Genomic DNA, 144,179 nt, shown 5'->3' on the forward strand with positions numbered 1-144,179 from the left:
CATTATGGCAATCAGAACCGATTTGTTCAATGGGCATAATAGAAAAGCCAGCGACAAGGCCCTAATGGCGGATAGTTGCGTGGGTTTGGATTGTCCGCCCCACATATTGCCGTCCACAGGGGAATTCTAACAGATAGATAACATTCTTCGATTCACAATCCAAATGTTGTCTAATAGAAAAGTTTCCCCCATTGGATCTACTTTGAAAAGATTTGGGCTGGTTGCATCTGAAACTACCCGGTGGTTCAGAATTATGTGTTCCAGTGGGGGGGTTATGATCAGGTCTATGGGCATGCAGTTTACTTGGGGCTAGTAATTTATTTGTGTGTTTTATCTTTCCTGAACATCAGAGGAGCGTGGGTGGGAAGTGATTTTGATAAAAATGGGTCACTTCTAAGGATATGCCAGTGATCAGAGAGGATGCTCCTAATGTCTTTATGATTGTTACTGTATGTTGTAATAAAATTAGGATTTCTAGTTTTTTTGTATCATCTGTATTTTTGTTGATAGGTAGGCAGTTTTCCTGTAAAAGGTTTTTTGCTTTGTTAAAGGCCGCTTCTATAATTGGGAAAGGATAACCTTTTTGTATAAAGGATGATTTCACTCTGGGTGATAAAGTCTTTGTCCAAGGAGCAGTTTCTTCTAATTTGCTTGAACTAGTTAAAGGGAATATTGGTTTTCAATTTTTTATGGTGTGAACCGGTGAAGTCCAGGTAGCTATTACAATCCACCTTTTTGAAAAAAGTGTGTTTTTCTAATTTATTATTGATGATGTTTAGTTCTAGGTCCAAGTACTCATTTTTTGCCTGGTTATGAGTTCCGGATAAAGTAATACCCCAATCGGTGGAATTAAGATGTGAAATGAAATTATTAATACATCAATGTACCATCGATAAAAAATTATGTTTTGCACCCAAAAGCTGGAACTATATATGAATCTGGTTTCAAAGGCCCCCATAAACAAATTAGCGAAACTCGGCGCAAATCGTGTGCCCATAGTGGTCCCCCTAGTTTGCAGTTAAAGCTGATCCTGGTAACGAAAAACGTTATGCGTGAAGATGAACCTGATAGATTTAAGAATAAAGGATTTCTGATCAGTGGGCATAAGGTGGTCATTATCCAGATATTGTTTGGTGCAGCTGATGCCTAACTCGTGTTCAATGTTGGAATATAGGGCCGTGACGTCAAATGTCATCAACCTTTGCCTTCCCACCTGATCTCTTAAAGTGATTGTATCAAGGAGGAAGAATCCCTGAGGTATGATGGTAAATTAATGACATACTTCTGTAGGAGAACGTCAACGTAATGTGAGAGGTTACAGGTAAGGGATGAAATAACTGAGATGATCTGGCGGCCCGGGGGCTTTTTCTGTGTCTTTATGGATTTTTGGTAAATGATAAAAGGTGGCAATTGTTGGGTCTTGACTTGTATGTAATCTTGTTCCTTTCTTGTCTAATATATGTTTTGCGGATTCAATGTGTGTTTTGAATGCCACCTTATGCTTTATGGAAGGGTCCTCATTAAGGGGGAGGTAATAATCTCTATTAGATAGGATATGGAGTGCCTCTTTCACATAATCCTCTTTATTTTGAATCACGACGCCTCCACCCTTGTCTGCGCCTCGGATTACAATCTCAGTATTGTTTTGTAGATGTTTAACTGCCAATTTCTCACTGGGGTTTAGATTGCTGTTGTATATAGGTTTTTGGTGGATAGTCCGGAAATCTTCCAGAACTAAATTATGAAAGGTGTTGATGGAGCTCAATGTTAAAGGGGCAGCCACTATGGAGGTCATTGTTAAAGGGGCAGGCACTGTGGAGATCACTGTCAAAGGGGTGGGCACTGTGGAGGTCATTGTTAAAGGGGCGGGAACTGTAGAGATCACTGTTATGGGGTGTTGTGCTTTATATACCCGACAGGGGGAAACTGTTGATATCTTTTTATGACACACAGAAACATAAAATGAAATTGATTAAATATACACGTGCAAAGCCGGGTCCTTCTGCTAGTATTTATATAAAAATTAGTTTCTGTCTGTCCCAACGTCTGTCTGTCTGTCTGTTCTTTATGTGCGACCAAATGACTAAACTGATCTTCGCCAAATTTGGCATTCAGGTACACCAGGTGTCCGGGAAGGTTTTAGACCGTGTCTCAGCTCTCTGGGATGTACAGTTCCTGAGATATTCCCCAAAACCTGCATTAGCCAATAGAAGCCTTCAAGTCTTTCTGTTCAAATCCCAATTGCCATACACACAGTTTTACTCCAGGTTTCCATAACAACCCAGCCATTTTTCTTCACTGCTGTAGGTCAGCTTTTAGCTAGGGCTACAGGACGACAATAAATCGCTTGACACATAGGGCACAATTATGCTGCTACATGCATCCATGCAGTGCGACACCATAGCCTATCGTTATAAAAATTGTTGAGACAAAATGTTGCGTGATACATGTCGTTGTGTAGCCCTAGCATTAAAGGAGCATGGCACTGTGGAGGTCACTGTAAAAGGGGCGGGCACTGTGGAGGTCACTGTTAAAGAGGTGGGCACTATGGATGTTACTGTTAAAGGGGCAGTGCGCTGTAGAGGTCACTGTTAAAGGGGCAACTGCTGTGGAGGTCAATGTTAAAGCAGCAGGGTACTGTGAGGTCACTGTTAAGGCAGCGGGATACTGTGGAGGTTACTGTTGAGGGGGCGGTCCCCTGAGGAGGCCACTGTCAAGGGGCGGGCTGCTGTGAAGGTCAACTTTAAGGGGATGGGCTGCTGTGAAGGTGCCATTTTAAAGTGGCAGGGCACTGTGGGAGCGTCAGTGTTATGGGGTGGGGAACTGTGGAGTTCACTGTTAACCACTTCAACCCCGCTAGCTGAAACCCCCTTAATGACCAGACCACTTTTTACACTTCTGCACTACACTACTTTCACCATTTATCGCTCGGTCATGCAACTTACCACCCAAATGAATTTTACCTCCTTTTCTTCTCACTAATAGAGCTTTCATTTGGTGGTATTTCATTTCTGCTGACATTTTTACTTTTTTTGTTATTAATCGAAATGTAACAATTTTTTTGCAAAAAAATGACATTTTTCACTTTCAGCTGTAAAATTTTGCAAAAAAAACGACATCCATATATAAATTTTTCACTAAATTTATTGTTCTACATGTCTTTGATAAAAAAAAATGTTTGGGCAAAAAAAAAAGGTTTGGGTAAAAGTTATAGCGTTTACAAACTATGATACAAAAATTTGAATTTCCGCTTTTTGAAGCAGCTCTGACTTTCTGAGCACCTGTCATGTTTCCTGAGGTTCTACAATGCCCAAACAGTGGAAAAACCCCACAAATGACCCCATTTCGGAAAGTAGACACCCTAAGGAATTCGCTGATGGGCATAGTGAGTTCATAGAACCTTTTATTTTTTGTCACAAGTTAGCGGAAAATGATGATTTATTTTTTCTTTTTTTCTTACAAAGTCTCATATTCCACTAACTTGCGACAAAAAAAAAAAATTCTAGGAACTCGCCATGCCCCTCACGGAATACCTTGGGGTGTCTTCTTTCCAAAATGGGGTCACTTGTGGCGTAGTTATACTGCCCTGGCAATTTAGGGGCCCATATGTGTGAGAAGTAGTTTGCAATCAAAATCTGTAAAAAATGACCAGTGAAATCCGAAAGGTGCACTTTGGAATGTGGGTCCCTTTGCCCACCTAGGCTGCAAAAAAGTGTCACACATCTGGTATCGCCGTACTCAGGAGAAGTTGGGGAATGTGTTTTGGGGTGTCATTTTACATATACCCATGCTGGGTGAGAGAAATATCTTGGCAAAAGACAACTTTTCCAATTTTTTTATACAAAGTTGGCATTTGACCAAGTTATTTTTCACACCCAGCATGGGTATATGTAAAATGACACCCCAAAACACATTCCCCAGCTTCTCCTGAGTACGGCGATACCACATGTGTGACACTTTTTGGCAGCCTAGATGCGCAAAGGTGCCCAAATTCCTTTTAGGAGGGCATTTTTAGACATTTGGATCCCAGACTTCTTCTCACGCTTTAGGGCCCCTAAAAAGCCAGGGCAATATAAATACCCCACATGTGACCCCACTTTGGAAAGAAGACACCCCAAGGTATTCAATGAGGGGCCTGGCAAGTTCATAGAAATTTATTTTTTTGGCATAAGTTTGCGGAAATTGATTTTTTATTTTTTTTTCTCACAAAGTCTCACTTTCCGCTAACTTAGGACAAAAATTTAAATCTTTCATGGACTCAATATGCCCCTCAGCGAATACCTTGTGGTGTCTTCTTTCCAAAATTGGGTCAGTTGTGGGGTGTTTGTACTGCCCTGGCATTTGAGGGTCTCCGCAATCATTACATGTATGGCCAGCATTAGGAGTTTCTGCTATTCTTCTTATATTGAGCATACAGGTAATGAGATTTTTTTTCCGTTCAGCCTCTGGGCTGAAAGAAAAAAATGAACGGCACAGATTTCTTCATTCGCATCGATCAATGTGGATGAAAAAATCTCTGCCAAAAAAAAAAAAGGAGGGGAAAGGCGTCTGCCAGGACATAGGAGCTCCGCCCAACATCCATACCCACTTAGCTCGTATGCCCTGGCAAACCAGATTTCTCCATTCACATCAATCGATGTGGATGAATAAATCATTGCCGGGTTTTTTTTTGTTTTTTTTTATATACAAAGTGTTTGCCAAAGCATAGGAACGCCGCCTCCTCCTCAGCTCGTATGCCTTGGCAAACGTATCTTTTACTGCAGAGTAGAAATCTCGTCTTGCAGCGCCGCATACACCGACTTGCGTGTAATCTGACAGCAGCGCAATGCTTCTGTCAGAATGCACATCAGTGCTGCAGCTAGTCGATCGGTTGGTCCACCTGGAAGGTAAAAAAAAAAAGAAAAAACCAGGCCGCAACGCAATAATTTTATTAACTTTCGAACGGAATATATAAACTTTAACTTTTTGAACTAAACATTAACCTTTTTGCTTACTGGTGTTTTTTTTTTTTTTTTTTTTTTACCTTTATAGAACAAACCTCTCCTTCCCCATGGGTCAATGTGCAAAGCGCAAATCGCCCAAAGATGTATCGAAGTGCGTTATGCACTTTGTCCCAGGTGAAAGGAGACGTTTGCAGCAGCTGTGAGTGAATGGGCCCTAATAGCCCTGTGTGCCTGTCCTGGTGAGATGTGATCCCTATGCTAGGTATACCTGTGTGTGGTACTTCTGGAAACACTCTCCAAAGCATAGGGCAGGGTGGTCAGGACAGTCAGGACAGAAATAGCGGGTGTCACGCCTTATTCCACTCCTGCTACAGACACAACATCTTTTTCGGGGTGATGGTTGGGTTGAGGTACCAGGAACGACATTGGGGAAATGTCGCTCGTGTAGACAACTAAATACACTGGTGGATGGGGCCACGGAACCTCCTGGGTACAGGAGGTTCTCCATGATCTCTTCCTGAAATTTGAGGAAGGATCCAGTTCTCCCAGCCTTACTGTAGAGAACAAAACTATTATACAGAGCCAATTGAATTAAATATACAGACACCTTCTTATACCAGCGTCTGGTTCTGCGGGAAACTAAATACGGAGACAACATCTGGTCATTGAAGTCCACCCCTTCCATGTGAAGGTTATAGTCGTGGACTGAGAGGGGCTTTTCAATGACACGGGTTGCTCGCTCAATTTGTATTGTCGTGTCTGCGTGAATGGAGGAGAGCATGTAAACGTCACGCTTGTCTCTCCATTTCACCGCGAGCAGTTCTTCGTTACACAATACGGCCCTCTGCCCCCTTGCAAGACGGGTGGTAACGAGCCGTTGGGGGAAGCCCGCGCGACTAGTTTGCGCGGTGCCACAGGCGCCAATCCGTTCTAGAAACAAATGCCTAAAGAGGGCCACACTTGTGTAGAAATTGTCCACATAAAGATGGTACCCCTTGCCGAATAAGGGTGACACCAAGTCCCAGACTGTCTTCCCACTGCTCCCCAGGTAGTCAGGGTAACCGACCGGCTCCAGGGTCTGATCTTTTCCCTCATAGATCCGAAATTTGTGGGTATAGCCTGTGGCCCTTTCACAGAGCTTATACAATTTGACCCCATACCGGGCGCGCTTGCTTGGGATGTATTGTTTGAAGCCAAGGCGCCCGGTAAAAGGTATCAGGGACTCGTCTACGCAGATGTTTTGCTCTGGGGTATACAAATCTGCAAATTTCAGGTTGAAATGGTCTATAAGGGGCCGAATTTTGTGGAGCCGGTCAAAAGCAGGGTGGCCTCTGGGACGGGATGCGGTGTTGTCGCTAAAGTGCAGGAAACGCAGGATGGCCTCAAAACGTGCCCTGGACATAGCAGCAGAGAACATGGGCATGTGATGAATTGGGTTCGTGGACCAATATGACCGCAATTCATGCTTTTTAGCTAGACCCATGTTGAGGAGAAGGCCCAGAAAAGTTTTAATTTCGGAAACTTGGACTGGTTTCCACCGGAAAGGCTGGGCATAATAGCTTCCCGGGTTGGCGGTTATAAATTGTGTGGCATACCTGTTTGTTTCGGCCACGACTATGTCTAAGAGCTCCGCATTCATGAACAGCTCAAAAAATCCCAGGGCCGAACCGATCTGAGCTGTTTCAACCCGAACTCCAGACTGGGCAGTGAAAGGGGGAACTACAGGTGCGGCTAAAGTTGGGGACTGCCAATCAGGGTTTGCCAGCACCTCTGGGATTCTAGGGGCTCTACGGGCCCGTCTTTGCGGTGGCTGCGACCGGGTCACTACTGCACGTGCCACCGTACCAGCTTCAACTGCCCTTCTGGTGCTCGCCACTTCACCAGGTTGTACGGCAGTGCTGGTACTATGTCCAGGGAGGGCTGCGCTGCTGGTGTATGCCTCACCACGTAATCCGACAGCGCCAGCCCCACTCTGCTGCTCTTGAAGCGGATCCTGCGCAACCTGTGGTCTAGCGACACGGGGCCGGGTACGCCTGGTGCTATCAGGGACCTCAGCCTCCTCGTCCGAACTTTGGGTCATAGAGCCACTGCTTTCTACAGGTTCGTATTCTGACCCGCTAGATTCATCAGATGAGGGTTCCCATTCCTCATCCGACTGGGTCAGAAGCCTGTAGGCCTCTTCAGAAGAATACCCCCTGTTTGACATTTGGGCAACTAAATTTAGGGGTATTCCCTGAGACTACCCAAGAAAAAAAAGCAAGCCTGTCTTACAAAGGGGAGGCAAGCGAAGTACCAGAGGCCGCTGCGGTTGATAAAAAATATCAAAACTGTTTTTTTTTTATCGCCGCAGCGCGTGTAAAGTGAATGTGCAGTGATCAAAAAATATATATTTTTTGTCACTGCGGTGGGGCAGGTGTGGGCGAACGCACGTGTGGGCGACCGATCAGGCCTGATCGGGCAAACACTGCGTTTTGGGTGGAGGGCGAACTAAAGTGACACTAATACAATTATAGATCTGACCGTGATCAGTTTTGATCACTTCCAGATACTATAAAAGTACAAATGCTGATTAGCGATACGCTAATCAGCGAATCAGTGACTGCGGTGCGGTGGGCTGGGCGCTAACCGATCCCTAAACTACCTAACCAAGGGGCCTAAACTATACTAAAACCTAACGGTCAATACCAGTGGAAAAAAAAAGTGACAGTTTGCACTGATCACTTTTTTCCTTTCACTAGTGATTGACAGGGGCGATCAAAGGGGTGATCAAAGGGTTAATTGGGGTGCAGGGGTGATCTGGGGCTAAGTGTGTACTGTTGGTGCTACTCACTGTGAAGCCTTCTCCTCTGCTGGATCCAACCGACGAAAAGGACCAGCAGAGGAGCAGGGCAGCCATATAACAGATCATATTTACTAATATGATCTGTTATCTGGCTTCTCATTGGATTTTTAAAAAATCATCAGCTTGCCAGCCGCGATCATTGGCTGGCAAGCTGATGACGCGACCCCCCTTGACGAAATGCCGGCCCGAACTGCGCATGCACGGGCCGGCAAAGCGCGTCATCTCGCGTCTCGCGAGATGACGCGTATATGCGTGACTCTGCGCAGCGCTGCCGCCTCCGGACCGCACATCTGCGTTAGGCGGTCCGGAGGCGGTTAAAGGGGTAGGGTGCTTTAGAGGTCACTGTTATGGGCGATAATGTCGATATATGTTAAGAACACACACAAACATTAAATGAAATACCTGTAGATGAAATATACCCGTGCAAAGCCAGGTCCTTCTGCTAGTACTGTATGGAAATGTGTCAGGCAAATAATAGAGATATTACTAGCCACAGCTCCCTATAGTGGATATACAATAGCTATGACCACAGTGACCATATAACATCAGCATTAATTCTAATACCAAAAATAGTACACATATAAAAGGGCATAAATAACCGTGCCATTCCTGATGTTAAAACACTACGGATGGTTATGTTCCCCTGCCTGCATTGTCTACAATGTTCCCACATAATTAAGGGTCCTTCATTCCATCATCCACATACGGGCAAAAGCTTTGGAGTAAAATATTTTTTTACTTGTGAATCAATGAATGTGATATACCTTATCAAGTGCCCTTGTGGCTTACTATATGTGGGTGAGACAATACAGGCAGTGAAGGACCGTATCAGTAAACATAAGTCCGATATTAGGACAAAAAATCTGATGTTACCAATTCCTAACCATTTTGATAAATTGAAACATACGTCGCATGTACACAATACAGCACAATTGCAGTTTCAAGTCTTGGAGCAGGTGAAGAGACCAAGAAGAGGGGGTGACATGAGATGTCTCCTTAAACGGATACACACCCTTGATACACTGCACCCAAGGGGCCTAAATAGAGATTATGAGTAGAGTTGAGCGAACACCTGGATGTTCGGGTTCGAGAAGTTCAGCCAAACTTCCCAGAAATGTTCGGGTTCTGGATCCGAACCCGACCCGAACTTCGTCCCGAACCCCATTGAAGTCAATGGGGACCCGAACTTTTCGGCACTAAAAAGGCTGTAAAACAGCCCAGGAAAGGGCTAGAGGGCTGCAAAAGGCAGCAACATGTAGGTAAATCCCCTGCAAACAAATGTGGATAGGGAAATGAATTAAAATAAAAATAAAATAAATAAAAATTAACCAATATCAATTGGAGAGAGGTCCCATAGCAGAGAATCTGGCTTCACGTCACCCACCACTGTAACAGTTCATTGTCATATATTTAGGCCCCGGCACCCAGGCAGAGGAGAGAGGTCCCGTAACAGAGAATATGGCTTCATGTCAGCAGAGAATCAGTCTTCATATCATAGCAGAGAATCATGCTTCACGTCACCCAACACTGGAACAGTCCATTGTCAGATATTTAGGCCCAGGCACCCAGGCAGTGGAGAGAGGTCCCGTAACAGAGAATCTGGTTTCATGTCAGCAGAGAATCAGTCTTCATGTCATAGCAGAGAATCATGCTTCACGTCACCCACCACTGGAACAGTCCATTGTCATAAATTTAGGCCCCGGCACCCAGTCAGAGGAGAGAGGTCCCGTAACAGAGAATCTGGCTTCATGTCAGCAGAGAATCAGTCTTCATATCATAGCAGAGAATCATGCTTCACGTCAGCCACCACTGTAACAGTCCATTGTCATAAATTTAGGCCCCGGCACCCAGTCAGAGGAGAGAGGTCCCGTAACAGAGAATCTGGCTTCATGTCAGCAGAGAATCAGTCTTCATATCATAGCAGAGAATCATGCTTCACGTCACCCAACACTGGTACAGTCCATTGTCAGATATTTAGGCCCCGGCACCCAGGCAGAGGAGAGAGGTCCCGTAACAGAGAATCTGGCTTCATGTCAGCAGAGAATCAGCATGCATGTCATAACAGAGAATCAGGCTTCACGTCACCCAACACTGGTACAGTCCATTGTCAGATATTTAGGCCCAGGCACCCAGGCAGAGGAGAGAGGTCCCGTAACAGAGAATCTGGCTTCATTTCAGCAGAGAATCAGTCTTCATGTCATAGCAGAGAATCATGTTTCACGTCACCCAACACTGGTACAGTCTATTGTCAGATATTTAGGCCCAGGCAGAGGAGAGAGGTCCAGTAACAGAGAATCTGGCTTCATGTCAACAGAGAATCAGTCTTCATGTCATAGCAGAGAATCAGGCTTCACGTCACCCACCACTGTAACAGTCCATTGTCAGATATTTAGGCCCCGGCACCCAGACAGAGGAGAGGTTCATTCAACTTTGGGTTGCCCCGCAATATAATGGTAAAATGAAAATAAAAATAGGATTGAATGAGGAAGTGCCCTGGAGTACAATAATATATGGTTAAGGGGAGGTAATTAATGTCTAATCTGCACAAGGGATGGACAGGTCCTGTGGGATCCATGCCTGCGTTTGTCTGTAATGACGCCCCCTGCCGTGCTGAATACACGTTCAGACAAAACGCTGGCCGCCGGGCAGGCCAGCACCTCCAAGGCATAAAAGGCTAGCTCTGGCCACGTGGACAATTTAGAGACCCAGAAGTTGAATGGGGCCGAACCATCAGTCAGTACGTGGAGGGGTGTGCACATGTACTGTTCCACCATGTTAGTGAAATGTTGCCTCCTGCTAACACGTTGCGTATCAGGTGGTGGTGCAGTTAGCTGTAGCGTGTTGACAAAACTTTTCCACATCTCTGCCATGCTAACCCTGCCCTCTGAGGAGCTGGCCGTGACACAGCTGCCTTGGCGACCTCTTGCTCCTCCTCTGCCTTGGCCTTGGGCTTCCACTTGTTCCCTGTGACATTTGGGAATGCTCTCAGTAGCACGTCTACCAACATGCACTTGTACTCGCGCATCTTCCTATCACGCTCCAGTGCAGGAAGTAAGGTGGGCACATTGTCTTTGTACCGTGGATCCAGCAGGGTGGCAACCCAGTAGTCCGCGCACGTTAAAATGTGGGCAACTCTGCTGTCGTTGCGCAGGCACTGCAGCATGTAGTCGCTCATGTGTGCCAGGCTGCCCAGAGGTAAGGACAAGCTGTGGTCTGTGGGAGGCGTATCGTCATCGTCCTGCGTTTCCCCCCAGCCACGCACCAGTGATGGGCCCGAGCTGCGTTGGGTGCCACCCCGCTGTGACCATGCTTCATCCTCATCCTCCTCCACCTCCTCCTCATCCTCGTCCTCCTCGTCCTCCAGTAGTGGGCCTCTGCCTTGGCCTTGGGCTTCCACTTGTTCCCTGTGACATTTGGGAATGCTCTCAGTAGCACGTCTACCAACATGCGCTTGTACTCGCGCATCTTCCTATCACGCTCCAGTGCAGGAAGTAAGGTGGGCACATTGTCTTTGTACCGTGGATCCAGCAGGGTGGCAACCCAGTAGTCCGCGCACGTTAATATGCGGGCAACTCTGCTGTCATTGCGCAGGCACTGCAGCATGTAGTCGCTCATGTGTGCCAGGCTGCCCAGAGGTAAGGACAAGCTGTCCTCTGTGGGAGGCGTATCGTCATCGTCCTGCGTTTCCCCCCAGCCACGCACCAGTGATGGGCCCAAGCTGCGTTGGGTGCCACCCCGCTGTGACCATGCTTCATCCTCATCCTCCTCCACCTCCTCCTCATCCTCGTCCTCCTCGTCCTCCAGTAGTGGGCCCTGGCTGGCCACATTTGTACCTGGCCTCTGCTGTTGCAAAAAACCTCCCTCTGAGTCACTTCGAAGAGACTGGCCTGAAAGTGCTAAAAATGACCCCTCTTCCTCCTCCTCCTCCTGGGCCACCTCCTCTTCCATCATCGCCCTAAGTGTTTTCTGAAGGAGACATATAAGTGGTATTGTAACGCTGATAACGGCGTCATCGCCACTGGCCATGTTGGTGGAGTACTCGAAACAGCGCAACAGGGCACACAGGTCTCGCATGGAGGCCCAGTCATTGGTGGTGAAGTGGTGCTGTTCCGCAGTGCGACTGACCCGTGCGTGCTGCAGCTGAAACTCCACTATGGCCTGCTGCTGCTCGCACAGTCTGTCCAGCATGTGCAAGGTGGAGTTCCACCGGGTGGGCACATCGCATATGAGGCAGTGAGCAGGAAGGCCGAAGTTACGCTGTAGCGCAGACAGGCGAGCAGCGGCAGGATGAGAACGCCGGAAGCGCGAACAGACGGCCCGCACTTTATGCAGCAGCTCTGACATGTCGAGGTAGTTGTGAATGAACTTCTGCACCACCAAATTCAGCACATGCGCCAAGCAAGGGAATGTGCGTCAAACTGGCTAGTCCCAGAGCTGCAACGAGATTTCGCCCATTATCGCTCACCACCAGGCCGGGCTTGAGGCTCACTGGCACCAACCACTCGTCGGTCTGTTGTTCTATACCCCGCCACAACTCCTGTGCGGTGTGGGGCCTGTCCCCCAAACATATGAGTTTCAGAATGGCCTGCTGACGTTTACCCCGGGCTGTGCTGAAGTTGGTGGTGAAGGTGTGTGGCTGACTGGATGAGCAGGTGGAAGAAGAGGAGGAGGAAGCCGAGTAGGAGGAGGAGGCAACAGGAGGCAAAGAATGTTGCCCTGCGATCCTTGGCGGCGGAAGGACGTGAGCCAAACAGCTCTCCGCCTGGGGCCCAGCCGCCACTACATTTACCCAGTGTGCACTTAGGGAGATATAGCGTCCCTGGCCATGCTTACTGGTCCACGTATCTGTGATTAGGTGGACCTTGCCACAGATGGCGTTGCGCAGTGCACACTTGATTTTATCGGATACTTGGTTGTGCAGGGAAGGCACGGCTCTCTTGGAGAAGTAGTGCCGGCTGGGAACAACATACTGTGGGACAGCAAGCGACATGAACTGTTTGAAGCTGTCTGTGTCCACCAGCCTAAATGACAGCATTTCATAGGCCAGTAGCTTAGAAATGCTGGCATTCAGGGCCAGGGATCGAGGGTGGCTAGGTGGGAATGTACGCTTTCTCTCAAATGTTTGTGAGATGGAGAGCTGAACGCTGCCGTGTGACATGGTTGAGATGCTTGGTGACGGAGGTGGTGGTGTTGGTGGTACATCCCCTGTTTGCTGGGCGGCAGGTGCCAACGTTCCTCCAGAGGCGGAGGAAGAGGCCGAGGCGGCAGCAGCAGAAGAGGCCGAGGCGGCAGCAGCAGAAGAGGCCGAGGCGGCAGCAGCAGAAGAGGCTGAGGTGGCAGCAGCAGAAGAGGTAGCAGGGGGAGCCTGAGTGACTTCCTTGTTTTTAAGGTGTTTATTCCACTGCAGTTCATGCTTTGCATGCAGGTGCCTGGTCATGCAGGTTGTGCTAAGGTTCAGAACGTTAATGCCTCGCTTCAGGCTCTGATGGCACAGCGTGCAAACCACTCGGGTCTTGTCGTCAGCACATTGTTTGAAGAAGTGCCATGCCAGGGAACTCCTTGAAGCTGCCTTTGGGGTGCTCGGTCCCAGATGGCGGCGGTCAGTAGCAGGCGGAGTCTCTTGGCGGCGGGTGTTCTGCTTTTGCCCACTGCTCCCTCTTTTGCTACGCTGTTGGCTCGGTCTCACCACTGCCTCTTCCTCCGAACTGTGAAAGTCAGTGGCATGACCTTCATTCCATGTGGGGTCTAGGACCTCATCGTCCCCTGCATCGTCTTCCACCCAGTCTTGATCCCTGACCTCCTGTTCAGTCTGCACACTGCAGAAAGACGCAGCAGTTGGCACCTGTGTTTCGTCATCATCAGAGACGTGCTGAGGTGGTATTCCCATGTCCTCATCATCAGGAAACATAAGTGGTTGTGCATCAGTGCATTCTATGTCTTCCACCGCTGGGGAAGGGCTAGGTGGATGCCCTTGGGAAACCCTGCCAGCAGAGTCTTCAAACAGCATAAGAGACTGCTGCATAACTTGAGGCTCAGACAGTTTCCCTGATATGCATGTGGGTGATGTGACAGACTGATGGGGTTGGTTTTCAGGTGCCATCTGTGCGCTTTCTGCAGAAGACTGGGTGGGAGATAATGTGAACGTGCTGGATCCACTGTCGGCCACCCAATTGACTAATGCCTGTACCTGCTCAGGCCTTACCATCCTTAGAACGGCATTGGGCCCCACCAAATATCGCTGTAAATTCTGGCGGCTACTGGGACCTGAGGTAGTTGGTACACTAGGACGTGTGGATGTGGCAGAACGGCCACGTCCTCTCCCAGCACCAGAGGGTCCACTAACACCACCACGACCATGTCCGTGTCCTTTACTAGATGTTTTCTTCATTGTTATCGTTCACCACAACAACAAAAATATTATTTGGCCCAATGTATTGAATTCAAATTCAGGCCTTTTTTTACAGACACCTAACACTATCTGGCTATCTATTTAGGTACCGTATTACACTAATACAGGCACAGCAGTAACCACAGATTTAGCTGACTATGAATTTGAGGCCTAGTATTTAGGCGCTGGGTGACAGGTATACGTTTACGGACAGAATTAGACTTGGATATGCACAGTAGCGTGTGTGTCAAGTTATTGAGAATGACCCTATCAGCACCTTGAATCTAATATTCCCTTTTAGGGATAAATTTAAAGTAGGCCTGATACAGCAGAAACCACTAATTTAGAGAATTGCTAAATTGGGAATTGTATTTCAACCCAGAACAAAAACTTTGCTTTGACGGACACTAAATAACTTGCCCAGCCACAGAAATAACCAGAGATTTAGCTGACTACAAATTTGAGGCCTAATATTTAGTCGCTGGGTGACAGGTATACGTTTACGGACAGAATTAGACTGGGATATGCACAGTAGCGTGTGTGTCAAGTTATTGAGAATGACCCTATCAGCACCTTGATTCTAATATACCCTTTTAGGGATGGATTTAAAGTAGGCCTGATACAGCAGGAACCACTAATTTAGAGAATTGCTAAATTGGGAATTGTATTTCAACCCAGAACAAAAACTGTGCTTTGACGGACACTAAATAACTTGACCAGCTACAGCAATAACCACGGATTTAGCTGACTATAAATTTGAGGCCTATTATTTAGGCGCTGGGTGACAGGTATACGTTTACGGACAGAATTAGACTGGGATATGCACAGTAGCGTGTGTGTCAAGTTATTGACAATGACCCTATCAGCACCTTGATTCTAATATACCCTTTTAGGGATGGATTTAAAGTAAGTCTGATACAGCAGAAACCACTAATTTAGAGAATTGCTAAATTGGGAATTGTATTTCAACCCAGAACAAAAACTGTGCTTTGACGGACACTAAATAACTTGCCCAGCCACAGCAATAACCACAGATTTAGCTGACTATAAATTTGAGGCCTATTATTTAGGCGCTGGGTGACAGGTATACGTTTACAGTCAGAATTAGACTGGGATATGGCCAAAAAATAACCACACTATTGATGGTTAAATGCACTTGGTGTGACAGCTTGACCCTGATGTAGGATATAGCCAAAAAACAACCACACTATTGAGGGTTAAATACGCTTGGTGACAGGCTCAGCTTGCCCCTGATGTAGTATATGGCCAAAAAATTACCACACTATTGATGGTTAAATGAACTTGGTGTGACAACTTGACCGATGTAGGATATAGCCAAAAAACAACCACACTATTGAGGGTTAAATGCACTTGGTGACAGCTTGCCCCTGATGTAGTATATGGCCAAAAAATAACCACACTATTGATGGTTAAATGCACTTGGTGTGACAGCTTGACCCTGATGTAGGATATAGCCAAAAAACAACCACACTATTGAGGGTTAAATGCACTTGGTGACAGGCTCAGCTTGCCCCTGATGTAGTATATGGCCAAAAAACAACCACACTATTGAGGGTTAAATGCACTTGGTGACAGCTTGACCGATGTAGGATATAGCCAAAAAACAACCACACTATTGAGGGTTAAATGCACTTGGTGACAGCTTGACCCTGATGTAGGATATAGCCAAAAAATAACCACACTATTGAGGGTTAAATGTACTTGGTGGCAGCTTGTGCTGGCGCACCACAAGACACAATATGGCCGCCGATCACCCCAGAAAAAAGTGAATGAAAAACGCTCTGGGCAGCCTAAAAACAGTGAGCAATTGAATATCAGCAGTTCAATGATCCACAGCTGCAGATCGATCACTGAATAAAGTCTTTTTGAGGAGTTAATCACTGCCTAATCTCGCCCTAACGTCGCAGCTGCAACCTCTCCCTATACTGATCAGAGCAGAGTGACGGGCGGCGCTACGTGACTCCAGCTTAAATAGAGGCTGGGTCACATGCTGCACTGGCCAATCACAGCCATGCCAATAGTAGGCATGGCTGTGATGGCCTCTTGGGGCAAGTAGTATGACGCTTGTTGATTGGCTGCTTTGCAGCCTTTCAAAAAGCGACAAGAAAGCGACGAACACCGAACCCGAACCCGGACTTTTACGAAAATGTTCGAGTTCGGGTCCGTGTCACGGACACCCCAAAGTTCAGGTTCGCTCATCCCTAATTAGGTCATGCATTTATGATGTGTGTATATGCATATACTTAATCAACATATTTTTATGTATCCTTTCTAGACTTCTACCTTATGAAGAATATATATAGACTCTCCAACAGGGTAGAAACAACCTCTACAAAATTTCTGTTTATTGGTTGCTGTTTTTTGATTGACATATTTGTAAATACCACCCATTTAGGGTTAGGATGTCCTTGTGAGGGGTACTTGTTACATATATAGCTTGTGACTTATTGTTGGATATACCTGTTGAGAAAGGCTTGTACGCCGAAACGCGTCCTGGTTCTAGGACATTTTCTGGGAACCTGTAATGAAATAAAAGAAACCTATTTGCAAAGACACAGCTGCTGGGATTTGTTGTTCCATTGTATTGTATGTATGACGCTGCCCCCCTCCTCTAAGGAAAGTAGTAACTCATATTCAAGCAGACTACAGGCTACAGTTTACCTTTTGTGTAGACATTTGTAACCCTAGACCAGGGGTGCACAACCTGCGGCCCGGGGGCCACATGCGGCCCTCGATACCATTCTTTGCGGCCCCCAACCATCTGGTAACAGATTTGTATGCCTATGTCTAGTGTCTGCTCACATGTATCTTTCATGTATTTTCCCATTAGATGGGAGTACCAGAAGTGTAACCAGACATTAATGATATATACTGTATGTTTAATATGCCAAAAATACAGTATTTCAGTAGGTAATATCTCCTTTAAGTTTTATTTTCGGCCCTTGGAATTGGTTCAGGCTGACAATGTGGCCCCCAACCAGAAAAGGTTGGGCACCCCTGCCCTAGACCAACAGAAATAAAAATTTGGCCAGCAGGAATCATGGACAGTGTTGATGAATCCATTACTTTCCCAGCAAGCTTTAACTTGACATTTTTGTTGTATCCACTTTAAACTAAGGCTACTTTCACACTAGTGTGTTGGTTTGCATTTGTGAGATCCGTTCGGGGATCTCACAAGCGGTATAAACCGATCAGTTTTGCCCTTAATGCATTCTGAATGGAAAAGGATCCACTCAGAATGTATCAGTTTGGCTCCGTTCAGTCTCCTTTGAAGGCGGACCCCAAAACGCTGCTTACAGCGTTTTGGTGTCCGTCTGACGAAACTGAGCCAAACGTTTTCACTGACACAATATGGCACATGAAAGATCCGCACCAAACGCGAGATTGAAAGTAGCCTAAGGCTTTTTATCAGATTATTCACTTGTCACGAACTGAGCAGCAATACCAGGCAGAGCCACCACCAAGATACAGCACTGTTCCTGCATGAAAAATGAAGGGGATGTAGGACTTCTTGAATAGCTGCATCCCTTTCATTCTGCCCACCAGCAGGGCTGCCAAGAGATAGGCCCTCAATATTACAGTATAAGAAAACCCCTTACATTTTGCTTTCAAATTACTGCTTCAGGACTATTTAACCAGTTACCAGGATACCGGTAATTACAACTAACAATCTGCACAGTGGACAAGCAGGTCATCCAACACATATTACATTAACGGAGCAGACAATGGTTTTGCCTCTTTTCTTTCTATATTTATAGTCCTTAACATCTGAAGTGGCGGCCTGCTGTTCAGTCTACATTACTCTAGCGGTAAATCTGCGGAAATTCATTCATGTCGGCTGAGAACGTTATTGTGCAAAAACCACTGACCTTTCTTAATGACTTGTAACATCATGTCATAGAGTGACATCATGTCATAGAGTGACATCATGTAATAGTGTGACATCATGTAATAGTGTGACATCATGTAATAAGGTGACATCATGTCATAGAATGACATCATATAATAGTGTGACATCATGTAATAGAGTGACATCATTTAATAGAATGACATCATATAATAGTGTGACATCATGTAATAGAGTGAAATAATTTAATAGAGTGACATCATGTAATAGTGTGACATCATGTAATAGGGTGACATAATTATTTGTAGTTTGTACCGGAGGTGTGGCCTGTCTGCCCCTTAGGCTGATTGTAATTTGTGTAAGTATAAAGGTTAGCCTGCGCTCCCTCACTCACTGGAAGCCTTTCGGCACCAGGAGAGGTATAGGGTGGACTCTAATTGCATTCGTTGGGGGCTATCTGGCACCAGTAGAAGTTTTGAATGGGCTCGGCATGCATGTTGGTACCTGCATTCCCTGGATTTAATGGAGGCCATTTTGGCACAAAAAATGGCAAAAATTAAGGTGTAATAGTGTGACCATGTAATAGTGTGACATCAGGAGTGGACATACTGCTGAACCAGCTGCACAGGGGCCCAGCATGGAAGGGGGCCCATCCCTGTGCCAGCAGAGGCGTTTATTTCTTTATCTTATCATATTTTTCATTCCCTACCTCTGCCAACAGGTTAACATGAGCACCTTGGTGTGAAGGTCGGAAGGGGGCAGAGTTTTTTACTGCGAATCTTCTGCCCGTTTGTGTCTACACTCCATAGCTGAAGGACCTTTGATTACATCTTAGTAATGTGATCTTTTCAGCAGTGGAAGTGGAGGTAGGACCTGTGATGAGGTCACCATCATGTGACCAGTGCAGAAAGAGGCAGCACTCAGCAGTGGAGACCTGTGATGGGATGGAATGAATGTAATGTAAGTGTCAGAGAAATGCTGGGAGATGTGGTTTTCCCCATTATACCTCCTCGCTGCTTAGTGGGAGGGAAATATGTTATTTAACTGGGACTGCGACTTGGTGCCAGACGGGCCGGTCTGAGTATTTCACAATCTGCTCAGTTGCTGGGATTTTCACGCACAACCATTTCTAGGGTTTACAAAGAATGGTGTGAAAAGGGAAAAACATCCAGTATGCGGCAGTCCTGTGGGCGAAAATGCCTTGTTGATGCTAGAGGTCAGAGGAGAATGGGCCGACTGATTCAAGCTGATAGAAGAGCAACGTTGACTGAAATAACCACTCGTTGCAACCGAGGTATGCAGCAAAGCATTTGTGAAGCCACAACACACACAACCTTGAGGCGGATGGGCTACAACAGGAGAAGACCCCATCGGGTACCACTCATCTCCACTACAAATACGAAAAAGAGGCTACAATTTGCACAAGCTCACCAAAATTGGACTGTTGAAGACTGGAAAAATGGTTTCTTGAACATGACAATGAGTTCACTGTACTAAAATGGCCCCCACAGTCACCAGATCTCAACCCAATAGAGCATCTTTGGGATGTGGTGGAACGGGAGCTTCGTGCCCTGGATGTGCATCCCTCAAATCCCCATCAACTGCAAGATGCTATCCTATCAATATGGGCCAACATTTCTAAAGAATGCTATCAGCACCTTGTTGAATCAATGCCACGTAGAATTAAGGCAGTTCTGAAGGCAAAAGGGGGTCCAACACCGTATTAGTATGGTGTTCCTAATAATTCTTTAGGTGAGTGTATATTTTACTTCCCCCTCGATTCCACATATTTCTTGCCTGCTGTTCCTTAATCTGTACTGCTCCTAAAAGGCTAATAGCACTAGTAGTCATGTAACCCTCTTCTTTCAATGCAGATGGATGCACAAAGAAAAAGTTAAAGTATAGTTTGGGACTATTTTAGTCAACCCACCCCTGGACAGGCAATGTACAACACATGCAAAACCAATGTGAGCATGGGATCTGCAACTGCAAAAACAAAGAATACATCAAATCTTTGGATGCATCTAAGAATTAATCATGTTGAATTATTTAATGACGCACAAAAAGAAAGGGAATCATCTGAAACACCAACTCTACTCCAGCCAAAAATAAAAGACCTATTTCAAAAACACACAAAGTGGCAAAATTCCGATGAAAGATCGCAACTTCTGGACAGAGCAATCACAGAGATGATAGTTACGAATAACCAGCCATTTACAATGGTGTCTGACTCTGGCTTTAAGCGCTTGATGTCCATAGTTGAGCCAAGGTACACACTGAAAAATGAAAAGTTTTTCAGAATGGAAATGGTGCCAAAGATTCATCACAAGGTGGTTCAGAAAGTGAAAACAATGTTACAACCAGAGAACGCTGGCAATTTACCCTCATTCACTACTGACTGCTCGTCTGGATCAACAGAATCACTAATCACTAATGAGGCCTTATTAGTACTGAGGGCACTGTAGGGAGCCTTATTACCACTGGGGATACTATTTGGGGGTGGCTTCCGCCTGGTAGTAAGCCCGGTGATGTCACTGGCACTAATGGACATGCTTTAGCGCCTCCTTAGCCTATAAAATGCGAGGGCAGTGCCAGTCTGTATTGGGCCCATGTTCATATATGCCTGCATTATTGAGAAAAAAAATGAATATTTGAATAAATGCAAGTGATTCTCTAGGAGCAACGGGGGAGTTACCATTACACCTAGAGGCTCTGCTGTCTCTGCAACTGCCGCTCCCTGTCTACTTTGACAGGGCCTAGCAGTGAAGATTTCCTCCCACCGGGCCATGTTAAAGTGCAGAGGGCGCGGCATGTAATAGTGTGGCATCATGTTATAGTGTGACATCATGTAATAGTGTGACATCATGTAATAGAGTGACTTCATGTAATAGAGTGGCATCATGTAATAGCGTGGCAACATGTAATGACGTGACATCATGTAATAGTGTGACATCATGTAATAGAGTGACATCATGTAATAGAGTGGTATCTTGTAATAGTGTGACATCATGTAATAGTGTGACATCATGTAATAGAGTGGTATCTTGTAATAGTGTCACATCATGTAATAGAGTGGTGTCTTGTAATAGTGTGACATCATGTAATAGTGTGGTATCTTGTAATAGTGTGACATCATGTAATAATGTGGCATCATGTAATAGTGTGGTATCGTGTAATAGAGTGACATCATGTAATAGAGTGGCATCATGTAATAGTGTGACATCATGTAATAGAGTTACATCATGTAATAGTGTGGTATCATGTAATAGTGTGATATCATGTAATAGGGTGACATCATGTAATAGGGTGACATCATGTAATAGTGTAGTATCATGTAATAGTGTGGTATCATGTAATAAGGTGACATTAATAGTGTGGTATCATGTAATAGTGTAGTACAGTGATGGCTAACCTTGGCACTCCAGCTGTGGTAAAACTACAACTCCCAAGATGTCCCCCTTGCTTAAAGGGATTCTGTCACCAGGTTTCACCCCGTCCAGATAAAAATATGGTTATGTTCAGGGAGCTTTAACCATTCCTAATGTGGTCTTAAAAATGTAATCTGTAGGCTCATTTTGCTAAAAATACGCTATTACTAACCTGTCATTCATAAAAATAAGGTGCCCAAGGGGATGTAAATGGCTCCAAGCTGCCACCCGCACCCGCTGCCGTTCGTGCCCAGCGCCGCTTCATAATCTTCTGTGACGCCTCCTGCTCTCTCTCCCTCCCTCCCCCCTCCTCCTGCTGTAAGATTGCTGTGACACCTGCCTCCTCCTCCTGCTGTAAGATTGCTGTGACGCCTCCCGCTCTCCCTCCCCCTCCTCCTGCTGTAACATTGCGATGTTACAGCAGGAGGAGGGGGGAGGGAGGGAGAGTGGGAGGCGTCACAGCAATCTTACAGCAGGAGGAGCGGGGAGGGAGGGAGGGAGAGAGAGCAGGAGGCGTCACAGAAGATTATGAGGTGGCGCTGGGCACGAACGGCGGCGGGTGCGGGCGGCAGCTTGGAGCCATTCACATCCCCTTGGGCACCTTATTTTTATGAATGACAGGTTAGTAATAGCGTATTTTTAGCAAAATGAGCCTACAGATTACATTTATAAGACCACATTAGGAATGGTTAAAGCTCCCTGAACATAACCATATTTTTATCTGGATGGGGTGAAACCTGGTGACAGAATCCCTTTAAGTATCATGTAATAGTGTGACATCATGTAATAGAGTGACATCATGTAATAGTGTAACATCATGTAATAGAGTGACATCATGTAATAGAGTGACATCATGTAATAGTGCGACATCATGTAATAGTGTGACATCATGTAATAGTGTAACATCATGTAATAGTGTGGTATCGTGTAATAGTGAGACATCATGTAATAGAGTGACATCATGTAATAGTGTGACATCATGTAATAGAGTGACATCATGTAATAGTGTAGTATCATGTAATAGTGAGACATCATGTAATAGTGTAACATCATGTAATAGTGTGGTATCATGTATTAGTGAGACATCATGTAATAGAGTGACATCATGTAATAGTGTGACATCATGTAATAGTGTGACATCATGTAATAGTGTAACATCATGTAATAGAGTGACATTATGCAATAGTGTAGTATCATGTAATAGTGTAGTATCATGTAACAGTGTGACATCATGTAACAGTGTGACATCATGTTATAGTGTGACATCATGTTATAGTGTGACATCATGTAATAGTGTAACATCATGTAATAGAGTGACATCATGTAATAGTGTAGTATCATATAATAGTGTGACATCATGTAATAGAGTGGCATCATGTAATAGAGTGGCATTATGTAGTAGATTCAGAAAGCCCTCATACGAATTCGGCTACATTCACACGACTGTGTCCATTTTTAACAACTAATTTTTTTATGGATGATTTCTAAAAGACTGTTGAAAATGGCTTCCTTAACTTGAATGAGGGCCGGCAGTTTATGAAAATAGCCAAAATAGGTAGTATTTGTTGACGGCCATTTTCACAGGCCCAGTGAACAGCCCCATAGACTTCAATTTGGCCATTTTTCAAGATCCTGTGAATGTATCCTGATCGGTCAGTAGGTTCACCCAACATGTATCTAATGTGCCTTAACAAGCCTCAATTACTAATGAAAGTAAACACAAAATACGTCATCATTTGAAAACATTGTATATTGATAAATGATTATATAAATACACGTGAATATGTTAACTGCGCAGTACCACAAAGTACAAGATAAATACATTAATACATGAGGAATGATCAATAAATATAGTCTTTATTAGTGTTGTTTGTTAGCATCTCCTTAATTAGAGGGTATACATACTACACACAGAATAACAAGCAATTATTTAGAGGGCTGACTTTCTAACATAAGGGAACGACCCCATTGTGCGGTCGTGTGGCGGTTGCGGTGCAGCTATGCTGCGGTCGAGTACGTCGTGTACGGGCCACAGCAGGCTCTAAGGTTACATTCACACAACAGTGAAAAACCGATGCACGGTGGCCTCTTTTTTTAACGGCCATCACATATTCATTCTAAGAACAATGGTAGTCCATGGGGTTATTCACGCAGCCATTTTTTTGGACAGTCAGTGAATAATGGACGTTAAAAAAAAAATTGAACGTTCAATTTTGTCCATTTACATGGACCAACAGCCCCCATACAAAGGGGAATGTTTTTAATGGCCATTTCTCAGAAAGGCATCAGTGAAAAAAACTGTCAAACACAGATGTTTTTTCACTGTTGTGTGATCGTAGCCTAATTAAATGGAGTCTGTCACCAGCTTCAGTCATATCAAACTGTTAATACCACATAGTAGGTCACACGCAGATAACACACGGCACCTCTTTTCGCCACTTCTGTGGCTGCTATATTCCAAAAACAAAGTTTAAACCATATGCAAATTTTGCAGGTGCCCAGAGGTGGTGCAACAAAGAAGAAACAACTAGGCAGCACTCACCAAAAAGTGGATGCTCTTAATTCCAGATGCCATAAACATTCACTGATACAGGCATAGGGGGGAAAAACAAACAGCGCAGGAAAGTAGCTCGTGGCGACGGCCATTTCACGCCTTAGCCCTCCTTCAGGTCACCAACTAACTCACCACTTTTTGGTGAGTTCCGCCCAGTTGTTTCTTCTTTGTTGCACATTTGAAAGACTTAGAAGCACTGCACGAGTGGTAGAGAGAACCCAGTCTTGGAGATCCAGTTTATTAAAGAAAGCAGTGCCACCCCTTCTGTGTTCTTGAACTTTTTTATGCCCAGGGGGGGGGGGGTTTCTGCTCCAGATGCCCTGGCCCCAGGTGTTACTCGGCAAATACTCCTCCCCTCTGTCTCAGTTATCCTGCCCAGTAACTATCTTCAGAGTGTGCCTGTGAACACCAGCACCAGCCCATGCATGCGCCACACGATACCCACTGTGGGCAGCGGCATTGTTTAACCTAATGTGTGTGCACCGCTTACTGGCCTCTCTTTTGTACAAGCAGCCAGCACATTACCAGTAAGCGGCGCATGCGCATTAGGTTGAATGGTGCCGCTGCCCACAATGGGTATCTGCGATAGAGGGGAGGAGGTTTCACTGAGTAACTCCTTGGTGCCTGGGAATTTGGAGCAGCAAACACCACTCCCGGGTACTTGCAAACCCCATTTGCATATGGTTTCAATTTTGTTTTTGGAGCAGAAGTGGCAAAAAAAGTACCATGTGTTATCTGTGTGTGACCTGCAATGTGGTATTAACAGTTTGACATGACTGAAGTTGGTGACAGACTCCCTTTAAACTAATGAAGACCGCACTGTTTAGTCTGAATTGTTAATGGCCATGCTGCACCTTCAATACCAGACTGCTATTAACAATGAAGACTGAGTGTGGTCTTCATTAGCTTAGTTATAGCCCACCGCAGTGCACTCACAACCACGACCAGACCGTGTGGTCATACCCCAAAGCCTGTATTAGGCCGGCAGATCAGCAAGCGATAGTCGGGAGGGAAGCATTCCTTCCAGCAATAGCTTGCTAGCTAGCGGAGAAGACCACAGCTATTGCATGCAGCAATCTCCCCCACAACATGGAGAGGAGCGATTGCTCATCCCCATACTGTCTAGTGGTTTTCTGGCCACAGATCGCTATTAGACAAAACGATCTGCTGCAAACAAGCACTGAATTTTATGCGTGCTTAAAAAATCTGGACTTTCCGATGAATGAGTGTTTGCTTGTTCATCGGGCAATCGGCAGCAGTATTACACTGCAGAGTGATCGCTAACGAGTGATCATGAGAATAATCGTTAGCAAAAGTCTGAACCTCGACATTAAGTTAATTGGCTCAAATCGTGTTTAAAAACTGCACAAGGTCAATAATAATAAAATATAAAAATAGTTGTACAATGTTGTGTATTTTACTAGAGACATAAAAGTAAGGTTGGGATAATGAAATTCATTTACACACAAGGCATTTTTTGGTAGGATGTGATAACTTCTTTGAATGAACCCAGCCCACAGCCGCTGTCACACAGGAACATTTATTGTGCACGTTGTAGCCTGGAGTAGTAATTGCCTCAGAAAGACTCACCATAAGAGGACATAGACATAAGAGGACAGTCGGCTGACTCCTGACCAGCTGTCCAATGTGTCCCAATTCTCCACTGCTAGAAATAATGATTGAGCATGACTTATTTCAACATGACGATTCCATTCACAGGAGATAAGCCGCTGCCCAAGGAGTCCAGTAGCAACCTCTACCCCTCTACGCATTGAAAACACATACAAGCGACGAGCCAAGAGTGCATGTGTATGGCAGGAAGAATAGGGAAATCCAGTTTGGCTGACAGCAATCTAAATGTTTATGTGTACCTTAGAGAGCTCCTGTCTGCTGGATCAACCCTATTAAACCAGGAATATTGCCTGGTAGGGTTGATCCTGTTAACTGAATTGATACATGTCTTTTGAAAATTGGTTGAGTCATTCCCAAGACAAAAATGTTTATCCTTTATGCAAAGTCTTATTTCTTAGGATTTACGCAAGACCGCTATCATTTTAATCAGCAGGATCTACTCCACCAGGCAGTACTCATAGTTTAATAGGGATGATCCTGCTGGCATGTGCTGTTTAATGTTTAAGCAATATTCCACCTTTGGGCTTTCTCATTAGTGTTTGTGAGTCCCATGTTTTATATCTATTCTATATATTTTTACCCAAAATTCGACTGGATCTCAACTAAAAGAAGTACAAAAACCCTTCTTAATGTTTTATTCTGTAGTTATATTCACATGTGCCAGAGTGTTGCAGAAAATGAGCTTCATCTGAATGGACTTTTTCTATGTGTGAGTATACACAAGGCTTCATCTTAGATTACAGTTCAGTCTGTAATCAAGTTCCAAATTTTAAATGGATTATGGAGCTCTGAAAAGCTCTTGTGAATGATCCCTGCTGATATTTTCGGCCTAAAGGGGTTTAATGGACAGTTGGGTTGAATTACCTGGATAGTTGTCATAGGGGTATTTCCATCTAATAATATTATGGTATAACACTAAGATCACTATGCCATAACAGTATGACCAAATGAGTGAGGCAATGTTGAAGTCCTGCGGGGAGCATCAATGTACAGGAAAAATTGATGAAGGAGCAGCTGCCCCATGAAAAACATTTATTATGTTTCCACAAGAAAGATGATACATGTATGATCACTGTGGGTCTCATCATTGGGACAACCATCTCTCACAAGAAAGGGGGCCCATACCCCCAAAATGAAAGGCTGGTTGAGCATGCGCACTGGCACTCCATTCATTCTATGGGACTGTAGGAGATAGCCGCTGGTCTATTTTCAGCAGTCCTGGAGACATCAATGGAAAAGCAGTGGACATGCTCAACCAGCTGCTATATTCAAATAGGGGTATTGGGCCCCTATTCTCGTAAACAGTGGGGGGTCCCAAAGCAATTAGACTCCCATAGATCTAATAGACAACCTTTACAGACCATTAGATCTAGGCAAAACATTCATATAAAACATATTCTACTTTACTGTAAAGAAGCTGTCCCTTGTAAAAAGAAAAACAATAAAAGAAGACTGAAGGGTAAGTCCACTTATTAACACCATTTAACAGTTAACATATAGAATTAATCTACATTCACAGTAAGTCACATTCAGAATTCTTCAGATCTGGAATCTCCCAGCATTCCTTGGCTTGATGTCTTCCCAGATTTGCCGTCAGATCTGCAGATTTGCCTTGAGAATTTCTCACCAGACACTAAGCAGTAATCTGATGAAAGACAACCTGCCTAGATGCATTGTAGGAGCTCAGTTGTCCTTGGTGTGTCTGACAACAGAGCCTGTTGAGTGTTTCTAATAGCAACCAGCATAATCATTATAATAATACAAACTGTACTCAGGATCGGTATCTATCAGAAGATTATTCATGTGTATTAATTCTACATGTAAACTGTCAAATATATTGTATGCTGATATATTCGTATAATGAAGGGTTGCATTACTTTTTGTACTTCCTGTTACTGAATAGAAACATTCTTGTAGATTCAGAGGAAGTAAACACATTCTAACCCAATACTTCATTTACAGAACTGCAATGTGTTACAATGTATCAGAGCATAGAGCTATCTGCTTGCTACTGTGTTATACTCATTTTAGAGAACCTGTTACCATGAAATGCAGTGCAATCTGCTGGCAACATGTTATGTAGTGCCCTGGAGCCATTTTTGCTACTTTGCATCAACCATCAAGCCATCAACTCCCTACTTTATTGCATTGTTATTTATGCTGTTGTGGTCACTTATACTGTTTCATATTGTCAAACTGCATTTATATGTTTCTTGTAATATCTCTTATTAATTTACACTGTTATTAAACTATGGTATATTTGCACTGTACAGCCAGATAATACTGAGAGACTTTATGATTTTCTACCTATGCATAGTATTGAAGGGAAAAAACAGACAGACTGACCTTCTGACTGTCTGGTTTAGCTCTGTTGTTTCTGTCTGAAAACTTGTTTACATCTGAAAAAGCTGCTTATTCCAATATACTTGCATTGAAGCTCTATAATAGACAGCAATTGTAACAATGTTTCTGTTTAGGCTGTGCTTCTCCACTCCACTCCTAGAAGATTCTAGTTCAGCTGCTTAGTTGTCTGCAGACAGGGACCAGTGCTTAGTAGAAGACATTCTGCTAGACTGTATGAGTGATCAGAAGAAGACACTACGATGGGGATGCTGAGCCACAGACCCTGGGTTACCAGCCCAATGACCAGAGAACCAGCACGACAACTGAGCCACAGACCCTGGGCCTTTAGCCTTTGGCCAGGTACCAGCCTTCTGGGAGAGAGAGGGACAGCTAGCTCAGGCCTTTCGTCAGCATGAACCTTTTTTCTGCTCGGGAGGAAACTGGAGAATCAAGCTCAGTGCCTTGCCTATATTGTTTGCACTTAAGTTCCCCCAGTGAAGAAGTACACTGGTTTACTGCCCCGACTATGGACTTATTTCTCATTGGGGTGCACCATGCCTTGCCATCTCTTCCAGAGAGCAGCAACATGTGGTGACACCTCAATGGTGTCCGAGTGACCCAGTGTCGTCTTAGGGTCACCCCAAACCCAGCCACTGCAGTTGTAGAACAGGAGGTGCTGAGCAGATGTCAGTGACTGGCAGCTATTTCTGTATATACACTTACATAGAGAATGTTATCAATTACTGATAACACCTCCCCATATACAATTGAAGTCAGAAAGAGCAGAGAGTTAAATGTTTTACTGAGACTATACCTCAATCTGCCCAGCACCTCCTGCTCTATAGGATGCTGATTTCAGATTGTACTGCATTTTGTGGCGACATATCCTCTTTAAAGGGAACCTATAATGTGGATATTTGATTATAATCTAACTAATTATATACAATCATTAACTACTAAAAAGTGCCTTAGATGTATTCACTTACTGGTGTGACAGATGGTTACCTCATAATATAGACACAAAGATGCCGCATGCCAATGAGCTGATTGGAGTCCAGTGTGATGTCATTGAGTCCAGCGTATATTTAATTCAGAGCTATAGCCACTCCCCTGCCCACCTGCTGCTGATTCATATGGAAAATAACTGTCACTCAGCAGCAGGAGAGTCAGCTCATGAATATTCAGGACTCATCATTATCAGCTGGAGCTTTTCAATACAAGATGTTGGCAGATGGACTGGGTCAATTAAAGAGTGACCCAGCATTTTGCTAGGCGAATTATTCACTTATTTATGTTGCCCTTAGTTAGGACACCATAAAACTGGTGACAGGTTCCCTTTAAGGGCTAGCTACACTGACACTTTCTAACAAATTGCAGCTTTGTGAAATCAGAACACAGTGATGGAAATGTAAATCAGTTTACAGATCTTGCCACTTAAATATTACAGATTGTTAAAACATGAATAGTTTATCTTTTTGTGGGGAATAACAATATGCTGGCTTTTTGCAATAATGTGGATTTTCTGCTATATGGTGCTATTATACATCTGTATCTTTAATTATTGCTACTTATACTGCTTAATTTTCTTACACTACATGGTGGGATCACATCTTATTTTGCTATGGGGTTGTATAAATTATAGTCACGCTCCTGAGGTCACAGCTTCATGGCACAAGCTGGCAGCCATTCCCATTTGCTCCTAGACAGACACTTTTAGGTACGTTGTGTTTGGGTAATGTTACGCAGTACAGGAGTTAGGCACAGTCATGTTCTCACAATTGTTAAAGGGGTTGTCTGGGTTCAGAGCTGAACCCAGACATACACATAATTTCACCGAAGCAGTCCCCCTGACTTGAGCATCGGAGCATTTCATGCTCCGATGCTCTCCCTTGCCCTGCGCAGGATCGCACAGGGCAAGGGCTCTTTTATTTACTATAACACACTGCTGGGCAATGGCTTACACCCAATTGTGTGTTCGGTGACGTCACTGGCTCTGATGGGTGGACTTTAGCGCTGCCCTAGCCGTTTTACAGGCTCACTGTTGGGCGGAAGCCTCCGCCTGGCAGCCCTAAGGAGAGCCCGGTACATCACCGGAACTCCACAAAATGCCTTTGCCCTGCACGATTCAGCGCAGGGCAAAGGAGAGCTGCTTGGGTGAAAATGGGGATATGTCCAGGTTCAGCTCTGAACCCAGACAACCCCTTGAATGATTGTCTTATCAACATTATTGTAAAATACATCATGGTGGATTTCTTTGACACGCTGTCATCTGAATGTAATGCATTGCCTTTGCTTTCGTGTGCAAATCCTGAGGTCACTATTCAGCAAGTCCACCTTTTATACATCAGCCAAGTAGTACACCAGTCGAACTGTACATGTATCATGAAGGAGGCAGCCAGAACTGTAGCCATGGTATTCAGTGGGTGATATTCTCCAGCCGCTATCTTTACCAGCAAGGTGTCAAGCACTGACACAGGATCTGGCTTTGCACAGTAAACCATTGAACCTGTAACTGTTGTGTTTTCCCCGGTGACTGTCAGCTTCTTGGCTTCTCACACCTGCCAGAAGAAAAGTAAAGAAAGAACATTAAGCAACACCTGTGTAACTTCAACTGATCTTATAATGTTATATCCTTTTGCCTTTTATTAAAGGGTTATTCCCATCTCACACATTTATAGCGTATTTTCCGGCCCCCGTCTCATAGCTGTTGTGAATGGAAGGTAGCCAACTCTCTCCATTCACTTCTGTGGGAGCTCAGAAAACAACCAGGAAAGATATCAGTAAATGGAAAGATCCGAGCACGTGTAGCCACTCCTCCACAGCAGCCACGAGATGGCCCCCAGTCTTGAGAAAGGGGTGTGGGTCCAAGAGGTAGGATCCACATTTACGATCATATATGGCATATCCTGTAGATATGCCATAAATGTGTGAGATGGGCTACCCCATTTTAATTTCTTATGCCACATCTTGTTTTAAGGATCTATCTGGTTTAGGAAACCCATTTTTAACCAACCAATAAATGAATTTACACACAGCAGATTGTTGCAGAACTTTTTGCGACTGTTCAAATATTGTAAATAAGGCTTGCAAAAATCCACATGCTTGCCGCCAAAACATCTCCACTTAGATGACTGGAAATTATTTTCAGTTCAAATGTCCTGTGTGCAAATGTGCCCCATAAGTACAGTGTAAGCTAATAAAATCAACCCCCAAATTTGTGGTCTATATTAATAACTACAAAGAGAGTCTTGTTCTGAAGAACACAGCAAGTCCAGCTGGCTAGCATGCCATCTATCATTTCCTCTGTTGTGGTGCTGGAGAGGACTTGGACAGTTGCTGACAGGGCCACCCAGAGATTACAACTGATTGCTGGTGTCACAGCAGACGTACAATTGGTGATCAGGGTATTGTCACAATAGGGCAACCTCTTTCAGGTTTAAAATTCAACATAAGTGTATACAGACATTTTGTCTGAAAAAAAAATTCATTTTGTGTATTTGGTGTGATACTCCATCCTGGGGGATGATGCTTCAGCACATACTTATCGTAGTTTCTCTAGATATCTGTACAGGGAGGGGCACACAGAAAACGTGGTCATGTTTACCTGCAACGCTCTTTATTAGGTGTAAGTCCTCGTTGGATACACCGTTTTTCATTAAAGTCACAGACACATTTGCAGTTTTTAGGGTTTAAAGTTCTTCGTCGGCCGCATGGTGGACATGTAGACCTGAGAGCAACAGTACATATCTTTAGTAAATTATGTCTTGTCATGACATACATCAAAACTGTATCTGATGTATCTTAACCTAAGGCCTTATGCACACAACCGTAGTTCGGGTTGGCATCCGAGCCGCAGTTTTGGCGGCTCAGGTGCGGACCTATTCATTTAAATGGGGCCGCAAAAGATGCGGACAGCACTCCGTTTGCTGTCCGCATCCTTTGCTCCGTTCCATGGCCCCGCAAAAAAAAAATATAGCATGTCCTATTCTTGTCCGTTTGGCGGACAAGAATATGCATTTCTTCAATGGGCTGCCTGTTCCGTTCCGCAAATTGCAGAAGGCAAACGGATGGCTTCCGTTTTTTGCAGATCCGAGGTTTGCGGACCGCAAAAAACAGAACGGTTGTGTACATGAGGCCTAACACTGATGATTCAACAAAAGAATCAAGATATGCATTGGAGTTTATACTTCTTACCTGCTCATGTGAGCATATGAAAGTGGTTCACCCTTCCCATCCATCCTATAGTTCATACAGTGGTAGAATATCTATGTATATGTGTGTTCCATCAATGACATCTCGGCCACCTGTGCGATAACATCATTGCGTGCCTGCACCAAGATGCAGACAGCATGTGGACTGACTTTAATGTGACCACCTAAGCCGAGAAGCCAGCAACACAAGCTGGAGGCCAGAAGAGGCCTATGGCCTGCATCATTAATGACTGTAGAGAGTCAGGTGTTTTTTTTTCTAATTCACTTTGTGAGAAGTTAGTACTGGGGGCACTATGTGGGGGCATTACAAGTACTGGGGGCACTATGTGTGTGGGGAGGGCATTTAAAGCACTGGGAGCACTATGTCGGAGGCATTACGAGTACAAGAACACTGCGAGGGAGACATTGCAAGCACTGGATGCACTATGTGGGGGGCATTAAAAGTACTGCGACAATATGTGGGGGGGCATTAAAAATACTGGGTGCATTGTGTGGGTGGTATTACAAATACTGGGGGAATTTTTTTTTTTGTGGGGGGGGGGCGCATTACAAATACTGGAGGCACTATTATTATTATTATTATTATAAGTACTGGGGCACTACTGGGGAAAAGTGAGGAATCTGAGATGTGTGTGTGGGGGCAAACTTCCCATTACAATCCCTGGAGGCACTATGTGGGGGACATTACAAGTACTGTGGGCACTATATGGGAGATATTACAAATACTAGGGGAATTATTTGGGGGGGACATTACAAGTACTGGAGGCACTATTATTATAAATACTGGGACACTATAGGAACATTATGAGTACCAGAGGCACTACAGGACCACTATAATACTTGGGGCAACTCAGTGGCAATTATAGGCACATTATACATACTAAAGGAACTACAGAGGACATTATAACTACTGTGGGTACTAGAGGGGACATTATAACTACAGAGGGGGCACTATAGGAGGCATTATAACTACTTGGGGCTCTACAAGTGGGTATTATAAATTCTGGGGGGCTACTGAGAACACTATAGGGAAATATTACTACTGTAGTAATGGGGGTATTATTATTGCTGGGCACAGTATTATAGGGCATTTATACTAACAGGTGCACTCTCAGGGATCTTTACAACTGTTGGGGTCACCATTAGTAATGATGGTAGTCTTGGAGAGGATTACAATTGAAAGTACTTATTACTGTGGGGGGTCTATCTGTATGGTGCTGTTATTTCTTCAGTAACGAGGGCGTAGGATGATGGAAAAGTGAGGAATCTGAGATGTCTGCATTGCAAACTCTGCAGAGACAAGAAGTGGCTGAAAGAAGTCGACATGGTGATCTGGGCTGAATGGAGAAAATGAGGAAAGAGAACATCTATTTCAGAGGAGACATTACTGGATATAACTGGTATTTAGTGCTATATAATCATGTAATGTTCCTAATTCTTGGACATTTCATTAGTATTTCCAGTATCTGAGGGTTCGACTTCAGACTTCCAGAAAGAATTGTGTGGTATAAGTAACTCTTAATATGCTTTACTGATCTAATTTTTCAATGTATGTATCTTAAAGAGGACCTTTAATGTTTTTTTTTTTTCCAAATATCGCTCCTACACCCCGCTGTGCCCCCCTGCAGTTTTCCCACTCAGTATCTTAATACTGATCATCAGTACAGGGAGGAGGAGACGCCAGGGTTTCTCAATGGGTGTCTCCTTATCCCTGTATACAATAAAAATGAAAATGTCAGTCCTGTGTCCCAAAACACGGACACTTATCTGCGCTGCTGGTTCCGGTGTAGTGTGGTGGGTATTCACACGGAAAGTCAAGTAGTTAAAGGTTTAAAACCGCTCTGCTAATGGTTCAGTCAGACGCTGCACAAGTGACAGAAATAGGGTATTAGCCTTCGTCCTCCTCTCTCAAGGATTCGATCCTCCTCAGACCGCCTCCTCTGTAGGATTAAATGACCAGCATACAGGTTCTTCAAAAATTTGCATATTGTGATAAAGTTCATTATTTTCTGTAATGTACTGATAAACATTAGACTTTCATATATTTTAGATTCATTACACACCAACTGAAGTAGTTCAAGCCTTTTATTGTTTTAATATTGATGATTTTGGCATACAGCTCATGAAAACCCAAATTTCCTATCTCAAAAAATTAGCATATCATGAAAAGGTTCTCTAAACGAGCTATTAACCTAATCATCTGAATCAACTAATTAACTCTAAACACCTGCAAAAGATTCCTGAGGCTTTTAAAAACTCCCAGCCTGGTTCATTACTCAAAACCGCAATCATGGGTAAGACTGCCGACCTGACTGCTGTCCAGAAGGCCATCATTGACACCCTCAAGCAAGAGGGTAAGACACAGAAAGACATTTCAGAACGAATAGGCTGTTCCCAGAGTGCTGTATCAAGGCACCTCAGTGGGAAGTCTGTGGGAAGGAAAAAGTGTGTCAGAAAACGCTGCACAACGAGAAGAGGTGACTGGACCCTGAGGAAGATTGTGGAGAAGGACCGATTCCAGACCTTGGGGGACCTGCGGAAGCAGTGGACTGAGTCTGGAGTAGAAACATCCAGAGCCACCGTGTACAGGAAATGGGCTACAGGTGCAGCATTCCCCAGGTCAAGCCACTTTTGAACCAGAAACAGTGGCAGAAGTGCCTAACCTGGGCTACAGAGAAGCAGCACTGGACTGTTGCTCAGTGGTCCAAAGTACTTTTTTGGGATGAAAGCAAATTTTGCATGTCATTCGGAAATCAAGGTGCCAGAGTCTGGAGGAAGACTGGGGAGAGGGAAATGCCAAAATGCCTGAAGTCCAGTGTCAAGTACCCACAGTCAGTGATGGTCTGGGGTGCCATGTCAGCTGCTGGTGTTGGTCCACTGTGTTTTATCAAGGGCAGGGTCAATGCAGCTAGCTATCAGGAGATTTTGGAGCACTTCATGCTTCCATCTGCTGAAAATCTTTATGGAGATGAAGATTTCATTTTTCAGCACGACCTGGCACCTGCTCACAGTGCCAAAACCACTGGTAAATGGTTTACTGACCATGGTATTACTGTGCTCAATTGGCCTGCCAACTCTCCTGACCTGAACCCCATAGAGAATCTGTGGGATATTGGGAAGAGAAAGTTGAGAGACGCAAGACCCAACACTCTGGATGAGCTTAAGGCCACTATCGAAGCATCCTGGGCCTCCATAACACCTCAGCAGTGCCACAGGCTGATTGCCTCCATGCCATGCCGCATTGAAGCAGTCATTTCTGCAAAAGGATTCCCGACCAAGTATTGAGTGCATAACTGAACATAATTATTTGAAGGTTGACTTTTTTTGTAATTAAAAACACTTTTCTTTTATTGGTCGGATGAAATATGCAATTTTTTTGAGATAGGAAATTTGGGTTTTCATGAGCTGTATGCCAAAATCATCAATATTAAAACAATAAAAGGCTTGAACTACTTCAGTTGGTGTGTAATGAATCTAAAATATATGAAAGTCTAATGTTTATCAGTACATTACAGAAAATAATTAACTTTATCACAATATGCTAATTTTTTTAGAAGGCCCTGTATAGTGAAGTACCCACTTAGTTGTTAATAAAAAAAGGTTTTATTCTACTCACAAACAATGGTAGATCATAGGCATATCACAATTAGTGGAAACAACTTGAAGTCCTGCCCGACCCGGGTTTCGCTCTCTGGCTTCCTCAGCGTCACAGCCAGGTAGAAAAAAAAGCTCACCTTCTCCCTGGCAGTGACGCTCTCCATTGTTGTGATTGGATCGCGGCACAGCCAGGGAGAAGGAAACGCCCATTGAGAAACCCTGGCGTCTCCTCCTCCCTGTACTCCCTGTACCGATGCTCAGTAATAACATACTGAGCGGGAAAACTGCAGGGGAGCACAGTGGGGCGTAGAAGCGGCATTTGAAAAAAACAGGAAGGGTGGCAGCATCAGAAGTAAAGGGTTTTATCTAAACTAAAAAAACAAAAACATTAAAGGTCCTTTTCAAGAGCTGTTATCAAAAGCTAAGTATTTCCATATTGTTAATGGTTGCGTGGAATGTCCCTTAGATGGACATTTTAATCAGCTATTATTACGATTTATGGAGACACTGCTAGACATTGAGGCACATGCAGATTACCTTTGGGCCATTCCATGTCTAGTGGACCAACCTAAAAATCCAACCCTCTCTAAATTGAATAAAATTTTGCACAGATGTTCCCTAGGGTCCTATATTAAATCTCACAATCTTTTTCATCTGGGCTTCTGTTGGTTCCAGAGTTTTAGGCAGCTGATGATGGACCAGCTGTAATGCGCTGCTTGCTGCGTAACCCAAAGTGGCAACTTTGTCAAAACACAGTATCTTAAGTAGTTAAGCTAGGAGGCAGCACTACATAACCTTATGTTTCTGGCTCACCAGCCTGTCAGACAGGGGGCCACCAAAAATGTCTCCTTGTAGTGAAGTTCATGCACACATGCAAAATAGGTACATTCTTGTGGGCTTAGTTCTTGCCAACATAAGGCCGGGTCAAAGATAAAACAGGGTTTTTTGTGTGGCAAAAAACATACTCTTTTAGATGAGATTAATAAAATAATAAAATTACACATTTGAGATATTTCCACCCCAAGAGTAGCAAAAATTGCCAAAAATATGAAATGTCATTTCTTTGTCTAATCATATCTTGTCTCCAAGTTGGTTGGAAAGCATGTGTATGTGACCTTAACATATATCGCATGGGCCATAACTCCTGGCAAAATTACAGCCTAATCGGACATGCATGTCAGGAGCAGTGGGCAGTCAAAGTAGGCCCTTTATAGTCATTTGTCAATTTTTTGGCCTATTTTGATGGCATCGAAAAATTGAGTCAGGCACCAAACTATGCAAGGGGACTTAGACTAAGTAGTCTAGCTTAACTACTTAAGATACTGTGCCTTGACAAAGTTGCCCCTTTGGGTTACGCAGTAAGCAGCGCATTACAGCTGGTCCAGCATCAGCTGCTTGAAACTCTAGAACTAACAGAGGCCTAGATTAAAAAAATTGTATTCAATTTCTAGAGGGTCGGATTTTTAGGCTGGTCCACTTGACATGGAATGACCCTTTGACTAGTTGAAAGAAGAGTGTCTGTTCTGGGTGGAGAAGACATAGGTAACTCCCATAGTGTTTAGGGAAGGGCTACAAGGTCATATCTTTTGTTGTCAGCCCAGGTTGGGGGTATTTGTGCTGCAGCGTGCACAGTTTCGGGTGCTGCTACAGCAGTCGTATAGTCTTCTTGTTTTTTATCTTTTGGTTGTCCTATCTGCTAAACAGTGGGTACTGTGTGTACTGTCCCATCGTGTTTCATCCAATTTGCAGAAATACACTTTTAGGGTTTGACAGGTTATGATGTTTCTGTAGTAAACTGTACAAGGTAAGTTTTAATGAAGCCCCTTTAAGCAGTACAATCTGACAGTGTGGTTATTGGGCAAAAATGTTCATTACTAATATAAACAGAAGTGGAGTATAGTAAGTAGATGCTACATAAAAAGCAGACTATTGGTCCTATACATGGAGGACGGTGTGGGCAAGTATAGTGTATATGGGCGCATGTAGGGGCACAAAATATAAATACAAAACAGAGGTTGATTATTTCTTTAAAAGTGAATTTCTCATTTTGTTGTGTTGCCATGGTTTGTTACTTTAGTTAAAATACAGCTATATGCTGTGTGTGTGTGTATGTGACCAGCTTACCAATCCATTAACAAGAAGCTCAAACAGAAATGCTACTAAAACATAGGGTAAAGACAAAAAAGTAAAACTGGAACAGACTCGTCATTCTAGACGACTGATGACTATGCATATTGCTATGTGACGTGTGTAGGATTTCAGTGTCAGTTCATTTCCGTGTTACTATTCACAAAAGCAAACTAACATGATCCCTTTTTTGTAGAATCTTTCCCTTTGATCTCTACCCTTTGACATCTCAGCAGGCCTTCCCATGACCCAGTGATTGCTACCACACGCGAAAATGTCACTCATCCTTCTTCCTGCTACAAACCTGGCATTTTTAGAGGCTCCTTTCCCCTTTTTCCCTTTCCGCCTCCTTTTCTTAGCTTTTTTGTCACCTGAAGTGGAAGAGAGCCTGTAAAAGAAAACCATGCAGAGTGAGAGCAGCTAATGTAATGGGGACAATATGTTCTATATTTTAAGAAAAGGTCTATTAAAAGGTCATATGTTGTGCTGGGATATGAAAGAAGAAAAGCCGTACTAAACCAATGGAAGAAGAGAGGGTACACTGAATTAATGCCACATACTGGCTGTATCGATGGCACGGACGGCTGGTGACTCAACAGCTGCTGTTCAGCTGCAGTCAGAGCTGAATTTAGCATAAAGATACGTAGTTCATCTATCAAGCATTTCTGACATCAGCAAATAAAACTCAGCTGAGGGAAGGAAAAATTCAGCTCAGGAGGGTTTAACTGAGGTGAGGGAACATGAAATGAACTGAAAGGAGCTAAATTGGTACCAATGTATTCTGCTTCATCCAGTCTATAGAACATTCTGTGTCTGTCTATCCTATGGAGCGTTCTGTGTCTGTCTATCCTATGGAATGTTCTGTGTCTGTCTAGTCTATAGAACGTTCTGTGTCTGTCTAGTCTATAGAACGTTCTGTGTCTGTCTAGTCTATAGAACGTTCTGTGTCTGTCTAGTCTATAGAACGTTCTGTGTCTGTCTATCCTATGGATCGTTCTGTGTCTGTCTATCCTATGGAGCCTTCTGTGTCTGTTTAACCTATGGAGCGTTCTGTGTCTGTCTATCCTATGGAATATTCTGTGTCTGTCTAGTCTATGGAACATTCTGTGTCTGTCTATCCTATGGATCGTTCTGTGTCTGTCTATCCTATGGATCGTTCTGTGTCTGTCTATCCTATGGATCGTTCTGTGTCTGTCTATCCTATGGAGCGTTCTCTGTCTGTCTATCCTATGGAGCGTTCTGTGTCTGTCTATCCTATGGAATGTTCTGTGTCTGTCTAGTCTATGGAACATTCTGTGTTTGTCTATCCTATGGAGCGTTCTGTGTCTGTCTATCCTATGGAATGTTCTGTGTCTGTCTAGTCTATAGAACATTCTGTGTCTGTCTAGTCTATAGAACATTCTGTGTCTGTCTAGTCTATAGAACATTCTGTGTCTGTCTAGTCTATAGAACATTCTGTGTCTGTCTATCCTATGGAGCGTTCTGTGTCTGTCTATCCTATGGAGCGTTCTGTGTCTGTCTATCCTATGGAGCGTTCTGTGTCTGTCTATCCTATGGAGCGTTCTGTGTCTGTCTATCCTATGGAGCGTTCTGTGTCTGTCTATCCTATGGAATGTTCCACGTCTATCCCCTTATGTAAGGAGCAAAAAAAATAAATCAGATGCTGAATCTGCCCCAAAAATCAACATGTTTCCCCAGCTAAATTTAAAATCAGATTTTTCTGTATTACATGCTGTTTTTGGCACGATTTTGGAGGAGATTTCAATGTGTTTCTGCTTCCCATTGATTGAATAGGATGTTCATCGCTGATTCTGCCTGATAATGGGCTAGGTGCTTTTTTTCAGCGGACGCAGAAAAGAAATGCATGACTACACCGCAATTTTAACGGCTCCATAGAAATGCATGGGTAACCATCCAATCAGAGAAAAAAAAAAACTGAACGGACGCAGAGAAAAGCATCCACCGTGTGCATGTAGCCTAAAATAAAGAGCCCTGACTTCCACAGAAAGCAATGGCAGGCATATTTGAGGCATTTGTACAGTAAGTAAGTAATACAGTACCAGCAAACTATAAAATTAGACAAATCTCATGTACACTTTGCTTTTTTTCTTAGGCCACATGCACACGGCCGTTGTGCGGCTATTCCGTGCATTGGGGACCGAAATTGTGGTCCCCAATGCTAGGGCAACATCCGTGCAGCGTGATGGACTGGGTCCGTCAAATTCAATGGGTCCGTGGTCAGTCCGCAACTCAAAAAAATATGACGTCATATTTTTTTGTGGTGCGGAACAAGGGAAAGAAACACCACGGAAGCACTCCGTAGTGCTTCTGGTGTTCGGTTCAGTGACTCCCTTTCATCTCCGGAATTGCTGACCCATTCAAGTTAATGGGTCCGCGTGCGGGGTGCACACGGCTGGCAGCCATGGATTGCCGAGCCGCCGTTTGCGGGCCCAACAGCCGTGTGCATGTGGCCCTAGGTGCGGAAATCGACCTGCGTATTCTGAAATTTGCAGCATGTCAATTGTTGTTGTAGGGTGGGGGTTTTTGGTGCAAATTTCAGCCTTTTTAATAGAGGGAGATCTGTGGAAAATGCACATTAAATCTGCACCGAAGACCACACAAAAAATGTGATAAATAGTGCGGATTTATGGTGGGGGAGTGCAGTTTTGGTGAGGATTACATTTGGGTTTTCTGTACATAAATCTGCAGTGTGCAGGTATCGTAAAGCGTTTTCGACCGAATATAAAAGACAACAGTATCATTCTTTCTTTTATACTTTTCCATTTTTATGGATTTGGAATTGTCTTCAAGAGGAAAAACTGCACCAAAAATTACATCAAACTGTGTTACATGTAAACCCACTATAAGGACTCATCCACACATCTGCATTACAGATCTGTAGTCACATTTCAGTTTTTTATATTCAATCTCCATGCAAATAGTGTTTTTTCAATATCTACCATGTTTCAACAGATCTGTATTGGTATTATTTTATCCCATAGAAGGCAATGGGTTGAACAGAAAAACAGGTGTTTTGTATTTGCATAGTACACATGGGCATATTTGTTATTTTATTTCAGCAATGTTACAACAACAAAAAAATGGAGCAAATACAGATGAAAGAGTCTGAGAAATCCAGAACAAAAAAAGATACATTATGGAACAAATTGTAAAAAATATTTCTAGAATATTTGCTAGTGTGTGGGATCAGTGGCGTAGTGGGGGGCAGGGGGCTATTGTTCCGGGTGCCAAATTTCAGGGGGCGCCAGGCAGCAGGCAGTAAAATAAGAACAATGGAAGCCTATGGCTCCCATCCCCTCCATTCTGCCTCATAAACTTCAGGCCAGGCCTGAAGCCTATGAGGCAGTAGAGTTGCGCACGAGATCGCGATTAAATCACCATGCCCTCCTGCTCCGGGTCTTGCGAGATGACGCGGCGCAGGAGGGCACAGTGATGTGTTCCTGACCGCCTGAGCAAAGGCTACAAGAGGCGATGAAGAGAGGTGAGTATTTATTTATTTATTTTTTATGTAAGTACTAGGGGCCATACTGGGGGCACAATGGAGGTGGGGTAAAGAATGGGGGCCATTATATATTATACAGATGGGCCACATTATTAAACAGAGGGGCCATTATATATTTTACAGAGGAGCCATTATATATTATAATTATACAGAGAGTCCATTATTAATGGCCCCTCTGTATAATTATAATATATAATGGCCCCTCTGTATAATATATAATGAGCCCCCTGTATAATTTTAATATATAATGGCCCTTCTGTATAATTATAATATATAATGGCCCCCTGTATTATTAGTATATATAACGCCCCCTGTATAACTATAATATATAATGGCCCCTCTGTATAATATATAATGGCCCACCTGTATAATTATATATAATGGCCTCTCTGTAATATTAGGATATATAATGGCCCCCTGTATTATTAGTATATATAATGCCCCCTGTATAACTATAATATATAATGGCCCCTCTGTATAATATATAATGGCCCACCTGTATAATTATTATATATAATGGCCTCTCTGTAATATTAGGATATATAATGGCCCCCTCTGTATTATTAGTATATATAATGGCCCCCTCTGTATTATTAGTATATATAATGGCCCCATCTGTATTATTGGTATATAGAGGTCAAACTCGAAAAATTAGAATATCGTGCAAAGTTCATTTATTTCAGTAATGCAACTTAAATTGTGAAACTAACATATGAGACTCATTACATGCAAAGCGAGATATTTCAAGCCTTTATTTGTTATAGCTTATGAAACTCCAAAGTCACGATTTTGAGGTCCCCTTTGCTCAGGGGGTATTGACTAATTAGCTGACTAGAGTGTGACACTTTGAGCCTAGAATATTGAACTTTTTCACAAAATTCTAAAAGTGCATAAAAAAAAACACTGTAAAAAATTGTAAACATTTGAATGTTTGATGCAAAATATTTAGCATTCAACTGAATGGTTGACAGCATATTTTAGAACAAATCCTGCACAGAATATTAGGAAACAAATGTCTGTAAAATACACACACATACAAGCTAAATAAATATATATATTTTTTTTTAACTCACTTAGTAAAGGTAAACACATTTTAACAAATAGGTCTACTTTCACACTCGCATTTTGGCTTTCCGTTTGTGAGATCCGTTCAGGGCTCTCACAAGCGGTCCACAACGGATCAGTTTGCATTCTAAGGCTCCTTTCACACATCCGTAATAATGGGTCCGCATCCGTGCGGACCCATTCATTCTCTTTGAGGACGGAATGGATGCGGAGAGCAGACTATGTGCTCTCCTCATCCACATTTCCGGAGCTCACCGCCGATCTTCCGGTCCGCAACTCCTGAAAAAAATAGAACATGTTCTATTCTTGTCCGCAATTACGGACAAGAATAGGCATTTCTATGGGGGTGCCGGCCGTGTGTATTGCGGATTCACTATTTGCGGATCCGTAATGCACTGCAGATGTGTGAATGGACCCTTATGCATTCTGAATGGAAAAGGATCCGCTCAGAATGCATCAGTTCAGTCTCCATTCCGCTTTGGAGACGGACATCAAAAAGCTGCTTGCAGCATCTTGGTGTCCGTCTGATGAAGCTAAGCCAAACGGATCCGTCCTGGCACACAATGTAAGTCAATAGGGACGGATCCGTTTTCACTGACACAATCTGGAACAATAGAAAACAGATCCGTCCTCCATTGATGATGTTTAAGACGGATCCGTCTTTGCTATGTTAAAGATAATACAAACTGATCCGTTCAGAACGGACGCAGATGGTTATATTATCTGAACGGATCCGTCCATGACGTATCCGCACAAAACGTGAGTGTGAAAGTAGCCTAAGAAGCTCTGACCTGCATGTTACAAAAACAGTAAAGAGCTAAGTTCAGGTGACTTCTTGGCAAATCTGTCAATGATTTTATCTTTGTCACTCTTTATGTTTAGTGCAACTTGCTTTTCTACCGCAATGAGCATCAATGGCTCCAGGTTTTGCTGTGAAAGAGATGATCTTAGTCTTGACTTTAATATTTTTTACTTGGAAAAGCATCTTTCACATGTACACTGTGTAGTGCTCAGTGTAATTAAATATTGGTATGCCAAGAAGACAGACATTCTCAAAGGCCGCTGAACACAGCCGGTTCTCATACAGTGGTTTGAAAGCACAAGACATGCAGTTCTAGCAGGAGTCCTTTACAGCAGCCGTAGAAGTAGATCGCTCAGAGCTAGAGCTGGAGTGTTGCTCTTCCAAATCTGAAACCAATTCTTCACTCTCCTCATCACTGCCATTCAACAAGCCTTTACAGCAATTTTTGTAGCTGGAAGCAAATGAGATTGGTTCTTCAAGTAGAGAAACTGGGTCTATTACTGGTACTGCTTCTGAAATAACATTCAACTACATTTTGTCTGAAGAGGCCAGTATTTCCTCAAACCGATTGGGATCAAAAGCAAGAAATTTGCTTGTAAAGTTCTCCATGACTGGAAAATCTTGATTTCACACTCTCTGTAGCAGTGTCAACGATAACATTATAGCAAGAAATCTCAAAATGTTTCTTATTATCAGTACCTTCTGTTTTTCTTGTGGATCTTAGGTCTGAAAAGCAAATATTTTCATTTGCCAACTTCTCATTTATAAAATTGATAAAATGAGTTGCCAACTGCAAAACTCCAGCAAATCGCTACATATATTATTCAAACGCTTTACAGCATCATCCACCATTCTCCATGCCTGGATGAAATCAAGGCCTGTTGATTGCAAATAATCTGATACAGGGGTAGTAATGTAAAAAATACGAACAAAGCTAAAAGCTACCAGGATGGTTTCAAATTTGCTGAGGTTTTCACCCAATTTCAGAGCTCGAACAGAGGTTCAAAAATCAGGGGATTCGCTTACTTGTTTCAAGATAATTATGAGATCGGAGCATAACTCTTTGGAATGATCGTCAAAGCTTCCAAATAACTTTCGAAGTGCTCTAGCTCTGCTTGACCACCTTGTTCTGCCAATATGTTCTAGCTTTTTAAGCTTAGAACTGCCAGTCTTTTTTTTCATCTGGTCTTCCCAGAGTTTCATCCTTTTGTATGATTCAGTGAAAAATGTTGATAGGTTGCTAAGGAGCCCAAAGAGACTGACTGTGGGAACACACACAGTACTTGCATCGCCAATAACTAAGTTAAGCACATGTGCGTAACACAATGTGTGAATGTGTGTAGGATGAACCTCCTTCATTAATGCTTGCAAGCCTGAGTAAGTCCCACTCATATTGGCTGCTCCGTCAAAAGAATCACCTATGCACTTTTCAAGATTAAGTCCTAAAGCAGATACTGTTGTAATTCAGTAAGTATGATATGTAGGTTTTTACTGCTGGAATCTTCAACTGTAACAAGATATAGTAATCTTTCTTTAACTTTATCACCAGCAACATACCAAACAACAATGGTATACTGATCATGAGTTGACACATCTTGTGTGGAGTCCATTTGAATTGAAAACATTGCAGAATTCTCCACTTCATTTACTATTTCCTCCTTTATCATGTCACCAATAATCACAAATAACTTTGTTATAGTTGATTCACTTAGGAAAGTGACAAACTTCCCTCTTCCCCTTTTCTCTGGATTGCGGCTTTTTGCTTTCTCCATAACATTTGGTAAGTACTTCTTCAAGACTGGACTGTAGTCAGCAAGAAGTTTGACAATCTCCAGAAAATTGCCTCGATTATCAAGATGGTCCTCATCGAACACACCTGCCACATACTAATTGACTGCTTCTGAATGGCAATGCTTGAACACCAATGAGAAAAACAATATCAAGTATGTGGCTCACAACAGCATAACGTTGGAGTACCTGCTGATTTCTTAGAGACATCTGAGTACTGTACCTAACAATTTGTGCTTGACCCCTTAAGGACCAGGCCATTTTACACCTTAAGGACCAGACTGTTTTTTGCAAATCTGACATGTGTCACTTTATGTAGTGATAACTTTAAAACGCTTTTACTTATCCAAGTCATTCTGAGATTGTTTTCTCTTCTCATATTGTACTTCATGACAGTGGTAAATTTGAATCAAAATATTTCATTTTTATTTTTAAAAAATACCAAATTCAACAAAAATTTAGAAAAATTCTGAACTTTCCAAATTTCAATTTCTCTGCTTTTAAAACAGATAGTGATACCTCATATAATAGTTATTACTTTACATTTTCCATATGTCTACTTCATGTTTGGATCATTTTGTGACTGCCATTTTACTTTTTGGGGACGTTAGAAGGCTTAGAAGTTAAAAACCACCCAAAAATGACCCCATTTTAGAAACTACACCACTCAAGGTATAAAAAACGGATTTTACAAACTTTGTTAACCCTTTAGGTGTTCCCCAAGAATTAATGGAAATTGGAGATGAAATTTCAGAATTTTCAGGAATCTGAGCCGCAGGCTCCACAGACCTACTCCAATAGGACCCCCCAAGGAGAGTGCCAGCAGACCCACTTAAGCCGCCCCAACCTCTCCCCACAGGCCGAACCCCACAAGGACCCCTGGAGGCCCCAGTGGACCACGGAACAGGAGAGTGTCTCACATTACCCCCCTCATGGAGGCGGCTCAGAAGACTTCAAACAGGCTTTCCCCGGGTTCTCAGAGTGGAAAGTTGCCACTAATTCATCCGCATGAACCTGGCGGGCAGGTACCCAACATCTCTCCTCTGGACCATATCCTTTCCAGTCTACTAAATACTGAAGGGACCTCTGGACAAAATGGGACTCCAAAATCTTATTGACCTCGAATTCGGGCTCCCCTTGAACCTCCACCGGAGATTGAGTTGGAATGAAAGGAGCTGGCTCGGCCACCGATTTTAAGCAGTGAAACATGAAAGATGTTCACCCCTTGAATCGACGGAGGAAGAGCAACCTTGTAAGTCACCCAGTTAATCTTCTGTATCACCGGGTATGGACCAATGAATCTAGGCCCCAGTTTGGCAGACGGTTGGCGCAAAGGAATGTTCCGGGTGGAGACCCACACTGGATCTCCTACCTCAAACTCTTGCTCCGTAGTGCGATGACGATCAGCAAATCTTTTCTGTTGCACCACCACACTGTGAAGATTCTGCTGCACCAACAACCAAATAGGTTGCCTATCCTGGAACCATTGGTCCGCCACCGGTGAGTCAGTGGAGGCCCCTGCCAGAGAGGATCTTGGATCGCTGCCCCCCACCCACCTGAACGGAGACATCTTGGTAGAGGAATGTTCGGAGTTGTTATAACCTCCGCAAAGGGGAAGTGAACTGCCCATTCCTCCTGGCAGTCTGACATGAAACACCAGAGATACTGTTCCAGGGTCTGGTTCGTTCTTTCCGTCTACCCATTAGGTGAAAACCAGATGAAAATGACAGTCCAATTCCCAAACAGGAGCAGAAAGAACGCCAGAACCAACAGATAAATTGGACTCCCCTGTCAGAAACAATATCCTCCTGCACCCCGTGTAATTGGAAGACATGTTTCACGAACAGGAAGTGGAATAAAATGAGCCATTTTACAAAAATGATCCACCACTACCCAAATTACCATACAGCCGGAAGATCTAGGCAGATCTGTTATGAAGTCCATAGACACGTGGGTCCATGGAGCCGAAGGAATGGGCAGCGGAAGCAAAGTACCAGAGGGGAGGATCGAGATGGCTTACACCGGGCACAAACACCACATGCCTGGACATAGGCCTTGATATCAAAAAACATCTTAGGCCACCAGACATGGCGTTTACAAAGGGACATGGTTTTCTATATCCCCAGGTGCCCGGCCGACTCGGAATCATGCAATTGTATGACACTGAGCGTGAAATTTGAAGGCACAAACAGCTGACCCACAGGTTTGTTAGGAGAGCTCTCCACCTGTAAAGGTTGGAGAAGAGAAGACAGATCCTCCATTATACCTGAGGTGTCCAAGGTGGCTATGAAACACCTCGCAGGAATAATGGGTTCTGGCTCAGAGTCACGTACTGAAAGAGCTTCTGGGAAACAACGGGATAGAGCATCTGCTTTAATATTTTTGGGCCCTGGTTTGTATGTTAAGCGAAAATTAAAGCGAGTGAAAAACAATGCCCAACGAGCTTGGCGAGAATTTAATCTCTTGGCACCTTCAATATACTCAAGGTTTTTGTGGTCGGTGTAAACCGTAATGGGATGTTCCGCACCCTCCAGCCAATGTATCCATTCTTTAAAGGCCAACTTAACTCTCAGAAGCTCTCTATTGCCGATGATGTCATAATTGAACTAGGCTAGGGAGAGCTGCCGAGAGCGAAAGGCACAAGGATGAAGCCTCTCAGGATCCCCAGAATACTGGGAGAGAACCGCCCCACACCAACCTCAGAGACGTTAACCTTGAGGACAAAAGTTTGAGAAGTGTCTGGATGAATGAGAATTGGAGCAAAATGCTTGCGTCAGCGTCTCAAAGGCTTCACTGGCCTCTCTCATCCACTTTAGAAGGGTTCATTCCCTTCTTAGTGAGGTTCGTGAGAGGCACTACTACTGCAGCAAAGTTCTTAATAAATTTGCTGTAGAAGTTGGCGAAACCTAAGAAACGCTGTAATCCCTTCAGGTCTCTAGGCTGTGGCCAGTCCAGGACAGCTGAAAGTTTGGTGGGATCCATTTCCAATCCTCGTTCGGAGACAATATACCCTAGGAAGGGCAATTCTCTCACTTCAAACAGACATTTCTCAAGTTTGGCGTATAAGCGATTCTCCCTCAGTTTCTGGAAAACCTGACACACATGATCCCGATGAGTCTGCGGGTCCGATGAGTAGACGACCACAAATCTACCCAAGAAATCCTGGAAGAGATCAATAATGAATTCCTGGAAGACCGCGGGGGCATTACAGAGACCGAAAGCCATCAAGAGATGCTCGTAATGCCCATCCCTGGTATGAAATGCAGTCTTCCATTCATCACCCTTTCGGATGCGTACTAAATTGTATGCAACCCTCAAATCGAGTTTGGTAAAGACCCCCGCCACCTGGGAGAACAAGTCCCCAATAAGTAGAAGGGGGTACCGATTCTTCACCGTAATTCGATTGAGGGCGCGAAAATCAATACAGGGTCTCAATCTGCCGTCTTTCTTCCCCACGAATAAGAATCCCGCTCCTGAGGGAGAAGTGGACGGTCAGATGAAACCCATATCGAGGTTCTCTTTTAAATAATCTCGCTGGACCTGGATCTCAGGCCCAGTGAGATTATACAGATGTCCTCTGGGTGGCATGGTACCCGGCAACAAATCAATGCAGGAATTATATGGCCTAGGAGGAGGTAAAACATCAGCCCCCTGTGGTCTGAACACGTCCTGGAAGTGGTGATTGTGCTTAATTAGTGCACTTAGCACTTCCGTGGAGGTAAGTGGCAACATCGGACAAATGCACCTAGTGAAGCAATCAGAACTCTACCTGCAAATTTGTCCAGTGCGCCAGTCCACTACCGGATTATGAAGTCTCAGCCAGGGGAGACCCAAAATCACAGGTGTGGATGGCATGTCCAGGGTTAACAGGCTTAAGACTTCCCGGTGACCAACCCCCACTGTTACCTGTAACCCAGGTGTCATCCACAGCAACCGGCCTTCTTGAAGGGGAGAACCATCCACAGCAGTGACAGAAATGGCCGCTTCCGGCTCGAAGACCAGAATCTGTAGCTGTCGAACCAGAGAAAAGTTTATATAATTTCCAGCAGCTCCCGAATCAAGTAGGGTGAAAATAGAATGACCTTCCCTTGCCACTTAATGGAAATAGTTAAGAGAAGACAAATTCTTTTAAGAGAAGGCAACAGAGTACCTAGTAGGTTCTCCTCAATTTTCACTAGGCTTTGTCGTTTCCCGGTAGGAGTAGTGGGCATTTCTTTAGCTGGTGACCAACTCCTCCACAATACAGACAAAGACCCTCGGTTAGCCGACGAGCCTTCTCAGTAGGATTAAGACGAGAGGACCCCAATTCCATAGGTTCCTCGGCCGGTTTACTGGGTCTTAGAGATGAGCTAGCTGACACTGGGCGAGAAGCCTGAATCCGACGATCAGCGTCGATTGCCTGCTGGATTCCCACATCTAGTGATGGTAGAGCGGCATCCTCCCAGCTAGTAAAAGTGGCCCAGCGACAGAATCCGGCAGCAAATTCTTCTGCTGGGCGTCGTCCTTGTTGGAGGTGTTCTAGCTGGTTCTCTGCCGTACGGGTGCGATACGGGTGATCATACAATATACTCATAGCATAAAAAAAATCTACTGAGCTGAGTTCTGTATCTCCCAACAGGAGGTTAAAGGCCCAACATTGCGGGTCCTTCCTTAATAGAGACATCACTATGCCGATCTTCTGCTTGGTATTACCCGAAGATGTAGGGCGCATCTCAAAATATAAGCGGCAGGAATCTCGGAAGTTGAGAAACTCCTGCCTATTTCCTGAAAAAACCTCAGGTAGAGGTATCTTGGGTTCCACTGGGCGTTCTGCTGGAGTTGGGTCGGGCAACTCCTGAACTCCCTGGAGGAGGAGTTTAAGCTTGTCCCCGACTGTTGCCAGTTGTGCATGGATCTTGTTGAAATTCACAGCTGAAATGTTCGTCTTGCTGGACCAGGAGATTGGCCGCTCCGGTCAACTCCACTAGTTGCTGCTGGATACGATCTATGATAATTGGAGATTGGGGCCCACTGTTCTGTAATGGTGCAGAATCCCAAGCAACCAGACAGATGTTTTAAACGACGGTGGATTTATTGAGTCGACGATAATTCAGTCAAAAGCCAGTTATCATACACAGGTAATCAAGCCGAATAAGATCCTCTGCAGGGAGAGATCAGGGAAACAGTCAGTGACCAAGCCAAAGTTCATACATGTTATATCAGTCCGAAAAGCGTGGTACCAAGGGATGGGACGTCAGAAAATATCCAGGGTCTGATCCAAGGTCGTACACGAGATAGATTGTTCAGCCAAGATAAAGTATCCAGCGGGAGGTCACTAAAGAATGGTCAAGGAAAGCAGAGGTCATACACAGGTAAGCTGGATAGAAACGATAACCAACATACACCTGGATTGTCAGAACAACAGTGGGCACTGACCAGCCAGGGAGATCACCTTTTAAGTAGCTGCTAGCCAATCACAGAGTGCCAGGTGTCGATTCCTCATAGGTCACATGATGATCCTAATCCCTAATACTTGTGCGGCCTATCCCCTAATCTACTTTGAATTTGTGCACAGGTGCTTTTCCTGCCAGTGGCCGGAGTAGCACATAAGATGCGCGCACGCTCGGCTGCGTATTCTTTGGCGAACCACCTTCGAGCGTGCACGTAAACGCTTGATTGGCCTAGCACAGATACGGGACTACGCCGCCACAGATGCTGGAACGGAACCCGCAGGTGATACCAGAGACAGGACCAGCCGCAGCATGTTGCCACCAGCCTGGCCAAACTGCCTCCGGGACCCCGGCGGTCTTCCCCTCCGGCGCCCATGCGGACACACCACCGCATCCGTCCGCAAAGGAATCTAAGTCGCAGGCTCCACAGATGCATGTGTGAGCTGTCCCATTACTCCAATGGGACCCCCGAGGTCGAGGCAGGGGATCCAGAGGCCCGCTGGGATGGAGTGCCAGCAGACCCACTAAGCACCCCCTGACCTCTCCCCACAGGCCGAACCTCACGAGGACCCCTGGAGGCCCCAGTGGACAGCAGGACAGGAGAGTGTCTCACAATTTCACTTTTTTGGCAGATTTTCCCTTTTATTCATTTTTTTCCGCTAACAAAGCAAGGATTAACAGCCAAACAAAGCTCAATATTTATTTTATTTTACCCTGATTCTGTAGTTTACAGAAACACCCCATATGTGTTTGTAAACTGCTGTATGGCCACATGCAGGGCGCAGAAGGAAATGAACGCCATATGCTCTTTGGAAGGCAGATTTTGATGGACTGGTTTATTGACACCATGTCCCATTTGAAGCCTCCCTGATGCACCCCTAGAGTAGAAACACCAAAAAAGTGACATCATTTTAGAAACTACACCCCTTAATCTATTCAAAACTGATTTTACAAACTTTGTTAACCCTTCAGGTTTTCCACAAGACTTCATTGAAATGGATATGAAATGTCAAAATTTTTCTTTTTGGGCATATTTTCCATTTTAATCATTTTTTTACACTAACAAAGCAAGGGTTAACAGCCAAACAAAACGCAATATTTATTGCCCTGATTCTGTAGTTTACAGAAACACCCCATATGTGGTCGTAAACTGCTGTACAGCACATGGCAGGCCGCAGAAGCAAAGGAATGCCATATAGTTTTTGGAAGGCAGATTTCACTAGGATAATTTTAACTTGCCATGTCACATTTGAAGACCCCCTGATGCACCCCTAGAGAAGAAACTCCAAAAAAGTTACCCCATCTTGGAAACTACGGGATAAGGTGGCAGTTTTGTTGGCACTAGTTTAGGGTACCAATGATTTTTGTTTGCTCTATATTACACTTTTTGTAAGGCATGGTAACAAAAAAACTGTTTTATTTTTTGTTATTTACAACGTTCATCTGACAGGTTAGATCATGAGCTATTTTTATAGAGCAGGTTGTTATGGACGCGACAATACCAAATTCGACAACTTTTTTGTTGTTGGCTTTTTTTTAAGTTTTTTTTTTTTACGGTGTTCATCTGAGGGGTTAATTTATGTGAAATTTTTAAAGAGCAGATTGTTACGGATGTGGCAATACCTAATACGTATACTTTTTTTAAAAGTTTTACACAATAACAGCATTTGTGAAACAAAAAAAATCATATTTTAGTGTCTCCATATTCTGAGAGCCATATTTTTTTTAATTTTTGTGCAATTGTCTTAGGTAGAGGCTCATTTTTTGTCTCCGCTCAAAAATATTCTGAGCAGACACCGAAAGGAGCCCATTATAGTCTATGGGTTCTTTAGGCTCCGTTATGCTCAGTTAGGTCTCAGTTATCTGCAGAATCCTGTCCTTTCTGTTCTGCTGCTCCTCAACGGAGAAGTGAATGGGGTTGCATGAAAATCTCAAGCATCCGCAAGCAAGTGCGGATGCGGTGTGATTTTCACGCGTGGTTGCTAGGAGATCCCCATCCTGATCATTATTATTTTCCCTTATAACATGGTTATAAGGGAAAATAATAGCATTCTGAATACAGAATACATAGAACAATAGGGCTGGAGGGGGTTAAAAAAAAAAGTGGATTAACTCACCTTAATCCACTTGTTCGCGCAGCTCGGCTTCTCTTCTGTCTTCATCTTTGCTGTGCAGTAGGAAAAGGACCTGTGGTGACATCACTGTGCTCATCACATGGTCCATCACATGATCCATCACCATGGTAAAAGATCATGTGATGGACCATGTGATTCACTTCTATGGGGCCTGAGTTGCGTGGAAAACGCACAAAGAGGAGCAAGCTGCGATTTTGACGCAATGCACAAGTGAAAATCACTGCTCATGTGCACAGCCCCATAGAAATGAATGGGTCCGGATTCAGTGAGGGTGCAATGCATTCACTTAATGCATTGCACCCGCGCGGAAATCTCACCCATGTGAAAGAGGCCTAACAGGTTGCCTAGGACTCTGAATAAGTGGTTTTGCACTGCTGTAGATAACATAATAAGCCAGCAACAGGAAATAAAAAATACTGGAGTGCACAAGAAACAACACAGAGGCTGAAAAACCCACAGAAGAATTTTTCTAAATTGGTTGCCTTCGACTAGACTTTCAGTTTCTGAAAAATGTACCTCATCGTGAATAAATCTTTTACTGAGTTTATAAGTAATTTTAAACCCACATTTGGCTGGCAGTCTCAGAATAGATTTATATAATCTTTAGTGTGAACTGCAGTCAGGAGATTAAAAATACTAACAGGGTTTATTCAAATTACTTGAATTGCATCTGAATTGATGTAGCCCTATAGTTTAACATAGAAGACCATTAGCTTGGCTGTAGTCTAGGTGAATTGTTCTCATAGTGAATAAACCCCCTGATATGGGCTGATAAGGAGCAGAGAAAATCACTGACTCCATTTTTTAGCTATACTACATTTTTAGGTTTACCACGTAACAGCTTCAACTTTTATTTCACCTTTATCTTATCTGGTTCTCACTAATCATTAAGCTCAGTGGCTTCTGCATCTCCATCTCGCCCCCTCACAGTCTCTTGGATATATGAGCTCTTTCTGTGATAACATGCATGTCTTTGGTCTGCTAGGTGACAGACGCAGATCAGGGGTTTATCCACTGAACAGTAGGTTGTAGTGAACTGGCAAGGGGATTGCAAAATCCATTCCATGGTAGTCAATTTTGAAAATATTTCTAAGGCTACTTTCACACTGGCGTTTCTGGGTCCGCTTGTGAGATCAGTTTCAGGGCTCTTACAAGCGGTCTAAAACGGATCAGTTCAGCCTTAATGCATTCTGAATGGATAAGGATCCGCTCAGAATGCATCAATTTGTCTGTGTTTGGTCTCCGTTGCGTTTTTTAGACAGTCACTAAAACGCAGCTTGCAGCGTTTTAGTGACCGTCTGAGAATGCAGAGTCAAATGGATCCGTCCTGACTTACAATGTAAGTCAATGGGGATGGATCCGTTTTTCACTGACACAATATGGTGCAATTGAAAACGGATCTGTCCCCCATTGACTTTCAATGTAAGTCAAGACAGACCCGTATATAGTATAATATACATTATAGCATCACTTATACAGTAAAATATACGGTATACCAGCACCATATGTACAGTATAATATGCGGTATCCTGACACCACGTATACAGTATAATATGCGTTATACCGACACCACGTATGCAATATAATATATGGTATCCTGACACCACATATACAGTATAATATACAGTATCCTGACACTATAGTACCACTACATTTACTTTTTTTTATTATCAAAAAGCATCATACATAACTAAAAATAAAATAAAAAATGTTACTGTCCCTTCAAGCAAAAGCCAGACTATAATAAAAGACAAAAACAAACATTAAACTACATTTATAATGAAAAAATTTACTAACAAAAGAAGCTACTCAGTCTGCTGTGCCGTCCTCCTCTCCTTTCTGTCTCTCCTCAGTGCGCAGGCTCTATTAGCTCCTAATCCCTACCCAGAGGTCTGGTATCGCAGGGACAGTATGGTCCTATGCGCATGCGCGATTACATTAAAGACGGCTGCCAGTCAAGATGATTTTTTTACCACACATTGCAGCACAGCAGAAAGGCCCGTCAGCAGACTTGTAAAAAAAATAGTTCCTGGGCCGGACTGTGGGAACTTCCAGGTTTAAAGTTGGCGTCTGCTGCCCTCGCGCGACGGCCATCTTAGTAACATTCGTGTGAGGCAGCCTGTGCAGATGAACACAGAGTGGTGATTATCGGAGAGACAGCAACCTGTAAAAAGAGCCTGGCCTGTTATTGGCACTTCCAGGGTTAAAGATGGCCGCCGCGGCTAACAGGCGGCGGCCATCTTGGTGATGTTACTGTGGCAGCACAGAGCTCGGGGAGTGGCAGCATCACCGATCAGAGAGGCGAAGCTGGCAACCAATAAAAAGTACCAGAGCCTCTCCGGGGCCCCCTAGTGGCCGCAGGCCCTCGGTCCATGCCGAATGGTCAGTCCGGCCCCTGCTATTCAGTATATAATAGATGTGACGAGAAGGAACAGACAGGAAAAACATGGAAAACAAAACTGATAATTAAAACCAGAAACTATACCTGCTAGCCTTCAGGGTGGTATTGACATGGGGTCTGCAATGCATAAAAATAATACAATTACAATGTTACTGGTAGGTAAATTCAGGACGTAATTTACTACATACAGGAAAGTACCTAATTACTCATTTCTGAAAATCCCATTATACTAATGAATCTTACTTACATGGTAGAATTTGCACAGATAAATATTACCACCTATGCAAATCCAGCATGAAGGTATGTCCACCTGGGACGGGTCTGCAGCAGATATTCCACAGTATGTATCAGCCGCAATTCTGTAGCAGCAAAAACTGCACCAAATGCTATAGAATTCCCACTGTAAATGCTGCAGCGTACAATAACAGCGCTATGACCATTTTAGCAAATACCTTAAATTTTCTGTAATGCACCCCTTGTTTGATATATGAAGATTCCTGCCCCCTTAATTTTGCTCGTTGCCAAGGGAAACCGGCCACCGCTGTATCACTAACATCGGTGGCCGCGCAGGAATCTGTCTGGAGTCAGCACGCATCGCTACAATGCTCACTAGCTCCAGACAGCTCCGAAGCCAGCAGTGAAGGAGGGCGCATGCACAGCCACCCACCAACCACTTGTATGGGGCTGACAGAAATAGCCGAGCAGTGCACTCGGCTATTTTCAGAGCTCCCAAAGGAATGAATGGGGAGTGCAAAGCCCAAATCCCTTTAAATTCTATTTGACACTACAGTAAAACGGGGATCACTTGCGGCCCCTTATCCTCGCGCACAGGAAGTGATGTCCTATCACTGCCTGTGCTTGAAGGAGCCTGACGTCTGGACGGGTAAGTCGGGCCGCCTGTCTGCTGAGGTCCGAGTTTTTTCGTTAATGACACCGCCGCTGAGCACCACTGCCACCAATGATTTAATTGAGCCTGGCTAATTTTATTTTAATTATTTGGCTGAGCAAGGCTTAATTTATTTGGGGGGACATGAAGCACCGCTGATTTATTTATTTGGGGGACCCTGAGCACTTATGATTTATTTATTTAAGCAGACCTGAAGCACCGCTGATTTATTTATTTGGGGGACCCTGAGCACCATTGATTTATTTATTTGGGGGGGACCTGAAGCACCGCTGATTTATTTATTTGGGGGACCCTGAGCACTATTGATTTATTTATTTGGGGGAAACCTGATGCACCACTGATTTATTTATTTGGGGGTACCCTGAGCACCGCTGATTTATTTATTTGGGGGACCCTGAGCACTTCTGATTTATTTATTTGGGGGGGACTTGAAGCACCACTGATTTGATTATTTGAGGGGTACCCTGAGCACCCCTGATTTTTATATTTTTTTTTTGGGGGGGGGGGGGGTACTGTGAGCACCACTGAGTTATTTATTTGAAGGGTACTGTGCGCACCACTGATTTATTTTTTAGGGGGTATTTGTTGTTTATTATTTATTTTAAAGTTATTTATTTGGTTTACAAATATTTTATATTTATGCTAAAGTTCTGTGGTTATGAATGAATACATCCTGCATATCAGATATTTACATTACAATTCATAACAGTAGCAAAATTAGTTATGACGTAGCATGGAAAAAAATGTAATGGTTCGGGGTCACCACAACATGAGGAACTGTATTAAGGGGTCACGGCTTTAGAAAGGTTGAGAACCACTGCACTAACCAGTTGCTGGGCAAGCAAGGACAGCAGTTTAATTGGCCAAATTGGTTGCTGTCCAGTTGCTGGGCATTGTGCTATTTTTATCCCTTAGTGTGGATTGGTTATGGGCCACCCGTGGCGGGAAGTTTGAGGTATTCATAGACGTCATTCACCGTGCGGAGCCTGTCAGCGTGTGAACATTTCAAGCAAGAAGATCATCCTCCGCCGACCCTCCCGTTTTTTTGTCGTGGTCATGTTGAATATGGGGGAGGGGGGTTAGTCGCCCCAGCCTTCTGGGAGGACAGAGGATTGCTCAGTAATTGACTTTTAATAATATATTTGGAATTTTAAGGGTTAATGATTTATGAATTTTGGTCATATTTATTGGTTACCCCCCCCCCCCCAAATTTAATAAAGACCGCGGCCATTTTTATCCACAATTGGTAGTATGTTTATATTTATAATATTTATTAATGTTAAGTTGTTGAATATGACACCATGAACTTTGCAAGAGAACAAACTGAGCCCCAAACAGCCTTTGTTTGTTCATTTACAGATATGGACAAGTCCAAAACCCAAGCATTGCACAAGCCGTTCATCACATTAGTATTGAAATGCTCTACTGCTGTCTGCGTGGGCATGGTACAGAAATGTCCAACTCAAGTTCTGAGGAACAAAAATGTCTTCCTCTGTACTTCTTTCCGTGTTCTCTCTCTGTAGATTGCATCATTGTCACCTGTGTCATCAGTGCTTGGACTTTCTGCATCATGAATTCAGCAGAACAACATTTAGCCAAGTATTCAGTTTAAGATATTCTTTATGAATTGATTCCACATGGAAAACTTCTCTGTCAAGTGAAAAATAAATAAAAATAACCAGGGTGGTCGGCTGCCTGTGTTTTCAGAGCAACAACGACTAGCTGACATTCAGAAGCTTCAGCCATGGAAACATGTGCCACAGCATTTTTCATTGTTAAGTCCTCCATACTCCAAGTTATTATTCAGGATGCACCTGCAAGATCTGCACTAGGGCCACAGGAGGGCTTTTTTTTCCTAGAGGTACACTAAAAATGCTGACATTCCATAAGTGACCCTCAAGCCCCCCTTGTATACATTAGCAATATGATCATTTTTCTTTTTTATGGTTTCTGTACCAGCACAATACAAAATATAATACTGACCACGTTAAATATGGTGAAAAACAATAAAAAACCTACTAATTCTGTAAATTAGAAATTAAATGGACTAGAATTTTTATCTTCCAGTGACATCACACATGCACTACTATAAAACACCACTGATTGTCCATTGTACCCATCATGTCCTCTCTCCATCTGAAACTGACTCAAAACTGAACTAGTGTCTTTACACCATCTACTTACCTACCTAAATCTGATATTTCCATCTCAGTCCGTGGCTCTACCATAGGTCCCAGGCAGCAGGCCCACTGCCTTGGGGTTAAATCTGACCAAGATCTTATTCACTATATTTAATCACTTGGTCAAAAACATCTCAAGAACCTGCTCCTTTCTTACTGTGGAAAAGGCAAAAATTCTCAATTACTGTAACTCATTACAAATAAATATTTTCCTTATTAAACTCTCACCTTTCCAATCTATCCTGATTGAATACAGCAGCCAGGTTCAACCTTCTGTCCAACAGTTGCAATGATGCCTTCGCCCTGTACAATTTAGAATACATATTACTGTCACCCACTCCACAGTGCCGCACCACCAAACATCTCCTCTCTCATCTCAGTCTACCACCCTACCTGTGTCCTCTGTTCTGTTAGTCATCTAAAGGTGGCCATGCACATTAGTCTAAAGTTGACCAAAATGGACGATTTCAACCAAAATGTTGGGTAAAATTTAACTATGAACAACCGTTTTACGTGACCGATGACAGACCATTATCGTCAGAAAAGAAGTCGGTTGCGTTTAATATTTTGTCCGATAGACAAACAAGAGATCTTTCATTCAAAGAAAGACCATTCAAGGACGAAAGAGCTTTCTTTGAAAGAACGTTCCTAGAAAAATCTTTTGTCCATCGCCAGTTTTATTGAACATTTATGGCCAGTTTTATCAGATGTAAAGTCTAATATAAACTAAAATGTGTAGGGCCATGTGTGTAAACAGACTGTTCACCAGATCATTGTTTGTTCAACTGATGATCAACCATCAACCTTCTTTTATCTATTGTATACGGCCACTTTAACATTAATATCCTCCATAATATCAAACTGCCGCTCCTGTCCCCAAGCTGCACTAGTTTTCTGGAATGCACTACCTAAGACAATCAGATTAAGGCCTCATGACACGGCCGTTGTGTGGCCATTCTGTGCACGGGAAACGTCTGTGCGGCAGCCGGGACAGATCGAGACCCATTCAACTTGAATGGGTCCGTGATCCGTCTGCACCGTTAAAATAATAGAACAAGTTCCATTCCATGCGGAGAGCACACGGCCTGGTGCCCGCAAATTGCGGACCCGCTGTTTGCGGGCCAAAATACGACAACGGCCAGGCAACAGACGTGTGGATGAGGCCTAATTCCCAACATTCACATCTTTATGTGTACCCTAAAGACATAGATTTTTATGGTGACTGATCACATTCCTGAATTTTACTCTCTCTGCCACCTATTACATTAAAGGAAATGTGTCAAAAATTTTATCTGACATTTAAAATCAGATAGTAATCTCCTTTTTTCTAATATGTTTTTATTTTCTCATTGAAGATTTTTTTATTTTATTCCTGAACATTATTATGGGGGTGGCCATCTTGCCTTGACTGTTCTTAACAGCATTTACAAAGCATTAATATAATTGCTTTACAGCAGTCCCATGGGCCATAGACACAATGGTCGGAGGGGACCTCATTGGCTTCTATGGGAGAGTTTTCTGGGCATGCTCTGTGAGATCTGAAGAGGTCATTGTAAAAGGAAAAACTAGATAAGCTCTGACAATCACCTACTACGGTGTATGGTGGATCCTGTCTTATCTATACACAGAGGTGATATCTCCTTATTATAGGCAGGATTAGAATGAGTAAACTGCAGTAAACTGATCTGTACAAACCAAGAAATGGGCACCAATTATTAAGGCTGTGCTTCACTGGCCAATAATTTGCATGAATGCTCTTGTCAGCGATCATCTTGCAGTGTAATTCTGCCACTGATTGTCCGATGAAAGAGCAAACGCTTGTTCATCTGGCAATTCTGATTTGTAAGCATGCTTAAAAATCTGCGCTTGCCGGTGGCAGATCATGCTGTCTAATAACGATCTGCAGCAGGAAAACCACTGCACAGTGGTTATGCCATCGCTCCTCCCCATGCTTCAGAGGAGTAGTGATGGACAAACATCGGCCTGGATGTTTCAAACGTGCGTTTGCGATCATATGTTTACGAACAGCGCTTTCGCAGCGGGCCACTTTCACTTTAATGGCAGGCGAACCTGAAAAACCTTCAGGTCATAATTGCAGTCATCAAATACTTACTAGAAGTGCACTAATTGTCCCACAACATAGACAGTGACATACCAGAGGGGAATCAAAAATTCACACAAAAATTATATATTTTAATCAGGGACCATTTTTATACATCTTAAAGGGAAACTCTCAAAAATGTGCCCTGCTGGAGCCTAGAATTTTTTTTATTTTAGGCCTATGGAGTACAGGCCCCAAAAATTAGGCATGCACCTGACAGAAAAGGCCTTTTATGCCGCCGTATATACATAAGACAAGGACCATTCTTTGTTCTGTGTGGTGGAGGATATGTGTGGGCTGGAATGAGGAAATTCAATTACACGTGGTCATCACAGGTGTTGAATTCCTACGAGATCCATGCCTCATTCATTTTTAGAAATGTGAGGTAGTCCACACTGTCGTAAGCTAGGCGAGTGCGCTTATCGGTCACGATCCCCCCTGCTGCGCTGATTGTCCTTTCAGACAGGACAATCGACGAGGGGCAAGCCAAGAGTTCCATGGCAAATTGTGCCAGCTCTGGCCACAGGTCAAGCCTGCACACCCAGAAGTCCAGGGGTTCCTCGCTTCTCAGAGCGTCCATATCGGCCGTTAACCTGATGTAGTCGGATACCTGTCGGTCTAGGCGTTCCCTGAGGCTGGATCTGGAGGGCGTCTGTCGATGGGTTAGCTGTAAGAATGATCTCATATCCGAAGTGACCAACACATCTTCAAACCGCCCTCTTCTTGCAGGCGCGGTAGGATCGGTACTCGCACCTGTTTTGCTGTGGGTGGAAATTCCTCTGCCAGCGCCCGCAACAGCAGAATGCAACATCTCTCGCAGCAAGGCCTGGAGATGCTGCATTCTGACAGCTCTCTGTGATGCTGGTAACATGTCCGCCATTTTGCGTTTTATACCGGGGGTCTAAGTACTTTGCCACCCTGTACTGGTCCTTGCCCTTTATGCTTTTTGTACGGGGTTCCTCTTCAAACACTGGAGCATGAAGGCCCCCATTTGCACTAAATTGGAAGCGGTGGAGCGCCCTTGCTCCTGCTCATCACCCAGGAGAATGTTGGTCTCCTTTCCCTCAGCCACGGACAACACCAGGGATCTCCGAAAAGTTTAAAGTCCCTCTCAAAGCCTGTTCTTGCTCCTCCTCATCCCCCCCAGCCACCATCCTCCTCTGACTCCTCTTCAGACTCCTGCTGACTTGTCTCAGATGGAGTAGCCCCCCCTAGGAATTCATTCAGCATTGCGACTTCCTCATTTTCCAGCTCCTGCTCCTCGACTGCTTGATCAATAACAACGCAATGCACGCTCCAGAAAGAAGGTGTAAGGTACGATGTCACTGATGGTGCCCTGGCTGTGACTGACCAGTTTGGTGATCTCATCAAATGGCAGCAGAAGTCTGCATGCGGCATGAGCAGCCACTGGCACAATGAAAAGAAACCAAGCTCCCCAGAACCTGTCCTGCTGCAGAGTTCGTACAGGTAGTCATTAACAGAACATTGCTGCTAAAGCAACCTATTAAGCATATACAAGGTGGAGTTCCAGCGCGTTGGGCTGTCACAAATCAGACGTCTGATGGGCAGGTGGTGTCACCGCTGAACGTCAGCAAGGCGAGCCATGGCCGTGTAAGATCTTCTAAAATGGCCAGATATTTTCCTGGCCTGCCACAAGACCTCCTGGACCCTGGAGTATTTGGCAACGAATCGCTGCACGACTAATTTCAGGACATGTGTCATTTTGCCCTTTTTCAGCGAGCTCAGCAGATTGGCAGCGTTGTCTCACACCACTTTACCAACTGCCAAATTGAGCGGGGTTAGCCACTGATCGGCCTGTGACCGCAGAGCTGAAAGCAGTGCAGGACTGGTGTGGCTCTTGGCTTCCAGGCACAACAGCGGTCAGCCAAGGAGGAGATGGAGGATGGAGTAGGAGGAGGAGAACATCAGGCAAGCCTGCATGCAATCTGTGGCGGTAACACCAAATCTACACGGATGCCACTGGCTACATGCTTGATGGCTGTCAGAAGGTTCACCCAGTGGGCAGTAAAAGTTATGTACCTTCGTTGCCCGTGCTTGCTAGACCACGTGTCTGTGGTCAGATGTATCTTGGCACCGACACTGTGTGCCAGAAATATATTCACTTGCCGCTGAACATGGCCATATAGCTCTGGGATGCCCTTCTGGGAGAAATATTTCCTTTCCTTCCGGGGACTTTCCATTGCGGTGTGCCAATGGCCGCAAATTTTCTAAAGGCCTCTGAGTCCACCAGTTTATATGGCAGTAGTTGGCGGTATCCGGCGTCATCAACTTTTTACGCTCGAACATTTGGGCCACGGAAGCCTGCCTTGTGCCAGATGAACGCAATGACGGCACGGTGGAAGTTGGAGTGTAGGACAAATGGGAGGAGAGAGGAGAAGAAGAGGCAGGACGTGGAGTGGTGGGACTGTGGCTTTGTGGGTTCTGACGGCGTTGCTCCCACTGGGCTCGGTGATGGGAGGCCAGGTGCCTTTTTAAAGGGGGTGGTCCCTAGGTGAGTGTTGGGCTTACCACGACTTATGTGTTGACAGCACAGCCTGCAGATGGCAACACTATTGTCTGCAGCTGACACGTAAAAAAAAAGCCCACATAGCGGAGCCGGAGTCCCGGGAGTGCAAGATGTGACCGTGCATGGTGGATGGCTCACTCCAGATATATTTGCAGTCTGCTTTTTGCCTCCTGTGCACTGCGAGTTCTGCCTGCTTCTCCTCCTTCTCCTCTCTATGTGCTGCTCCGTCTCTCCCTCTGAGTTCCCCTCCTTTTCCTCTCCATCGACACGTCATCATCGTCACCTTCACCACCACTGACATTAGAGATCTCGGAGTAGGCAGCAACAGCGGGGACCACCCTCCTTGGGCTGATCTGGGTACTGTCATCAAACCGATGGGTGGCGGCCGTTGCTACCTCCTTTTTCGTTTACCGATGCCAAGAATGGCTGTGCCATCAGTAAGGTCTGGAAATGGATGGAAAATAATTCCTCTGACTCGAGTGGCGGGACTATGATGGTGGTGGTGGTGTCTTTGGGGGTGCACACAGCAGAAAGTGAGGCGGGTGCAGATACAGAGGACGAGGAGGGTGCAGAAGCGGAAGGCTGAGTGGGCCACTCAACCAACTCTGGTGCGTCCTTTGACAATCGCACGCACCTTCTCCAACTTCCCACTTAGGCTCCGGCCTGGTGCGCCTGCCCGACCCCTACCACCCTTGCAGAACGGCCTGCCTCTTCCTCTGCCTGTCATTTTCAAAATGACCCTGTGCCAAAGTCCCTAGAAAAGAGCAGTATTTGGTGGAAGCAGGTATATCAATTCCCTTAACCAGTATTTAGTGAAAGCAGGTGTATCGCAGGCCTCAATCAGTATTTTGTGGAAGCTGGTATATCAAACCCCCTAATCAGTATTTTGTGGAAGCCGGTGTATTGCAGGCCTCAATCAATATTTGGTGGAAGCAGGTATATCAATCCCCTTAGGCCTCCTGCACACAAACGTGTGCAACCCATGGTCGTGCTGCGGCCCGCAATACACGAACACTGAGGTGAGGTCACCTCGAAACGCGTCTGGCGGACTAAAGGAACCAAACTATCAAATAGATTATCCTGCAGGATTAAAAAGTCCATATCTGAAAAAGCTGAAATTATTCAAGACAATTTCCACAACCTTGTCTTTTTCTCAATACGTATCTACCTACTACCACAGTGGAACGCCGTCAGCTTAGCGCCATAACCACACTATACGAAAAGAAAAGACAAAAAGTTCTGGGTCTGGGTGAGTAGCTCAACTGTGAGAGGGACGCCTCTACAGTAAGCGCCATCTAATTTTATATGAACAATTGACTCTATGATCTTATGCAAGACAAATCGTATTAATAATTCGAAAGTTACCCATTGACATAACTGCACAGCCTTAGTGCCTTATTGAAAATAACAGAAATTTCAGTGCATAAAATAAGGATATTTGTAGTAAAAGACCGGTCGAAATTTGGTCTAATATATATATTGCAATTATGTACTTTCTGTATTGGATTATCAACAAGGACATATAGACAAGTACATCTTGGATACCAAATGGATACTTGAAACTATATTCGAATACCATTCGAAAAAATTCCATCAAACAATTCCTATGCGATATTTCATCTGATTTTTATCCGATTTTTTTAATCTGATTTTTTGATTCTATAACATCTGAAATCCATTTGAAATTGGTTATATGGTCATTTTGTTTTTTATATATTGCATGTCTATTGTTGTGACTTAGATGAAGATCAGATCACATTTTATGACCAATTTGTGCAGAAATACATATCATTCCAAAGGGTTCCCAAAATTTTGATAAATTAGCAAATTTCCACGTTTCATTTTCTCTACTTCTATAATACATAGTAATACCTACAAAAATAGTTATTACTTTACCTTCCCTATATGTCTTCTTCATGTTTAGATCATTTTGGGAATGACATTTTATTTTGGGGCGACGTCACAAGACTTAGAAGTAAATCTTGAAATTTCTCAGAAATTTTCAAAAACCAACTTTTTAAGGATCAGTTCAGGTCTGAAGTCACTTTGTGAGGCTTACATAATAGAAACCACCCAAAAATGACCCCATTCTAGAAACTACACCCCCTCAAGATATTCAAAACTGATTTTACAAACGTCATTAACCCTTTAGGTGTTCCACAAGAATTAATGGAAAATAGAGATACAATTGAAAAATTTCACTTTTTTTCCATTTTTATATTTTTTTCCCGGTTACAAAGCAAGGGTTAACAGCCAATCAAAACTCAATATTTATAGCCCTGATTCTGTAGTTTACAGAAACACCCCATATGTGGTCGTAAACTGCTGTACGGGCACACGGCAGGGCGCAGAAGGAAAGGAATGTCATACGATTTTTGGAAGGCAGATTTTGCTGGACTGTTTTTTTTTTTTTTTTTTTACACCATGTCCCATTTGAAGCCCCCCTGATGCACCCCTAGAGTAGAAACTCCATAAAAGTGACCCCATCTAAGAAACTACACCCCTCAAGGTATTCAAAACTGATTTTACAAATGTCATTTACCCTTTAGGTGGTCCACAAGAATTAATGGAAAATAGAGATACAATTTCAAAATTTCACTTTTTTGGCAGATTTTCCATTATAATATATTTTTTTCCAGTTACAAAGCAAGTTACAAACCCCATTTTTGGTCGTAAACTGCTGTATTGGCACACAGCAGGGCGCAGAAGGAAAGGAATGCCATACGGTTTTTGGAAGGCAGACTGTTTTTTTGACACCATGTCCCATTTGAAGCCCCCCTGATGCACCCCTAGAGTAGAAACTCCAAAAAAGTGGCCCCATTTTAGAAACTACCGGATAGGGTGGAAGTTTTTATGGTACTAGTTTAGGGTACATATGATTTTTGGTTGCTCTATATTACACTTTTTGTGAGGCAAGGTAACAAGAAATAGCCGTTTTGGCACAGTTTTTTTTTTGTTATTTACAACATTCATCTGACAGGTTAGATTATGTGGTATTTTTATAGACCAGGTTGTCACGGACGTGGCGATACCTAATATGTATACAATTTTTATTTATTTATGTAAGTTTCACACAATAAAATAAAAATAAAGATTTAATTTAAACAAAAAAAAAAATCATGTTTTAGTGTCTCTATAGTCTGAGAGCCATAGTTTTTTTCAGTTTTTGGGCGATTATCTTAGGTAGGGTCTAATTTTTTGCGGGGTGAGATGACGGTTTGATTAGCACTATTTTGGGGTGCATATGACTTTATCGCTTGCTATTACACTTTTTGTGATGTAAGATGACAAAAAATTGCTTTTTTTACACCGTTTTTTTTTTTCCTACGGTGTTCATCTGAGGGGTTAGGTCATGTGATTCTTTTTATAGAGCTGGTCGATACGGACGCAGAGATACCTAATATGTATACTTTTTAAAATTTACTTAAGTTTTACACAGTAACAGCTTTTTTAAAACACAAAAAATGATGTTTTAGTGTCTCCATATTCTGAGCCATATTTTTTTTTTTTTTAGGCGATTGTCTTAGATAGGGTCTAATTGTTTGCGGGATGAGGTGATGGTCTGATTGGTACTATTTTGGTGTGCATACCCCTTTTTGATCGCTTACTGTTGTACTTTTTGTGACGTAAGCTGACAAAAAATTGTTTATTTAGCAGTTTTTATTTTTTATGGTGTTCATCTGAGGGGTTAGGTCATGTGATATCTTTATATAGCCCGTCGATACGGACGCAGCGATACCTAATATGTATACTTTATTTTCCCCCTGTTTGTTACCAATTTTTAAAATTACTTTTTTGTTTATTTTTACTTAAAACTTTAACATTTTTTGGGGGAAAACTTTATTTTTTCAACTTATTATTACTTTTTTTGTCCCTCTTTGGGACTTCAACTTTTTGGGTCTTATTGGCTGTATGAGTAATACTGTGCTGGATCTCACAGGCTCTTCACGGGAAGGCAGCGCCGATGCCTCAGGAAGGCATCGCGCTGCCTTCCATGCCATCGGGTCCCCCCTACAGCCCCACGGGGACCCGATGGCCCAGTAGCCCGCAACCACCCCTGCATGTAAAAGCCGCAAACCGCAGGTCTGAATTGACCGGCTGTTTGCGGTGATCGCCGACACGGGGGGGGGGGGGGGTCACAGGACCCCCCTTGCATTTAGCCAAGGTGCCTGCTCAATGATTTGAGCAGGCACCGGGTTCCGATCACCTGTACGCCCTGTGTCCGTAACAGGTTAATCAATATTTGGTGGAAGCAGGTATATCGCACCCCTCAATCCGTATTTTGTGGAAGCAGGTATATTGCACCCCTCAATCAGTTTTTTGGGGGGGCAACAGGTATATCACATTCAACTTCAACAATGAGATGTGAAGCGGCACTGACAGTCCTCTGCTAGACCCCGGTGTATTGGAATCGACCACAACTCAGCCTCCTTGTTCCAAGACACTATCGGTGGTGCTCAGCTCTAATAGAATATGATGATACAGGTACAACCATATAGAGAAATGAAGAAGGACGGCAACAGGTATATCACACCCGTTGCAAATAGTTGTTCCAATAGCGCTTGTCCCTCTATATACCTGCGGTATCGCAGCAACTGCTGCACAATACAAATGCACTATATACTTTCTATGTTAGAAAGTATATTATAGGTATATCACACCCCTCAATCCGTTTTTTGGGGGGCAACAGGTATATCACACCAGTTGCAATTAGTTATTCCAATAGCGTTTGTCCCTCTATATAGCTGCGGTATCGCAGCAGAACCACACACAACTGCTGCACAATACAAATGCACTATAATAATATACTTTCTAACATAGAAAGTATATTATAAGTATATCACACCCCTCAGTAAGTCACACCTATCGATAGCACACCTTTACCAGTCCTTAAAAAGACTTTTGTGGCCCTATTAGCTAGCTCCACAAAGCAACCTCTCCCTACACTGCCAATGAGCTGCCCATCATCAAATTATCCCAGAAGGAGGCTCCATCATGTTCCCTGATGCTGAGAGCACATGAGGTAGAATGGGCCTTAAGCCACATTAATCCCCACAAAAACTGTGCTAAACTGCTGAAAACAGTGTTTACCAGTATATTTAACAGCTCACTAGAGTAGGCCATTGTCCCCACTTGCATGAAGTCCTCCACAATTGTCTCAATTCCAAAGCAGGCTGGGGTGAAGACCTTAAGTGATTATCGCCCGCTGGCTCTCACTCCTATTGTATGAAGTGCTTTGAACAACTTGTCCTCAGGCACATGAAGAGCAAGATCTGCACCTCCATGGACCAATACCAGTTTGCTTACAGAGAACATAGGTCAACTGAGGATGCTGTTTTACTTGCCCTTCACACTGCACTGTCACACCTGGAGCAGAGAGACAGCTATGTGTGGATGCTTTTCATTGATTACAGCTCCGTCTTTAACACCATCCCTCCCAACAAGTTGGCAACGAAACTGAACAACTTGGGTCTCAGCTCACACCTGTGCAACTGGATACTGGATTTTCTTACAAAAAGACCACAAGTCTCTCCTTTACTCCCTCTTCACAAATGACTGCAAACCTATTCACAATACCAATACCATTATAAAATTTGCAGATGACACGACCGTAATAGGCCTAATCTCCAACAATGATGAAACAGCCTATAGGAAAGAGGTTGCGAACCTAGAGAGATGGAGTAAGAACAACAACCTCATACTCAATACCAAGAAAACAAAGGAGCAGATTCTGGATTTTAGGAAGAAGAAACAAAAGGGACACCTTTCCATTAGCATTAATGGTGGAAACGTGGAGATAGTTCAAAGTTTCAGATTTTTGGAGTTCATATTAGTCAGGACCTGTTATGGATAAAAAACAAAACAGAAATAACCAAAAAAGGCCTTCAGAGGCTTCATTTTCTGAGGAGTCTGAAGAAAGCACAACTCCCAAAACAGCTGCTAGTCCATTTTTACAGGTGCACCATAGAATCTGTTATCACATACTGCATTACAGTGTGGTACTCTGCCTGCTCTTCTGAGGACAAGAAGACCCTCAAGCGCATCATCACAATGGCTGGAAGAATCACTGGTACTCCGTTACCATCACTGGATGACATCTTCACTACTCGTTGCAGCAACAGGGCAAAGATTATCTGCTGGGATCCAACTCACCCCGGCCACAGCCTTTTCACTCCCCTACCCTCTGGCAGGTGTCTTAGAGCCCTACATGCCCGCACCACTAGGCTGAACAGCTTTTACCCCAAAGCAATCAGTCTCCTAAATGCTCAGAGACTATTGCCCCTTCCAAGGATAGAAACTACCACAGACGGAAAGTTACTGCTGCATTCGTGACCCTAAAGAAACATAGAATGTGTCGGCAGATAAGAACCATTTGGCCCATCTAGTCTGCCCAATATACTGAATACTATGAATAGCCCTTGGCCCTATCTTATATGAAGGATGGCCTTATGCCTATCCCATGCATGCTTAAACTCCTTCACTGTATTTGCAGCTACCACTTCTGCAGGAAGGCTATTCCATTCATCCACTACTCTATCAGTAAAGTAATACTTCCTGATATTACTTTTACACCTTTTCCCATCTAATTTAAAACTATGTCCGCTTGTAGCAGTTTTTCTTCTCTTAAATATTCTCTCCTCTTTTACCGTGTCGATTCCCTTTATGTATTTAAAAGTTTCTATCATATCCCCTCTGTCTCGTCTTTCTTCCAATATATACATGTTAAGGTCCTTTAATCTTTCCTGGTAAGTTTTATCCTGCAATCCATGTACTAGTTTAGTAGCTCTTCTCTGAACTCTCTCCAAAGTATCAATATCCTTCTGGAGATATGGTCTCCAGTACTGAGCACAATACTCCAGATGAGGTCTCACTAGTGCTCTGTAGAGCGGCATGAGCACCTCCCTCTTCCTACTGGTAATGCCTCTCCCTGTACACCCAAGCATTCTGCTAGCATTTCCTGCTGCTCTATGACATGGTCTGCCTACCTTTAAGTCTTCTGAAATAATGACCCCTAAATCCCTTTCCTCAGATACTGAGGTTAGGACTGTAGCACTGATTTTATATTCTGCTCTTGGGTTTTTACGCCCCAGGTGCATTATCTTGCACTTATCAACATAAAATTTTAGTCGCCAGATTTTTGACCATTTTTGATTCCTCTAGTTTTTGGTCTGCTCAGTGGTGTCTGAATCAGTTTGTGTATATATTCATAAGCACGTCCTCCTTTGCTCTTGCTATATATATGCTGTGAACTGGGAACATGCTTTTTAGTTCAATGTGTTTCTTTTTTTCTATTGTAATACTTTAATTTAAATATAAGTTCTTGTTCCTCTGTCCATGGCATCTAGGATTGCTCCAAACAACATTTCACTGTGTTGTACATTGTATTAATTGTATTGTACAGAGACAACAAAGGCATTTTATCTTATCAAAACACAGAATTTAAAATGGCTGCCAGATCGGGTTCTGTTATAAGGTGGGGGTGTGTCTATTTTCTGAAATGTCTCAATTGGCTGTCCTCTCCCACCTGATGTGTGTCATGGGTTAAAGTTCGGCGCAATGCAAAAGAATATGGCACCGGCGGACATCTTCATATGTTCGCATGTTCGGCGAATCGCGAACGCGCAAAGTTCGCAGAGAAACGACTGCCAGGCAAACCGCAAGGCCATCTCTACAGAGGAGATCGATGCATGTAATAGCAACAGTCTCCTCCGCTAGCTAATAGAGACAGAAAGAAAAAGCAGTAGGCAACTGATGTGAGCACACCAAAAATTACAAAATTACAATCTTTTTTTAAAATATATTGACTTCCAACCATGGAACAAACATTTAAAACATAGCACATGGGACAGTTGCCATTATACGCAACCACCACTAAGGTATATTACACACCAAAATGACCAAAAAAGATGCAATAAAGACAAATAAAACAACAGATCAAAACATACACATAAAATAACATACACATAAAATAGACTTGTGCACCAAAGTGCAACCTGTGCCAGGGGACAGGGAGAATTGACAATCGCTTGCTCAGTCGGCTTTACATGCTTTAGACCTAGTCGCCAGTGTAAAAACGGAGGGATTTTTGGTTTTAGTTTAAATATAAAAAGTGACATGGAAAATTAAAAATAACATCAAAATTATTAAAAATATGTTAAGCATAAAAAAAGTGATTTAAACAGCACGTCATTTTCTGATGAGACATTCCCTTTAATCCTCAAAACCATTTTCCTGCACACTACATGCACTTCATACATGTACAGTACAGACCAAAAGTTTGGACACACCTTCTCATTCAAAGAGTTTTCTTTATTTTCATGACTATGAAGGCATCAAAACTATGAATTAACACATGTGGAATTATATACATAACAAACAAGTGTGAAACAACTGAGAATCTGTCATATTCTAGGTTCTTCAAAGTAGCCACCTTTTGCTTTGATTACTGCTTTGCACACGCTTGGCATTCTCTTGATGAGCTTCAAGAGGTAGTCACCTGAAATGGTCTTCCAACAGTCTTGGAGTTTCCAGAGATGCTTAGCACTTGTTGGCCCTTTTGCCTTCACTCTGCGGTCCAGCTCACCCCAAACCATCTCGATTGGGCTCAGGTCCGGTGACTGTGGAGGCCAGGTCATCTGGCGCAGCACCCCATCACTCTCCTTCATGGTCAAATAGCCCTTACTTTCAAAGTTTTCCCAATGTTTCGGCTGACTGACTGACCTTAATTTCTTAAAGTAATGATTGCCACTCGTTTTTCTTTACTTAGCTGCTTTTTTCTTGCCATAATCCATATTCTAACAGTCTATTCAGTAGGACTATCAGCTGTGTATCCACCTGACTTCTCCTCAACGCCACTGATGGTCCCAACCCCATCTATAAGGCAAGAAATCCCACTTATTAAACCTTACAGGGCACACCTGTGAAGTGAAAACCATTTCAGGGGACTACCTCTTGAAGCTCATGAAGAGAATGCCAAGAGTGTGGAAAGCAGTAATCAAAGCAAAAGGTGGCTACTTTGAAGAACCTAGAATATGACATATTTTCAGTTGTTTCACACATGTTTGTTATGTATATAATTCCACATGTGTTAATTCATAGTTTTGATGCCTTCAGTGTGAATCTACAATTTTCATAGTCATAAAAATAAAGAAAACTCTTTGAATGAGAAGGTGTGTCCAAACTTTTGGTCTGTACTGTACATACACAGGTATGGGCTGGCACATGTATCACCATTTTCTTAGTAACAGTCTGGCACCTACAGAGCTTGTGAAGGACAGTCCAGATTTATGCACATCATATATTTACCTGCACTCACACTCCGTGTGTTGAATAACAGAGATTTCTGTGTACTCCGGATCGGATTTGGTTTTATGAACCTGAACCTGAAAAAAATGTAAAATATTCAAGTTTATGTCTTAGCTATTACAGTGGTACTTTTCTATGCTGACCAATGCAGAATTTAAAGGGATTTCTTGGACTATAATTTTTACAAAAAACATGTGGATGGTTTTCTGGATTTACATTTTTGAAGCGACTCTGTTCATGCTAAAAGTCTTGGCTTTAATTTCACCTGTTTGTTTTTTTTGCACAGCATGCAGCCTCGCTTGACTTTACCTTTCAGACCATCACAATGACCAGGGAAGGGGGTGAGTGAGTCATATTATATCATCACATATTGCACTGATAAGTGCAGCACTTTTCTGTGGGCATCTTTATCTAGGACTATCAGGAGAACAATAGAGCTGTCATGCTGTTATCCTAATTTTAGAATCTACTGCTTTACTAGATACTCTCGCAGTAGCAGTAAATTGACATTGGATTACCTATCGATATAGGAGTTTTATCTCTCTGTGATGTTTGCTACAGAAGGACATCTTGTATTTAATTTCCAATAGTACAGTACTGCCAAAAAATTGGATTCTTTCAATATTGAGTTAAAATACCCCTTTTTGCACTTTAAGTGCAATATGACTGATTTTCAAATGCAATATCCTAAGCATATCTGAGAAACTTCTCATTTAACAAAAAAAAATTCAAAAAATGTGAGACTTTGGGAGGAGACCAGCTTTTCAAACTCTTGACTTAATCCAAACTGCGTTAGAGTAAAATATGCCAAATTAAATTTGGTGCATTTTTGGGTTGTGCAGGTGTAGGCACAGGTTATAGCGCTATAGTATACACCAATTACTGGCATTTTATGGTAAATCGGTTGGTCTGCTGGAGTCTATGCTAGAGTTGAGCGAACACCTGGATGTTCGGGTTCGAGAAGTTCGGCCGAACATCCCGGAAATGTTCGGGTTCGGGATCCGAACCCGATCCGAACTTCGTCCCGAACCCGAACCCCATTGAAGTCAATGGGGACCCGAACTTTTCGGCACTAAAAAGGCTGTAAAACAGCCCAGGAAAGAGCTAGAGGGCTGCAAAAGGCAGCAACATGTAGGTAAATCCCCTGCAAACAAATGTGGATAGGGAAATGAATTAAATTAAAAATTAAATAAATAAAAATTAACCAAAATCAATTGGAGAGAGGTTCCATAGCAGAGAATCTGGCTTCCCGTCACCCACCATTGGAACAGTCCATTCTCAGATATTTAGGCCCCGGCACCCAGGCAGAGGAGAGAGGTCCCGTAACAGAGAATCTGTCTTCATGTCAGCAGAGAATTAGTCTGCATGTCATAGCAGAGAATGAGGCTTCACGTCAGCCACCACTGCAACAGTCCATTGGCATATATTTAGGCCCAGCACCCAGGCAGAGGAGGGAGGTCCCGTAACAGAGAATCTGTCTTCATGTCAGCAGAGAATTAGTCTGCATGTCATAGCAGAGAATGAGGCTTCACGTCAGCCACCACTGCAACAGTCCATTGGCATATATTTAGGCCCAGCACACACACAGGCAGAGGAGAGAGGTCCCGTAACAGAGAATCTGGCTTCATGTCAGCAGAGAATCAGTCTGCATGTCATAGCAGAGAATGAGGCTTCACGTCAGCCACCACTGCAACAGTCCATTGGCATATATTTAGGCCCAGCACACACACAGGCAGAGGAGAGAGGTCCCGTAACAGAGGATCTGGCTTCATGTCAGCAGAGAATCAGTCTGCATGTCATAGCAGAGAATCAGGCTTCACGTCAGCCACCACTGCAACAGTCCATTGTCATAAATTTAGGCCCAGCACCCAGGCAGAGGAGAGAGGTCCCGTAACAGACAATCTGGCTTCATGTCAGCAGAGAATTAGTCTGCATGTCATAGCAGAGAATGAGGCTTCACGTCAGCCACCACTGCAACAGTCCATTGGCATATATTTAGGCCTAGCACACAGGCAGAGGAGAGAGGTCCCGTAACAGACAATCTGGCTTCATGTCAGCAGAGAATCAGTCTGCATGTCATAGCAGAGAATGAGGCTTCACGTCACCCACCACTGCAACAGTCCATTGGCATATATTTAGGCCTAGCACACAGGCAGAGCAGAGAGGTCCCGTAACAGACAATCTGGCTTCATGACAGCAGAGAATCAGTCTGCATGTCATAGCAGAGAATGAGGCTTCACGTCACCCACCACTGCAACAGTCCATTGGCATATATTTAGGCCTAGCACACAGGCAGAGCAGAGAGGTCCCGTAACAGACAATCTGGCTTCATGACAGCAGAGAATCAGTCTGCATGTCATAGCAGAGAATGAGGCTTCACGTCACCCACCACTGCAACAGTCCATTGGCATATATTTAGGCCTAGCACACAGGCAGAGCAGAGAGGTCCCGTAACAGACGATCTGGCTTCATGTCAGCAGAGAATCAGTCTGCATGTCATAGCAGAGAATGAGGCTTCACGTCAGCCACCACTGCAACAGTCCATTGGCATATATTTAGGCCCAGCACCCAGGCAGAGGAGGGAGGTCCCGTAACAGAGAATCTGTCTTCATGTCAGCAGAGAATTAGTCTGCATGTCATAGCAGAGAATGAGGCTTCACGTCAGCCACCACTGCAACAGTCCATTGGCATATATTTAGGCCCAGCACACACACAGGCAGAGGAGAGAGGTCCCGTAACAGAGAATCTGTCTTCATGTCAGCAGAGAATTAGTCTGCATGTCATAGCAGAGAATCAGGCTTCACGTCACCCACCACTGCAACAGTCCATTGGCATATATTTAGGCCCAGCACCCAGGCAGAGGAGGGAGGTCCCGTAACAGAGAATCTGTCTTCATGTCAGCAGAGAATTAGTCTGCATGTCATAGCAGAGAATGAGGCTTCACGTCAGCCACCACTGCAACAGTCCATTGGCATATATTTAGGCCCAGCACACACACAGGCAGAGGAGAGAGGTCCCGTAACAGAGAATCTGTCTTCATGTCAGCAGAGAATTAGTCTGCATGTCATAGCAGAGAATGAGGCTTCACGTCAGCCACCACTGCAACAGTCCATTGGCATATATTTAGGCCCAGCACACACACAGGCAGAGGAGAGAGGTCCCGTAACAGACAATCTGGCTTCATGTCAGCAGAGAATTAGTCTGCATGTCATAGCAGAGAATGAGGCTTCACGTCACCCACCACTGCAACAGTCCATTGGCATATATTTAGGCCCAGCACCCAGGCAGAGGAGGGAGGTCCCGTAACAGAGAATCTGTCTTCATGTCAGCAGAGAATTAGTCTGCATGTCATAGCAGAGAATGAGGCTTCACGTCAGCCACCACTGCAACAGTCCATTGGCATATATTTAGGCCCAGCACACACACAGGCAGAGGAGAGAGGTCCCGTAACAGAGGATCTGGCTTCATGTCAGCAGAGAATCAGTCTGCATGTCATAGCAGAGAATCAGGCTTCACGTCAGCCACCACTGCAACAGTCCATTGGCATATATTTAGGCCTAGCACACAGGCAGAGGAGAGAGGTCCCGTAACAGACAATCTGGCTTCATGTCAGCAGAGAATCAGTCTGCATGTCATAGCAGAGAATGAGGCTTCACGTCAGCCACCACTGCAACAGTCCATTGTCATAAATTTAGGCCCAGCACCCAGGCAGAGGAGGGAGGTCCCGTAACAGACAATCTGGCTTCATGTCAGCAGAGAATTAGTCTGCATGTCATAGCAGAGAATCAGGCTTCATGTCAGCCACCACTGCAACAGTCCATTGGCATATATTTAGGCCTAGCACACAGGCAGAGGAGAGGTTCATTCAACTTTGGGTAGCATCGCAATATAATGGTAAAATGAAAATAAAAATAGGATTGAATGAGGAAGTGCCCTGGAGTCCAATAATATATGGTTATGGGGAGGTAGTTAATGTCTAATCTGGACAAGGGACGGACAGGTCCTGTGGGATCCATGCCTGGTTCATTTTTATGAACGTCAGCTTGTCCACATTGGCTGTAGACAGGCGGCTGCGTTTGTCTGTAATGACGCCCCCTGCCGTGCTGAATACACGTTCAGACAAAACGCTGGATGCCGGGCAGGCCAGCACCTCCAAGGCATAAAAGGCTAGCTCTGGCCACGTGGACAATTTAGAGACCCAGAAGTTGAATGGGGCCGAACCATCAGTCAGTACGTGGAGGGGTGTGCACACGTACTGTTCCACCATGTTAGTGAAATGTTGCCTCCTGCTAACACGTTGCGTATCAGGTGGTGGTGCAGTTAGCTGTGGCGTGTTGACAAAAGTTTTCCACATCTCTGCCATGCTAACCCTGCCCTCAGAGGAGCTGGCCGTGACACAGCTGCCTTGGCGACCTCTTGCTCCTCCTCTGCCTTGGCCTTGGGCTTCCACTTGTTCCCCTGTGACATTTGGGAATGCTCTCAGTAGCGCGTCTACCAACGTGCGCTTGTACTCGCGCATCTTCCTATCACGCTCCAGTGCAGGAAGTAAGGTGGGCACATTGTCTTTGTAGCGTGGATCCAGCAGGGTGGCAACCCAGTAGTCCGCACAGGTTAAAATGTGGGCAACTCTGCTGTCGTTGCGCAGGCACTGCAGCATGTAGTCGCTCATGTGTGCCAGGCTGCCCAGGGATAAGGACAAGCTGTCCTCTGTGGGAGGCGTATCGTCATCGTCCTGCCTTTCCCCCCAGCCACGCACCAGTGATGGACCCGAGCTGCGTTGGGTGCCACCCCGCTGTGACCATGCTTCATCCTCATCCTCCTCCACCTCCTCCTCATCCTCGTCCTCCTCGTCCTCCAGTAGTGGGCCCTGGCTGGCCACATTTGTACCTGGCCTCTGCTGTTGCCAAAAACCTCCCTCTGAGTCACTTCGAAGAGACTGGCCTGAAAGTGCTAAAAATGACCCCTCTTCCTCCTCCTCCTCCTCCTCCTCCTGGGCCACCTCCTCTTCCATCATCGCCCTAAGTGTTTTCTCAAGGAGACATAGAAGTGGTATTGTAACGCTGATAACGGTGTCATCGCCACTGGCCATGTTGGTGGAGTACTCGAAACAGCGCAACAGGGCACACAGGTCTCGCATGGAGGCCCAGTCATTGGTGGTGAAGTGGTGCTGTTCTGTAGTGCGACTGACCCGTGCGTGCTGCAGCTGAAACTCCACTATGGCCTGCTGCTGCTCGCACAGTCTGTCCAGCATGTGCAAGGTGGAGTTCCACCTGGTGGGCACGTCGCATATGAGGCGGTGAGCGGGAAGGCCGAAGTTACGCTGTAGCGCAGACAGGCGAGCAGCAGCAGGATGTGAACGCCGGAAGCGCGAACAGACGGCCCGCACTTTATGCAGCAGCTCTGACATGTCGGGGTAGTTGTGAATGAACTTCTGCACCACCAAATTCAGCACATGCGCCAAGCAAGGGATGTGCGTCAAATTGGCTAGTCCCAGAGCTGCAACGAGATTTCGCCCATTATCACACACCACCAGGCCGGGCTTGAGGCTCACCGGCAGCAACCACTCGTCGGTCTGTTGTTCTATACCCCGCCACAACTCCTGTGCGGTGTGGGGCCTGTCCCCCAAACATATGAGTTTCAGAATGGCCTGCTGACGTTTACCCCGGGCTGTGCTGAAGTTGGTGGTGAAGGTGTGTGGCTGACTGGATGAGCAGGTGGAAGAAGAGGAGGAGGAAGCCGAGAAGGAGGAGGTGGCAACAGGAGGCAAAGAATGTTGCCCTGCGATCCTTGGCGGCGGAAGGACGTGCGCCAAACAGCTCTCCGCCTGGGGCCCAGCTGCCACTACATTTACCCAGTGTGCAGTTAGGGAGATATAGCGTCCCTGGCCGTGCTTACTGGTCCACGTATCTGTGGTTAGGTGGACCTTGCCACAGATGGCGTTGCGCAGTGCACACTTGATTTTATCGGATACTTGGTTGTGCAGGGAAGGCACGGCTCTCTTGGAGAAGTAGTGCCGGCTGGGAACAACATACTGTGGGACAGCAAGCGACATGAGCTGTTTGAAGCTGTCTGTGTCCACCAGCCTAAATGACAGCATTTCATAGGCCAGTAGTTTAGAAATGCTGGCATTCAGGGCCAGGGATCGAGGGTGGCTAGGTGGGAATTTACGCTTTCTATCAAATGTTTGTGAGATGGAGAGCTGAACGCTGGCGTGTGACATGGTTGAGACGCTTGGTGACGGAGGTGGTGGTGGTGGTGTTGGTGGTACATCCCCTGTTTGCTGGGCGGCAGGTGCCAACGTTCCTCCAGAGGCGGAGGAAGAGGCCGAGGCGGCAGCAGCAGAATAGGCCGAGGCGGCAGCAGCAGAAGAGGTAGCAGGGGGAGCCTGAGTGACTTCCTTGGTTTTAAGGTGTTTACTCCACTGCAGTTCATGCTTTGCATGCAGGTGCCTGGTCATGCAGGTTGTGCTCAGGTTCAGAACGTTAATGCCTCGCTTCAGGCTCTGATGGCACAGCGTGCAAACCACTCGGGTCTTGTCGTCAGCACATTGTTTGAAGAAGTGCCATGCCAGGGAACTCCTTGAAGCTGCCTTTGGGGTGCTCGGTCCCAGATGGCGGCGGTCAGTAGCAGGCGGAGTCTCTTGGCGGCGGGTGTTCTGCTTTTGCCCACTGCTCCCTCTTTTGCTACGCTGTTGGCTCGGTCTCACCACTGCCTCTTCCTCCGAACTGTGAAAGTCAGTGGCACGACCTTCATTCCATGTGGGGTCTAGGACCTCATCGTCCCCTGCATCGTCTTCCACCCAGTCTTGATCCCTGACCTCCTGTTCAGTCTGCACACTGCAGAAAGACGCAGCAGTTGGCACCTGTGTTTCGTCATCATCAGAGACATGCTGAGGTGGTATTCCCATGTCCTCATCATCAGGAAACATAAGTGGTTGTGCGTCAGTGCATTCTATGTCTTTCACCGCTGGGGAAGGGCTAGGTGGATGCCCTTGGGAAACCCTGCCAGCGGAGTCTTCAAACAGCATAAGAGACTGCTGCATAACTTGAGGCTGAGACAGTTTCCCTGGTATGCATGGGGGTGATGTGACAGACTGATGGGGTTGGTTTTCAGGCGCCATCTGTGCGCTTTCTGCAGAAGACTGGGTGGGAGATAATGTGAACGTGCTGGATCCACTGTCGGCCACCCAATTGACTAATGCCTGTACCTGCTCAGGCCTTACCATCCTTAGAACGGCATTGGGCCCCACCATATATCGCTGTAAATTCTGGCGGCTACTGGGACCTGAGGTAGTTGGTACACTAGGACGTGTGGATGTGGCAGAACGGCCACGTCCTCTCCCAGCACCAGAGGGTCCACTAACACCACCACGACCATGTCCACGTCCGCGTCCCTTACTAGATGTTTTTCTCATTGTTATGGTTCACCACAACAACAAATATATTATTTGGCCCAATGTATTGTATTCAAATTCAGCGGGATATAAATTTGAGGCCTAGTATTTAGGCGCTGGGTGACCGGTATGGATTTAGTGACAGAATTAGACTTGGAAATGCACAGAAGCGTGTGTGTGAAGTTATTCTGAATGACCCTATGTGCACCTTCAATATGATCTACCCTTTTAGGGATAGATTTCAAATAGCTCTGATATAGCAGAAACGACTAAATTATGAAATTGCTAAATTGGGAATTGAATTTCAACCCAGAACAAAAAATGTGCTTTGACGGACACTAAATAACTTTCCCAGCCACAACAGGACAGCGGTAACGAGAGATTTAGCGGGATATAAATTTGAGGCCTAGTATTTAGGCGCTGGGTGACAGGTATGGGTTTAGTGACAGAATTAGATTTGGAAATGCACAGTAGCGGGTGTGTGAAGTTATTCTGAATGACCCTATGTGCACCTTGAATATTATATACCCTTTTAGGGATAGATTTCAAATAGCTCTGATATAGCAGAAACCACTAAATTATGAAATTGCTAAATTGGGAATTGTATTTCAACCCAGAACAAGAAATGTGCTTGAACGGACACTAAATAACTCGCCCAGCTACAGCACTAGGGACAGATTTAGCTGGATATAAATTTGAGGCCTAGTATTTAGGCGCTGGGTGACCGGTATGGATTTAGTGACAGAATTAGACTTGGAAATGCACAGAAGCGTGTGTGTGAAGTTATTCTGAATGACCCTATGTGCACCTTGAATATTAAATACCCTTTTAGGGTTAGATTTCAAATAGCTCTGATATAGCAGAAACCACTAAATTATGAAATTGCTAAATTGGGAATTGTATTTCAACCCAGAACAAGAAATGTGCTTGAACGGACACTAAATAACTCGCCCAGCTACAGCACTAGGGACAGATTTAGCTGGATATAAATTTGAGGCCTAGTATTTAGGCGCTGGGTGACCGGTATGGATTTAGTGACAGAATTAGACTTGGAAATGCACAGAAGCGTGTGTGTGAAGTTATTCTGAATGACCCTATGTGCACCTTGAATATTATATACCCTTTTAGGGATAGATTTCAAATAGCTCTGATATAGCAGAAACCACTAAATTATGAAATTGCTAAATTGGGAATTGTATTTCAACCCAGAACAAAAAATGTGCTTTGACGGACACTAAATAACTTTCCCAGCCACAACAGGACAGCGTTAACGAGAGATTTAGCAGGATATAAATTTGAGGCCTAGTATTTAGGCGCTGGGTGACAGGTATGGGTTTAGTGACAGAATTAGACTTGGAAATACACAGTAGCGGGTGTGTGTGAAGTTATTCTGAATGACCCAATGTGCACCTTGAATATTATATACCCTTTTAGGGATAGATTTCAAATAGCTCTGATATAGCAGAAACCACTAAATTATGAAATTGTTAAATTGGGAATTGTATTTAAACCCAGAACAAAAAATGTGCTTTGACGGACACTAAATAACTTTCCCAGCCACAACAGGACAGCGTTAACGAGAGATTTAGCAGGATATAAATTTGAGGCCTAGTATTTAGGCGCTGGGTGACAGGTATGGGTTTAGTGACAGAATTAGACTTAGAAATACACAGTAGCGGGTGTGTGTGAAGTTATTCTGAATGACCCAATGTGCACCTTGAATATTATATACCCTTTTAGGGATAGATTTCAAATAGCTCTGATATAGCAGAAACCACTAAATTATGAAATTGCTAAATTGGGAATTGTATTTCAACCCAGAACAAGAAATGTGCTTGAACGGACACTAAATAACTCGCCCAGCTACAGCACTAAGGACAGATTTAGCGGGATATAAATTTGAGACCTAGTATTTAGGCGCTGGGTGACAGGTATGGGTTTAGTGCCAGAATTAGACTTGGAAATACACAGTAGCGGGTGTGTGTGAAGTTATTCTGAATGACCCAATGTGCACCTTGAATATTATATACCCTTTTAGGGATAGATTTCAAATAGCTCTGATATAGCAGAAACCACTAAATTATGAAATTGCTAAATTGGGAATTGTATTTCAACCCAGAACAAGAAATGTGCTTGAACGGACACTAAATAACTCGCCCAGCTACAGCACTAAGGACAGATTTAGCGGGATATAAATTTGAGACCTAGTATTTAGGCGCTGGGTGACAGGTATGGGTTTAGTGCCAGAATTAGACTTGGAAATACACAGTAGCGGGTGTGTGTGAAGTTATTCTGAATGACCCAATGTGCACCTTGAATATTATATACCCTTTTAGGGATAGATTTCAAATAGCTCTGATATAGCAGAAACCACTAAATTATGAAATTGCTAAATTGGGAATTGTATTTCAACCCAGAACAAGAAATGTGCTTGAACGGACACTAAATAACTCGCCCAGCTACAGCACTAAGGACAGATTTAGCGGGATATAAATTTGAGGCCTAGTATTTAGGCGCTGGGTGACAGGTATGGGTTTAGTGCCAGAATTAGACTTGGAAATACACAGTAGCGGGTGTGTGTGAAGTTATTCTGAATGACCCAATGTGCACCTTGAATATTATATACCCTTTTAGGGATAGATTTCAAATAGCTCTGATATAGCAGAAACCACTAAATTATGAAATTGCTAAATTGGGAATTGTATTTCAACCCAGAACAAGAAATGTGCTTGAACGGACACTAAATAACTCGCCCAGCTACAGCACTAAGGACAGATTTAGCGGGATATAAATTTGAGGCCTAGTATTTAGGCGCTGGGTGACAGGTATGGGTTTAGTGCCAGAATTAGACTTGGAAATACACAGTAGCGGGTGTGTGTGAAGTTATTCTGAATGACCCAATGTGCACCTTGAATATTATATACCCTTTTAGGGATAGATTTCAAATAGCTCTGATATAGCAGAAACCACTAAATTATGAAATTGCTAAATTGGGAATTGTATTTCAACCCAGAACAAGAAATGTGCTTGAACGGACACTAAATAACTCGCCCAGCTACAGCACTAAGGACAGATTTAGCGGGATATAAATTTGAGGCCTAGTATTTAGGCGCTGGGTGACAGGTATGGGTTTAGTGCCAGAATTAGACTTGGAAATACACAGTAGCGGGTGTGTGTGAAGTTATTCTGAATGACCCAATGTGCACCTTGAATATTATATACCCTTTTAGGGATAGATTTCAAATAGCTCTGATATAGCAGAAACCACTAAATTATGAAATTGCTAAATTGGGAATTGTATTTCAACCCAGAACAAGAAATGTGCTTGAACGGACACTAAATAACTCGCCCAGCTACAGCACTAAGGACAGATTTAGCGGGATATAAATTTGAGGCCTAGTATTTAGGCGCTGGGTGACAGGTATGGGTTTAGTGCCAGAATTAGACTTGGAAATACACAGTAGCGGGTGTGTGTGAAGTTATTCTGAATGACCCAATGTGCACCTTGAATATTATATACCCTTTTAGGGATAGATTTCAAATAGCTCTGATATAGCAGAAACCACTAAATTATGAAATTGCTAAATTGGGAATTGTATTTCAACCCAGAACAAGAAATGTGCTTGAACGGACACTAAATAACTCGCCCAGCTACAGCACTAAGGACAGATTTAGCGGGATATAAATTTGAGGCCTAGTATTTAGGCGCTGGGTGACAGGTATGGGTTTAGTGCCAGAATTAGACTTGGAAATACACAGTAGCGGGTGTGTGTGAAGTTATTCTGAATGACCCAATGTGCACCTTGAATATTATATACCCTTTTAGGGATAGATTTCAAATAGCTCTGATATAGCAGAAACCACTAAATTATGAAATTGCTAAATTGGGAATTGTATTTCAACCCAGAACAAGAAATGTGCTTGAACGGACACTAAATAACTCGCCCAGCTACAGCACTAAGGACAGATTTAGCGGGATATAAATTTGAGGCCTAGTATTTAGGCGCTGGGTGACAGGTATGGGTTTAGTGCCAGAATTAGACTTGGAAATACACAGTAGCGGGTGTGTGTGAAGTTATTCTGAATGACCCAATGTGCACCTTGAATATTATATACCCTTTTAGGGATAGATTTCAAATAGCTCTGATATAGCAGAAACCACTAAATTATGAAATTGCTAAATTGGGAATTGTATTTCAACCCAGAACAAGAAATGTGCTTGAACGGACACTAAATAACTCGCCCAGCTACAGCACTAAGGACAGATTTAGCGGGATATAAATTTGAGGCCTAGTATTTAGGCGCTGGGTGACAGGTATGGGTTTAGTGCCAGAATTAGACTTGGAAATACACAGTAGCGGGTGTGTGTGAAGTTATTCTGAATGACCCAATGTGCACCTTGAATATTATATACCCTTTTAGGGATAGATTTCAAATAGCTCTGATATAGCAGAAACCACTAAATTATGAAATTGCTAAATTGGGAATTGTATTTCAACCCAGAACAAGAAATGTGCTTGAACGGACACTAAATAACTCGCCCAGCTACAGCACTAGGGACAGATTTAGCTGGATATAAATTTGAGGCCTAGTATTTAGGCGCTGCGTGACAGGTATGGGTTTAGTGACAGAATTAGACTTGGAAATACACAGTAGCGGGTGTGTGTGAAGTTATTCTGAATGACCCAATGTGCACCTTGAATATTATATACCCTTTTAGGGATAGATTTCAAATAGCTCTGATATAGCAGAAACCACTAAATTATGAAATTGCTAAATTGGGAATTGTATTTCAACCCAGAACAAGAAATGTGCTTGAACGGACACTAAATAACTCGCCCAGCTACAGCACTAGGGACAGATTTAGCTGGATATAAATTTGAGGCCTAGTATTTAGGCGCTGGGTGACCGGTATGGATTTAGTGACAGAATTAGACTGGGATATGGCCAAAAAATAAACAGACTATTGCTGGTTAAATGCACTTGGTGTGACAGCTTCACCCTGATGTAGGCTTTAGCCAAAAAACAACCACACCATTGAGGGTTAAATGCACTTGGTGACAGGCGCAGCTTGCCCCTGATTTAGTATATGGCCAAAAAATGAACAGACTATTGCTGGTTAAATGCACTTGGTGTGACAGCTTCACCCTGATGTAGGCTTTAGCCAAAAAACAACCACACCATTGAGGGTTAAATGCACTTGGTGACAGGCGCAGCTTGCCCCTGATTTTGTATATGGCCAAAAAATGAACAGACTATTGCTGGTTAAATGCACTTGGTGTGACAGCTTCACCCTGATGTAGGCTTTAGCCAAAAAACAACCACACCATTGAGGGTTAAATGCACTTGGTCGCAGCTTGTGCTGGCGCACCACAAGACACAAAATGGCCGCCGATCACCCCAGAAAAATGTGACTGACAAACGGTCTGTGCAGCCTAAAAACAGTGAGCAATTGAGGATCAGCAGCTCAATGATCCACAGCTGCAGATCGATCAGTTAATCAAGTCCTTTGGAGGAGTTAATCTGCCTAATCTCGCCCTACTGTCGCAGCCGCAACCTCTCCCTACGCTAATCAGAGCAGAGTGACGGGCGGCGCTATGTGACTCCAGCTTAAATAGAGGCTGGGTCACATGGTGCTCTGGCCAATCACAGCCATGCCAATAGTAGGCATGGCTGTGATGGCCTCTTGGGGCAAGTAGTATGACGCTTGTTGATTGGCTGCTTTGCAGCCTTTCAAAAAGCGCCAAGAAAGCGTCACAAAAGCGCGAAGAAAGCGACGAACACCGAACCCGAACCCGGACTTTTACGAAAATGTCCGGGTTCGGGTCCGTGTCACGGACACCCCAAAATTCGGTATGAACCCGAACTATACAGTTCGAGTTCGCTCATCCCTAGTCTATGCAACTCCCACTAAGCCGCTGCTACAGAAGCACAGAAAGGCAAAATGGTCAAAAATGTTTGCACAAATAGGTTAGTAAAATCCCGCCTCTGTTTTTCTTTTGAAATAGTTATATATGATATGAACAGTAGAAGCATTGCCATCAATTGTGGATCAACTGTTTTCTTTAGACAGAGCTTCATGCACAAAACCTTTCAGCTGCACTGAATTGTAAAGCAGCAACCATAGACTTCTATGGGCTCTCTGGTACCTCCTGATTTCATAGGTAAAAATTTTTTTTTCTTTCAGTGATTCTTAAAGACAAAAACTAAATTGTGGTATGCTCTAATGTCTGCATATTACATGGCTACTGTCATCTGGATGCATTACAACATCTAGGTAATATTGTACCATATGTAGCACCATTTATTTAATTTATGCACTTATATAGCGCTACTATATTCTGCAGCACTTTACAGACATTAGCATCAAGCTGTCCCCAATGGGGCTCGCAATCTAAGGTCCATATCAGTATGTCTTTGGAGTGTGGGAGGAAACTGAAGCACAAGAAACATACAAACTCCATGCAGATGTTGTCCTTGATCAGATTTGAACCCAGGACCCCAACGCTGCATGGCAACAGGGCTAACTATACTACGGCATATGCAGTGCCTACCAAACTGCATTTCAGAGACACAGTGACTGTGTATTGTTGTACAGCCTCCAGCATACCGCTCTGCTGCATAAGACCTTACAATAATGACCTATGTATGGGCGCTTCAAGTCAAACCATCTTTGTGCCATATGGCCAATTCTCACGCTACAAATCCAAGTTTTTTACTGCTTTTAAAGAGGTATTCCCGTTCTTATTCTTTTCTTAATATAATAGGAAATCCTACAATTTTCTAATATATGTGTATTGGACATTCTGCTCACCTACCTATCCTTATCACTGCAGTTAACCCCGTGAAAAGGACCATTTGGTCTTGTGCAAACATGGCACCAGTCATGTGACCCCTCACAATTGTCATATGACCCATGGCATTCAGTTAAAGACATGTATATCAGAAAATTGTCTAATCTCTTCCCCTATAATGAAAAACAATTTAAAAAAATCTAAAGATACCAATTTGAGCACTTTTTTACTGGTAGAAACCATGTGGTCTAAACTGCATTGCAAAACCATGTAACTTTACAGTAAAATGAGGTCGGATTTGCTGCATGCCACTTGTGAAAGGTGAAAGCATTTATAACATTTCCAAACTCAAATCAAGTGTTTCTTGGTAAAATCTGCAGAATAGTAAACATGGCAGTGGTTGGACTATTCGAAGCACTAGTTAATGATTTTAACTATTGCGTGATGGCTCCTTCCACAAGATTGCATACAACTCAATGGAAGAGACAGGCTAAGGGTAGGTTCACACATGCGGCACAAACTCCGGAAGTCTGCTCCAGCAAGGGAACAGACTGCTGGAGTTTACCGTATGAGGCGTAACCGGATACTGCTGATAAACGCCGGCAGTTGGTTCCTCTGCTGAAACACACTACCGGAGTTTGTGCCGCATGTGAACCTACTCTAAGCAAAGCGGGGGAGAATTGTAGCTCAAATAGGATAAATAAACTAGTGTACATGCCTGGCACTAAATCTATTTTATGTCGGCGTACGCTATTATTTAGGCTCAAAATATTTGCATAAAGTACACCAGTTAAGTCGTCATAATATGTGTCTATTATGTTGCTGCCTAAGGCTACTTTCACACCAGCGTTTTTGCCTGATCAGCAGAAATGCTTCCATCGTGATAATACATCCGGGTGCATCCGTTATGAACGGATCCGGTTGTATTATCTTTAACATAGACAAGACGGCTCCGTCATGAACACCACTGAAAGTCAACGGAGGACAGATCCGTTTTCTATTGTGTCCGAGAAAACGGATCCAGGACCATTGACATACATTGTGTGTCATGCCACGCATCCCATGCCGGACATATAACCGCTGCTTGCCGCATTTTTCTGTCCGGCATGGGAACTTAACCAAACGGAACGGAACGCATTCTGGTGCACTCCTTTATGTTTAGTTCAGTTTTGTCCCCATTGACAATAAATGGGGACAAAATGGAAGAGTTTTTCTCCGGTATTGAGATCCTCTGTCGGATCTCAACATCGGAAAAGTAAAACGCAAATGTGAAAGTAGCCTAAGAACACTTACATGATAATATGTTTCGATCACAGATACTATTTTGATTAAACCAGCATGAAATCTGTCTAATAATTCATTGGGATTTTGATTCATTCCAATATGAATTCTTTCTACTTATTCATTCTCGTACAATAGAGGAATTAGTATATCAATCACCTGCATTTTGATGATATGTGCCTGTATGGGGAAGCAGCTTTGAGCTTCGTCCAGGCAGCACCCCGCACAGCGCTGGACTGACACACATGGCGGCTTGAAGAGAAAGTCTGAAAACTGTGGAAACTCATTGAGCAGATTAAGAAGGACCCATCGAGGCTGGCACTTACTCCTGTTAAATATATCCATCCAGGCCTGGCCTGCAAAACACACATCACATTGTCTTATTATATACCAGAGATAATCCAGCTCTAGTTATGAGGCTTTTCAGGGTATGTGTAGAGGACTATAGAAGAAAGAGTGTTTACACACAGATAAAATGGTCTAAACTAAAGCTGGCCGTACACATGAGGTATTGTATGAAGTTCACCACTGATCCCCCATTAGCCAGTAACTTGCATACTTGGCTCTACAAAGAGAGTAATACATAGAAATGTGTTTAGTATGCCTATAGTGAATGTCCACCTTTTAACACCATGTTATTTCTAGGATTATTAATTTCATAATAATTATTTATTTATATTTTATACATTTTGCTTTAAAATATAGCATAGATTAAAAGCAGAGCATTCTCTGTACTGCCAAAGGGCGTCTGCTGCATAGTGCTTTGTTACATAGTTCAATGTGTAACAGTAGGATGGAAGCTCCCCCTAGTGGTGGCTGCAGGCAGAATAAATGGTATTTATTGCCTATGTAAATATCCAGCCAATATAAAGACATACAAAATTAGGAATGTATTAAGAGCATAATGTTGAACCTATTTAGATCAAGAAAAAAAATGGACATTTACTTTAACCTAATAGTATCTGAAAATGTGTTACATTAATCAATTACAATGCAAGCAAGAAAAGGGCTAAGGCTGAGAGCTGCCTCTCCTGACTCCCCCATACAGGCTTGGTTGGGCCAGGCATGCATGTGTTTTCAATGGCAACAAAGAAGAAATCTGCTGTCAGACAGCTCTAGTATCAGAACAAAAGGAAGCTGGCGTTTAAATTCTGTTGGGGGGGGGGGGGGGGGGCGAGGATCAGGAGGCCCCCATAGACACTAGCTAGTGACCTGGCTGGCTAATAATCTAATGTGTATAGGGGCCTTAAAGTGGGCCATACACATTAGATAGCTGTCAGGACGAACAACTGACAGGTATCCCTTCTTACCCCTGTAGATACATGCATTCTGGGTTTATCTGGGAGTGCGTGTATCTTGAATAGTGAGAGGGAAGAAGGCATGGGCTTATCTGCCCGAGAACAAAACTTGGATTTCAGTTTACCCTAATTTACCTGGAATATGGACTAGAGTCCATTGTGCAATGTGACCGTTGCTCGACATCTGGCTTAGTTCATGTAAAAGAGCAAGCATTGAAATCTATGTACTGACATAGGTGGGAACTGCTCTGCAATGGGACACTGCCAAGAATCTACGCATTTCTATGAACGCTATTAATTCAGGGAATGACAGGAAATGCTTGGGTCATCATTTTGACTTAACTGGGAAAAACTCAGAAAAGTACCCAAAAGTTTTTTTTTTTTTTACAACCTAACATCTGCAGATGATAACAGTGTGTGACAGGGGCGTTTCATCATCATTAGGCTGACAGATGGCTATGAATTTCCCAAGCCAGATAACTGAAAGTGTTAAAGTGACAGCAGTGTGTGTTACTGTGACAGATATGTGTGTATTCTACAATGGCAGATAAGTGTAAGCAGGGTGAACAATGGTTTCCCTGCCCCCGATTACATCTGGTAAGTTACAATGTTTTATATCCTGAAATATCATATTCTGGGCTGTCCATTGACTTAAAGGGGTATTCCGACTACATCAAGTTATCCCCTACCCACAGAATAGGGAAAAACAAGTAGATTCCTGTGAATAGTTGATCACTTGATGACTACAACTCCTATTTAGCACTAAAGTAAAGAGAGACTATATTGTTCTGCCACTGGCCTGGTTTTGTGACTCCTACTCCATATGCTGGCCAATGCAGTCTACGCGCCCTGCCTTGCATCCATCCAAACACTTAACGTTACGGACAACAAATACCGTCAGGCCAGAGCCCCAGAATCAGGGTGTGCCGTCCTTTCACTGCATGGTCCTAGGGAGCAATGTGAGGAAAACCACTGTGATTGACTGCAACAGCCAGAGCCACTACCACTCCCATCCTCTGCTCCGGCTCCTGCTGTAAAGAAGCACAAGCTGCCCCTCTTTTTTCACATGATGGCTTTGCCATGTGCAAGAAGCCCAAGAGATTCTGCATTTCTTCCTCTAAACATTTCAGGGGTATTCACATTTTAGACAAATATGACATCCACATGGTGATATACATTAGATGAACGTTGGCCGCATCTGCCTGAATTTGGGTCCCCAGCTGGACATCTGATGTGTAAGATGGTGTCCTGATCCTTCCCTGACAGCAGATGTTGGGCAATCATGCTCGGCAGAGCTGAGGTGGGGGTGGTCGTGTGGTTAGCTATATACTGTATAATCATCACTGGATTGTGTATAGAAAATCTAGTATGTCAACGTAAAGCAGTCACATGGATAATACAACGGACAGAAACCCCATGGAAGCACTCCGTAGTGCTTTCGTGGGGGTTCCGTGCCTGCATTCCGCATCGGACCTTCTGGATTGTGGACTCATTCACTTGAATCATGTGGACATACCCTCAAACTAAAAGCATTTTAACTCCCTGTTGTGGACATCTATCTGCAAGATCCTCTGTAATTGAATGGGGTGCTGTGATATGAATGCAAAGATAGGGACATTTGAAGGGAGCCTTACATATACGACTAGGTTTAGGATGAGTAGTAGCAGAAGTACAGAATACATAACCATGCACATAATACCTTCTAATTTCAGGGTCTGTGGAGTCGGAGATACTGAAAGCTGAAAACAGAAGAAAATGTGATTTTAATAAAGGTCTATAAACCCTAGGTGCAGCATATTACCCACAATGCAGTCATCACACATTATACACAATGCAGTCATCACACATTATACACAATGCAGTCATCACACATTATACACAATGCAGTCATCACACATTATACACAATGCAGTCATCACACATTATACACAATGCAGTCATCACACATTATACACAATGCACTCATCACATGTATTATACACAATGCACTCATCACATGTATTATACACAATGCACTCATCACATGTATATGTGTATACAGTATATACAGTATATAGCGCAATCATCACACATACACAATGCAGTCATCACACATTATACACAATGCACTCATCACATGTATATGTGTATACAGTATATAGTGCAATCATCACACATATAACATGTACTCATCAAACATCATACACAATGTATTATTTTTCTCACTTATATAGAGCTGACATATTCCGCCCTGATTTACAGTCATTAGCATCACTCGCTGTCCCCAGTGGAGCTCACAATCTGAGTTCCCGATCAGTATGTCTCTGGAGGGTGGGAGCCCCAGTCCTCACTTTTCCAATACGTTCTATAGTTTCTCTTTGAGCCTCTATGCCTCCCTCCACTCTCACCTTCCCCCACAGGCTCTCCGTCGCTTCTGCTACCCTTTCCTCTATAAACAGCTAAGTATTTTCCCCTATTACAGATATAATCTGATCACAGTAGCCAGACTGTCTGCAGAAACGTACTTTGTACAAAACATATCAGCATACGACACACGCCATCGACAGGCCATAGCGGCAGTTTCAGAATTTTTGTGATCATCAGTGACATCACTGTGACATAAAAGAGCTAAGCCGTAAAGAGATACCAAAAAGGTCTACAGCGCAACAAGTCACTTCATGCGGGTCCAGATGATGATATCTTGCATGCTGCTGCCTATGCTGGGTGACAGAGAGGAATGACTATAATCATCAGAGTCCTGGAGCGATCGTTACAGAATTACAGCTTTATTCTATGGGACATATCATACCCACCAACATGCTCACATTCGGGATAAACAGTCCATGCCCTATTCCATACACAAAGAAATACATTTATTTCCACATTACTCCTGCACCTTTTGAGCCTCAGGATAGTCCTTTCCCCAAAGTGAGTAAAATTGGCTTCTACCTCACAGTTTTTTGCCTTCCTCTGGATCACCTTGCAGGATAACAGTCAGAACTGGATGGACAGATGTCTTTCAGCCTTATAAACTGTGTTAGTATGTTACTATGTTATATGGACAGGGGTCTATTTATCTCTAGGAAAGGAAAGAAGACTTCCATCTCCGCTGTAAGAGCAGTCACACTAGGGAACTCTGTCATAGGAAGTTGTAATGGATAAAGTTGTTGAAAGTTTTCAAGAGGAAAAGTTGTAAATCTTCTCCCTTAATAAAAGGCAAATGTAATATACCCCATGGTGTTTAATGTCTTCCTCTGGTCAACGGTACATAACAACTTGAACTTTATGCTCTTTTTTCAACCATGTATGTTCACACTGCTGGCACTTCTGTAATGATTGGTGGTAAGAACAGCACAGCATGCAGCACAGTTCTTCCCATGAACATGTCTGAGCTAACAACAGATACCAGCGGCCCTTAAAGGCGTTGTCCGGGTTCAGAGCTAAACCCGGACATACCTCCATTTTCACCCAGGCAGCACCCCTGACTTGAGCATCGGAGCAGTTCATGCTCCAATGCTCTCTTTTGCCCTGCGCTAAATCGCGCAGGACAAAGGCATTTTCAGGAGTTCTGGTGACGAACCGGTCTCTCCATAGGGCTGCCAGGAAGCCCGGTGACGTCACTGGCACTGACGGGCGGGCTTTAGTCACCGAACACAATGCCAGATGGAAGCCTCCCCCTGGCAGTGTGTTATTGTAAACAAATAGCCCTTGCCCTGCGTGATCTAGCGCAAGGCAAGGGAGCGCATCGGAGCATGAGATGAGATGCTCCGATGCTAACATCAGGGGGGTTGCCTGGGTGAAAATATGGGTATGTCCGGATTCAGCTGTGAACCCGGCAACCCCTTTAACTTAGCTGGTTCCGTTGCAATCCATTGGGATCCTGTGGGTGATCCTTAATAGAACATGTTCATCTAACTAAAAACCAACCTATGGAAGCTAATACAGGGCATACAGGAACGGACACTCAGCTTCTCCAGCCAACCGATTGGCAAGTCTATCAAGATATGCACAAATACATTCCTCACAAGCTTAGGCTGCTTTACCATTCAGTCTGCTGGGAAGAGTTTTCTGATTTTCTAGAAAAATATTATACCTTATACTATATATTAGTGATGGACAAACATCGGCTGGGACAATTCGCAAACTCGCATTTGCGATCAAATGTTCGTGAACCGTGCGTTCGCAGCGGGCCACATTCTCTTTAATGTCAGGTGAACCTGAAAAACCTTCAGGTCATATTTGCAGCCAGCAAACACTTACTAGAAGTACACAAATAGTCCCACAACATAGACAGTTATATTCCAGAGGGGGATCATTGCCAAAAATTCCTACAAAAAACATGTATTTTAATCAGGGTCTATTTTCATGATCCTTAAAAGGGAAACTCTCAAAAATGTGCCCTGCTGGAGCCTAGCAAATTATTATTTCCTATTGGTTTGATGTATACAAATGTGCAGCACTCCACGTTTTTGTATCCTTAAAAAAATGGTTACTTTAACGTATTTTTTTTTTCTACCATGGAATTGAATGGTGAACGGACGCCACTATACGGCATCAGTCTGAGGCATCTGCTAACTCATACAGTTTGGTATGCATTAGATGGATGGCAAAAATAGGATGTGAACCCAGCCCAAGTGTCAGAATAGGCACAAGTACACAGCGGAGCAGCGTGGCAGAGAGGGGAGGCCGCCATGTACTGACAAAGCGCTACCTGATCCTGGTGGTCAGGGATCAGGACTGTGTTTGCCAAGGATCATTTTCTACTGGGAAATACAGGGCACAGTATAATACACTAGAATCTATATACTATAAAAATATTAGCCCTACCCGCGAATTATAATACAATTAGGTGGTCATTAGAGTTGAGCGAACACCTGGATGTTCGGGTTCGAGAAGTTCGGCCGAACATCCCGGAAATGTTCGGGTTCGGGATCCGAACCCGATCCGAACTTCGTCCCGAACCCGAACCCCATTGAAGTCAATGGGGACCCGAACTTTTCGGCACTAAAAAGGCTGTAAAACAGCCCAGGAAAGAGCTAGAGGGCTGCAAAAGGCAGCAACATGTAGGTAAATCCCCTGCAAACAAATGTGGATAGGGAAATGAATTAAATTAAAAATTAAATAAATAAAAATTAACCAAAATCAATTGGAGAGAGGTTCCATAGCAGAGAATCTGGCTTCCCGTCACCCACCACTGGAACAGTCCATTCTCAGATATTTAGGCCCCGGCACCCAGGCAGAGGAGAGAGGTCCCGTAACAGAGAATCTGTCTTCATGTCAGCAGAGAATTAGTCTGCATGTCATAGCAGAGAATGAGGCTTCACGTCAGCCACCACTGCAACAGTCCATTGGCATATATTTAGGCCCAGCACCCAGGCAGAGGAGGGAGGTCCCGTAACAGAGAATCTGTCTTCATGTCAGCAGAGAATTAGTCTGCATGTCATAGCAGAGAATGAGGCTTCACGTCAGCCACCACTGCAACAGTCCATTGGCATATATTTAGGCCCAGCACACACACAGGCAGAGGAGAGAGGTCCCGTAACAGAGAATCTGGCTTCATGTCAGCAGAGAATCAGTCTGCATGTCATAGCAGAGAATGAGGCTTCACGTCAGCCACCACTGCAACAGTCCATTGGCATATATTTAGGCCCAGCACACACACAGGCAGAGGAGAGAGGTCCCGTAACAGAGGATCTGGCTTCATGTCAGCAGAGAATCAGTCTGCATGTCATAGCAGAGAATCAGGCTTCACGTCAGCCACCACTGCAACAGTCCATTGGCATATATTTAGGCCTAGCACACAGGCAGAGGAGAGAGGTCCCGTAACAGAGAATCTGTCTTCATGTCAGCAGAGAATTAGTCTGCATGTCATAGCAGAGAATGAGGCTTCACGTCAGCCACCACTGCAACAGTCCATTGGCATATATTTAGGCCCAGCACCCAGGCAGAGGAGGGAGGTCCCGTAACAGAGAATCTGTCTTCATGTCAGCAGAGAATTAGTCTGCATGTCATAGCAGAGAATGAGGCTTCACGTCAGCCACCACTGCAACAGTCCATTGGCATATATTTAGGCCCAGCACACACACAGGCAGAGGAGAGAGGTCCCGTAACAGAGAATCTGGCTTCATGTCAGCAGAGAATCAGTCTGCATGTCATAGCAGAGAATGAGGCTTCACGTCAGCCACCACTGCAACAGTCCATTGGCATATATTTAGGCCCAGCACACACACAGGCAGAGGAGAGAGGTCCCGTAACAGAGGATCTGGCTTCATGTCAGCAGAGAATCAGTCTGCATGTCATAGCAGAGAATCAGGCTTCACGTCAGCCACCACTGCAACAGTCCATTGGCATATATTTAGGCCTAGCACACAGGCAGAGGAGAGAGGTCCCGTAACAGACAATCTGGCTTCATGTCAGCAGAGAATCAGTCTGCATGTCATAGCAGAGAATGAGGCTTCACGTCAGCCACCACTGCAACAGTCCATTGTCATAAATTTAGGCCCAGCACCCAGGCAGAGGAGAGAGGTCCCGTAACAGACAATCTGGCTTCATGTCAGCAGAGAATTAGTCTGCATGTCATAGCAGAGAATCAGGCTTCATGTCAGCCACCACTGCAACAGTCCATTGGCATATATTTAGGCCTAGCACACAGGCAGAGGAGAGGTTCATTCAACTTTGGGTAGCATCGCAATATAATGGTAAAATGAAAATAAAAATAGGATTGAATGAGGAAGTGCCCTGGAGTCCAATAATATATGGTTATGGGGAGGTAGTTAATGTCTAATCTGGACAAGGGACGGACAGGTCCTGTGGGATCCATGCCTGGTTCATTTTTATGAACGTCAGCTTGTCCACATTGGCTGTAGACAGGCGGCTGCGTTTGTCTGTAATGACGCCCCCTGCCGTGCTGAATACACGTTCAGACAAAACGCTGGCTGCCGGGCAGGCCAGCACCTCCAAGGCATAAAAGGCTAGCTCTGGCCACGTGGACAATTTAGAGACCCAGAAGTTGAATGGGGCCGAACCATCAGTCAGTACGTGGAGGGGTGTGCACACGTACTGTTCCACCATGTTAGTGAAATGTTGCCTCCTGCTAACACGTTGCGTATCAGGTGGTGGTGCAGTTAGCTGTGGCGTGTTGACAAAAGTTTTCCACATCTCTGCCATGCTAACCCTGCCCTCAGAGGAGCTGGCCGTGACACAGCTGCCTTGGCGACCTCTTGCTCCTCCTCTGCCTTGGCCTTGGGCTTCCACTTGTTCCCCTGTGACATTTGGGAATGCTCTCAGTAGCGCGTCTACCAACGTGCGCTTGTACTCGCGCATCTTCCTATCACGCTCCAGTGCAGGAAGTAAGGTGGGCACATTGTCTTTGTAGCGTGGATCCAGCAGGGTGGCAACCCAGTAGTCCGCACAGGTTAAAATGTGGGCAACTCTGCTGTCGTTGCGCAGGCACTGCAGCATGTAGTCGCTCATGTGTGCCAGGCTGCCCAGGGATAAGGACAAGCTGTCCTCTGTGGGAGGCGTATCGTCATCGTCCTGCCTTTCCCCCCAGCCACGCACCAGTGATGGACCCGAGCTGCGTTGGGTGCCACCCCGCTGTGACCATGCTTCATCCTCATCCTCCTCCACCTCCTCCTCATCCTCGTCCTCCTCGTCCTCCAGTAGTGGGCCCTGGCTGGCCACATTTGTACCTGGCCTCTGCTGTTGCCAAAAACCTCCCTCTGAGTCACTTCGAAGAGACTGGCCTGAAAGTGCTAAAAATGACCCCTCTTCCTCCTCCTCCTCCTCCTCCTCCTGGGCCACCTCCTCTTCCATCATCGCCCTAAGTGTTTTCTCAAGGAGACATAGAAGTGGTATTGTAACGCTGATAACGGTGTCATCGCCACTGGCCATGTTGGTGGAGTACTCGAAACAGCGCAACAGGGCACACAGGTCTCGCATGGAGGCCCAGTCATTGGTGGTGAAGTGGTGCTGTTCTGTAGTGCGACTGACCCGTGCGTGCTGCAGCTGAAACTCCACTATGGCCTGCTGCTGCTCGCACAGTCTGTCCAGCATGTGCAAGGTGGAGTTCCACCTGGTGGGCACGTCGCATATGAGGCGGTGAGCGGGAAGGCCGAAGTTACGCTGTAGCGCAGACAGGCGAGCAGCAGCAGGATGTGAACGCCGGAAGCGCGAACAGACGGCCCGCACTTTATGCAGCAGCTCTGACATGTCGGGGTAGTTGTGAATGAACTTCTGCACCACCAAATTCAGCACATGCGCCAAGCAAGGGATGTGCGTCAAATTGGCTAGTCCCAGAGCTGCAACGAGATTTCGCCCATTATCACACACCACCAGGCCGGGCTTGAGGCTCACCGGCAGCAACCACTCGTCGGTCTGTTGTTCTATACCCCGCCACAACTCCTGTGCGGTGTGGGGCCTGTCCCCCAAACATATGAGTTTCAGAATGGCCTGCTGACGTTTACCCCGGGCTGTGCTGAAGTTGGTGGTGAAGGTGTGTGGCTGACTGGATGAGCAGGTGGAAGAAGAGGAGGAGGAAGCCGAGAAGGAGGAGGTGGCAACAGGAGGCAAAGAATGTTGCCCTGCGATCCTTGGCGGCGGAAGGACGTGCGCCAAACAGCTCTCCGCCTGGGGCCCAGCTGCCACTACATTTACCCAGTGTGCAGTTAGGGAGATATAGCGTCCCTGGCCGTGCTTACTGGTCCACGTATCTGTGGTTAGGTGGACCTTGCCACAGATGGCGTTGCGCAGTGCACACTTGATTTTATCGGATACTTGGTTGTGCAGGGAAGGCACGGCTCTCTTGGAGAAGTAGTGCCGGCTGGGAACAACATACTGTGGGACAGCAAGCGACATGAGCTGTTTGAAGCTGTCTGTGTCCACCAGCCTAAATGACAGCATTTTATAGGCCGGTAGTTTAGAAATGCTGGCATTCAGGGCCAGGGATCGAGGGTGGCTAGGTGGGAATTTACGCTTTCTATCAAATGTTTGTGAGATGGAGAGCTGAACGCTGGCGTGTGACATGGTTGAGACGCTTGGTGACGGAGGTGGTGGTGGTGGTGTTGGTGGTACATCCCCTGTTTGCTGGGCGGCAGGTGCCAACGTTCCTCCAGAGGCGGAGGAAGAGGCCGAGGCGGCAGCAGCAGAATAGGCCGAGGCGGCAGCAGCAGAAGAGGTAGCAGGGGGAGCCTGAGTGACTTCCTTGGTTTTAAGGTGTTTACTCCACTGCAGTTCATGCTTTGCATGCAGGTGCCTGGTCATGCAGGTTGTGCTCAGGTTCAGAACGTTAATGCCTCGCTTCAGGCTCTGATGGCACAGCGTGCAAACCACTCGGGTCTTGTCGTCAGCACATTGTTTGAAGAAGTGCCATGCCAGGGAACTCCTTGAAGCTGCCTTTGGGGTGCTCGGTCCCAGATGGCGGCGGTCAGTAGCAGGCGGAGTCTCTTGGCGGCGGGTGTTCTGCTTTTGCCCACTGCTCCCTCTTTTGCTACGCTGTTGGCTCGGTCTCACCACTGCCTCTTCCTCCGAACTGTGAAAGTCAGTGGCACGACCTTCATTCCATGTGGGGTCTAGGACCTCATCGTCCCCTGCATCGTCTTCCACCCAGTCTTGATCCCTGACCTCCTGTTCAGTCTGCACACTGCAGAAAGACGCAGCAGTTGGCACCTGTGTTTCGTCATCATCAGAGACATGCTGAGGTGGTATTCCCATGTCCTCATCATCAGGAAACATAAGTGGTTGTGCGTCAGTGCATTCTATGTCTTTCACCGCTGGGGAAGGGCTAGGTGGATGCCCTTGGGAAACCCTGCCAGCGGAGTCTTCAAACAGCATAAGAGACTGCTGCATAACTTGAGGCTGAGACAGTTTCCCTGGTATGCATGGGGGTGATGTGACAGACTGATGGGGTTGGTTTTCAGGCGCCATCTGTGCGCTTTCTGCAGAAGACTGGGTGGGAGATAATGTGAACGTGCTGGATCCACTGTCGGCCACCCAATTGACTAATGCCTGTACCTGCTCAGGCCTTACCATCCTTAGAACGGCATTGGGCCCCACCATATATCGCTGTAAATTCTGGCGGCTACTGGGACCTGAGGTAGTTGGTACACTAGGACGTGTGGATGTGGCAGAACGGCCACGTCCTCTCCCAGCACCAGAGGGTCCACTAACACCACCACGACCATGTCCACGTCCGCGTCCCTTACTAGATGTTTTTCTCATTGTTATGGTTCACCACAACAACAAATATATTATTTGGCCCAATGTATTGTATTCAAATTCAGCGGGATATAAATTTGAGGCCTAGTATTTAGGCGCTGGGTGACCGGTATGGATTTAGTGACAGAATTAGACTTGGAAATGCACAGAAGCGTGTGTGTGAAGTTATTCTGAATGACCCTATGTGCACCTTCAATATGATCTACCCTTTTAGGGATAGATTTCAAATAGCTCTGATATAGCAGAAACCACTAAATTATGAAATTGCTAAATTGGGAATTGTATTTCAACCCAGAACAAAAAATGTGCTTTGACGGACACTAAATAACTTTCCCAGCCACAACAGGACAGCGGTAACGAGAGATTTAGCGGGATATAAATTTGAGGCCTAGTATTTAGGCGCTGGGTGACAGGTATGGGTTTAGTGACAGAATTAGATTTGGAAATGCACAGTAGCGGGTGTGTGAAGTTATTCTGAATGACCCTATGTGCACCTTGAATATTATATACCCTTTTAGGGATAGATTTCAAATAGCTCTGATATAGCAGAAACCACTAAATTATGAAATTGCTAAATTGGGAATTGTATTTCAACCCAGAACAAGAAATGTGCTTGAACGGACACTAAATAACTCGCCCAGCTACAGCACTAGGGACAGATTTAGCTGGATATAAATTTGAGGCCTAGTATTTAGGCGCTGGGTGACCGGTATGGATTTAGTGACAGAATTAGACTTGGAAATGCACAGAAGCGTGTGTGTGAAGTTATTCTGAATGACCCTATGTGCACCTTGAATATTATATACCCTTTTAGGGATAGATTTCAAATAGCTCTGATATAGCAGAAACCACTAAATTATGAAATTGCTAAATTGGGAATTGTATTTCAACCCAGAACAAGAAATGTGCTTGAACGGACACTAAATAACTCGCCCAGCTACAGCACTAAGGACAGATTTAGCGGGATATAAATTTGAGGCCTAGTATTTAGGCGCTGGGTGACAGGTATGGGTTTAGTGCCAGAATTAGACTTGGAAATACACAGTAGCGGGTGTGTGTGAAGTTATTCTGAATGACCCAATGTGCACCTTGAATATTATATACCCTTTTAGGGATAGATTTCAAATAGCTCTGATATAGCAGAAACCACTAAATTATGAAATTGCTAAATTGGGAATTGTATTTCAACCCAGAACAAGAAATGTGCTTGAACGGACACTAAATAACTCGCCCAGCTACAGCACTAAGGACAGATTTAGCAGGATATAAATTTGAGGCCTAGTATTTAGGCGCTGGGTGACAGGTATGGGTTTAGTGCCAGAATTAGACTTGGAAATACACAGTAGCGGGTGTGTGTGAAGTTATTCTGAATGACCCAATGTGCACCTTGAATATTATATACCCTTTTAGGGATAGATTTCAAATAGCTCTGATATAGCAGAAACCACTAAATTATGAAATTGCTAAATTGGGAATTGTATTTCAACCCAGAACAAGAAATGTGCTTGAACGGACACTAAATAACTCGCCCAGCTACAGCACTAAGGACAGATTTAGCGGGATATAAATTTGAGGCCTAGTATTTAGGCGCTGGGTGACAGGTATGGGTTTAGTGCCAGAATTAGACTTGGAAATACACAGTAGCGGGTGTGTGTGAAGTTATTCTGAATGACCCAATGTGCACCTTGAATATTATATACCCTTTTAGGGATAGATTTCAAATAGCTCTGATATAGCAGAAACCACTAAATTATGAAATTGCTAAATTGGGAATTGTATTTCAACCCAGAACAAGAAATGTGCTTGAACGGACACTAAATAACTCGCCCAGCTACAGCACTAAGGACAGATTTAGCGGGATATAAATTTGAGGCCTAGTATTTAGGCGCTGGGTGACAGGTATGGGTTTAGTGCCAGAATTAGACTTGGAAATACACAGTAGCGGGTGTGTGTGAAGTTATTCTGAATGACCCAATGTGCACCTTGAATATTATATACCCTTTTAGGGATAGATTTCAAATAGCTCTGATATAGCAGAAACCACTAAATTATGAAATTGCTAAATTGGGAATTGTATTTCAACCCAGAACAAGAAATGTGCTTGAACGGACACTAAATAACTCGCCCAGCTACAGCACTAAGGACAGATTTAGCGGGATATAAATTTGAGGCCTAGTATTTAGGCGCTGGGTGACAGGTATGGGTTTAGTGCCAGAATTAGACTTGGAAATACACAGTAGCGGGTGTGTGTGAAGTTATTCTGAATGACCCAATGTGCACCTTGAATATTATATACCCTTTTAGGGATAGATTTCAAATAGCTCTGATATAGCAGAAACCACTAAATTATGAAATTGCTAAATTGGGAATTGTATTTCAACCCAGAACAAGAAATGTGCTTGAACGGACACTAAATAACTCGCCCAGCTACAGCACTAGGGACAGATTTAGCTGGATATAAATTTGAGGCCTAGTATTTAGGCGCTGGGTGACCGGTATGGATTTAGTGACAGAATTAGACTGGGATATGGCCAAAAAATAAACAGACTATTGCTGGTTAAATGCACTTGGTGTGACAGCTTCACCCTGATGTAGGCTTTAGCCAAAAAACAACCACACCATTGAGGGTTAAATGCACTTGGTGACAGGCGCAGCTTGCCCCTGATTTAGTATATGGCCAAAAAATGAACAGACTATTGCTGGTTAAATGCACTTGGTGTGACAGCTTCACCCTGATGTAGGCTTTAGCCAAAAAACAACCACACCATTGAGGGTTAAATGCACTTGGTGACAGGCGCAGCTTGCCCCTGATTTTGTATATGGCCAAAAAATGAACAGACTATTGCTGGTTAAATGCACTTGGTGTGACAGCTTCACCCTGATGTAGGCTTTAGCCAAAAAACAACCACACCATTGAGGGTTAAATGCACTTGGTCGCAGCTTGTGCTGGCGCACCACAAGACACAAAATGGCCGCCGATCACCCCAGAAAAATGTGACTGACAAACGGTCTGTGCAGCCTAAAAACAGTGAGCAATTGAGGATCAGCAGCTCAATGATCCACAGCTGCAGATCGATCAGTTAATCAAGTCCTTTGGAGGAGTTAATCTGCCTAATCTCGCCCTACTGTCGCAGCCGCAACCTCTCCCTACGCTAATCAGAGCAGAGTGACGGGCGGCGCTATGTGACTCCAGCTTAAATAGAGGCTGGGTCACATGGTGCTCTGGCCAATCACAGCCATGCCAATAGTAGGCATGGCTGTGATGGCCTCTTGGGGCAAGTAGTATGACGCTTGTTGATTGGCTGCTTTGCAGCCTTTCAAAAAGCGCCAAGAAAGCGTCACAAAAGCGCGAAGAAAGCGACGAACACCGAACCCGAACCCGGACTTTTACGAAAATGTCCGGGTTCGGGTCCGTGTCACGGACACCCCAAAATTCGGTACGAACCCGAACTATACAGTTCGAGTTCGCTCATCCCTAGTGGTCATTTATTATATAGAAATAAATCTCTATTAGGCGTAGTTCTAACACAGATTGTGGCACAAATGCCCTTAGCACAGCAATCTGCATATTTTTCCCTCTCATACCAGATTCTAAAAAAGGATGGCATGGGCAGAGAAAGGGATACAGTTATGGCCATCCAGTTATTGGATACCACCGCCATACATTGACCGGATAACATCTCTGTACAGTGACCGGATAACACTGCCATACCGTGACCGGATAAAAGGGTATAAGAGGGCACAGTACAGGGAATGACTAAGGGCACTGCACAGGGTGTGGTGAGAGGGCACAATGCAGTGTATAAGGGGGCACAGTACGGGGTGAAGGGCACAGTACGGTGTGGGGGGCACAGTCACATGACTAACTGTTGTCCAGTACAGGCCCTAAAAATTAGGCAATAGGCATTCACCTGACAGCAAAGAACTTTGGAATCTGTGGCTGGAGGTACGTTAGGTGGTCACAGGATAAATATGTGGGTGTTGAATTCCTACAAGATCCATGCCTCATTCATTTTAAAAAATGTGAGGTAGTCCACACTGTCGTGATCTAGGCGAGTGCGCTTATTAGTCACGATCCCCCCTGCTGCGCTGAACGTACTTTTGAACAGGACACTCGACGAGGGGCAAGCCATGAGTTCCATGGCAAATTGTGCCAGCTCTGGCCACTGGTCAAGCCTGCACATCCAGTTGTCAAGGGGTTCCTCGCTTCCACATTGGCCGTTAACCCGATGTAGCCAGACACATGTTGATCTAGGCGTCACTGAGGCTGGATCCGGAGGGCGGCTGTCGATGGGTTGGCTGCAAGAATGATCTCATATCTGAAGTGACCAATGCATCTTCAAACCGCGCTCTTTTTGCAGGCACGTGTCATTGGCTGAGCGTGGAGGAATCTAACAGCCTCCTTGATCTCTCTTGATTCAGTGTTTATAGGGTTAATAACCACATCCCTTTTCTCAGCTGTTGCTCAGTGGTCATCACTTCTACCCTTTATAGTCTCACCCCACCCTTCTGACTATGCGGTTGATAGCTTAATTTGGGTTTGGCTGAGCTGGTGTGAGATCCTCTCTGGTGTTCCTGTTCTTTCATCTCTACAAAAGTGTTGCGTTTGTTTGTATTTGTTATATTCCCTGTTGTTGTATCTGGACCTGAGACAGATACTTCCATTTGTCCATCTTGGGAGGAATGGGTTGTCTCTGGTCCTATACTTATTCCAGGGCCTTATAGGGAAATCAATGCCTAGGTAGCCTGCTCATGAATATTCTTACCTTCAAGGTCTATTCATATTGATAGGTTGTCAGGGCCCAGATTAGGGTTGTCTAGGAGGTGACCTGTTTCTTCCCTAGTTTCCAGGCCCAGTTACTGTTCCCCTTCTCTCCTGTGTTCAGTGTGGAGTTTCCCCCTCACACTGCAATATGGAATTTGAATTTGGATTGTGAACTTGGTAGTTTGCAATTGTAGCTTGCAATTTGTAGCTTGCAATTTGTGTTTGGTGGAACTTTAAGTAAACACACCTATAACTGGTTCAGTATGCAGTTCTAATTACTATACTAACAGTAGGAACATTATATAACTGATTTAAATACCTATTTTGGCCTCTCTGCTTCCATAAAAACACAGCTCTCACTGGAGTGAATGTCTCTTTAGCTCCTGCCTCTGGTGAATAATGATTCTGGGAATTCCCAGACAGGCTGTGTGTGAGGCTGGCTGTGATTGGTCTAGACTTCTGCCCAGCAACAACAGATTAACACTATGCTTTCTGTTTCTGCTGTGTCACTGAGCTTACCTTACATTACAAAATCATTCTTAAAAGCATATTATCTTTTTCTGCTCCTGTGAACACAAAATATAACAGTTATATGACATCCAAAACATGATGTCACAGTAAATAACTCAGCTTTTGTCTTTAACACATAAACATAGGAACTATATTAAGGCTATTAGCAGATCTAGCTGTATACACATATAAGCTAAACTAGCAACCTAGGACAGATCTTAGCTGGACAGCTACACTTCCACCAAAATTACCTATAAGTATATGTTCTTAGTGGTAGGACTTGAACATGAATTTGAGGAACTTTCCAATAGGTTCTCAACTTCCAAGTGTCTTTTATCACTCACTAAAACTAACTTCTGTATAGGACGTTCCAACTTGAGTGAAGTAGTGAGACGTTTTCCTTTTTTGTCAAGTTTTCAATCTCCTATTTGTAACACTCTTCTTACTAGTTTGTCTTCATCATTTTGAACTTCTAGAACTTTGGCCAATTTCCATTGACTTCTATGGAAATCTTCTTTCAATAACACTATGTCACCAACTTGGACATTTCTTCTGGGTGTTTGCCATTTACTTCTTAGCATAAGATTGGCTAAGTACTCTTTTCTCCATCTATTCCAAAACTGTTCTGATATATATTGAACTCTTCACCATCTCCTTCTGGCATAAAAATCCTCTTTGGTGAATTTGCCAGGCGGTGACTATGTAATCCGACTTAGGGTGAAGTACAAACCGGATTCCAAAAAAGGTGGGACACTATACAAATTGTGACTAAAAGCTAAATGCAATTATGTGGAGGTGCCAACTTCTAATATTTTATTCAGAATAGAACATAAATCACGGAACAAAAGTTTAAACTGAGAAAATGTACCATCTTAAGGGAAAAATATGTTGAATCAGAATTTCATGGTGTCAACAAATCCCCAAAAAGTTGGGACAAGGCCATTTTCACCACTGTGTGGCATCTCCCCTTCTTCTTACAACACTCAACAGACGTCTGGGGACCGAGGATACCAGTTTCTCAAGTTTAGAAATAGGAATGCTCTCCCATTCCTGTCTAATACAGGCCTCTAACTGTTCAATCGTCTTGGGCCTTCTTTGTTGCACCTTCCTCTTTATGATGCACCAAATGTTCTCTATAGGTGAAAGATCTGGACAGCAGACTTGCCATTTCAGTACCCGGATCCTTCTCCTACGCAGCCATGATGTTGTGATTGATGCAGAATGTGGTCTGGCATTATCTTGTTGAAAAATGCAGGGTCTTCCCTGAAAGAGATGACGTCTGGATGGGAGCATATGTTGTTCTAGAACCTGAATCTATCTTTCTGCATTGATGGTGCCTTTCCAGACATGCAAGCTGCCCATGCCACACGTACTCATGCAACCCCATACCATCAGAGATGCAGGCTTCTGAACTTGAGTGTTGATAACAACTTGGGTTGTCCTTGTCCTCTTTGGTCCGGATGACATGGCGTCCTAGATTTCCAAAAAGAACTTCCAATCATGACTTGTCTGACCACAGAACAGTCTTCCATTTTGCCACACTCCATTTTAAATGATCCCTGGCCCAGTGAAAACGCCTGTGCTTGTGGATCTTGCTTAGATATGGCTTCTTCTTTGCACTGTAGAGTTTCAGCTGGCAACGGCAGATGGCACGGTGGATTGTGTTCACCGACAATGGTTTCTGGAAGTATTCCTGAGCCTATTCTGTGATTTCCTTTACAGTAGCATTCCTGTTTGTGGTGCAGTGTCGTTTAAGGGCCCGGAGATCACGGCCATCCAGTATGGTTTTACGGCCTTGACCCTTACGCACAGAGATTGTTCCAGATTCTCTGAATCTTCGGATGATGTTATGCACAGTTGATAATGATAGATGCAAAGTCTTTGCAATTTTTCGCTGGGTAACACCTTTCTGATATTGCTCCACTATCTATCTGCGCAACATTGTTGGAATTGGTGATCCTCTATCCATCTTGGCTTCTGAGAGACACTGCCACTCTGAGAAGCTCTTTTTATACCCAATCATGTTGCCAATGGACCTAATTAGTGTTAATTGGTCTTCCAGCTCTTCGTTATGCGCAAATGTACTTTTTACAGCCTCTTATTGGTACTTGTCCCAACTTTTTTGGGATTTGTTGACACCATGAAAATGTGAATCAACATATTTTTCCTTTAAAATGATACATTTACTCGGATTAAACGTTTGATCTGTCATCTACGTTCTATTACAAATAAAATATTGACATTTGCCATCTCCACATCATTGCATTCAGTTTTTATTCACAATTTGTTTAGTGTCCCAACTTTTTTGGAATCTGGTTTGTAGATGGTTGGGAGTTAAAGGCTCCAAACTTGTTGGATCGGTGATGTTATTAACTGTAAGTGGACGACTGTTAACAATAGACATTACTTCATAGAATAGGGTCCTAAGTGAAGCATCATCTATTCTTTTGGCGCTCTTTTTCAACACCGAACTTAACACATTTCTCACAGTTCTGATTTGTCTTTCCCAAACTCCTCCTGTATGGCTTGCATGTGGAGCATTCATGTGAAAATCACATATGAAAATCACACTGTTTCTCTAACAAATACTCAGTTACTTTTTCTTTATCAATCTCTTTTAGCGCCTTCTTCAATTCATGCTTGGTCAGATCTAAACTCTGACGGTACCTCTAATGGCTATGAAACATCTTAAGGCATTGATGAAAGAGTCAGTTGACATATCCTCTAACATTTCCAGGTGAATTGCTCTGGAACTCAGACATGTAAATATTAGTCCATATCTCTTGTACTCCTTCCGGTTTTGCTTAATGATGAATGGGCCAAAGTAATCCATTCCGCTATAAAGAAATGGTGGTGATGGGTTTACACGATCTGCCTGTAAATCTACCATTCTTTGTTCTTCTGTAGGTCTACGTGCCTTTCTGCAGACTACACATTTACGTATATACTTTGCTATAACTTTACTTCCTTTCACAATCCAGTAACCACCTTCTCTCGAACAGCTTTGGGTGAAGCTTCTTCCTTGATGCAAGGATATGTTGTGGTAGTGATCAATAATCAATCTTGTGAAGGTAGAGATTTTTGGGTAGAATTGCTGGATGCTTCACTCTGCTAGGTAACAATGCATTTTCCAGTCTCCCTCCAACCTTCAGTATACCATCCTGCAGAACAAGATTAAGCTTGTACAATGGGTGGTTGTTTGGAAGCCTTTTAGCTTCTTGACTAAGTCTCTTCAACTCTCCACTGTAGAATCTTTGTTGAATGAGTCTAATGACAGTTTCTTCAGCTTTCATTCTTTCTTCTACATTCAACAATTCCTTCTTTCTGATTACCTTTGCCAAACGTTGAATTCGAGCTACTACGTTTATGACTGTATTCCATTTTAAACATCTGGCTAGTCTTTCAACTATGTAATCTTGACACTTGGCAGCAGTGCTCAATGTTTGTACAACTTTTACTTCTGGATCACTCAGACAATTCTGTGTAACCTTTACTGGGCATGATTTCCTTTTCCCATAGGAACTCTCGGCCTGTGAACCAATTAGAATTTTTCAATTCTGTTACATTCAGGCCTCTTGAAGCATGAACTGCTGGTGTCACGGATGGTGTTGCAGAAAGCTGGAACTTATAAATAAACATCCGACTGGCTTGATCCCAAACCAAGGAGCATATAAAACCCCTAGAGCTCTCCCTGACTGCTATGCCCATGCAAAGGTCTTTATGGTAGATGACTGCATGTCCAAATACCTTATACTATGTGACACCTGAAAACCCTATAATAGTGAGGGGACACGACCACCGACTCCCTGCACTTAATACGGACGGAGTCAGGGTCACCTAGAATCAAGCCAGCAAGGAAACACAAATAAAGGAAACAGACTTATCTGAGGAATCAGCAGAAGCAGCATCCAGCAGTGAACACAATCCAAGAAGAAGTATAAACCGCAAAGTGAGGCAGTATAGGAGGGAATATAAAGGGAGACAATTAGTGTAAATAGGTGACAGTTGGGAGAAGGAAAGGAGATGACAAAGTGAAACCAAAACAAAGAACTTCATGCAGGTAGAGAAGAACATCTAACAGACCTTCTCACAGAAGTGGCGGTGACAGTACCCCTCCCTCTACAGGTGGACTTCGGACACTCAGAGCCCACCTTCTCAGGATGAGACCTATGGAAAGCCCTGATAAGACTAGTGGCCTTAATGTCCGCCACTGGGACCCACATCCTCTCCTCAGGACCATAACCCTCCCAATGAACGAGGTACTGGAGAGAACCGCGGATAATGCGAGAATCCACAATCCTAGAGACCTGGAATTCAAAATTACTATCAATCGAAGGAGGAGGCAAAGAGGAGGGTACAGTGGGTTGGACATAAGGTTTTAATAGGGACCTGTGAAAAACATTATGGATCTTCCAAGTCTGAGGAAGATCAAGACGGAAGGCAATGGGATTGATGACGGACAAGATCTTATAAGGCCCAATAAACTTAGGACCCAACTTCCAGGAGGGAACCTTCAGTTTGATATTCTTTGTAGACAACCACACCAGATCACCCACATTCAGGTCCGGACCAGGCACACGTCTCTTATCTGCCACACGCTTATATCTCTCACTCATCCTCTTCAGATTACCCTGAATCTTTTGCCAAATTAATGACAAAAATGAGGAAAATCTCTCCTTATCAGGTAAACCAAAAGACCCCTCTCCAGAGAATGTCCCAAACTGCGGATGAAACCCATATGCACCAAAAAATGGTGACTTATTAGAGGGATCCTGGCGAAGGTTATTTAAAGCAAACTCAGCAAGGGACAAAAAAGAACACCAATCCTCCTGATTCTCCGCCACAAAACAGCGCAGATATGTCTCCAGATTCTGATTGACGCGCTCTGTCTGGCCATTCGACTGCGGGTGGAAAGCAGAAGAGAATGACAACCGAACCCCCAAGCGAGAACAGAAGGCCTTCCAGAATCTGGAAACAAATTGCGTGCCCCTATCAGAGACGATGTCTGAAGGAATGCCATGCAATTTAACAATGTGATCAACAAAAGCTTGCGCCAGCATTGGGTAACCCAGAAAAGGGAATGAAATGTGCCATTTTGCTAAAACGGTCCACTACTACCAGAATCACAGTCTTCCCCGAGGAACGAGGCAGGTCCGTAATAAAGTCCATGGACAGATGCGTCCAAGGACGGGAAGGAATGGGTAACTGGAGGAGAGAACCCGATGGCCGTGAATGAGGAACCTTGGCACGAGCGGAGGTCTCGCAGGCTGTCACAAAACCCTCAACCATCTTACGAAGAGCCGGTCACCAGAATCTCTGAGCAATGAGATCCACTGTGGCTCTGCTCCCCGGGTGCCCAGCAAGTACAGTATTGTGGTGCTCCTTAAAAAACTTGTGTTGTAAAGCTAGAGGCACAAACAACCTCCCAGGGGGACAAAGATCAGGAACCTCTGCCTGGGCTGCCTGAACCTCTGCCTCCAAATCAGGATAAAGAGCAGAGACGACCACCCCTTCAGCCAAAATGGGACCCGGGTCTTCAAAGTTCCCCCCTCCCAGAAAACAACGTGACAGGGCATCCACCTTCACATTTTTAACCCCAGGGCGGAACGTAACAACAAAATTAAACTTAGAAAAGAACAAAGTCCATCTGGCCTGTCTCGGGTTCAGACGCTTGGCCGATTCCAAGTAGGCCAGATTCTTATGGTCTGTAAACACGGTAATGGGGTGTCTGGCACCAATGGCGCCATTCCTCAAAAGCTAATTTGATGGCCCACAACTCCCTATCTCCCACATCGTGATTTCTCTCTGCAGAAGAGAGTTTCCTTGAGAAAAAGGCACACGGTCGCCATTTGGCAGGAGAGGGACCCTGAGATAAGACCGCACCCACGCCCACCTCAGAAGCGTCCGCCTCAACAATAAAAGGTAGAGAGACATCAGGTTGTACTAAAATGGGAGCTGAAGCAAAACTTTGATACTAGAAATGGCTTTAAGCGCATCTACCGACCACGAAGAAAAATCTACCCCCTTTTTAGTCATATCAGTGAGTGGCTTAACAACAGAGGAATAATTCAAAATTAACTTTCTGTAATAATTGGCAAAATCCAAAAACCGCATCAGCGCCTTCTGATACTCAGGAAGCTCCTAATCAAGCACAGCGCAGACCTTCTCAGGGTCCATGCAAAAACCAGAAGTGGAGAGAAAGAAACCAAGAAATTGAATCTCCGGAACCGCAAACACACATTTTTCCAGTTTAGCGTACAATTTATTATCCTGCAGAATCAGCAAGACCTGACATAGGTGGTCTCGATGAGTCTTGAAATCAGGAGAAAAAAATCAAAATGTCATCCAGATACACCAGTACAAATTTCCTCATTAAATGATGAAAAATGCTGTTCACAAAATGTTGGACGGCCAGAGCATTCATCAAACCAAAAGGCATAACCAAATTCTCGAAATGACCCTCAGGGGTATTGAAGGCCGTCTTCCATTCGTCCCCTTCCCTGATCCTGACTAGGTTGTATGCCCCTCTTAAATCCAACTTAGAAAAAACCTTAGCCCCAACAATCTGGTTAAATAGGTCCAGGATCAGAGGAAGCGGATATGGGTCACGAATCGTGATACGGTTCAGCTCCCTGAAATCCAGACAAGGTCTTAAAGAACCATCTTGCACGTTTAATCGCTCTTTCAGGCCTTTCTTCTAAGGATTTTAAGACGTAAGATGATGTTACTGGATTACATGCTATCCGTGCTTTCTTATTGACAAACTCAGAGAACTCTTTAAAACTTGGGAAGTTCTTGCCTAGATCTAACTGTTCAGTCACATAGCGATTCCATCTAGAAGCCACTTCTTCAGGTAGCTTAGTTAGCATCCTATGATTTTCTAGATAGTCATTCAGTACTTCCAGTCCTTGAACGTGTGGGATGGCATTGCTGTATGCTTGCAGGAAGTCACCATACTCTTGGAGTCTGAAGTGTTCTTTAGGACCTATTTTAGGCAAGTTATTCAATTTATCTCTAAAAGCTCTTAGTACTAAGAAAGGATGACCATCTTCCTTATCTTCCATTTAATTTTTCCCAAGCTTGCTTGTTGGCTTCTACGTCTTTTATATAGAAGTTTCCTTCAAGATCTTTCTTTGCTTCCCCACCAACATATCTCTGAAGGTAGAATAACTCAATGATCATTTCAAAACTTGCCTTCCACTCTATTAACTTCAGTACGTCTCCTGAAAATACAGTGGGTTCCGGCATGGGAAGTCTAGCGAGGACTGTTCTCTGTTGTCCTGTTGGGACAATAGTTGTAACACTCTCCTGATCATTGCCGTGACATCTAGGAATAGAATCATCCGGTTCTATTTTCTCAATTAGTTCTGAATTTGGCGAGTCCTTTTTTTAATCTTTTCTGGTAGAGATAGAAGGTAAATTCACACACCTTTCTCCTAACACTGGACTAGGCCTCTCTGTTTTTCTGAGCAGGGATGGAAGGATAATAACTTATTCTCTCACAAAATACTGGAGATTCCCTTCATTTCTCATGGGCGTAAGTAGGAAAGTCGCTGAGCTTACCTTACATTACAAAATGAATCTTAAAAGTATATTAGCTTTTTCTGCTTCTGTGAACACAAAATATAACAGTTATATGACATCCAAAACATGATGTCACAGTAAATAACTCTGCTTTTGTCTTTAACACATAAATATAGGAACTGTATTAAGGGTATTAGCAGATCTGGCTGTATACACATATAAGCTATACTAGCAACCTAGAACAGGTCTTAGCTGGCCAGCTACAGGGTGAAATATTTCCTTCCGCGGACCTTCCATTGCGGTGTGCCAATGACCACAAATTATCTAAAGCTCTCCGAGTCCACCAATTTGTATGGCAGTAGTTGGTGGGCTAGCAGTTCCGACAAGCCAGCGGTCAGCCATTGGGCACGAGGATTATCCGGTGTCATTATTTTTTTTTTTAACGCTCAAACATTTTGGCCACGGAAGCCTGTCTTGTGCCAGATGAACGCTACGATGGCATGGTGGAAGGTGGAGTGGAGGACAAATGGGAGAAGAAGAAGGAGAAGAGGCAGGACATGGAGCACCGGGAGTGAGGCTTTGTGGGTCCAAAAGGTGTTGCTCCCACTTGGCTCGGTGATGGGAGGCCAGGTGCCTTCTTAGGGCGGTCGTCCCTAGGTGATGGTTGGGCTTACCGCAAATTATGCATTGACAGCACAGGTTGCAGATGGCAACACTAGTGTCAGAAGCTAACACATTAAAAGAAGCCCACACTGTGGAGCCATGTGCCGGCGTCCTGGGAGCACAAGATGTGACTGTGCATGGACGGATGGCTTGCTCCAGATACATTTGCAGTCTGCTATTCGCCTCCTGTGTACTGTGAGTTCTGCCCTATTCTCCTCCCTATCTGCTGCTCCGTCTCTCCCTCTGAACTCCCCTCTTTTTCCTCTCTTGTGGGCACCCACGTGACGTCTATCGACAAGTCATCATGATCACCTTCACCACCACTGACATTAGAGATCTCGGAGTAGGCAGCAACAGCAGGGATCACCCTCCTTTGGCTGATCTGGGTACTGTCGTCAGACCGCTGGGTGGCGGCCGTTGCTACCTCCTCTTCCTCATCCGATACCAAGAATGGCTGCGCATCTGTAAGGTCTGGGAATGGGTGGGAAAATAATTCCTCTGACTCAAGTGGAGGGGCAATAGTGGTGGTGTCTTTGGGGGTGCACACAGCAGAGAGTAAGGAGGGTGGAGATACAGAGGATGAGGAGGGTGCAGAAGAGGAAGGCTGAGTAAGCCACTCAACCAACTCTGGTGCGTCCTTTGACATAATCGCATGCACCTTTTCCAACTTCGGCTCTGGCCTGGTGCACCTGCCCGACCCCTACCACCCTGCGGAACGGCCTGCCTCTTCCTCTGCCTGTCATTTTCAATATGACCCCGTGCCAAAGTCCCTAGAGAAGAAGAGTATTTATGGAAGCAGGTATATCGCAGGCCTCAATCAGTATTTGGTGGAAGCTGGTATATTACCCTCAAGCAGTAATTTTGTGGATGCTGGTATATGGAAAACCTTTGTCACTATTTTGTGGAAGCTGATATATGGCATGCCTCAATCAATTGTTAGCTGAAGCTGGTATATCACCCTCAAGCAGAAGTTTTGTGGACGCAGGTATATAGAAAACCTCTATCACTATTTTGTGGAAGCTGATAGATCGCAGCCCTCAATCAGTATTTTCTGGAAGAATACAAATGCACTATAATATACTTTCTATGTTAGAAAGTATATTATATGTATATCACACCCTTTTGTGTATCACACCTATCGATAGCACAACGTTACCAGTCCTTAAAAGGACTTTTGTGGCCCTATTAGCTAGCGTTTGGTGTCCCTAAGTTCCTAACAGCCTGTCCCTGCTCCAAAATGCAACCTCTCTCTACACTGGCAAAACACATAATGTAAAATGGCTGCCAGATCGGGTTCTGTTATAGGGTGGGGGTGTGTCCATGTGCTGAAACGTCTCAATTAGCTGTTCTGAATGTGTCATGGGTCAAAGTTCAGCGTAATGCAAAAGAATATGGCACACGCGGACATTGCCATATGTCCGCATGTTCAGCGGATCGTGAATGTGCAAAGTTTGCCGCGAACCGACCGCCGGGCGAACCGCAAGGCCATCACTACTATATATTACTAAGACTAGATAGGTTTCATAAATGCAGCTGAAGTATATCACATAATTGTCAAGCCTTCGTAGGGCAGGGCCATCTATCCTTCTTTACCAGTGTGTAATTGTCTTGTTCATGCTTAGTGCAATTGTCTGTATTATGTATCTATACCCGTTATCATATGTACAGCGCCATGGAATGAATGGCGCTTTAAAAATAAATAATAATATTTAGTGCTTTTAGTATAATGGACTGCAATCAAACGTTGCCTTATCCGGCAAGCAGTTCCGTCGCCGGATAAGGCCTTATCCGGCAAAACGTATGCCAACTGATGGCATTAGTAAGACTGATCAGGATCCTGATCAGTCTTAAAAATGCCTGATCAGTCAGAAAAATGCATTGAAATGCCGGATCGGTCTTTCCTGTGTCATCTGGCAAAACGGAATCTGGCATTTATTTTTCTCACAGGCATTCCGGTATTTTGAACACTAATACATTCCTATGGAAAAAAATGCCGGATCCGGCATTCAGGAAAGTCTTTAGTTTTTTTCGCCGGAGATAAAACTGTAAGCATGCTGCGGTTTTATCTTTTGCCCGATTAGTCAAAATGACTCAACTGAAGACATCCTGAACGGATTACTCTCCATTCAGAATGCATGGGGATGTGACTGATCAGTTATTTTCCGGTATAGAGCCCCTGTGACGGAACTCTATGCCGGAAAAGAAAAACACTAGTGTGAAAGTACCCTTAATGGAACCTGTCACCATGAATATGCAGTGCAATCTGTAGGCAGTGGTGCACCTAGCCTTTCTGCTGCCTGAGGCGAAAACTGAAACGGCGCCCCCCCATGCCAATTTATTAACCTAACCCCTTTGCCATAATGAAAGCATTCAATGCCCATGGCCCATCTGCTGCCCCCCTCTTGCTCCTTCCTGGTGCTGCCTGAGGTGATCGCCTCACCTGGTCTCATTGGTGGTATACCCATCTGTAGACAGCATGTTATAGAGCAGGAGGAGCTGAGAAGATTAATATGTATTTTTATGGGAAAAAATTCTGTATAACTTGTAATTTATTCATTTAAACCTCTGCTCTTTCTAGGCTTAAGGGTCATATGGGCAGTCCTATCAGTGATTGACGGCTACCTCTGTATACATAGTGAGGCAGGGTTACCTGTCACATGGCTCTTAAGCCTAGAAAGAGCACCAAGTTTTACTGAATCATTTATCTTAAAACTATATATCAACCCGCTCAACTCCTCCTGCAGTCTATCATGCTGCCTGTAGATTGCACTGGATTTTCATGGTGACAGATTCCCATTAACTCAGTTCATACTCGCCTCTGCTATCTCTGTAATATTTGTATAATTAATAGGGTTGACGCAGTACTGGTTCTTGGTACAGACCCCACCACCCCCCCCATGACTCAGCCACCACTGTGCTGAGGGTGGTTTCTTATTTATATTTATAATCAAGGCTTGTTTCTTATTCAGTGTCTCATTTGTAAAAAGTAAAGTGAGTTTTTCAATGGTTTAGTCGTAGGACAACTGCATTTAAAAGAAGGGAATTCAAGAAATTTGTCTGAAATCAGCTTAGCCAAGGGTGATGATGGGCATCAGACTGGAAATTTCGAATTTTTGTGGTTAAAGGGGTAACCACTCAATGGCTTAATTCCTGGCTGGTGTCAAACAGGAAATGTACACGACAGTCAAGAATGGGTCTGTATCACAGAAACCCCTAGGTTGAGTTGCACTGAAATTTTGACATAGGAACAGAAACCCAGAACAGCCAGATCCAGAATATGCCATACACTTTCGGAGCCTAATGGATCCCATTGACTATAATCAGGTTTCTGGCATGTGGGTACCGATATTCTGACAGACATATAACCACTGCATAGAGTGGTATTCCGTCCTTTTTTTTTCTTTTTTTTGCTGGAATCTGCAAGGTAGGCTCCTGCTGGAACCTCTGCTGCAGATGTGAACCAAGCCTTAGACTTTGTAGCCTGGATACTTTTGAGTCCCCGGTTTACATACTATTAAAGCTCAATAAAACTCCATGTATGTTGACCACACCTCGACTGGCCAGTCAGGGGCACCAGACTCATCTACACTTATCAGGTCAGTGTATGGATACAAGTGCTTATAAAATAATCACGTATTTATTTACATACTTCATAATAGCATATATATATATATATATATATATATATATATATATTGGGGGTCATTTATCAAACCAAATATGTCAGTTTTTTGGTTTATAAATGTTGCACAACATGCCAATTGCAACTTTTTTGCCAGCCACTTTTCAATGTGGTCTATGTTTAAAGCAAAGTGAGATTAGACCTGGATTACAGCACATTTACTGTCTGCAACACTAGAAATGGTGCAGAAATGTAAAAAAAAAAAAAAAAAAAAAAAAAAAAAAAAAAAAGGCACAATCTACGCCAGGCAGCCTCCTGGTATACTTTTTAGGACTGAGTCATACAACACAATGCAGTTACACCAGATACTTGAAAACTGTGCATAAATTTGGTTCAACCACACAATGCAAAAGCAAACTTCAAAGTGACATAAAAACAATCTCAATGATAAATGACCCCCTTTATATAGTTTATAATTAGCCCTTTATAATGACCCCCTTTTATATGGAAATGACTCCCGCTGCATCACTGTACAGGCATTTAGGAGTTTCTCAAGCAGACATGGCAGAGCTGATTTGTCCAGTTTGAGATTTGCAGCAAACTAGTCTGATTCAGATCTCGGAGAATAGAATTTTCCATTATCTCTAATAAGGAAGGCGCACATCGCAGCGTAATAACCTTCAGGCGGATTGCTATTGTAATTATCCATTTGCAGAATTAGAGGTTATCAGACTGCATATCTCTTCAAAGCAAGGTAAAACAAGTTAAGCAGATAAACCCATTCTACCGAAAGGGGGTCAGATGGACCAAAAAGTTGGACTGTCCCTTAGAAAGCGGGTGGTCAGAGGAAAGGTTCCCATTCTCTGAACAGTTTTTCAAGCTCATCGAGAGTTGCACGTACATTCTCCTGGTTGTGTAGGGTTATGTCATTAGACAAGACAATCACCTGAGCCCCTGCATTCTGTAACAGTGCAGTGTATCAGGTTGTACCTAGAACAGCTGATCGTGTCATAGTATTCTTTAATACTGTGCACAGTGATAGCTCTCGGAGTTAAAGGGGTAATTATCATGTAGAGAAAGTTAATACAAGACACTTACTAATGTACTGTGAGTGTCCATATTGCCTCCTGTGCTGGCTTGATTCCTTTTTCCATCACATTATACACTGCACATGTCCAGTGGTTACAACCACCCTGCAATCCATCAGCAGTGGTTGTTCTTATACAGTATAGGAAACATTGCCAACCTCTCTGGTGTCCGGGACCATGGGAGCATGCATAGGCACACATGCGCAGAAGTGCCCATCCTGGCCACCCTGTATCCGCACTACCCCTGGAAACAACCAGTGCATAATACAATGGAAAAATGACTCAAGTCAGCACAGGAGGCAATATGGACAATCACAATACATTAGTAAGTGCCTTGTGTTAACTTTCCCTACATGATAAATGCCATTTGCTGAAGTGAGACAGCCCTTTTAAGATAATGCATGCATCTTCAATTCTGTCGAATACCACTGAAACACATTCTGATATAGTTGTCCCAAATGACAAACTCAGCACTGCTACATCTGTAGCACTGCTTGGAGTCAGAATACAGTACATTAAATCATTTTTGACGCTTACCGGAGTCAGGATACAGAGTAAGAGGACAGAAAACCACACGAGAGAGCTTCCAATCACACAGTCCATTTTACTGGATGGGTAGCTGAGATCCTGTTCTTAGAAGCCAATCCTACACCTTGCAAGGCAGTCGTGCGTCGGCGTCTTTTCTATGCAGATTCATTCACGTGCACGGTCTGTTCAATAGAGAAGGAAGGTAAGAGAGGGACAAGGACAAAGTGAGAAAGGCTGGTTAGACAGGGACATAGTTATTCCAAAGGGTCCAGCCCCCCATCCCATGTAAACTCTCACAAAGCAAACACAACATTCCTTGTCCAAAAGAAAATAGTCCCAATTACCAGGATTTGCGTGTGCCATAGAAGAATGTGTATGGATTGAGCTGCTTCTCCTTCCTTTTCTGCTTCTCTCATTCTGTTCCCTTGTCTCTCCCCCTGTTTCCTCCCCTTTGTCTGTATCCTCTCCTCTCTCCTTGTGATCTGCTGTCTAGAGAACTTGTAGCGGGCAGGACACTGGAGGTCCTGACTCTTCACACAGAAAGGTAGAGGAGATGGACAGATAAGCAGAGGGTGGTGGATAGGAGGGATCCACAGATGAAGCCAGCGCTGGTTTGGATGTGTAGAGGGAGAGCTGGGCGAGCCCTCACACCCCGTGCACCCAGGAATGGACAGCACAGCACATTCTGACAGCCACTGTTTGAACTACATGTGTGTAAAGAGAGCGACTCCTAATGTGCATGTGCTGGTGACTCAATGCACGTAGGACACGGATTTACACCCATCTCTAAGAACAGTAAGGCCACTTTCACACTAGCATTTAAAAAACAAAAACGCTTCAGTTTTGTCCCCATTCATTGTCAATGGGGACAAGACTGAACTGAACTGAACAAAATGCATTCCGTTCAGCTGTGTTCCCAGACCGGAGAGCAAACTGCAACATGTTGTAGTTTGCTTTCCATCCTGGGATGCGGAGAAAGACTGATCCGGCATTACCTACAATGCAAGCCAATAGGGACGGATCCGTTTTCTCTGACACAATAGAAAACGGATCCGTCCTCCATTGACTTTCAGTGGAGTTCATGACGGATCTGTCTTGGCAATGTTAAAGATAATACAACCGGATCCATTCATAACGGAAGCAGATGGTTGCATTATCTGTAACAGAAGCGTTTTTGCTGAACCCCCTGCTGAACTACAAACACTAGTGTGAAAGTAGGCTTACAGAGTGAGAAGTTCTGGAAGTTAATCACTCAGCCTTTGACTTACATGCTCGCAGTATTCACAATAAGTGAATGTCTACCTTTGGCACCTTTCCCTGTTTCATGTAGAATTAATCTACATAAAGAGTTGAGTAACTGTTTAAACACATTGTCTGCTTGTTCTTCTACTTATCCTCAGTTACCGCCTGTATTATAGTAAAGAGCTTCTTTCACAATTTCAATTCACACAGAGCCCAAATCTCCCAGCAGTCCTTGCTGGTTCAGTCTCTATGTATGCAGCACTCGCTCAGATGATTTCTATTCCGGGACATGTTGCCTTTATACAGACACGATTCTCACTATGCATTATATTCACTTCTTAAGTTGTGTTGTCATACCTTCTGCAGCTATCTGTTGTGTCAATTTATTTTACTTGTAGTCATGCTGCTATAGCTCCATCTAGTGGCCATTTGTGCAAACAGTTTCTAGCTAGCCAGTATTTAATCCTTGGTATCTTCTATAGGGGCCACTGTATTTATCACCTATGGCCATGGTAACATTATTAAGTCAGCTCATAGCAGCCATCTTTCTTCCAAGGTCAACTGAAGGACACTCAGGGGTTGTCTTAATTCAGCAAATGGCATTTATCATATAGAGAAAGTTAAGAAAGTTATTGCGATTGTCCATATTGCTTCCTTTGCTGGCTTTATTAATTTTTCCATCACATTATACACTGCTTGTTTCCATGGTTACGCCCACCTTGCAATTCAGGTGCAGTGGCCGTGCTTGCACACTAAGAAAAAGCACCAGCCTATGTGCGCTCCCACGGTTCCCGGCCAGAGAGGCCAGCTCTTTTTCCTATATAGTGTGCAAGCATGACCACAGCTGATGGACTGCAGGGTGGTTGTAACCATGGATATGAGCAGTGTATAGTGGGATGGAAAAATGAATCTAGAGAGCAAAGGAAGCAATATGTATTGTAACGGGATTAGCTCACGGGACCACCGTCTCCTGGGATAGACGTTCGGTGCTCAGTGGAAGGGATCAATCACAATATATATAGAAACCACGGCACTCGATAAGTCGTTTTGCAAAATTCAATTCATTTATTTGTTGTCCATCCCAAAAGGATTTTTTTTATATATTGCAATTGGCCAACGTTTCAGTCCTACTAGGACCTTGATCACGGCCTGAAAATAGTTACATAGTATTTTAATATTACATAGATACAAATTCATGGGACAATAAAATAGATGGACACATTATTAGAGACATAGACAAAATATTATAGTGTCAATGGATGTCTAACAAGTCTAGGTAACAGGGTACATGTTATGTCAATTAAGCGGATGAAGATGCAGCAGAGCATATAAATAAGGTGATATCGTGATCTTTGTCTTCATATGGTCTAGTAGGGTCGGTGTAGATACCTATATATAGCGAAATAATTGTAAGATGTATTACAATATGACATATTATACGAACAGGGTGTCGTCTTTTGAGTATAGTAAAACATGTAGACTGTGGCTTTTGAAAAGTCTATTAGATAGTGTATTAAAGATATGGTAAAGATGGTGGGTCAAATTAGTGAGGATATTAACCATGTATTTTGTTATAGGTATATCCTGGGATAGACGGGCGCTATATGCACATAAACACAGTCTAGTCAAAGTATGGTGCAACTGGCCTCAGCCAGTTTTATTGACTTTTGCAGAAAAATAAATATTAAACAAAACAGTTCAAAACAAATGAAATACCTGGCCGTCTGGCCACTACATCCAAACAGGCAGTAGTCCCTAACTACATGAAACTGAGCCTTATGCCCAGCTCCATCAACAAAACACACTGTTGTTTTCCACTCACCCAGCAGGGTTCTTCCCAGGAGCAGAGAGAGCAGCTAGTGAGCTGTTTGCCCTTTTATAGCACACTTAGGTTCCAAGGTGATTAGCCACAGTTACCCTGCATACCTGGAGTGGCTAATTGGAGCAGGGACACACCCATCTCTCCCTGCTCCAAGCAGCCAGGCCCTTCTAACCAGGTTTTTTTTTTTTTAACAAAACCCTTGCAAAGAGAAATCCTAGTTTTCCTTGCTGTCAATTCCCTGGCTGCTTTTTAGAACGTATTGGACAGGAACCTAGGTGAAATGTAGACTCCTTCTACCACTTTCCCCCTGGTCCTGTCACATATCCTCCCCCCCCCTGTTTCGACCTTGGGGTAGGAACACTCTGTGCCCTTAAACAGTACATCCTGGACAGGGCATCTGCGTTTCCCAGCTGACGCCTGGGCCTATGTTTAACTGTAAAACTATAATCTTGAAGAGACATGAACCATCGGGTCACTCACCTGTTTTTCTCACGGTTTTGGCGCATCCATTTAAGGGGGGCATGGTCAGTTACCAGTTTGAATGTTCTCCCTACCAAATAATACCTAAGAGCTTCTACGGCCCACTTAATTGCCAAACACTCCTTTTCTACAATGGAGTATTTCTTTTCATGTTCATTTAACTTTTTACTCAGGTACACTACTGGATGCTCTTCCCCAGCCCTTACTTGCGACAACACAGCCCCTATACCAACATCCGAGGCATCTGTTTGCACAATGAACTCCTTTTTAAAAATCTGGTGTGACTAACACTGGGTGGGCACATAGAGCCTGCTTCAGGTTCTGAAAGGCTTGTTCCGCCTCCGTGGTCCATTTGACCATGGTTGAATCCTTCCCTTTTGTAAGGTCTGTTAAAGGGCTCACAATGCTGGCAACCTTTTCAATAAAACGCCTATAATAACCAGTTAAACCCAGGAATGCTCTGACTTGTTTTTTGTTCAAAGGCCTTGGCCAGCTCTGGATGGCTTCCACTTTGTTTATTTGAGGTTTTATAACTCCTCGACCCAATCGTGTACCCCAAGTACTTTGCCTCTTCTTGCCCAATGGCACATTTTTTGGGATTCGCTGTCAAACCCGCTTCCCTAATAGAAGTCAGGATGGCTTCTACCCTGGGTAGATGACTTTCCCAATCTGTGCTATGGATTATCACGTCGTCTAAATAGGCAGCTGCATATCTATGATGTGCTCTTAAAATTTTGTCCATCATCCTCTGGAATGTGGCCGGTGCCCCATGCAAACCAAAGGGAAGGACTACATACTGAAAATTGCCATCAGGGACACTAAAAGCCGTTTCTTCTTTGGCCCCTTCAGTCAACGGTACTTGCCAGTAACCTTTTGTAAGATCTAATGTGGTAAAGAACCTCGCATTACCAAGCCTATCAATCAGCTCATCCACTCGAGGCATTGGGTTAGCATCAAACTTTGAGACAGTGTTCAGTTTCCTGAAGTCATTACAGAAACGTATGGTGCCATCAGGTTTGGGAACCAAGACTATAGGACTAGACCAGTCACTATGGGACCCCTCTATAACCCCTAACTGAAGCATTGTTTGGACTTCTTGGGAGACAGCTTTACGTCTAGCCTCAGGTATTCTATAAGGCTTTTGGTTGACTCTGGCCCCTGGTTCGGTTACAATATCATGTTTAATTATATCTGTTCGACCAGGTAGCTCAGAAAATACATCTTTATTTTTCTATACAAACTCCTTTGCCTCTTGGGTTTGAGATCCCGACAAAGTGTCTGCAATTTTTACCTCTGGTATCTCAGTGCTACATCCCTTTTTTCCACTGCTGTAAGCTGCTAACACCTCTCGGTCCTTCCAGGGTTTGATTAGGTTCACATGATAAATTTGGTAGGGCTTACGTCTACCTGGTTGGTGAACCCTGGTAATTCACCTCTCCGACCTTCTCAACTATTTCATAAGGTCCTTGCCATTTGGCCAAAAATTTACTTTCTACTGTGGGGACAAGGATTAATACCCTATCCCCAGGGTTGAAGTTTCTTACTTTAGCCAACCTGTTGTAAACCCGGGACTGACTCTCCTGGGCCTGCAGCAAGTGTTCTTTTACAATGGGCATTACTTTTTCAATCCTTTCCTGCATTTGGGACAAGTGTTCAATCACACTTTTGTAGGGTGTAGCCTCACTCTCCCAGGTCTCTTTGGCAATATCCAATAGACCCCAAGGGTGCCGACCATACACTAGCTTGAAGGGAGAAAATCCGGTAGATGCTTGAGGCACCTCCCGTACAGAAAACATAAGATATGATAAAAGACAATCCCAGTCTTTCCCATCCTGTGCCACTACTTTTCTGAGCATCCCTTTTAAGGTTTTGTTGAACCTTTCGACTAGTCCATCCGTTTGGGGGTGATAAACTGAGGTACGCAAGCGAGTTTTTTTCAACAGTTTACATAACTCTTTTGTAACTTTTGACATAAAGGGCGCCCCCTGGTCAGTGAGTACTTCTTTAGGTTTGTCCACTCTAGTAAACATCTGGAACAACTCCTTGGCTATCACTTTTGCAGAGGTTTTCCTTAGAGGTATTGCTTCAGGATAGCGGGTAGCATAATCAAGGACAACCAAAATGTATTGGTGACCTCTGGCAGACTTAACAAGAGGTCCCACCAAATCCATTGCAATCCTCTCAAAGGGAGTTTCAATAATCGGGAGTGGCACTAACGTATTCCTAAAGGTCGCTACCGGGTTGTGTAATTGACACTCTGGGCATGAATCACAGTATTCTTTTATCTCTTTATGTACCCCGGGCCAATAAAACCTCTGCAAAATCCGGTCTTTGGTTTTTTCATAAGCCAAGTGCCCTCCTAGCACATGTGAATGGGCTAGATCCATCACCTTTTGGCGATGCAATTTTGGGACCACAAGTTGCTCCACAACTTGTCCATTTTGCTCATCAACTCTATATAAGAGTTCATTCTCTATAGAAAAATGGGCAAATATTTTCTCTACCCCAGTTTCTTCAGACACCCCATTGACTACTTTCACACTTTGCCATGCGTGGGTTAATGTAGGGTCCCTGAGTTGAGCTGTCCCAAAGTTATCATTGGAGACTGGCAAGTCAGGGAGACCAATTTCCGTAACATCATCAGTATCACCTGCAAGCACTGCTAAGTTCTCGGTTTCACTCTGGGTCACCCCTACTGTTTGCACATTTTCAGGTTCAGCCAGGGGAATGGGATCTACAGCAGACCCACTTAAACACTTATCAAGCATATTCCACATTTGCCAAAACAGAGGAAAATCACACCGCACAATGACAGTATGCAATAGACTATTTACAACCCCCACTTCATGGGTTACTTTCCCGCACAGGGTTTCAAAAGAGACTATAGCAGTGGGGTACTCTTTTGTATCCCCATGTATGCAGATGACCCCCATCTGTCTCTTTTGCAGCTTCCTAGTATCCACCAGGCGACCATGCACAAGAGTCACTAGACTACCAGAGTCCAACAGAGCTTGAACTGAGTGTCCTTCAAATCACCAAGCTGCAAGTTTGTTGCTCCATATCTGGGGTCGGCAAGGCAGAGTAGGCAGGTCTCGCAAACAATGACCTTCTCCGCCCACTGTCACACTCCATAGGCTCATCAGCCAAAGGACAGTTGGCAGCCACGTGGCCCAGTCCTTGACATCGCCAGCAAACAATGTTTTTGACCGCCCAAGGCTGTCTAGGGCTAACTGGCTTAAGTGGTCTGGCTAATAGATCAGTCTCAGTTCCTACTTTACGGCCCTCCCTCGCCCCCTTTAGATTAGGAACAGTCTTACCGTGATCAGTAGACTTCTGGCTCCCTGGGGCCGGCCAAGTAGGAGAGAAGTCTTGGAGATACTCCTCGGTGTTCAGGTACCGCTCCACTAGGGTGACGAGCTGATCCACATCCCTAGGGTCCGCTTGTCCCACACAGCACTGTATGCGAATTGGTAGAGCACGAACAAACCGGTCCAGGACCACTCTTTCCACCACCTGAGTGGCTGTAGATACCTCTGGCTGTAGCCATTTTTTAGCCAGGTGAAAAAGATCATACATTTGCGACCTCGCTGGTTTATCCAATTGGAAAGTCCAGTTGTGCACTCACTGTGCTCTGACCGCAGATCTTACACCTAAGCGAGCAAGAATTTCTGCTTTCAGTTTTGGGTACTGTCTGGCATCCTGCTCACTCAAATCATAGTAGGCTTTCTGTGGCTCCCCACTCAGAAATGGAGCAAGGGTGTCTACCCACTGTTCGGCTGGGAGTTTCTCTCTTTCAGCGGCTCTTTCAAAAATGGTGAGGTAGGTCTCCACATCATCCCCTGCTACCATTTTTTGAAGGAAAGCTTGCACTCTCCTCCCCACAAAGATGGATTCCTCCTGGACATGCGGCATTTCAGCCAGCACCGCTATCTGCTCCACCAGACTTTTATTAAGCGATTGCTGTTCTCTGAAACCAGCTTGCGCAGTCTCCATGAACAACAGATTGGTTTCCTGCTGGTTAGCATTCGCCTTTTGGAGCTGTATGTTAGCCTGGATCAGCTGTTTCAGCACTTCCTCCATATCTGCACTGTTTGTTTTTTTCAGAACAGCAGACTTAACCCAGGACATAAAACTTGCTGGATTTTTTGTGCCAGCGCAGCCTCCATCATATGTAACGGGATTAGCTCACGGGACCGCCTTCTCCTGGGATAGGCGGGCGCTATAGGCACATAAGGCAGTGGCTTCGTTGAGCGAAGTGCGCATGCGCCAGCCTGATGCGCATGCGCACTTCGCTCAACGAAGCCGCTGCCAGGAGTCCGCAGCGCATCAGGCTGAGCCTAGTGCGCAGGCGCCGGATCTGGCAGAGGGACGGGTGGATTGAGGAGGCGGCGCTGAGGTGAGGAAGGCGGCGCTGGGCACCAGACGGCGAGGGGTGCAGGCGGGCACCCTGGATTAACGTAAAACCCCTTGGGCACCTTAGGTAGGTGAGTGACAGCTTATAAAAACCTGTTTTTTGGGCTAATAGAGCCACAAGCAGGTTTAATAAGGGCAGTTTAGGATTCATGTTATTAGCACCGACATGGCCATATGTTTAGCTTATAGGGCACAAATCTGATGACAGAATCCCTTTAACTTTCTCACCATGATATATGTCATTTGCTGAAGTTAGACAACCCCTTTAATGTGGCATCACTGGTATGGTGAGGTTATTAGTTAGCATTGCAGGATGTATATGTATGTATATTGATATGCTCCACTGAATGCATCCTCTAGTCTATGCACATGTTTGTGTTTGCATAGATTTGAACTGTAATGTGTTATGGCCTGTTGTCACATGCTGATCTACAATAGTAAGCACATTCTCTTTTTGTTCCACAGTTTCACCCTATCCTTGCAATAAAAGTTGAATTAGGTGTTACAGAGTCAATGAGTCGCCAGGAGGGCATTTAGCTGCCTGTCAACATATTCTCCACTCACACATAAGGAGGACATAATATGTGTTAAGTGGTTTTTCAGGGAGTATTTGAAAAAAAGGGGACATAAAATGTAAAACATAAAAAAGAAGCACTTTCACTTATCTTTCAGCGCAATTTCTCACAAGACTTTGCGCAAAAATACAATAAGCCTGTAACTAATTAAGAAATGCCCTGGGAACAGCCTTCATCAATCATCATCCATCTCATCAGTTTTTTTTTATCACTTAAAAAAAAAAAATTAAAGATAGAAGCAAAGACAAAATATCAATTTTGTCGCCATCAGGAGAAAGATGAAAACCAAACAGCGACAATTCATTGTACATACTGGGGGAGATATATTTTAATACTGGTGCAGCTATATGCCAGTCTTGATCTCCCTGCCCTGGTGTGAGATGCGCCTAATTTATTAAGAGGCAGAAGCTGTGAGGCAGAAACTGGTCTACGCCAGCTACAAGTTCCGCCACTTTCTGGAGAAAGTTATAGTAAGTGCAGTAGGCGGTGCAAAACCACGCCCCCTCCCGCTAAGCCATGCCCCTTTTTATCTGCACTTCAGATTCAGATAAGTGCAGAGAATCTCAAAAAGTTGCAAATTATGGTGCACACATGGCGAGCGCCATAATCTGCAACTTTTTTATGCCGCAATAGTAGCGTAAACAGCTTAATAAATGTCCCTTGTTGTATCTTGTTTAAAGGCGGTCTCACCTCAAACATTAGTGGCATATTCCAATGTTAGATAGGTATGGGCCCTGCCTCTGGGACCCGCGCCTATCTCTAGAACAAAGCGCCCAAAGTAAAGGAGAGCACACCGTGCATGCATGGCTGTCCTCCATTCACTTCTGAGGGAGTGCCCAAGGGGAAACTGTATGTGTGGTGCACTCTTGTTCTACATTCTAGAGATAAGTACGGGTCCCAGAGGTGACATTGGTGTCATATCCTAGTGATATGCCACCAATGTTTGAGGTGAGACAATCCCTTCAAGCCCTTAAGGATCGAGCAAATTTTTGCTTTTGTTTTTTAGATTTTTTTTCTCCCTGTCTCCCAAGAGTCATAACTTTTTCAATTTTCTGTTCACATAACCACATGAGGGCTTATTTTTTTGCCGGACAAGTTGTATTTATTAATGGCACCATTTAATTTAGCATATCTTATATTGGAAAATGGGGAGAAAATACTTTGGCAGGTGAAACTAAAAAAAAAAACAACACAATTTGGGATTTTGTTTTTACTGTGTTCACTAAGCACTAAAAATGACATGATGACCTTATTCTGATGGTCAGTTTGTCATGGTGATACCAAATTAATGTAGCTTTTATTATGTAATGTGTATATGTTTTAATAGTTCAGACATCTTCAGATGTGGTCATACCTATTATATATATATTTTTTTATATATGTAATATTGGGAAATTGGGGATTTGAATTTTGAATATTATGTGGGTTTTAGGGGTGTATGTGGGGCCACATACACCCCTGATACCATTTTGTGTGGACCTCACCATCTGGTGGCATACATGCCTGTCTGTGTCTAGTGGCTACTCAGATGTATTTTCCATCTTTTCTTCCATTAGATGGGTGTCCCCTGTAAGACATTTATGGTACAAACAATTAATAAACTATAAACGTTTCAGTTGGCAATACCCCTTTAAGTTATATTTTCAGCCCTTGATATTGGTTCAGTTTGACAGTGAGGACCCCTACCAGAAAAGGTTGTACACCCGTGCCTTAGGGAACTTGAGTATGTGATCTGATGGCTTGTACTAGAATACCATTGGAGTCTACAGGATTTATATTAGCTGCCTGTCAGGCCATGCCACAGGCATGACTTTGCAGGCAGATTACTATGACAGGACTGTCAGCCTTCACAATGCTTCCCTCCCTTCAATCGCCTGCTCACTAGAGGAGGAGACTGCTCCTATTACAAGCAGCGATCTCCTCTGCAGCATGGGGAGCACCAATCGTTATGCCTTCATTCGTCCCCATGCTGTCTAGTGGTTTGCCGGCGGCAGATCGTAATTAGGCAGTACGATCTGCTGCTGACAAACATTGAGTTTTAAGAGTGCTTAAAAATCAAAATTGCCCGATGAACTAGCATTTGCTCGTTCATCAGGCAATTGGCAGCAGTATTACACTGCAAGATATGTAGCGACTTGTTAGCGATCATCTGTCGAAAAATCGGTAGGTGTAATAAAGCTTTAAAAGGGTTGTGTCACTTCAGCAAATAGCATTTATTATGTAGAAGAAGTTAATACAAGGCACTTACTAACATATTGTTATTATCCATATTGTCCCCTTTGCTGGCTGGATTCATTTTTCCAACACATTATACACTGCTTGTTTCCATGGTTACAACCACGCTGCAATCCAGCAGTGGTGGTCGCGCTTGTACACTATAGGAAAAAGCTCCAGCCTCTTTGGTGGCCGGGACCATGGGAGCGCCAGCATTTTTTAACCGCCTCCGGACCGCCTAACACAGATCTGCGGTCCGGAGGCGACAGCTCTGCGCAGAGTGACGCATATACGCGTCATCTCGCGAGAGCCGTGACTTCCTGTGAACGCGCGCACACAGGCGTGCGCGTTCACAGGAACGGAAGGTAAGAGACTGGATCTCCAGCCTGCCAGCGGCGATCGTTCGCTGGCAGGCTGGAGATGCGATTTTTTTAACCCCTAACAGGTATATTAGACGCTGTTTTGATAACAGCGTCTAATATACCTGCTACCTGGTCCTCTGGTGGTCCCTTTTGTTTGGATCGACCACCAGAGAACACAGGTAGCTGTGTAAAGTACCACAAAACACCACTACACTACACCCCCCTGTCACTTATTAACCCCTTACGAACCCCTGATCACCCCATATAGACTCCCTGATCACCCCCCTGTCATTGATCACCCCCCTGTCATTGATCACCCCCCTGTCAGGCTCCGTTCAGACGTCCGTATGATTTTTACGGATCCACGGATACATGGATCGGATCCGCAAAACACATACGGACGTCTGAATGGAGCCTTACAGGGGGGTGATCAATGACAGGCGGGTGATCACCCATATAGATTCCCTGATCACCCCCTGTCATTGATCACCCTCCTGTCATTGATCACCCCCCTGTAAGGCTCCGTTCAGACGTCCGTATGATTTTTACGGATCCTTGGATACATGGATCGGATCCGCAAAACACATACGGACGTCTGAATGGAGCCTTACAGGGGGGTGATCAATGACAGGGGGGTGATCACCCATATAGACTTCCTGATCACCCCCCTGTCATTGATCACCCCCTATAAGGCTCCATTCAGACGTCCGAATGTGTTTTGCGGATCCGATCCATGTATCCGTGGATCCGTAAAAATCATACGGACATCTGAATGGAGCCTTACAGGGGGGTGATCACCTCATATACACTCCCTGATCACCCCCTGTCATTGATCACCCCCCTGTCATTGATCACCCCCCTGTCAGGCTCCGTTCAGACGTCCGTATGATTTTTACGGATCCACAGATACATGGATCGGATCCGCAAAACATATACGGACGTCTGAATGGAGCCTTACAGGGGGGTGATCAATGACAGGGGGGTGATCACCCATATAGACTTCCGGATCACCCCCCTGTCATTGATCACCCCCTATAAGGCTCCATTCAGACGTCCGTATGTGTTTTGCGGATCCGATCCATGTATCCGTGGATCCGTAAAAATCATACGGACATCTGAATGGAGCCTTACAGGGGGGTGATCACCTCATATACACTCCCTGATCACCCCCTGTCATTGATCACCCCCCTGTCATTGATCACCCCCCTGTCAGAATCTGTTCAGACGTCCGTATGATTTTTACGGATCCACGGATACATGGATCGGATCCGCAAAACACATATGGACGTCTGAATGGAGCCTTACAGGGGGGTGATCTATGACAGGGGGGTGATCACCCCATACAGACTCCCTGATCACCCCCCTGTCATTGATCACCCCCTGTAAGGCTCCATTTAGACATTTTTTTGGGCACAAGTTAGCGGAAATAGATATTTTATTTTTATTTTATTTTTCTTACAAAGTCTCATATTCCACTAACTTGTGTCAAAAAATAAAATCTCACATGAACTCACCATACCCCTCACGGAATCCAAATGCATAACATTTTTTGGACATTTATATTCCAGACTTCTTCTCACGCTTTAGGGCCCCTAAAATGCCAGGGCAGTATAAATACCCCACATGTGACCCCATTTCGGAAAGAAGACACCCCAAGGTATTCCGTGAGGGGCATATTGAGTCCATGAAAGATTGAAATTTTTATCCTAAGTTAGCGGAAAGGGAGACTTTGTGAGAAAATAAAAATAAAAAAATCAATTTCCGCTAACTTGTGCCAAAAAAAAAATATTTCTATGAACTCGCCATGCCCCTCGTTGAATACCTTGGGGTGTATTCTTTCCAAAATAGGGTCACATGTGGGGTATTTATACTGCCCTGGCATTTTAGGGGCCCGAAAGCGTGAGAAGAAGTCTGGTATCCAAATGTCTAAAAATGCCCTCCTAAAAGGAATTTGGGCCGCTTTGCTCATCTAGGCTGCAAAAAAGTGTCACACATCTGGTATCGCCGTACTCAGGAGAAGTTGGGCAATGTGTTTTGGGGTGTCATTTTACATATACCCATGCTGGGTGAGATAAATATCTTGGTCAAATGCCAACTTTGTATAAAAAAAATGGGAAAAGTTGTGTTTTGCCAAGATATTTCTCTCACCCAGCATGGGTATATGTAAAATTACACCACAAAACACATTCCCAACTTCTCCTGAGTACGGCGATACCAGATGTGTGAGACTTTTTTGCCGCCTAGGTGGGCAAAGGGCCACACATTCCAAAGAGCACCTTTAGGATTTCACAGGTCATTTTTTACACATTTTGATTTCAAACTACTTACCACACATAAGGGCCCCTAGAATGCCAGGGCAGTATAACTACCCCACAAGTGACCCCATTTTGGAAAGAAGACACCGCAAGGTATTCCGTGAGTTGCATGGCGAGTTCCTAGAATTTTTTATTTTTTGTCACAAGTTAGCTGAAAATGATGATTTTTTTTTTGATTTTTTTTTTCTTACAAAGTCTCATATTCCACTAACTTGGGACAAAAAATAAAAACTTCTAGGAACTCGCCATGCCCCTCACAGAATACCTTTGGGTGTCTTCTTTCCAAAATGGTGTCACTTGTGTGGTAGTTATACTGCCCTGGCAATTTAGGGGCCCATATGAGTGAGAAGTAGTTTGAAATCAAAATCTGTAAAAAATGGCTGGTGAAATCCTAAAGGTGCTCTTTGGAATGTGTGCCCCTTTGCCCACCTAGGCTGCAAAAAAGTGTCACACGTCTGGTATCGCCGTACTCAGTAGAAGTTGGGGAATGTGTTTTGGGGTGTCATTTTACATATACCCATGCTGGGTGAGAGAAATATCTTGGCAAAAGACAACATTTCACATTTTTTTATACAAAGTTGGCATTTGACCAAGATATTTATCTCACCCAGCATGGGTATATGTAAAATGACACCCCAAAACACATTCCCCAACTTCTCCTGAGTACGGCGATACCAGATGTGTGACACTTTTTTGCAGCCTAGGTGGGCAAAGGGGCACACATTCCAAAGAGCACCTTTCGGATTTCACCGGTCATTTTTTACAGATTTTGATTGCAAACTACTTCTCACTCATATGGGTCCCTAAAATGCCAGGCCAGTATAACTACCCCACAAGTGACCCCATTTTGGAAAGAAGACACCTCAGGGTATTCCGTGAGGGGCATGGCGAGTTCCTAGAATTTTTTTTTTTTTTGTCACAAGTTAGTGGAATATGAGACTTTGTAAGAAAAAAATAAAATAAAAAATAAATCATCATTTTCCGCTAACTTGTGACAAAAAATAAAAAGTTCTATGAACTCACTATGCCCATCAGTGAATACCTTAGGGTGTCTATTTTCCGAAATGGGGTCATTTGTGGGGTGTTTGTACTGTCTGGGCATTGTAGAACCTCAGGAAACATGACAGGTGCTCAGAAAGTCAGAGCTGTTTCAAAAAGCGGAAATTCACATTTTTGTACTGTAACGGACCGTTTCAGCAGACAAGGGGTTAAAATCCGTTTAGGCGATATGCCCCTTTCTGAGAGACAGGCACAGCTACTGCAGAACACCAACCTCCCGAACTGGATACAAAATAGCACTCCAAACTGGAACCTCGCGAATAGCTGTCAGCAGACGAACAGGAAAAGCGTACAGTCAGCTTACACTCCTGGCAATCAGTCTCTAACAGCATATAGGGAATCCCCCCAATAACGAGACAAGGCTCCGTCTTGAGGGTCAGCAGTGGTCTGACGTGCTGGCACACCCAGCCTGGTTTTTATTACAGTTGTTGCAAATACAGGTCCGCCCACAGGGTTTTGAAATCCAACCAATCAGTAATTCACAACACACACAATGTAAATACAGCAACCACTCGTTCACGCCCCCAGAGGACCAGAAGGGAGACTGCGACACAGGACAGATACAACATATCCCCACAATGCATCATGGTTTCCTCCTCTCTGTTCCGGAGACAACCGAAGGCAATCCAATTATCTCTCAGGACAAAAGGAGATCACCAATACACATGTGGAGACAACAGGACAGACATCACCATTTAAACACACAATGGCACACCCCCACAGCAAACACAGACATTTAACATATCCCCAGATAGCTCAAGTCTGAGTGCATATCATTAGGTGAATGGCACTCAGAATACACGAATACAATACTATTAGCTATCTGGGTACCCTCACATAACATACAATTTAACCGAACGCATAATAACATAAAATACAATTCTACAGACAGATTTAAGCTGTGCGGCCGGTCTGTCTTCTCCTTTAAAGTTACTATGGGCCATAATCCTGAGGCAAGAGGCCTTCAAACAGCCCCCTCCAAAACACTGTGGCGAGGTTGGTTTCGCCACACATCTCCCCCCCCCCCCCCCCCAGGAAAGACTAACCAGATACCTGACCTCATGCCGGTCGGTACCTGAGTTAGTCTGGCAGCCCACCCACAACCAAATACTGGACCTGTTGAATTTAGTAGTCTGTCTCTGTCCAGTGAATCCACCAAGGTTATATTGGTAGCTGGTACTACCGGTCTCTGAGTTGCTCCCTGGCTTGGAGTGGAGGTTGCTTTGTGGGCAGGGATCAGCGGGACTCTGCCCTGGTACCAGCGCTACCATGGAAGAAGCCTGGTTGGAGTCTGGTTGTTGGAGGGAGAAACCAACTGTCTCCCCTTTGGCTAAACAGCCCTGTTGCTGGGGGGCAGGACCGACTGTCCCTACCCCCTGTGCTGTAAGTGCAGAGACCACGGTCCCATCTCCACTGTTGTGGGGCTTACTGTCTCCCCCTGGTGCGTTAAGCTGCCGCTGGGGAGAGGGGGTAACGAGCTCCTCTCCCATACATACTTCCAGCCGCTGGGGAGGGCGACCGACCGCCTCCGCTCCCAATACAGTGTCCTGCTGCTGGGGAAAGGAGACTGGGCTCTCTATTCCCTGTAGGACACTCTGCCACTGGGGGACAGGACCGACTGTCTCTGCCCCCTGTAACTCCGCCTGCCGCTGGGGAATGGAGACTGGGCTCCCAATTCCCTGTACATCACACGGCCGCTGGGGAATGGAGACTAGGCTCCCAATTCCCAAAAAATCATGCTGCTGCTGGGGGGCAGGAACAACTACCTCTGCCCCCTGTAACTCAGCCTGCCACTGGGGAGGGAGGCCGCTGCTCTCCCCTCCCTGCACTTCACACTGCCGCTGGGGAATGGAGACTGGGCTCCCTCTGTCCCGCAACTGTAACTTCCGATGGAGGTCCACCCAACGTGGCAGCTGACCGTCACCTTCTGCCCGGTATAGTAGGGTCTTGAACACTACAGGGAGTGCAGAATTATTAGGCAAATGAGTATTTTGACCACATCATCCTCTTTATGCATGTTGTCTTACTCCAAGCTGTATAGGCTTGAAAGCCGACTACCAATTAAGCATATTAGGTGATGTGCATCTCTGTAATGAGAAGGGGTGTGGTCTAATGACATCAACACCCTATATCAGGTGTGCATAATTATTAGGCAACTTCCTTTCCTTTGGCAAAATGGGTCAAAAGAAGGACTTGACAGGCTCAGAAAAGTCAAAAATAGTGAGATATCTTGCAGAGGGATGCAGCACTCTTAAACTTGCAAAGCTTCTGAAGTGTGATCATCGAACAATCAAGCGTTTCATTCAAAATAGTCAACAGGGTCGCAAGAAGCGTGTGGAAAAACCAAGGCGCAAAATAACTGCCCATGAACTGAGAAAAGTCAAGCGTGCAGCTGCCAAGATGCCACTTGCCACCAGTTTGGCCATATTTCAGAGCTGCAACATCACTGGAGTGCCCAAAAGCACAAGGTGTGCAATACTCAGAGACATGGCCAAGGTAAGAAAGGCTGAAAGACGACCACCACTGAACAAGACACACAAGCTGAAACGTCAAGACTGGGCCAAGAAATATCTCAAGACTGATTTTTCTAAGGTTTCATGGACTGATGAAATGAGAGTGAGTCTTGATGGGCCAGATGGATGGGCCCGTGGCTGGATTGGTAAAGGGCAGAGAGCTCCAGTCCGACTCAGACGCCAGCAAGGTGGAGGTGGAGTACTGGTTTGGGCTGGTATCATCAAAGATGAGCTTGTGGGGCCTTTTCGGGTTGAGGATGGAGTCAAGCTCAACTCCCAGTCCTACTGCCAGTTTCTGGAAGACACCTTCTTCAAGCAGTGGTACAGGAAAAAGTATGCATCCTTCAAGAAAAACATGATTTTCATGCAGGACAATGCTCCATCACACGCGTCCAAGTACTCCACAGCGTGGCTGGCAAGAAAGGGTATAAAAGAAGAAAAACTAATGACATGGCCTCCTTGTTCACCTGATCTGAACCCCATTGAGAACCTGTGGTCCATCATCAAATGTGAGATTTACAAGGAGGCAAAACAGTACACCTCTCTGAACAGTGTCTGGGAGGCTGTGGTTGCTGCTGCACGCAATGTTGATGGTGAACAGATCAAAACACTGACAGAATCCATGGATGGCAGGCTTTTGAGTGTCCTTGCAAAGAAAGGTAGCTATATTGGTCACTGATTTGTTTTTGTTTTGTTTTTGAATGTCAGAAATGTATATTTGTGAATGTTGAGATGTTATATTGGTTTCACTGGTAAAAATAAATAATTGAAAAGGGTATATATTTGTTTTTTGTTAAGTTGCCTGATAATTATGCACAGTAATAGTCACCTGCACACACAGATATCCCCCTAAAATAGCTAAAACTAAAAACAAACTAAAAACTACTTCCAAAAATATTCAGCTTTGATATTAATGAGCTTTTTGGGTTCATTGAGAACATGGTTGTTGTTCAATAATAAAATGAATCCTCAAAAATACAACTTGCCTAATAATTCTGCACTCCCTGTAGACTCCTCACGAACTTCACGTATTTCTCAGCTGGATTGGGTCCGAAGAAGTTCAGCCGCAACCACATCATACGGTCAAATTCCTCCACAGAGTATCTGTATTCCACTGCTGGTTCCATCCTGGTGCTTTTAGGGTCGCTGTACTGAGACATGCATTGCCCTTAAGTTGTAAAATCCAAAGAAATGGTGTCTCCTGTAGCTGTCCTTCTGGCTGTAGGAACGATCCCGCTGCTTGCCACCAATGTAACGGACCGCTTCAGCAGACAAGGGGTTAAAATCCGTTTAGGCGATATGCCCCTTTCTGAGAGACAGGCACAGCTACTGCAGAACACCAACCTCCCGAACTGGATACAAAATAGCACTCCAAACTGGAACCTCGCGAATAGCTGTCAGCAGACGAACAGGAAAAGCGTACAGTCAGCTTACACTCCTGGCAATCAGTCTCTAACAGCATATAGGGAATCCCCCCAATAACGAGACAAGGCTCCGTCTTGAGGGTCAGCAGTGGTCTGACGTGCTGGCACACCCAGCCTGGTTTTTATTACAGTTGTTGCAAATACAGGTCCGCCCACAGGGTTTTGAAATCCAACTAATCAGTAATTCACAACACACACAATGTAAATACAGCAACCACTCGTTCACACCCCCAGAGGACCAGAAGGGAGACTGCGACACAGGACAGATACAACATATCCCCACAATGCATCATGGTTTCCTCCTCTCTGTTCCGGAGACAACCGAAGGCAATCCAATTATCTCTCAGGACAAAGGGAGATCACCAATACACATGTGGAGACAACAGGACAGACATCACCATTTAAACACACAATGGCACACCCCCACAGCAAACACAGACATTTAACATATCCCCAGATAGCTCAAGTCTGAGTGCATATCATTAGGTGAATGGCACTCAGAATACACGAATACAATACTATTAGCTATCTGGGTACCCTCACATAACATACAATTTAACCGAACGCATAATAACATAAAATACAATTCTACAGACAGATTTAAGCTGTGCGGCCAGTCTGTCTTCTCCTTTAAAGTTACTATGGGCCATAATCCTGAGGCAAGAGGCCTTCAAACAGCCCCCTCCAAAACACAGTGGCGAGGTTGGTTTCGCCACATGTACCATAGTTTGTAAACGCTATAACTTTTACCCAAACCATTTTTTTTTTTACCCAAACATTTTTTTTTATCATGAACATGTAGAACAATAAATTTATCGGAATTTTATAATTTAAATATGGATGTCGTTAAATTTCAATTAATAACAAAAAAAGTAAAAATGTCAGCAGCAATGAAATACCACCAAATGAAAGCTCTATTAGTGAGAAGAAAAGGAGGTAAAATTCATTTGGGTGGTAAGTTGCATGACCAAGCAATAAACGGTGAAAGTAGTGTAGTGCAGAAGTGTAAAAAGTGGCCTGGTCATTAAGGGGGTTTTAGCTAGCGGGGTTGAAGTGGTTAATATAGTGTGCAGGTGGCACAGCATTTAGTAATGACAGGTCCTCTTTAAGACAAGCTTCACCAACACTAGAGTTTCTCACAACAGAAAGGAAAATATCAGTACCTGGAAACACTCAAATCATTAACAGACTTTAAACTGTATCAACAGCGGTAGCAGCAAAACTAACGGAACAGCATTAGCACTGTCATTAATAGGAATATCCACTTGTCCTGTAGAAAAAGCACGTATGCTTCGACCATCCATGCACCTAAATGTGGTCTGATGCGCCCTATTATCAGCCATTTCACTTCATAGAAAAGTTGGATGTAATGATCTCCACTAGTATTACTGAGGGGGAGTCAAAAAAAAAAATCTACCCCCATAATAATCAGTACTTTATCTCACATTGTTTCTGACAACCTCAGGAGTGCCTGGGATTGGTATGAGCAGCTCACCTTTATTGGCTGCACGAATAAGTGACATGAAACACTGAGTAGTGACATAATGAGTCTACAATATTTAACTTTTTCCCAATATTCTAATTTCCCAATATAATAGCTTTTGTGTTTTCATTAGCTGTAAGCCATAACCATCAACATAAAAATAAAAATAAACAATAGATCACTCTGTGTGTAATGAATCTATATTATATATAAGTTTAACTTTTTGAATCGAATTACTGAAATAAATGAACTTTTTAATGATATTCTAATTTATAGAGATGCACCTGTATTATGCCAGTCAGGGGTACCATAGTTAAATTCTTTTGGATGCAATGTGTCTTTGACAAATACTGTTAGCATTATAATTCCAAAAAATATAATTCCCTTTTTAAGGGTGGGTAAATGGAATTACAAGTTCTTCCTTAGGCAGCTAAAATGCTTGGATATAGCAAAAGTGATGCCTCCATGCAGTGTCCAAATAATACCATGACAATACCGTATACCACATAGATGGCCCACTAAAAACATTATTTACATGCTCAAATAATACCACCATACAATGCTTAAATAATACATCTATACAATGATCAAATAGTTACAAACGCAAAAACACAAATGCAATCGCACTCTGCAACCAGCACTCTGCCCTGCCTCTATGCTGGATGTTGAATGAGGCATTAGTGTACATTTTGGCCAAAGCGTAATAAGCCACTCACCACGTCAAGGTCGCCTCCATGAGTGGTCCCTAACACTAGTTCCTACCTGTTATGGGCCATGACAGCCACACAAAGTCCAGGGAGCACAGGTACAGCATGCACGCCAGGCACACTCTGCTTTTAACCCCGTCTGGTGCCATTACAGCTTTCATCAGATCCAGGGATGCAAGTACCAACATGCATGCTGAGCCCACTATATACTTCTCCTGGAGCCAAATGGCTACTGGTAGGCGCTATGAAAGCAGACTCAGTTTTATACTGACTTTGAAACCAGCCTCCAGGGCAGACTAACCTTTTATGTGGTAAAGTGTCAAATGTTTTGGCGAAGTCCAGATATACGACATCCATCGATTCACCGCTGTCAAGTCTAGAACTTACCTCCTCATAGAAACTGATTAAATTAGTTTGGCATGAGTGCTCCCTCATGAAGCCATGCTGATATGGCGTTATTTGCTTATTTCCGTTGAGATGCTCTAACATAGCATCTCTCAGAAAACCCTCAAACAGTTTACCCACAACAGATGTTAAACTTACCGGCCTATAGTTTCCAGGCTCTGTTTTTGGACCCTTTTTGAATATTGGCACCACATTTGCTATGCTCCAATCCTGTGGGACATTCCATGTCAGTATAGAGTCTGCGAATTTCAGAAATAAGGGTCTGGCTATGACATTACTTAATTCCCTTAGGATATGTGTATGCCATCCGGTCCTGGCGATTTGTCTATTTTAATCTTTTTAAGTCGCTGTTGTACTTCTTTCTTCCTGGGTCAGACAGGACACTTTTAATGGGGAATTTATTTTTACATTCAGCATTTCATCTGACAGTTTATTTTCCTCAGTGAATACATTGGATAAAAAAAATATTTAACAGCTTTGCTTTCTCCTCATCGCTCTCTGCGACTCCTCCCTCATTACTCTTTAAAGGGCCGACACCTTCAGATTTATACTTTTTAACATTTATATAATTGAAGAACATTTTAGGGTTTGTTTTACTCTCTTTGGCAATTCATCTCTCGGTCTCTAGTTTGTCCGCTTTTATTTGTTTTTTACATGTTCTATTTTTTTCCTTATAGTTTTTCAGTGCTTCCGTGCTCCCCTCCTGTTTCAGTGAATTATATGCTATAATTTTGTCATTTATTGCTTTCTTTACAGTTCTGTTTATCCACATTGGTTTCTTTTTGTTCCTTAACCTTTTATTCCCATACGGTATGTACCTCTCACAATGAGATTTTAGGATGCTTTTAAAGAAATCCCATTTTGTGTCAGAATTTTTATTTTTGAGGACTTTGTCCCAGTTAGTTAGGCCTATGGCCTCTCTTAGTTGGCTAAATTTAGCTTTTTTGAAGTTTGGTATTTTTGTTCCTTCCTGTAGAAACGCTCTTTTGAATGATAATTGGAAGGTTATTACTTTATGGTCACTATTTCCCAGGTGTCCCCCAACCTGCACGTCTGTTGTTCTGTCAGGGCTATTGGTTAATACTAAGTCCAGTATGGCCGTCCCTCTAGTCGGGTCCTGAACCAGTTGGGAGAGGTAATTGTCTTTGGTTATTGCCAAGAACCTGTTTCCTTTATGAGATATACAAGTTTCAGTCTATATCTGGATAGTAGAAGTCCCCAATAATAACAGCCTCATTATGATTTGCCGCCTTGTCTATCTCATTTAGTAGTAGATTTTCTGTGGACTCTGGTATATTAGGTGGTTTGTAATAAACTCCTATTAAAAATGTATTATTGTTTTTAGCTCCATGTATCTCTACCCACAGTGACTCCACATGTTCATGTCCCTCACTTATATATTCCCGGAGTGTGGGCTTTAGACAAGACTTTACATAAAGGCAGACCCCTCCCCCTCTCCAGTTTTGACGATCCTTTCTAAACAGACTGTAACCCTGTACATTAACTGCCCAGTCATAGCTATAATCCAGCCATTTCTCAGTTATTCCCACTATGTCATAGTCCTCCTCACACATCACCAATTCCAGTTCCCCAGTTGTATTAGTCAGGCTTCTGGCATTAGTATACATACATTTGAGAGGTTTATGTATATTTTTTACCCTACAACTTTCCTTCTGAACTGTTCTAGTCCCTCCTTCCATTCCTCCCCCAGTCCCACTACCTTGCCCTCGGTCTCTATCTGCACTATCATCCCATCCTATAATGTAATTTCCCTCCCCCCCAGTCCCTAGTAATAGGAATGGAATCAGAATAATATCATTAACCCCTTCACGCAATATCACGTACATGTACGTGGGGGAATGTGGTGCCTCACCGCATCCCCACGTGCATGTACGTGATCGGCTTTCACTGTCAGCGCAGGGACCGAAGCGCTGAAGATTCAGTGAAGCCGGCGTGCTGGGGTTGCTAGGCAACCAGAGAAGCCGGAAGGAGATGTATTGGCCCCCTGACCCGCCCACGATCGCTGTGATTGGTCCAATACTGCAGAGGGACCAATCGCAGCGCATCGGGGCAGGTAAGGGGGGTTAGGGAGGGACTGTGTGCCTCTCCTTCTCTGATCGTCCCCATTCCTGTCAGGGAAGCGATCAGAGAAGGAGAGAGTGACATTCTGCTGTACCTGACATATGTATACTAGTCATGGAGCACTGCTACTTAGCGCTCCATGACTAGTATACTCCTCATCGCATTTAACTGTCACCATGTCTGCAGACATGGTGACAGCGCTGAGTGCCGGCTGTTACACACAGCCAGGCACTCAGGCTCAATGCCGAGGGGGGTCCTGTGACCCCCCTATCGGCGATCGGGTAGTTAGGCACCCCCCTATGGGCGATCGCTTTGTAGTTTCTGATCCCTGCGGTCCCTGACCGCAGGGATCAGAAACCTAAAAATTGCCCCCAAACCGATTTTTTTTAACCCCCCTGCACCCCTGAATTCATTTATGTGGCGGGGTGCAGGGGGGCGGTATGTGGGCGGTGCGGGGCGGTGCGGCAGTTGCGGGAGGCGGGCGGTGCGGCAGGCGGGATCGCGATCCCCCGCCCGCCTCCCATTATAATCATCGTTGGCGTCTAGTGGGTTATACCAGGGTGCCAGCACATTGCTGGCACCCTGGTATAAACGGCTGACATCGGTGATGCGATGTCAGCCGTTTAACCCTTTCCATACCGCGGTCCGTACGGACCGCGGTATGGAAAAGGTTAACAGCTCAGGGAGCTCCCTCCCTCTCCCATCGGAGGGCTGCTGTACCTTTGCAGCCCCCCGATGGAGAGGGAGAGAGCCCCCAGACAGCCCCCCCAGAGCCCCGTCCTTACCCTTCCCCGTCTGCGCAGTTCTGAACATAACTGAGCAGACGGGGAAGGTTCCCATGGCAACAGGACGCCTCTCAGGCGTCCTGCTGTCCATGGTGCTGAACAGATCTATGCTGAAAGCATAGATCTGTTCAGTGTAAGTATAATATAGCACAGTGCAATATATATTGTACTGTACTGTATTATACAGACATCAGACCCACTGGATCTTCAAGAACCAAGTGGGTCTGGGTCAAAAAAAAAGTGAAAAAAGTAAAAAAAAAAGTAAAAATCAAAAAACAAATTTATCACTGATTAAGGCCTCATGCACACGACAGTATTTTTTCACTGTCCGCAAAACGGGGTTCCGTTGGTCCGTGATCCGTGACCGTTTTTTCGTCCGTGGGTCTTCCTTGTTTTTTGGAGGATCCACGGACATGAAAAATGAAAAAAAAATCTAAGTCAAGTTTGCCATTGAAATGATAGGAAAAAACGGACACGGATCACGGACACGGATCACGGACACGGATGACAATCTTGTGTGCATCCGTGATTTTCACGGACCCATTGACTTGAATGGGTCCGTGAACCGTTGGCCGTGAAAAAAATAGGACAGGTCATATTTTTTTCACGGCCAGGAAAAACGGATCACGGATGCGGCTGCCAAACGGTGCAGTTTCCGATTTTTCCACGGACCCATTGAAAGTCAATGGGTCCGCAAAAAAAACTGAGAACGGCACATCGGCCACGGATGCACACAACGGTCGTGTGCATGAGGCCTAAACATGAGAAAAATAAAATTCCCTACACATGTTTGGTATCGCCGCGTCCGTAACGACCTGATCTATAAAACGGTCATGTTACTTTTCCCGAACGGTGAACGCCATAAAAATAAAAAATAAAAAACTATGATGAAATTGAAATTTTGCCCACCTTACTTCCCCAAAAAAGATAACAAAAGTGATCAAAAAAGTCGCATGTACTCCAAAATTGTAACAATCAAACCGTCATCTCATCCCGCAAAAAATGAGACCCTACTTAAGATAATCGCCTAAAAACTGAAAAAACTATGGCTCTTAGACTATGGAAACACTAAAACATCATTTTTTTTGCTTCAAAAATGAAATCATTGTGTAAAACTTATATAAATAAAAAAAAGTATACATATTAGGTATTGCTGCGTCCGTATCGACCGGCTCTATAAAAATATCATATGACCTAACCCCTCAGGTGACCACCGTAAAAAAATAAAAATAAAAACGGTGTAGAAAAAGCAATTTTTTGTCATCTTACGTCACAAAAAGTGTAATAGCAAGCGATCAAAAAGTCATATGCACCCCAACATAGTGCCAATCAAACCATCATCTCATCTAGCAAAAAATGAGACCCTACTTAAGATAATCGCCCCAAAACTGTAAAAACTATGGCTCTTAGACTATGGAGAAACTAAAAAAATTTTTTGTTTTAAAAATGAAATCATTGTGTAAAACCTACATAAATAAAAAAAATGTATACATTTTAGGTATCGCCGTGTCCGTGACAACCTGCTCTATAAAATTACCACATGATCTAACCTGTCAGATGAATGTTGTAAATAACAATTAAAAAAAACTATGCCAAAACAGCTATTTCTTGTTACCTTGCCGCACAAAAAGTGTAATATAGAGCAACCAAAAATCATATCTACCCTAAACTAGTACCAACAAAACTGCCACCTTATCCCGTAGTTTCCAAAATGGGGTCACTTTTTTGGAGTTTCTACTCTAGGGGTGCATCAGGGGGGCTTCAAATGGGACATGGTGTCAAAAAAACTGTCCAGCAAAATCTGGCTTCCAAAAACCATACGGCGCACCTTTCACTCTACGCCCCGCTGTGTGGCCGTACAGTAGTTTACGGCCACATATGGGGCGTTTCTGTAAACAGCAGAGTCAGGGCAATAAATATACAGTCTTGTTTGGATGTTAACCCTTGCTTTGTTAGTGGAAAAAATGGGTTAAAATGGAAAATTAGGCAAAAAAAATGAAATTCTCAAATTTCATCCCCATTTGCCAATAACTCTTGTGCAACACCTGAAGGGTTAACAAAGTTTGTAAAATCAGTTTTGAATACCTTGAGGGGTGTAGTTTCTTAGATGGGGTCACTTTTAGGGAGTTTCTACTCTAGGGGTGCATCAGGGGGCTTCAAATGGGACATGGTGTCAAAAAAACTGTCCAGCAAAATCTGCCTTCCAAAAACCAAACGGCGCACCTTTCACTCTACGCCCCGCTGTGTGGCCGTACAGTAGTTTACGGCCACATATGGGGTGTTTCTGTAAACGGCAGAGTCAGGGCAATAAAGGTACTGTCTTGTTTGGATGTTAACCCTTGCTTTGTTAGTGGAAAAAATGGGTTAAAATGGAAAATTAGGCAAAAAAAATGAAATTCTCAAATTTCATCCCCATTTGCCAATAACTCTTGTGCAACACCTGAAGGGTTAACAAAGTTTGTAAAATCAGTTTTGAATACCTTGAGGGGTGTAGTTTCTTAGATGGGGTCACTTTTAGGGAGTTTCTACTCTAGGGGTGCA

The 144,179-nt window shown here is 44.2% G+C and overlaps 1 protein-coding gene across 3 annotated transcripts; it reads right to left on the reverse strand.

Annotated features, from left to right (window-relative positions):
* Nucleotides 1-30,083: 30,083 nt before the first annotated feature.
* Nucleotides 30,084-118,443, reverse strand: LOC122920535 (snake venom vascular endothelial growth factor toxin ICPP-like). Of its 3 annotated transcripts, XM_044270114.1 has the most exons (10): nt 118,102-118,441; nt 117,767-117,939; nt 90,563-90,602; nt 87,725-87,921; nt 72,098-72,174; nt 58,392-58,466; nt 55,161-55,193; nt 38,238-38,321; nt 31,603-31,725; nt 30,084-30,556 (listed from the first exon to the last, which is right to left on the reverse strand). In XM_044270114.1, exons 2-10 carry the CDS (start codon nt 117,830-117,832, stop codon nt 30,535-30,537), a joined length of 717 nt encoding a protein of 238 aa, XP_044126049.1. In that variant the 5' UTR covers nt 117,833-117,939; nt 118,102-118,441; the 3' UTR covers nt 30,084-30,534. The 3 variants fall into 3 exon arrangements, with proteins under 3 accessions (XP_044126049.1, XP_044126050.1, XP_044126051.1); XM_044270115.1 differs by lacking the exon at nt 58,392-58,466 and having other exon boundaries at nt 118,102-118,440; XM_044270116.1 differs by lacking the exons at nt 55,161-55,193; nt 58,392-58,466 and having other exon boundaries at nt 118,102-118,443.
* Nucleotides 118,444-144,179: the final 25,736 nt, after the last annotated feature.

This window comes from Bufo gargarizans, chromosome 10 (assembly GCF_014858855.1).
Source record: "Bufo gargarizans isolate SCDJY-AF-19 chromosome 10, ASM1485885v1, whole genome shotgun sequence".
In the NCBI taxonomy this organism is placed as follows: domain Eukaryota; kingdom Metazoa; phylum Chordata; class Amphibia; order Anura; family Bufonidae; genus Bufo; species Bufo gargarizans.

What these genes read in the sequence shown, in the direction of transcription:
- LOC122920535 (XM_044270114.1), bottom strand. Translation starts at nt 117,832, where the DNA reads ATGGACTGTGTGATTGGAAGCTCTCTCGTGTGGTTTTCTGTCCTCTTA. An exon ending in ACCACCCTGAAGGCTAGCAG is followed by an intron (nt 38,322 to 55,160) that starts GTATAGTTTCTG and finishes TTTCTTTTACAG; the next exon opens with GCTCTCTTCCACTTCAGGTG. An exon ending in CCTAATAAAGAGCGTTGCAG is followed by an intron (nt 30,557 to 31,602) that starts GTAAACATGACC and finishes TTCTTCTGGCAG; the next exon opens with GTGTGAGAAGCCAAGAAGCT.